General features: G+C 37.9%; 2 protein-coding genes across 4 annotated transcripts; both read right to left on the minus strand.

The window, feature by feature from the left end:
* Window positions 1–9,928: 9,928 nt before the first annotated feature.
* Window positions 9,929–25,527, minus strand: NUP42 (nucleoporin 42). Of its 2 annotated transcripts, none has more exons than XM_012773309.3 (7): window positions 24,580–25,527; window positions 21,541–21,769; window positions 20,124–20,218; window positions 14,842–14,918; window positions 13,998–14,084; window positions 11,723–11,807; window positions 9,929–10,795 (listed from the first exon to the last, which is right to left on the minus strand). In XM_012773309.3, the coding sequence occupies exons 1-7, from the start codon at window positions 24,698–24,700 to the stop codon at window positions 10,218–10,220; spliced, it is 1,272 nt and encodes a 423-aa protein (XP_012628763.1). In that variant the 5' UTR covers window positions 24,701–25,527; the 3' UTR covers window positions 9,929–10,217. The 2 variants fall into 2 exon arrangements, with proteins under 2 accessions (XP_012628763.1, XP_075862490.1); XM_076006375.1 differs by lacking the exon at window positions 24,580–25,527 and adding an exon at window positions 24,226–24,407.
* Window positions 25,528–31,687: 6,160 nt separating this feature from the next.
* KLHL7 (kelch like family member 7) lies at window positions 31,688–93,988 on the minus strand. 2 transcript variants are annotated; one of them, XM_012773308.3, is made up of 11 exons: window positions 93,628–93,988; window positions 77,815–77,917; window positions 75,932–76,025; window positions 75,550–75,674; window positions 67,525–67,700; window positions 64,780–64,954; window positions 56,807–56,949; window positions 41,951–42,191; window positions 39,469–39,670; window positions 34,145–34,242; window positions 31,688–32,985 (listed from the first exon to the last, which is right to left on the minus strand). In XM_012773308.3, exons 1-11 carry the CDS (start codon window positions 93,745–93,747, stop codon window positions 32,702–32,704), a joined length of 1,761 nt encoding a protein of 586 aa, XP_012628762.1. In that variant the 5' UTR covers window positions 93,748–93,988; the 3' UTR covers window positions 31,688–32,701. The 2 variants fall into 2 exon arrangements, 1 of the variants encoding a protein (XP_012628762.1); XR_001156172.3 differs by lacking the exon at window positions 31,688–32,985 and adding an exon at window positions 38,870–38,989.
* Between the last annotated feature and the right edge of the window lie 14,420 nt (window positions 93,989–108,408).

Raw genomic sequence — 108,408 nt, forward strand, 5'->3', positions numbered from 1 at the left:
CGGCTAAGTGGACCTCCTGTGGCTGTGCTCGACCACCTGACATACAGCAGGAAGAGGAGGGGTGAGGATCGGGCATGGCATCATTTAACCATGATGTTTTAGGCAGCACGAGAGAGAAAGATTTCAGTCATTCTTGTACCAACTTCATGGTTTTTGTTATTTCTGTTTACTACTTATTATATTTTGCACTTAATATTTATCTTTGAATCCATTAGCTACCGTGTTTCCCCGAAAATAAGACAGGGTCTTATATTTAGTTTTCCTCAAGAAGACACCCTAGGGCTTATTTTCAGGGGAAGTGTTATTTTTTTTTTAAGTACAGTACAACAATCTACATTTATTCAAACATAGTTAAGTCGTCTTCTTCTGGATCATCATCATAACTCTCCTAACCCTGAATTCCATCCTGAATTTCTTGTGACTCTATTTCCTTTAGAACCATTGGCCCCAATCTCTCATGTCGAGCAACAGAGCTCTCATGGGGCAGATGAGAAGGGCTGCTCCTCTTCTTCACCGCTCAGTGGCGAAATGCATGGGTTGTGCAGATCCGCTGCATAGCCACGCCCATCACTAGGTTTATTTTCGGGGTAGGGCTTCTATTGCGCAAATGCTTAGACATCCTGCTAGGCCTTATTTTGTGGGTAGGTCTTATTTTCGGGGAAACACGGTATACTTCAATCTTATCCTAAGCGACAGTGCCTATGAATCAGGAGTTTGATGTGCTAGTTATGTTTTTTCCTAATTTATGATAAAATACATATTAACCTATTAAAATAAAAAGATTGTTCACACGCCACCTAACTTTTATGAAAAACAAGGAGAAAAATAAAGTCGTCTTACATACCACCGGTGGTAGATGTGCCACACTCTGAGACACACCGAAGGAGAAACTTGATCCTGGGTCTCATGGGGCTGCCAGAAAGGTATTGGCTATAGGGGGATGTGGGGAATTAGAGAACCTGTTCCTTTAAAAGAGTCTTTATATTTATACACACACACATACACACACACATTATTATAGATTGAGACATCATTGAGTAGCATAAATGTAATTGACCAAAAAATTAATCAAATCAGCAATCACTTGTATATTGAGTCTACCTTCTTAATGGAATGATGGAAGTACACCAGCTGGCTTTTCTTTTGATTCAAGCGTTATTTACTTATGAAAATTTGTTTCAGGTTGAATAACTTTTCCTTCTGAGCTCCTTTCCTCTAAATCTCATGAGTAAATGGCAATTAGGTAGCTCTGCTGAGATAAAGTGCTACTTTCAAAGGAGGAAGAATAGCTAATGTACGTAGATCTAGGGAAAAAAATATTAGGTTTGGGAAAACCAAATAATCACAAAGTGGAGCTTATAACTTTTACATCATGACTGTTTCTGTTTTTAGGTTTCTTCTGATAAAATTGAGCCTTTGAAACAATTGTTTACTAATGCCAACAGGGCAGCGTTTGTAAAGCCCTTTAGAAACAATGCTGGCAGTTATATTAAGTTCTCCATTTAGTTTATAAATAGTACTTGTTCATTCAGTTTACCATGCACCAGTAAAAGAAAGTTTCGTTTATAACATAACAGCAAATGTTGTGGCCTGTATTCCAAAGCAGGCTGGGGTTTCACTGGGAACCCCTGTGGAGTGGAGACTGCAGAAGGGGTGCAGAGCCCGTCAGAAAGGGGCTGGAGAGAATATTTTCAGGCTGTTTTCACACGGTGCTGGGCATGGAGGGGGAAGTGGGAGAAGAGGATGTCTATTGAAAGGGTTGGAAAATGGGGTTGGTGGCATTTTGTCACGACACAACTCAGGATATAAAGGCAAAAGACAAATTAATTGAAAAAATAAATTTTAAAAATAGAGACAGGGTCTTGCTCTGTCACTCAGGCTAGAGTCCAGTGGTGTCAGCCTAACTCACTGTAACCTTGAGCTCCTGGACTCAAGTAATCCTCCTGTTTCAGCCTGCTGAGTAGTTGGGGCTACAGGTCTGTGCTGCCACACCTGACTAATTTTTAAAAATCTTTTTAGAGATGGGGTCTCACTATGTTGCCCAGGCTGGTCTCGAACCCCTGGCCTCAAGCGATTCTCCTGCCTTCAGCCTCCCAAAGTGTTGGGATTACTGTCATGAGCTACCACACCTGGCCTGAAAAAATAAATGTTCTCAAAGGTCAAGAAAAAGCTTGTTTTATTAGCAACAAAACAAGGATGGGAAGTATAGTAGGCATTAACTGAAGACTTGGATGGTGTTAGAGCTTACCTCTAGGGCTTCAATAATGAAGCTAGCCCAGAGAGGTTTGGAAGGTGATGATGATGATTATTTAATCAGACATCAGAAGCAGAAAGGACATATGATATACTTTTGAGAGATGTTGCATTAAGTCAGCCAGAAGTGCTAATTCATGGCTTCGAGATGGTGGTTTGGCCGGATAGTGGCAATGTGGGAAGGCAAGGGCATTTACCACAAAGCCAGGAGCCAAGACAAGGACTGAGAAAAACAAAAAAGAAAAGAAAACAAAAAAGACAAGGACTGAGAAACCAGGCAGGGGTCTGGAAGCTGCATCTCACCCTGGGGTCGGGGTACAGGCTGGAGGGCTGTTGCGGCAGCTTTCTCTGGCTTGAGTCACAGTAGCCCTTACACAATGGCAAAAGAAGGAGAATTGGAAAAGTCAAGGCTTTTGCTAGTTCTTGTGAACAGTTATGGTAGAAGCAGAGGCTAAGAGGTAGAGCTGACTGGGAGACAGGTGTCCCCCCGACCCCAGGTGACCAAGAGAGATTAGGAGGCAAGTGGGGCTTCCATAGAAATTTGGTTTCTTTTTTTTTAATTTTAGAGGATGCTTCAAAGAGCACCCCCTCCACCCTCACCCCGGGTTGACAGGTAAACTATATTGGTGAACTGAAGATAATAAAGCCTAGACATTGCAGCCTCCAGGTTCCCCTCCCTCTCCTCTTCCTCACAGTGATCACGGGGACCTAACAACGTGACATGTTCGTGGTGTGATGGCAAGTTCCTTAAAAGCACCAAAAGCTCAACTCAGCAGTCATGTGCTTGATGAGGTTGCTGAAGAGAGACCCGTGTGTGTGTCTGTGTGTGTGTGCAAGGTGCAAGAAAGTTCATCCTGACACTATGTGTCTTAGTAAATTGCTAGAAAAAAACAAATGTCCCTCAGTCAAGGAGGTTGCGTTGTGAGCCAGTCATGAACGGAATGCTACGCAGCAGGTAAAAAGGCCAAGGTAGACGTTTGAGGCGAGTTTGGTCAGGACAGCAGACGAGCCCGGGTGTGTTCCACCGATGAGGGTTTACTGCAGGCGGTGACTGGAGGGGCCGGGGGAGGGAAGGTCGGCGCAGCTGCCCGCTGGCCTCAGCCTGCAGGACCGCAGATGAGCACGTCCCCCAGGTCATGGGCGCCGCTTCCAACCGCAGGTCTCCCGCCCGCTTGGGGGCAACCTCCTCAAGAAGAAAATGGCCTTTCCTTGTCTTCCTCTAGCCGATTTTTTTTTTCTTTTTGAGACAGAGTCTCACTCTGTTGCCCGGGCTAGAGTGCCTAGCTCACAGCAACCTCAAACTCCTGGGCTCAAAGGATCCTCCTGCTTTAGCCTCCCGAGTAGTTGGGACTACAGGTGTACCACCACATCTGGCCAATTTTTCTATTTTGTTTATAGATGAGAGTCTCATGATGTTGCTCAGGCTGGTCTTGAACTCATGGCCTCAAACAATCCTCCCACCTTGGCTTCCCAAAGTGCTAGGATTACAGGTGTTAGCTGTCATGTCTGGCCCAAAGCAGCTTTATTGATAATACCCAAAAAGTAGGAACAGTCTGTGAACAATAGATGAACAAACTGCGGTCAGTACCCAAACATAGGAATACTAGTCAGTAATGAAACCTTAATGAACTATTGATACATGCTAATAACATGCACAAATCTCAAAAACATTATGCTAAGTGAAAGAAGCCAGACACAAAACAGGAAGTTCTAGAACAGGCAGCATTAATCTGCAGTGACAGAATGCAGACCCCGGGTCACCATGGACCAGGGGTGAGGAGATTGCTTGTAAAGAGACAAGAAAAAACTTTCTGGGAACCTTCTAGGTGATGAAATGTCCTGTATATTGAGTGTGGCCGTGTTTACACAGGTGTATACAGTTGTCAAAATTCATTAAAATCCACTAGAAACAGGTTTATTTTACTGCATGTAAATTATATCTCAACAACAGGGATTCCAAAAAGAAACCACCAGCAACCCAAGAGGAGTGAATTAGTAGCATATATTTAGAATTCCTGCCAACATATGCTTGGTACTGGACTTGACAACTAGCTGTGTTATTTAGTTTAATAAATTTGAATAAAATAAAGATATGTTTCCTTATTTCAGATTTACTTGTCTTTGTCCAGAGCTGATAGTTTTATAGCCTGGATCCCACTAAATGTATTTGACTGATGACTGCCTGTTAAGGAAGCTTGCTTTGTTCAGTGAGAAATCTCCCTTCATTCAACAGGTTATTCATTCATTGTCTTCTCTGGGCTGGGCTTTGTGCCAGAATGTGGTCAGATTTGCTGGGGATTCCTGGGGCTGACTGCTGAGCAGCAGGGGGAAGGGGTGAGATATACATTAAACAAACAAGCATTTAAATGTCCCAAGCATAAAAGGCACAACATTACCTTAGAAGACTCTGGAATGTCTCCTTCATGCTCCTGCTCCCCAAAGAGAATTGTGTCTTTGGTCACCCAGCTCTGCGCCTTTCTTGGCAGGCCCTGCCTTTCCATCTCCTATCCTCACCTGGGGTGGTGGAAGCTGAGAGTTGCCATTACGCATGCCTCTCTTCCTAGCAGAACCCTAACTTTCTCTGGGGCAGCCATGCCCACAGCTCAGGGGCTGCCTTCCCAGCTCACGCGCTCCGCAGCCTCCCTTGCCGCTTGACGTGGTGCTGCCAGTTCCGCCAGGCAAGAGGCAAGAAGTGACCTCGGCAAGGCAGTTTCAAGTATGCTCTTTTTACCCTGTGCTCTCGCGCCCTCTGGCTGGAAGGTGGATGTTAAGAAGGGTCTGGAGCTTCAGCAGCTGTTTTGGATTGTGAGGCATCCTTAAGGATGGATGTCACGTGCTAAGACGGCACAACAGAAGAGTGGGTAAAAGCGGGTCCTTGTGGAGGAAATGTAGAGAGAAATATAGCCTGGTGGAGCTCTGAGGACTTCCAGTCTCGAAGTGCTCAGGCAGGGGCAGAGGAGCTGGCAAAGGGATGGACACGTGATCCAAGCCAGGCCAGAGAACGGGAGCTTTTGTTGGATCTAATCTTTTTTTTGAGGCAGAGTCTTGTTCTATTGCCTGGGCTAGAGTACCATGGCATCAGCCTAGCGCACAGCAACCTCAAACTCCTGGGCTCAAGCGATCCTGCTGCCTCAGCCTCCCGAGTAGCTGGGACTACAGGTGCGCACCATCATGCCCCAGCTAATTATTTCTATTTTCAGTTGCCTGGCTAATTTATTTATTTTTTTTAATTTTTAGTAGAGATGGGGTCTTGCAGTTCCTCAGGCTGGTCTCAAACTCCCAAGCTCAAGCAATCCTCCCACCTAGGCCTCCCAGAATGCTAGGATTACAGGCGTGAGCCACCACCGGCCTCTGGAGTAGTTTTATTCCTGTGCTTCAGTATTTGAACCACAAGCTTCATCAGTGTGGCATATTTTATCCAACAGACTCAGGGACAAATTGGCAAACCAGCTGATTCACAGTGGCTGAAAGCTATTTGATACTACACAATTTATGCTTGGAAAAGAAGGCATTCCTTTTTTCTTTCTAAAGTAAATATTTAGAACTTTGTAAACTTATTTCAAGGATATGGAAAAGTATAGAAAATAATATAAAGTATAACTAGGTACCCATTGTCAAATTTTACCACTGTCATATTAAGCTTAGACTTTTTTAAAAGTCACATATAAAGCCCCCTGCATATACTCTTTGGATCCCATTTCTTTTCTTCTTCCCTAGGAGAAGGAGAAATTCAGATGCTGTTCTGAATTTGGTGCTTATCATTCCCATGCTGTTATTTCTATGCTCATGTATCCATAAATAATACTATAATATTGCTTTGCATTTTTGTACTTTACGTGGCATATCATACATAGCATTCTGCACCTGCCCTGTTTTGATTACGGTTTATACATAGAATTAGAGTTTTACAGATATGTCTCATTATACCAAAGTTTACTTGTTATTCTGTGGATGGGCTTCTGGTTGTTTCTATGTTTTGCTACCACAAACAGCACTATGTACATTTTTGTACATGTCTTCTTGTTCACACATGCAGTGTGAACACACATGCAGTGGTTTCTCATATGTGTGTACAAATCATCTGGTGGGCTGTGTTAAAGAGCAGACTCTGATTCAGTAAGTTTGGAGTGGAACCGGATATTCTACACTGATATTAAGTTCCTGGTGGTGTTGATGCTGCTGGTCCTACACTCTGAGGAAGGGTCTTGCATAGGAGTGGAATGCTAGGTTGTAGAGGGCGTGCACCTTTAATGTTATTAGATAGTGCCAAGTTGTTCTCTGAAGTACTTGCACCAATCCACACTTTCAACAATGCATCAGAGTTTCTACAATATTAAATTTTCACCAACACTTGTTACTGACAGACTTCAATTTTTGCCAAGATGATGAGCATGAAGTGGTATCTCATCATTTTAATTTGTCCTTCATGAGTATTAATAGGTCGGATATTTTGAGTTTTTTTCTTCTGTAATCATTTTTAACATAAACTAATATTTTGGGGAAACAAAATGTCTTCATTAATCTGTTTCAGTTTTGGGTATTTTTTTGAGACAGAGTCTCACTCTGTTGCCCAGGGTAGAGTGCTGTGTCGTCAGCCTAGCTCACAGCAACCTCAAACTCCTGGGCTCAAGCGATCCTACTGCCTCAGCCTCCCGAGTAGTTGGGGCTACAGGCATGTGCCACCATGCCTGGCAAATTTTATATGTATATATATTTTTACTTGTCCCCGTAATTTCTATTTTTTTTTAGTAGAGACAGGGTCTGGCTTTTGTCCAGGCTGGTCTCGAACTCCTGACCTTGAGCAATTCTTCTGCCTCTACCTCCCAGAGTGCTAGGATTACAGGCATGAGCCACTGCGTCCAGTTTTTTTTTAATTTAATTTAATTTAATTTTCTTGAGACAGAGTCTCACTTTATTGCCCAGGCTAGAGTGAGTGCTGTGGCGTCAGCCTAGCTCACAGCAACCTCAAACTCCTGGGCTCAAGCAGTCCTATTGCCTCAGCCTCCCAAGTAGCTGGGACTACAGGCATGGGCCTCCATGGTCAGCTAATTTTTTCTATATATATTAGTTGGCCAATTAATTTCTATTTATAGTAGAGACGGGGGTCTCGCTCTTGCTCAGGCTGGTTTCGAACTCCTGACCTTGAGCGATTCTCCCGCCTCAGCCTCCCAGAGTGCTAGGATTACAGGCGTGAACCACTGCACCTGGCCCACACCCCTGGCCCACAACCCGCCTTAAGTCTAGTATTTGAGTTCCAATTCAACCATTTGCTAGTTGAGTGACCTTGGATAGGTCATTTAACATCTCTAAATCCTGGTCTTCTTTTTGGAAAATGAGGATCATGATCATAGCACCTAGATCACAAGGTAGTGATGAAATTAGCTAATAGACGTAAGGTACTTAGGACATTGACGCATAGCAAAAGCTCTCTAAAACTTAAGCTACTGTTGTTAACTTTCAGGCTTTTCCCTATGAATATACACTTTCCCTCCAAATTGGATCACATTGTACATGCTATTTTATAGCAAGATTTTGCCCATTGACTATAGAATGAAAAGCTTTCCAACTTTTAGGTTGGAATTTAGGTTTCCAACTTTTAGGAAAACCTATTCTCTATTCTTTTAGGTCATTTAGAAAGGCTATGTAGTATTCTGATATATGAATCCACCACAATTCGATCATTGTTTGATGCTTCAAGTTGAATTATTTTACTCTTTATGAATAGTACTATGTAGCTAAATCATTTTCCACCTTTTAAATAGTTTTCTTTAACATCAGCTCACTTTCTCTCCCATTCTAATTAGGTCTCAGCTATCACTCTTCTCTTCTGATATGTGATCAGATAATCAAGCAAGTTAAATCAGTTTATTTGCAATAAAACCTTATCTGCAATTCTGTCACTTGCTCTAGGCACTAGGCGCAAGGGACAGCTACTGTTTGCAGAAGCTGTGAAGGGAGGCTGTTTGTGCTTATTTTAGGGTTTACCTTTCAGTTTGTCCAGCTCTCCCAGAATTAATTCTGGCCTCACTGGATAAACCCAGGAGATGGTAGCACACGCTGTTGCTGTGGTTGCCTTTTCCCTTCACTCTCTCTGGAACTGAAAACTCGTTCTGCCTTTATGCCTGACTACTACATTGTTACATGTTTCTGATCTTTTGAAGCCCTGCTGCCCCTTAGCCTGGGTCTAGGAGTTACTGGTCTTCCTGGATTCTACTTTGTAGGCCTCTCTGCTTTGGTTTCTCACTTTTAAATAACCCATAGCCCTCATCTGTGCCAACTTTGGATGCCATTAAATTCACTACATTTGTGTGTGTGCATGAGCACAGAAAACAGACTTTAACAATTAAAACTCCCAAATCACATATTACTAAGTAGCCTAAATACAGCTGGATAGGCTCTGTATCCCAGACTTGCCTGAAGGATCACTAGGAATATATGTTAATACATCCTCAAGCCCATCACAATGGATATGCCATGAAATCTGGATTTATTATCTGGATATATTAGTTTTAACAAGCACCCCAGGTGATTCTTATAATCAGGCACATTTGGGAACAGTGGGCTCTCAACCTGCATCCTCTGGAAGCTTCAAGGACACTGCAAAGTTTGGGACCAAGGGAGTCTGTAACCAATCTATAGGTAGTGTACGGCTCATCTCATGGGGGCAGGAAAATTCTAGGATTCAGTGGCTAAAATATTAAGTCTTCAGAGCTTGAGACCAAAGAAGGAACCTGTGGTCTATTTAGCATCTCTACACAAATGATGGTTTCAAACATATATACTCCCTGGGTATGGATTCTGTCCCAAATGCTGGAGTTCTAAAACTATTAGCTGGAATCATATAATTCTTCAAAAACTATAACGGAGAATGGATCCTTTGGGGACTAGATCCTTCACATATATGCTAAAATCATTTGGAGTGCTTATCTCTCATTAGGTAAGGTTTTACTCACTTAAAAAAAACCAGCTCAATACCAGACTCATGTTAGGTAACTGCTCTGGCAGTGCTGTGTAACGTTTGAGGCCTGAGAAAGCACAGAACTTATCAGGTATATATGTTAATGTTAGAGAACAATTAAAAAAAAAAAAGCACAGAACTCTGACATATCTGCTTCAGCTCATGAGGCCTTTAGTGTCTTGGATCATCCATACACAAGAGATTCATCTTACTCCCTCAGTCTGAGGACACAGGGAGATCCAAACATGCCTGAGAATTCTAATAGACCTAGAAACAGAAGCTGGTGAATCCTGACCCCATACACTATTAATTCATTTGAGATCACAATTCCTATTCCTCTTATAGTTAATTCAGTTGATAGATTAACATGAGGATTAAACAGAATTATACAGAAATTAGGACAAGATAAAAATTAGCCTAAGATTGTTGAAGAAAACTCAGTGGTGGTCCATGAGATGCCAAATTTGAGAGGGGAACAAAATTATGAGGGGAAAATGCCTCTTAGGTCCTAAAAATCAAAGCTTCTCATCCTTTAAAAACTGGTATTTTTATCCTTTTAAGAGAATCTTTAACATGAAGGAAAGCAATACTACTGATGTTTATTCTATAAGTAGGCTAAATATTTGAGTATTTTTCCCCTAATAGTTCCAGAAATTATCTCTTTCCCCCCTCAAAAAATGCTTAAAGGTAAAACTTTAAAAGGTTAGACAGTGATGTGGTATAGAATAAGTACTTTATTTAGTGCATAAGTTTTTCAGTTCCATTCATTCATAATTACAGTACAAAAAAATTCCCTTGCTTGCTGAGTCTTTATTACAATTTACTTAAATAAGCTTAAAAAAAATGTTAAAAACCCCTACAGTCATTATTGAAAACTTATATTCCTTATGTATACATGCATATGTATATACATATATGTGTGTGTATATATAGATATATGCTCTTTTATACGAACCACTCAAAATAATTTTAAAGCCATTCTTTTTTTGTATTTAAAATTGTCCTTTTAAATATTTAGAAGCTCCACAGGTGGTGGCTTTAATGGGATTTTTCCCAGAGTAAATTTCTTGGATTGAAATTGTTCTACTTCTTCTACTGTTAGTTTATCCTTGGGTGTGAATAACACATTATCTGTTGCAACGATGCTGTTTGATACTGAGAGAGAGGTGGGTATGCTGCTATTTCCAAAGGTGTCATTAGATGGCTTGGAAAAAGCACTGTAAGAATGTGAGCCCGGACTACCAAAACCAGCCACAGAACTGACACTTCCAAAGGCCGGGGCCAGTGGAGCTCTGACAGGGTCTGCTGCTGAGGAAGCTGAAAATCCTGAAAATCCGGGTGATCCAAAAGTGGAAGTTGCAGGGCTTTTAAATGAAAATGAAGCAGCAGATGTGATTTCAGGTTTCCCAAATCCAAAAACTGGAGTAGAAGTAGAGATGGCAGAACTGGCAGAAGATACACCTCCAAATGCTGGAGGACTTCTGAACCCAGAAGGGCTTCCAGAAGGGGCAGGGACAAATCCAGAGTTTGTTTTAAAACTGAAATTCTGAGCATTATCACTGCTGCTGCTATTAACTGGAAAACCTATAAAAAACAAAACAAAAATACAGTCAGAAAATGTAGCCATATTATCCTCCCAGTCTCTGCCATGTTTTTTTTTTTTAATGCCATGTTTAGATGTTTAGAAGCTTATTAGATGGAAGAGAAGTAAAAATGATAGGCTCGAACAAAACCATTACACCCTATTATCCTGTCCTTTCTGCTACCAATCCCATTTACACTGTGATCACCTTCACCCAAGGAGAAACCTCAAGGACCAGGGAGTGGACTTTTGGTTTGCCAACCATCTCACCAGAGCTGACACTGAAGGGCAATGCTATGCTGCTATATACAGTGACTAGAAAGTTCTCAAAGGTGATGCTATCAAAGCTATGTATTCCTATGAAACTCTTGAACAACCATTCCTAGAATGTACTTCTAAAGCCTGAGCCATAGGGTCTTTCAAAGGACATGCTCATTCTGGCCTCCCTTTCACAAATGCTTAATGAGCTAAATTCTTTGAGGCTCCATAATGGAAGGTGGTAAGTATAATTTAAAATGGTGATTCAGGGCTGGGAGTGGTGGCTCACGCCTGTAAACCTAGCACTCTGGGAGGCCCAGGTGGGCCGATTGCTCGAGGGCAGGAGTTCGAAACCAGTCTGAGCGAGACCCCATCTCTACTAAAAATAGCAAGAAATTAATTGACCAACTAAAAAAATATATATACAAAAAATTAGCTGGGCATGGTGGCACATGCCTATAGTCCCAGCTACTTGGGAGGCTGAGGCAGAAGGATTGCTTGAGCCCAGGAGTTTGAGGTTGCTGTGAGCTAGGCTGATGCCACAGCACTCACTCTAGCCTGGGTAACAAAGTGAGACTCTGTCTCAAAAAAAAAAAAATAAATAAATAAATAAAAATGGTGATTCAGGCTTTATAATTTGAAACCTATAAAATTTTACTTTTATCACTTACCTGGTGACCCAAATGTTGTTGTTTGCCTACTACCGAATCCAAATGTAGGTGCTGCTTGATTTACTCCATCCTTTACATCAGAGAGCTTTAAAAAAGTATTGAAATAATAAAGTGTTTGATAAATAATTCAAGTACCTTTTCTATATACTTTACACAACCAAATTCAATTTTTAAAATGTGCATGTAAAAATGTGAAGTTAAATGTTCAACATGGAATATTCGGGGGGGGAGGAGGGGAATGGGCATTTATTGAAACCTTAAAATCTGTACCCCCATAATATGCCGAAATAAAAAAAAAAAAATAGAAAAAAACCAAACAAACATGGAATATTCCCATAATATGATGATGAAAAGTAGGCTATAATACTGTATAAGCAGTATAATCTCAACTAATAATAATGCATAGAAAAAATGGACATCAATAAGTTAATAGTGATTATCTCTGCCTGATGAATTATGGTTGAGTTAAATTTTATATATCCTTTTTTGTACTTTTGAAATTTCTACAATGAGCACATATTATAATCAGAAAAATATTTTTAAATATTTTTTTAGTGCCTATAAGGTCGGCTCTGCATTTATGAAGAAATCTAGATATTAGGGATGAGGGACCTTTATGGGATACCTAGTCTACACTAATGCTTGAACTGAAGTAGATTCACAAGTACATTATTAAAAGCTTACCACTAAAATCATTAAATATTTCCTATTTCCTGAAAGTACTCTATGCTTTTGCTAAAGTATATTCTAAAATATATTACATATATTTAAAAATATAGAGAGAGCAGTATTCCCTACTCTAGAAATGCCTTTCATTTTTGCTTACTGAAATCTTAGTCTCCCTTTCTATTCACTTACTCCTTCTCTCCAAGAAACCTCTCCTAATCAACACAAGCAGATATAAATGATTTCTTTTATTTGGAAGTCCCCATAGCATTTTTCAAAAAAATCAACTTTTTAAAGGTATAGTTTACTTGGAATAAAATGCACCCATTTTATGTATATTTCAGTGAGTTTTGACAAACTTATAACCACCACAATCAAGATTCAGACCATTTCTATCACCCCTGAAAGTTTTCCTGTGTCCCTTTCCAGTAAACCCCTCTTAACTGCTGTTCCCTGGCAACCATTTATCAGCTTTCTATCACTATTGATGAGACTTGTATTTTCCAGAGTTTCATACAGATGGAATCATATGGCATACATTGTTTTTTTTTTTTTTAAGTCTGGCTTCTCTCTTCAGTGTAATATTCATTAACAGGTAAGTGGATAAACAGACTATACTATATATATACAATGGATTACCATTCAGCATAAAGAAAACCTGAACTACTGAAACATGCTAAGCCAGCTGTGGGTGGGCTGTCCCAGATCCTCACCTATGGAGGGGCTCTAGGAAGTTAGCAAAGAGCAGAGAACTTCCAGCCCTGAGGGAAGTTCCACAGTTCTTTGGACTGTTATCCCTTCTCCATCAGCTTTCATCAATGGCCACTTTTCACATAGGGACCAAATACTTCCAAGTTCCACTAATTTCAAATAGCATTACAACTGAAAGGTGAAAAAAGTTAGCTTGCACAAGAATCTAGTTATTTAGGAAGCACATATTTAAGAAAAGGGTGGGGTATTGGGACTGTCACTCATACAATAAGTTTAGGCAGATACTACTCTCATATCCTTTTTTAGAGAGTAGAAAAAAAACTGCCTGAGAAATTGGAAATGTTAAAATTCTAAATGCAGTTATCTTATTCTAAAATAAGGTTCTTAGGAACTTTTTATAGAGACAGAAAAATCATAACTTTATTGACAAAAATAACAAATATGCTACAGTGAGGACCATGTATCTTTGGAGACAAGTGGGTACATATCTTCTAAAGGCATTTTTGTATATGACAAGGGACATATAATAAGTGTCCTTCAGTCACAAAAGCATATTTTAGTCTGAATATGCATTCATATTATTTTTCAAAGTAATTTCTTTTGAAACACAGATAACCTTAAATACTTGAATTTATGTAGTATTTTCAATTTTTAAAACTAGTACTACCAAAGTTAAAAACTTTACCCTAAAAATAGTTTTTAAAAAGCATAATAATCTATGTTTTTCTGACTGAGGAACAGAGAGAAAACAATTTCAGAACCTTGATTCTAAATGATGATATCTCAGGAATGTGTGTATTATAATTCTTGACAGAGATTTTTTGCTTTGCTTCCCAATCCAAAGTGAAATATCATCTCTGCAAAAAAGCAACAGATAAGAAAATTCTCCAATACTCACCAAAGCTACTTTAGTTGATATGTTTATATTTTTCAGTTCATTTACTCTGTTCCTCCATTGATTTATTAACTGTTGGACTGAATTTAGCTGAAAAGACAGAAAGATGACTTAATATTGTGTGTTTCATTTCTTCAATAACAACTTCATGCATTTATTTGCCAAAATCACAAAAAGTTTGTGTAACAGTTTTATGGCCCATAATTTTGCACTAACCAGCCTCTATTTGCCAAAGATATTCCATCTCTAGTCCCTTTCTCCCTGTTCTTTAACTCCTTGTATCACCTGCTTAATAATTACAAGTACTTGGCAGTAGTTAGTTATATGTGGATGGAAGGTGAATATATATGTACTAATTGAAATGCATGATCATGTCTGTAAACAACAGAAAAATATAGAGTCTACATCGTGTCCTTCAGGTATCCAACTTATTCTAGTCCAGATTTTTAATTTGTTTTGGTATTTGGTATGTGACAATGTTAATCTGTGTAACAGACTGCATTCTATTTAACTTTTTATAAAGCTCATTCATCATGGCATTTTCACCTAACAGATATTCAATAAATGTCTGTCAAATGATGAAAGGGTTTGATTTCTGGGACTGATTGCTGGGTAATTTATAATAAAAATAATGATAATCCTAATTCCTACAGTCAAAATATATTATCATCATTTTAGATAATCAACCAATTTCAAAGAAAGTAATTAGAAAATAAAAGTAGCCTTGTTCTGAAAAAAATTATAGACCTCATCAACTTTGCCAAAATACAAGCAAGCCACAATCAAACAAAGAAAATAGTAATTAACAGCTAATCTGTTGAGGTAGATGAATAGGAAACAAACTTACATAACTCTGTAAGTTATTGCTGGTTAAGAAGTTATGGTATTCAAGCCTCAACTCCTCTGGTGAAATGTCTGTAAAACCTGAAGTGAGGAATCAATCGGAATCTTTAAAATAAATGCCAATAATTATGACAGAAAAGTTAGAGGCGCTAAATAAGAGAATATCTAATGTTTAGAAAATTTTCATAATCATGAAGAAAAATTCAAACCCTACATTCTAAATCTTAATGAAGTATAAAATTAGATTAAATATAGTTGGTTATTTGATCTTTGAATGGGGAAGACTCTTCTAAAGATAAGTGGTGTAGAAGGAATAACAAAGAAAAAGATTTGACTACATTTATTGTCAAGCTTCTGTATAAAAAGAATTCTGTCAAAAACTATAATAAACAAAATTAAAAGGCAAATGGTAAACTAGGAAAACCATATTGCAACATATATAACAGGAAAAGAACTAACACCCTTAATGTATAAATACCTCTTACAAATCAGTAAGAAAAATAAGTCAATATGGGCAAAGATAATGAACATGCAATTCACAAAAAATTCAAATAGCCAGTAAATAAATGGAAATGAAATAAAGTTAAATTTAAAAATCCAATTTAAAATAGAGATAAAATGCTTCGCTTATTGGACAGCAAAGATTAAAAATAGATGATATTTAACGTTATTCAGAATGTGATAAAATGGATCTTCTCCTAAGTTGCTGTAAGGGAATTAAGAATATACAACTTTTCAGGAGGAAAACTGTCCAAAAGCATCATAAGCCTGAAAAATGTTGACATGCTCTGGATTATAATACAAGTCCTAGGATTTAACCTCAAGAAATAAATCATATATGTAAACAAAGGGTGTTATGCATAAGGATGTTCATTCTAGTATTTTTAGTAATAAAAGACAAACTGAAAACAAAAAATATAAAACTAAATTATGATCCTAATTATATATATAAAAACAAGAAATGTGTGTGTATATATTTTGAAAGAAATATATTAAAATGTTAGTTGTTATTTCTGCGACATCAGGTGATTTCAGTTTTATTTATGTATTTCTGTACTTTTCAAGTTTTCTAAAGCAATAGCTATAACTTTTATAATTAATTGGGAAAAAACTTACTGAGAAAGGAAAAAACATGTTCAGGATATTTTCTACAAAGAATTCCTTATAACCCAGGAATCATTAGCTCCAAGGACATCTACCTCAGAATAAAGACTGAATGTTCAAATCAGAACCGTAGATTCCTTCTAATGACTGTCTTCTCAAAATAACCTAGGGATCATTTGGGATTTCTCCCGTTCCCTGTATCAGCATCCTGCCAGTTCTAGCTCCAATACAAAACCCAAATTTGACCAATTTTGTCAAACTCTAATAACTCTAATCCAGTCATCATCAGCAGCGTCCCCTAATTTGTCTCCCTACTTTTGCCCCTGCTCCCAACAGACCATTTTTCCATCCACACAGCAGCCTAAGTAAGCTTTTTCTCATTTCCTCCCTCCCTCCTCTCTCTCTCTCTTTCCTTTCCCCTTCCCTCCCTCCCTCCCTCCCTCCCTCCCTTCCTTTCTTTCGACAGGGTCTCCCTCTGTTGCCTAGAGTGTAGTGGTATCATCATAACTCACTGCAACCTCAAACTCCTGGGCTCAAGGGATCCTCCTGCCTTGGCCTCCTGAGTAGTTGGGTCTATAGGCACACACCACCATGCCTAGCTAGTTTTTCTATATTTTTGTAGAGATGAGGTCTTGCTCTTGCTCAGGCTGATCTCAAATTCCTGGCCTCAAGCGATCTTTCTGCCTGGGCCTCCCAAAGTGCTAGGATTACAGGCATGAGCCACCATGCCTGAACTGAGTAAGCTATTTCTCATCACATCATATTCCTCTTCTGCTTAATGCTCTTCATGGCTGCCCACTGCCAAGTGCAATTGGGCCCAACATGATCTGGCCCCTGGATCTCTCTGGTCTTATGCCATATTACTCTTTCCCTTGTTTACTCTCCTCCAGTGATTCAGGCCTCACTAGTCTTCAAACACTGCCAATCTTGTTCCTACTTCAGAGACTCTGCACTAGCTATTTCTACTGCCAGGAATGTTTCACCCTAATCTTCCCATAACTGATACCGTCTCTTCATTCAGGACACAGCTCCAACACTCCTAGGAATGGATAACCACTCTATCTAACAAAGAAACACTGTCCCCCTAGTTACTTTCTATTCATTCCTTCCAGCCACACTCAACTGGGGTTCCTCCTTTGAACCACAGAATACAGAAAATGATTTGAGTGACTATTTTCTAAATTCTTAAGAGAGTGGTACAAAAGTAGTATCATTCTAACTGCAGAGAAAAAGTTAACTCATTATATTAACATATGTCTCTTCCACTCTTTGGGGTTGACCCATTCCTTCTCTGGAATGTAATTTAAAAAATACATATCTATATAAAATAGATTCCTAAAGACAGCAGTACTCAAACGTTTTGGTCTGAGGACCCATTTACATTCTTAAAAATAATTAAGAACTCCAAAGAGCTTTTGTTTACATAGGTTACATAGATTGATAATTACCACATTCAAAATGAAAACTGAGAAATTTATAATTGATTTAAAAATAAGAAACTAATTATATATCTACATAAACAAAAAAACTATTTTCTTAAACAAAACCCAAAAATTTAGTGAGATGGATAGCATTGTTTTGTTTGTAAAGCTCATTACTATTTGGCTTAATAGAACATTTGGATTGTTATACATGCTTCTGTATTCTTTCTGTTGCAATGTTGTTCTAGTGGAAGTGTATGATAAAAATCTATACTTAGAGAGACATGGAGTTGGAAAAGGAAGACTTGTGGACAAGTTTTCAAATAATTGTGGACATTCTTTGATATTACACCAAAACTTTGCAAATGATAGTTTCCTAAAGGTTAGCTACAATGTAGACTTAAGCTGTATTAATTTTTTATACTAGTATATTAAACTCCACTGGTTTATCATGCATGTAGAATAGATTTTCAACCATGTATAATTTTGTAATATCATATATTGGTCATTTGGAAAAATACCGATTCATTGAGTTAGGCAGAACTTCCAAATGTTGGCATGTCATTATACAATATCAAAAAATTCACATTTGTTAATGTTGCCAACCATCTCATCGAGAAGCCATCATGTTCATGGTAACACAAAAGAGTTTTCCATGATTCTAATTTTTGCTTGAAAGCTTGAATTTTGTTCTTGGCAATAAACAATGTCAGCTGTTTTCTTTGAAGTGACAGGCTCATTTCATTTTTTAGAAAATATCTGCCAAATCCCTAAGTCTGAATAATCATAGTTGCCATTCTTTCAAATAAAAATCATCTTTGAAAAAAGTGGCTAGATTGGCTCAGCTCACAACTCAAACAATCAAACAAGTGCTTTCCCTCAGCATAACCATCACACTTGAGTATGGGGAAGACACACTTTAAGCGTGCTTCTCATTTTGTCACACAGAATAATAAAAAGATGTGTACTCAGAGTCAAGGTTAACAAAATTAATAACTTTTACCTCTTCGCCAAGGACATTCTTAAGTTAAAATGGAATTAAAATATTTTTACTGTGACTATATAGTTTACTACTAGTCTGTTGCCTCTGCCTTGATTCATGCTAAGATACAAGCAGTTTTACTCATCAATGCCTTTGCACTAACAGTGCAAATAGCAATTGTTTTAGTATTATTATAAAAATATTTTTGCACCTGTGCTACCTCTAAAAGGGCCTCAGGCATAAAGTTGCCAGATTTAGCAAATAAAAATACAGGATGTCCAGTTGAATCTGAATTTCAAACATACAACAAATATATTTTTAGTATAAATGTGTCCCAAATATTATTCATACATGGGATATACATATACTTATTATTCTTTATCTGAAAATTGAATTCAACTGAATGTCCTGTATTTTACCTGTCAACCCTAGTCAAGGATCCATATTCCACATTCTGAGAATCACTGCTTTGGGTCATTAGGTATTACGTTCAATTCTCAACTGAATAAGACTTAATACTTAATGTGCTCGCTTCGGCAGCACGTATACTAAAAAGACTTAATACTTAAGTGCTAATTAAGTATTAGTACTTAAACTGACTAAAGGCTTAACACTTTATTTTCTTTATAGAAAATATCACTATCTGAAATTATCTTAATTTATTTGCATTACCTATTATCTCACTCCCTCAAGAACAGATTCATAAGGGAGAGATTTTATGTGTCTTGCTCATCACTAAATCCCTAGCACTTGGCACAAAAGAAATTCAATAAATATTTGTTAAATGAATGAGTGAATAAATAAGAAAAGAGTGCTGTGATATGAATGCTCACAGAGAATCGATAGGTATAGCAAAGACAGGACAGAGATCCCAGGGTTCTGGGGCAGTGATTGCAAGTGCTCCCATTTGCTAGGTACCTATCAATAGGATGGAGGCCCAGGACCACCCAGAGTGGGCTCGGAAAAGCCTGGTGGTCTAGGTTTTAGCCCAGAAAGGGATTAGGGACCATAGACAAAAGAAAATGGGAAGGAAAGGGGTACTCTAAAGAATATTCCTGTGGTCCAGCTAAAGCTCCTCACCTTCAAACATCTCCAGGATAAGTCTTGACATGCTTTATGAAAAATAACTATTCTTAGAAAAAAGACAGGAAAAAAGAACAGAACCAGGCACCAAGGTCTTAATGGCAGGCAGGACATGGCTCTTCCATTCACTGCAGGCAGCTAAAGAGGTTCTGAAGTTGTATATATGGAGAACCAAGAAAGCAGAGCCTCTTCCTGGGTTTACAGGACTGGAATTATGGTGGGTCCCGATTTAATTATTTTCTCATGAGAACTATATATCTTAAAAGAACTATATTCTCCAAACTCAATCTGATTATGAAATTCGGCTAAATACTTGAATACTTTAAACACCGTCCAAACTCTCTTAATTGTAGCTGTTTGTGTGTGTGTGTTTGCTTGTTTATTAAGTTATGTATGTACTTACTTATTCATGGCTAGAGTGTAGTAGTGTGATTACAGCTCACTGGAACCTCAAACTCCTGGGCTCAAGAGATACTCCCACCTCAGCCTCCCTGAGTAACTAGGACTACAGGCACCCACACCCAGCTAATTTTTTAATTTTTTTGTACAGATGGGGTCTCACTATGTTGCCTAGGCTAGTCTTGAACTCCTGGCCTCAGGTGTCCTCTCACCTTGGCCTTCCAAAGTGCTGGGATTACAGGTATAAGCCTTGCCCAGACCACAGAACACATTTTGAAAACACAATTTTTCAGTTACCTGAAATATTAGGTTTTGTTTTTATTGGTGAATAAACGGAAAACATCCACTGCCCTGATGATTCCCAAATCTCCATATCTTTTACAATTCCTTCTCTGAAAAAAAGAAGAAAAAAAAAAAGTAAAGTAGCTTTTTAATACTTGGCAAAATTTATTGTTTATCGTTTTCAATGACTGAAACTTAAAATTCTAGCAAATACATACTGTTAAATTTTTCCCATTACATTTTCTGAAGAGTGTTCTTTAAAGCAGAAGCTTATAGAAATATGAACTATATTTCATGGTTAAGTTAATAATTTTGGTTTTCCAATATACTGAACCATTAACAAATATACTGAAAAACTATCATACTCACCATACATTTTTAAAAGAATTAAAGTATAATAAAATACACAATACTAACTTTAATCTTTTTTTGCTCATTATCATAAACATCAATGATCATTTAATTGGGAACAAAGTACTACTTAAATGATAGAATCATAAAATTTTAAAAGTGAGTTATAGGATTTCAGAGACCACTTTGCCTAATTCTCACATTTTGCAACAGGAGAAGCAGACCCACGTTCATACAATTAATTTGTGACAAAGCCATCAATAGATCTGGTTCTACATTAAAGTTTCCCCCATCCAGAATGCAATAATAAAATGATAGATATCACAGAGATTATTAAGTTCAGGAATGCAACAAATATAGAAAGTAGAGTTTTATTTGTTCTTCTACTTTTTTAAAAAAATAAATTGTATATGGTACATGGCTCAAAATGTTTACCACTGGTTCTGACTTAGTTACGGGAAGTAAAAAACGGTTAACCAAGTATATTAAATTCCCTCCTGGAAGCTATGAACTGAGGGAATGTTACAGACAGCCAAGTATTGTTTTGGCACCAGTCATAAATTTTACCAGGAATGTTCTCAAGAAATGTCATGAATCTACTCCACAATAAATGAAGGAAATCAAATTAAATCGTTTGAATAGGGTAATCAAAAGAAAGGGTTTAGAAAGAAATAAGAGCTGCTATAAGTGACCTCCAAGATCACAAGTTGTTCTAAAATACCTCATACTTTGTAAAGAACTCATAGTTTAGAATAAACTTAAGCAGGACTAACCTTAGAAAGATATTCACAATACAGTGTTAAAAATAGAAAGTGGAAAAAGTATAATTAGCTCTACAAAGGCCCTCTACTAATATCAAAAGATGATATATTTTAAAGTGAAATAAAGTCTAGTATAATATATATGATAGCAAGAGACAAGATAGCAAGGTTATCCCTGAGTGATATGATCATGGGCGATTTTTCTTCTTTTTGCTCACGCTGATTTTTAATAATGCATTACTTCTTTTTAAAAAATACTGTAGGTGCTTTTGAAAAAAATAAGCAAATGGGTAGTAATTTTCTGCAAGGGTTTCACTTACAGAAGTTTCTTTTCATCTTTCTGTCCATCAGAGCTAAGTGAAGCAAATGGGTTCTCTGACAATCCAAAGCCCCTGTTCCTACTAGCTGAGGCTCCAGAATCAAAAGAGCTGAAAGATGGCTTTTCTTGATCTCTGCTGCCCCCCCATGGTGTTGGTTTGGAGAAACTGGATGGCTGAATGACACTGGAATATCTCTGGCTGGTGGTATTCCATCCACGTCTGTTACTACCTAAAATAAACAATAAAACAAAATAACTTTACTAGCAATCCTCTTTTAAATCTCAAAAATCTTCATTATATCTTGTCTTATTGTGTTTAGAATTATATAAAGATTCAACAAGTACCACACTTCTATTCATTTAAAATGATAATCTCTTCATTTTGATTTATATATAGCAGTCAGGTGTAATATCAACAAATCACACAATAGTCTGATTGCATTTTTGTTTAATGAGATTGAGAGGGCTATAAATCCATAGGAAAATAATCATATATTACTAAATTCAGCTGAGTAGTTTATTAAATAAATAATTATTTGAGAGTGGAGTAGACAGAAGGCATGCATCCTAAATCATAAGCTTCTTCAGGATAAAAAGCTGTGTTTGTATCATTCTTTCCTCCTCCACGTGGCCATATATTGTAGGATAGGCTGAAAAATGGACAATGAATTAAAGAGTTTGTTGAATAAAAAACATCAGATTCTATCCTTTGTACTTAAATAGATGCTTATGTCTACATGACTCAGTTTTCCCTCTGGGAAAACAACACCTACGCACCTATCTTTCACAGAGAGAGTACAGAGGTAACTTACATGTGATTGAAGTGTACCTAGTTCCTCTATGAGACTTCTAATACTTCATAAATAGCAAAATGAGTAGACAGGATTCTCTCCTGTCTCTATGTTGTCTTCTTTTTTTTTTTTTTTGACATGGGGTCTTGCTCTATCTCCCAGGCTAGAGTGGATTGGCATCATCAGAGCTCACTGCAAACTCAAACTCCTGGACTCCAGTGATCCTCCTGCCTAAGCCTTCCAAGTAGCTGGGACTACAGATGTGTGGCATCACACTGGGCTAATTTTTCTGTTTTTTCTAGAGATGGGGTCTCAATCTTGCTTAGGCTGGTCTAGAACTTCTGGCCTCAAGCAGTCCTCCTGCCTCTGCCTACCAGAGTGCTAGGATTACATGAGTGATCACTGAACCCGGCCTCTCTATAATTGTCTTTAATTTTATCACTTCAACAATCTCATTTACTCATCACTTCCTATTTAGGGCCAAAATAAAGGTAATGAGCCTTTTTCTGACTGAATTAGGAGATATTCCATCAAAAACATTAAAAATTGGAATGATGAGACATATGCTCAGTCATGAAAGTTCATCTCCCAACTCTAAACTACTTAATAAATCCAAAAAGAAAAGGGAGGACCAGATCCCTCAAGTATGAGTTAATGGTATCTTTTCCCCTAAAGTACCAAATTCTATCTGGGATGGCACAACTAAAATTCACTTCCATTTGTATGTCGCTTTTGGTTTTCATACTTACTTATAACTCTAGAAGCATTCATTTGTTTCTGGGGACTATACACCGTTTATCTGTCAAGTTTTATTTATACTTTTTTCATCCATCAATCTTTCCGTGCAACATTTGTTTTCTTTTCTTTTCTTTTTTTTTTTTGAGACAGAGTCTCGCTTTGTTGCCCAGGCTAGAGTGAGTGCCGTGGCGTCAGCCTAGCTCACAGCAACCTCAAAGTCCTGGGCTCAAGCAATCCTCCTGCCTCAGCCTCCCGAGTAGCTGGGACTACAGGCATGTGCCGCCAGGCCCGGCTAATTTTTTCTATATATATTAGTTGGCCAATTCATTTCTTTCTATTTATAGTAGAGACGGGGGTCTCACTCTTGCTCGGGCTGGTTTTGAACTCCTGACCTCGAGCAATCCACCGGCCTCGGCCTCCCAGAGTATTGGGACTACAGGTGTGAGCCATCGCGCCCAGCCGCAACATTTATTTTCTAATTACATTAAGAGAAAGTCTCCACAGAATGTCAAATATCACGCTCTGTTGTTCCTGAAAATATACTTATCAGATCTCCTGAGTCCTAATTTTTGGTTTGGAATATTTCACTAGACCAATTGCAGATGACCCAAAAGAAGTGTCTTTAAGAAGAGAGATGAGATGTGAAATCACGATGCAACACAAGGTTTCAAGGTCAGATGAATAAAGGAGGGAGTGAAGGAGACAGCACCTTGTGATACTTTAAAGCACTAAATTCCAGTGCTAAGAAAATAACACATAATTATTCGTCTGACCTTTATAATCCTGTGTTGTGCAATGGTTTCATGTCTGTTCCCTCCTCTCCTTGAAGACAAAAGCTTTAACAATGACATACATCCAGGGAGCAGGTCAACCTGGCCCCCACATTCCCTTTCCCCACAATCTGGAGAGTTCTTACCCCGCGTCCCACCTTCCCAATTTTACGAGCATGTGCGTTTTTCAGCGGTGTGGCTCTGCGGCTTTAATTAGATTTTCAAAAGACTTCGCGACTCCCCCACAATGAAAAGTCCCGATTCTGACCCAAGTCGTTAGCTTCTCTCTCGAAAAAAGAACTTAGTAAATATTATCTTCAAGGTGTCAAGCGAAGAAACCAAGTATACATAAGGATAGTAAAGCAAGGAGGCTCGGTGTCGACTCACGAGAATTTTTGCAATCACTGCCATTCACCGACAAGGTAGTTTAGATAGACACTTCCGATTTAAGCACTCATTGTTTGGCATGAGCATCCGGGGCCAAACGCCTGTCCTGGCCCGCTCAACTACAACCGACCACACGCCCAACCCTCGGCTAGAAATGTCGGGTAAAAACACAACGCGGGTCTGGTGGGCGGGGCCAACGAGGCCGCGACGCGGGCACATCCGGGTCACCTGACTGGCGCGAAGCGGCGCTGAGCCCAGCACTGGGACACCCGTGGGACGGCCCAGGCCATCCGGCCGGCCTCCTGCCAGGCCTTCCCCGCTCGGCTTGCGGCAGAAGATTGAGGGGAGCGTCACCTGAGGGCTGTTGCTGTGGCTGCTGCCGTCCCCCGCCTGCACCCCTGGCACCGGGATGTTCGTTCCAGCACCGGTCTCCAAAGCGGCAACGGCCTTGAAGGAAGAATTGACAGATGGTCATGGCGACGGCGTCGCCAACACAGGGGTTTTCAGTCAGCACCAGTCAGCTAGCAGAGGGCCCGGAGCAACCGAGGGCGCCTAACCCGCTACTGTGACGTCATCTTCTCGCGGCGGGAGAAGGCCCCTTCCCTCTTCTTCCGCTCCCGTAGCGCTGAGAGACGTGGATTCTAGCCAATAGGACTTGAGAAGAGCGGACTGCCGTGACGCACGGCCTGTGTCCGGGGAAGGCGGGATGTTTGAACGGTTACGTAGAGAAAGGGAATGCGTTTGACCCGGGTGCAGGGCCTCGGACTTTAGGGAGGCTTAAGGTCCGAAAAATGAGAGGAAAGCAGGTTAAATAAACGCAGAGGTTCAGTGAGGACCTGAGAGGAGAATTAGCTCTCATTTTAGAGGCCGAGGCGTCCTTTTCATTTGTAACTGCGGAGACAGTAAAAACTCTGGCTGAGAAAGTGGAAAATTGCCCAGGTATTCATTAGGATGGACAAGAAAGATACAGCCGGCTGTTATGTAATAGGAAACAATGTATCTTTTAAGGTTCTTTTTAGGACACACTGCAACGGAAGAGTATAATAACTCCTCTTTGAGTACTACATTCTTACACACTGGGAAACGTTCATTAAAGTCCAGCTACACTTTGTTATTTGAAATTACTTAAGAATGAAACATCCCATTCTTGCCTGGAGGATCTTAATCACTTTGACGCAGATGCAGCCTCAATTTCTACCCAGGTGCAGGGCTTCGAATAAAGGATTTCTGAAAACGTTCTATATTTTATTAATTTTGCAGTTTCCACGGAAATAAGACCCTATATTCATTTCTTAGTCCAGACCTGATGTTGATGCCTTTACACAAAGGTATCCTTTGCTTTGGGCCTAACAAAACGATTTCATTTAAATTTCACCTAAACTCCACTCTTCCCCCCAATACAATAACTACCTTTTATTTCGTATGGTGAGACCACCAACAGTCCCTCTGGTGCACAGTCTCCTTGGTTGCAATGAGTCAATAAATCTGACTTCGTTGGATTATAGATTTGTCTTGGTAGTTTTTAGGACGATTGGGTTGGGGTGAGCCATTGATCTTGCTCACCTACTTTGCATTTTTTTTAGCGTATTATGGGGTACATGTGTTAAGGTTACATATATTGCCCATGCCCCTCTCCCCCTCGAGTAAGAGCTTCAAGCACGTCCATCCCCCAAATGTTGCACATCTAACTCTTTGTGGTTGTATATACTCGTTGTGATTGTATATATCCTCCCCCCTCCCATCCTCCCGACACCTGATAAATGTTACTCTTATATGTCCACTTAGGTGTTGATCCGTTAATACCAATTTGCTGGTGAGTACATGTGGTGCTGGTTTTTCCATTCTTGAGATACTTCACTTAGTAGAATGGGTTCCAGCTGTATCCAGGAATATACAAGACTGCTCACCTACTTTGCATTTTGAGGACAGCAGAATCTACAGGAGCCCTGGGAACTACTAGTGCAAACTAGTTTTTTTTTTTTTAATCAATGTAATTCGTTTTCCTTGAAACAATCAAATTTATGTTAGAGTTACAGTACTAAGAACGTTTTCCTGAACCATTTTGAGACTATGTTGCCAACAATGTGCCATCACCCAAATACTTACTGTATATTTCCTACAAACAAGGACATTCTCCTACCTAACCACAACAGTCATCAAAATTAGGACTTTACTATGAATGATGCATTACTACTGTGTAATCCTTAGACTCCATTCATGTTTTGCCAAATGTCCCAATAATGCCGTTTAAAGGACCCAGTTCAGAATCATTGTGTCTTAGTCATATTTCATGTGTCTCCTTCAGTCTGGAACATTTCCTCAACCTTTCCTTGGATTTTCATAACCTTGACACTCTTGAAAATTACAGGTTAGTTATATTGCAGAAGTTACTCAATGAAGATGTTTGATGTTTTCTCACAATTATACTCAGATTATGCATTTTTGTTAGTATTATTATGGAAGTGATACTGTGGTTTTCATATTGCATGTTGCGCACAATTTCAATTTGTCCCATTATCTGTGATGTTCACTTTGATCACTTAAGGTAGTATCTGCCAATCTGCTCCACCTTAAAATTACTCTTTTCTTAATAATTTTGTGGGGAGGTACTTTGAAAGTATATAAAAATCCGATTGCTTAGTAAGCTTTTAGTTCATTCATTTATTCCTATCGGTATGGACTCACGATTTCCAGTTTTATTCCATGGGTTATGATCCATTTCTATCATTTCTTTTAAAGAGATAGGGTCTTGCTCTGTTGTTCAAGTTGGAGTATGGTGGCCTGATCATAACTTACTGCAAACTGAACTCCTGGTCTCAAGCGATCCTCCCACCTAAGCCTCTAGAATAGCTCAGAATACAAGTGCACATCACCATGCCTGGTTAACTTTTGTTTTTTGGTAGAGATAGGGTCTCATTATGTTGCACAGGCTGGTCTTGAACTTCTGGGTTCAAGTGAACCTCCCAAAGTGCTAGGATTACAGGTGTGAGCCACTGCATTTGACCCCTATAATTTATTTTGATGTTCCAGTCATCCCCAGTTTGACTAGTGGGAACCCCTTTAAGCGCTTTTGTCCATTTGACAAAGGACAAAAAAATCCCCATGATGATTTGAGCACTTCTTTACTTTCTGAGCCAAAGAGATGCTGTAGGCTAATTTTTATATTTTCTCTGCTCCAGTCCTGGAATCAGTCATTTCAAGGAGCCTGGGGTCCTTTTGGTAGTACTTAGAAACCAAGATCTGAGCTCTAAGTATGCTCATTGCTATTGTGATGTCTTTAGTCCCAGGCCCTTTCATGAACCTTGCTAGAAAACACACATACATTTATATCAGTATATATTTTTATTTTTTATTTTTTTTGAGACAGAGTCTCACTCTGTTGCCCGGGCTAGAGTGCCACTATGTCAGCTTAGCTCAAAGCAACCTCAAACTCCTGGGCTCAAGCAATCCTTCTGCGTCAGCCTCTCATGTAGCTGAGACTACAGGCATGTGTCACCATGCCTGGCTAATTTTTTCTATGTATTTTTAGTTGTCCAGCTGATTTCTTCTTTTTTTTTTTTTTTTAGTAGAGATGGGGTCTCACTCTTGCTTCAGGCTGCTCTCGAACTCCTGAGCTCCAATGATCCACCTGCGTCTGCCTCCCAGAGTGCTAGGATTACAGGTGTGAGCCACCGAGCCTGGCCAATATCAGTACGTATTTTTATATCTATATGTATGTATTGAGAACTGAGTTCACACCAATAATCTCTAATTCCAATCCAAGATGACAGGATTCATTTTATTTTCCTCCTATAGTTGTAAAACTCCCTTCTTTGATAGTGAGAAACTAGGTTTCCATTATTTTTAATATATTTTGCTATCTGCTTGTATTAACCAGTATCTCTTTGTAGCCACTGACTTCTCATACCTGTAAATGCCAGCATGTGTAAAGACTTTGCTGGGATCAAAGACCTAAACAATACCAGTGGTGGCTGAAGCTTAAGTGATGGTAAGCACAGTGTTCAGTGAAGGTGGAGAAGGGCAAGGTCAGAATCCTGGTTGTCTAGGTGGTGCGCTGTGTGAGACAATGAGAGTCTAGGGCTGAGGTTTACAGAACTTGGTAGTAATAATTTTGGTGACGGGTATAGGTGGAAATCAGGAGAGTGGGATTACAGAAAGGAAACTTCTAGTGATTTCAAGATGGCAGAGTAAAAATACTTGTTTTCCCCTTCCTCTCAAATATCTCAAAAGGGAAAACAAGCAAAAACACCATCTTTGATGATACTAGGAGATATACATAATCTCAAACCACAATTTATGAACACTGAATGCAGATGGAAGAAGAGTAGAAAGTAAATTTAAACTTGTCTACTTAGACAAGTAGAAGGTCAAATTAAATTTGTGTAAGGTGGACATGAGTCCCCAGAAGGCCATAAAGCCTGAGGAATTAAGAGCCACCAGGTACCACAGAAGGGTGGATTGTGTTGAAACCTGTATAAGGTATGGTTAGAACTTAGCTCCCAAAACCCACCAAGTGAGCCAAGTATCTCAATTTGATAGGAGATAGGTATCTTCCTTGAAAAAAGGGAATGAGAGGCTTCAGATTCCAGGACAATGGGTACAGAGAGAGCTTACGCTTATTGAATGGTGACTTAGAATCCCCTTTGCCTGAGCTCCAGAAATCCTGCAGCTAGGCTTACAGGTCCCCTTTTTCTAATTTGCCCTCCCTCCTCCCAAAGGAAAAGAAATTGTAGGATTATTTTCTACAGAATCAAACATCCAGAAAAATACTTATGTATTTCTCATGAATTCTCAACAAAAGCAGCTTGGTCATTTGTTCGCCACATAATAAAGTTCATCCTTATATTCCCAAATTATCACTAATGTTTCATTTCAAATGTAAATGCACAGCCAGGGACCATATATTTGAGGACAGGCACCAACAAGAAAGAATAAACAACAGAAGTTAGAGGAAACAAAAGCTTAAAAAAATGTTAAAGAAAATATCCTCAGAGGATAACATGAAACAAGAACACCATACCATACAGAACGATCATAAAAAGAAAATGCTCTTGGAAAACATGGACAGTGGGAACAAATTAGAGGGTTGGAAGAGAAAGTCAGAGGAATCCTTTATAACAGGGATCCCCAACCTCTAGTAAGTTGTATAATTATTTCACTGTATATTACAATGTAATAATAAAGTGCACAATAAATATAATGGACTTGAATCACCCTAAAACCATCCCTGTCTGTGGAAAACTTGTCTTCCATGAAAATGGTCCCTGGTGCCAAAAAGTTTGGGGACAGCTGCTTTATAAGACTCAAACTAGATCTTGAACCTCATTTTACAACTTTTGTCATGAGAGAGTGCATAAAGTTCTGGAAAGTAAAAAGCTTTCTAATTAGTAAGGATAATATTTCAGACAATTTTCTAGCACAGACTATTTTTTTAATTTTGATTTTTCCTAGTTTAAAACATCTTGGGAAAAAGGAAAGTTAGGAAGATAAAAGTGGATTCAAGCTTTTAAAGGTTGTTTGAGGCAACTAAAATAAGGATTTATCAAGTGTTGAATGATGCAACCTATAAATATCTTTTTGTGTAACCAAACTATTTGGATTTAGTGAGAGCTGTTTTGGTGCGATGTTGGAGTAAATTGGATTTTCTCAAGTCTTTGGTATATGTTAAGAGTATTAAACTTAAAAAGCAAAATTTCCTCTAAACATCTCCTTTACCCTGGCATATACAGCAAATCCAGAATTTTTCATGGTAATAATATATAAGACAAAAGGAATATAGGCTCCTTGGTTGAATAATTATTTACTATATGGCTCATTTTGATTTTGTTAGTAGTATATCAAAATAATTCATGACAAAATTTTCATGAGAATATGTCAAATTTTTGAAAGCTAAGCCACAAAGTCACAACTGTAATTACTATTTTTTATAAGAAGTTTTTTTCAATGCTAAAGTCTCATGTTCAAATTGTCATTTTTGATGCTGTGTCATCAAAATGATGTCATTGCAAAGGATATAACATTAACATATCAAATGTCTACTAAAAAAGAACTTTACAAAGTAGGATTTTTTTGGAAAAAAGTAACAGATAATGTACTTGTCATTATTCTGGAATTGTACTTTTACCCATTATTCTGGAATTGACAATTTTGTACAGTATTTCCAAGGCAGAAAAAGACAATAATTAGGAATTATGATACAAATTACTAAGGGGGAAAAAACTTTATTATAAACTACATCAAACCTGTCCACATACTTTCTATAGTGTGTTCTAGTTAGTTGACACAGCTGAAAAAGACGAGTATACTACAGATATCTTAAACAGTGTTTAAGATATCTTAAACAGATATCTTAAACAGTATTCTATAAGAGAGATTATCAACATTAATATAACCATATTATAAATATTCTGCCCTCAAAAAAATTAAACTAGGTACATGTTTTCAATGAAGTGCAAAGTTCAAAATCACACATAAAAATGGTCAGATCTAGAGACAGAAAGATTAGTGGTTGCCTAGGACTCTGGTATTTGGGGGGTTCTGGGTTCAATAGTGTCTCCCCAAAATTCATGTCTACCCAGAACCTTAGAATGTAACCTCATTTGGAAATAGGGTCTTTGCAGATGTCTTAATAATTAGTTAAGATAAGGTCATACTGGATTGGGGAGAGGGAAGGCTATACTGTCCTTACAAGAACACCAAGTAAAGCTATAGGACACGGGAAAAGGCCATGTGAAGACAAGCAGAGAATGAAGTGAAGCAGCTATAAGCCAAGGAATACCAAGGATTGCTGACAACCACCAGGAACAAGGGGAGAGGCATGGGCAGTTTCTGCCTTAGAGTCTTCTGAAGGAACCAATCCTGTTGACACCTTGATTTAGGACTTCTTGCCTCCTGAACTGTGAGAGAATACATTCTGTTGTTTTAAGCCACCAAATTTGTGGTAATTTGTTACAGCAGCCCTAGGAAGCCAATACAGGGAGAAAATAAGGAGACATGGCTAATGAGTATAGGGTTTCTTTTTGGGGTCATGGAAATATTCTGAAATTATAGTGATGGCACAACTCTGTGGATATACTAAAAATCACTGAAGGGTACACTTTAAATAAGTGAATTGTATGGTATGTGAATTATATCCCAATAAAGCTGTTGAGTACATTTAAAAAACCTACATAAGTATTCCTATTATGTTTTTTCTAATTCATTTTAATTTAAGCATTTTTAGGGTTTAAGACTATTATAACCTCCACATAAAGAAAACTGAAAATTAAATGACATTGTTTCACAAATTCTAATAACCATTACTTAACACATTTAAAATGAAGAAGGAATAGAACTGAGCAGTCTGTTTTAAGTTAAAAAATATTTAATATCATCAGATAAAAACATCGATGGTGACGGCTTTACATGGCTCATTCCATACATAGTGAAAAGGGCAAAACATTGCTAGGAAAGAAATGAGTACTTGGGTTTGCAAAAGGTTTATTGACCACATAAAAACAATGAATAGAAGATGATATCTATTTAACTCATATTACTCCAAAACTATTTAGAGACAACTGGGTTAAATATCTCTGATATATTCTGCTAAGAGAAAAGAAGTCATGTATCTTTTTAATCCATAAGAAGTTCAAAGTCAACCCTGATAATGCGGTACAACTAGCAGTGCTTTTCTAATGATCTAGAAATTTGCTACAAATAGCTTTATTTTTCTAGTTAATCATTCTTATGATTGGATTTTTTGTAAGAGTGAGGATTAAAGAAGTGGAATCCTTTTTTAACCACTGGGTAAAATAGTGACATAAGTTAATGATGGGTGCTAAGCTTAACATTGCATGTTAAAAAGATGGAACATATTTAATTGACTGAATATATTTCGTGAGGAGTTGGACAGATTAAGTCCCAAAATCTGTTTATAAAGTTTTATGGAGTGTGTATGCCTTGACTCACTCTGGCTTGCTATTAAAATGGAATACATTTGGCACTAAATGAAACAAATGAAGACAAGCAAAACTATGTGAGACTAAGCTGCTCCATCAGAGTTGCCCATTTTGACTTACAATTCATACTATTTCTTAGTTCTTGATTGAACAGAAACAAACAGACCTAACTACACAGCACTTCTGTGATGTATGAAAATAGAATCTAGAGCTAAGATGAGCCTGCTTCACTGATGAGCCAATTCCCCACTCTGCCAAAATTATAGTTACAAATGTGAAATTCATATTTTCACCAAATGCCTATAATTTTTCAAGTTTTCTTGCTAGATATGTTCTTGGTTATATGGCCAGCTAAAATATGGTCTTTGAATTAAGTAAGGAAATCCATATAAATGAAACATTTGACAGGGACCTTACTTCACTTGAAACTTTCTTTAACAAAACACCAAACCAAAACTTTGTAACCAAACTCTTGGAACAAAGCACTGGTGGCCATATTTTTTTTTTGAGTCTAATGAGTCTTGAAGTCCACTCATTTTTCATGTTTCAAGGGTCTCTTCATTTGCTCCACAAGTATCAACAACACAAATTAAACAACTTGTGACTGGAAAAGCACGGACTTTGGAATTGGCGACCCATTTGTCTGTTTCAGTATTATACTCGAGAATGTGTCCTAATCGACCCACACCTTGAAAACCAGCCAAGACATAAACTATAGAACCAACTGCTGCACACTTCACTGTGACACCCTTCCATGGCATTGGTGACACCATCTTCCATTCATTCAATTTAATATCGTAATATTCCACATTGTCCAGACCACCTTCAAAAGAGTAAAACATGAACATGAAAAACTATATGAACAATTCTCTTAAAGTAATTTTTTGTATTTCTCCAATATTTTATTATAAAAGTTTTTAAGCACACAGAAAAGTTGTAAAAATTGTACAATGAATACCCACATACCCGCCACCTAAATTCTTATTCTTATAATAGAAATTTATTTTAATTTATCTTTTTTTTTTTTTTTTTTTTTAGAAACAGTGTCACTCTGTTGCCTAGGCTGGAGTGCAGTGACTCAATCATAGCTCACCACAGCCTTGGACTCCTGGCCTCATGTGATCCTTCTGCCTTGGCCTCCCAAAGTGCTGGGATTACAGGCATGAGACACTGTGCCTGGTCTAGAAATTTAACTTTAATTTTTAAATATTGCTATTTTTTTCTACAAAATTAAAAATGTTCTATTTATTCTGGAAAAAACACAAAGTAAACCAGTCAGTGATTTCCCCTTGGATTAACTTTGATTATAATTATTCAAATGTCCTTCTTTTTCCTTCTATCTTTTAGCAGTTTATGGAAAATAGCAATGGATGGGGATGGGAGAAGGGAAAAAGTTATTTATTTGTTAGACTTAAGTAATGCTTAAATGTATTGACTAAAATTAAGTTTGTGGATTATCTCTAGATTCGGGTCGGACTCCCTGTTATTCAAGACAATTATTTAAGATTCTTTTTAGTACACAATTATTTAAGAAAATAAAAAGGTCAAATTTAGTCATTTAAAAAATAATAATATTAATATTTTCATGAAATGTTTAAAAATGTTTAGGAAACTTTGCCATTTAGAACCTGGAAACAAGTCCTAAAGCTTGTATTTTAAAAGTTTTTAAAGGTTTTTAAAGTTCAAATGTTTTTACTGCTTAGCAGTTCTTAAACTGGTTACCATTCTCCAGGGCGTATCTGGAAATGGATGGGAGCCATCTGAGACTGCTACAATGACTAGTGGCCACTAGTGACATTTCATAGACAGGGACTGTTTAACATCCTGCAGTTTTTTTATCAAATATATTCCCAGAAACTATAAAAATAGATATGATATATGTGGTAAATGCTTGTATCTAGATTTTAAGAAAGGATTCAATAATTTAAGAAAGGATTGGCATACTCATTAGGAAAGTGGAAAAGTGAATTAATATCACGTACCCAAACCATTTTGACCACCCACAGCAAATATCTTGTCTTTTACAAATACCAGCCCATGATTCTTCCTGGCCTCAATCATTGGACACAGCTCAGTCCATCTGAAAAAAATCAAAGAAAGGGTTTAGTGTATTTATTCACAGGAAGTAAAGGGACTCTTACACTAATAAGAAAGGTCTATTATCCTAATTAAGTGCTTATTTACTACTCACATGTGTACATACACACAAAATGTCTGGAAGGCCAGAAAACAAAAGTTTAACAATGATTATGGGTAATCGATTATAGGTTGGGTAAATAGAGATTTTATTTTTTTCGATTCTGATAGGATTTAAGAAATGGGGGATATCTGGAGACTATTAACATATCTTTGGAAGAAATCCATTTCCTGTGGTTCACAATAGCTTGTAAAATGGCAACAAAAAAGGAGAGAAGCTACTTAAAGAGAATATAAAGCACTAATTATATCACATATGGTTTTAATTAATATTTATGTATAAGTAAAATAAACTTTTAGTGGGCCTAAAGCAATCAGCACATCAGTCATATTTGTTACTATGGACACATTCATCTTTAAATCTATACTAAGAACTTCACATAGCTCTGATAAAAAAAAAAAAGGACTGTATCCTGTCAAGTTAGTAATTTATTATCACTTTGCTGTGTTCACAATCACTATTATAAATAATGAAATTGAGAATATAAATGTGGACACAAGTGTTGAAGAATATTAATTCACAGGTAGCAGCATCATACACATACACATACATAGACAATTTTGTGTGATTTTTCCCTGAGATTCAATCCCTTCTTCTGCATACACTCCCGTGTCTGACATTTGTGACTGCGAAGGTGGTACCGGCACACAGGCTTGTGCTTTTAACAGCTAACATACCAAAAGATGCCAAACAACAATAACAAAAGGGAAACTTGGCATAAGTGTAACTCTCTAAGACAGTTTTTTATTTTTTTTTTTTATTATTATTTTTTTTGAGACAGAGTCTCGCTTTGTTGCCCAGGCTAGAGTGAGTGCCGTGGCATCAGCCTAGCTCACAGCAACCTCAAACTCCTGGGCTCAAGCAATCCTCCTGCCTCAGCCTCCCGAGTAGCTGGGACTACAGGCATGCGCCACCATGCCCGGCTAATTTTTTCTCTCTATATTAGTTGGCCAATTAATTTCTTTCTATTTATAGTAGAGACGGGGTCTCACTCTTGCTCAGGCTGGTTTCGAACTCCTGACCTCAAGCAATCCACCCGCCTCGGCCTCCCAGAGTGCTAGGATTACAGGCGTGAGCCACCGCGCCTGGCCTCGGTTTTTTATATTTCTTAAAACAACTTGATAAATGTAACTTTATCAAACATAATTATAGCATAATGATTAACTCTGAAATATTAACAATTCTTTTGTTGTCTGTTTATTTATTGCTTTTTGTTTTAAAAGTGGCTTGATAATCATGACTCACTTTTAGAGCAGCATGACTCCTGTTTTTTAGGAAAAACAAACATGGTCATCCAGGTGAAATGACCAGCATGCAGCTTAGAAGTGGGAGAGCTATTAATAGTAAAGACTAGATCGTCACTGCTTCTCCATGTAGTGAGCTTTATAGAGTGAGCTATTATTATGCATTCAACATAGTATTTGACTTGAAAAAGTTCAATTTACGTACCTCTTTCTTCTCTAAATACTATGTCAATGATATAATGTGAGAGTATGTGTATTTTCAAATCTCCTGAAGGTTTAGAAGGCAGTTCCACAAACTCTCCTTCCTCCTATAATTCACAGGCAGAGTATATACCAGGTCTCTGCTCTTCCAATCTGAAGTTTATTTTTTTAAGTGAGGCCTGTCACTTTAGAACAATATGAAGTTTAATGTTTAGAAGGTTTTCTTAAAATTATAACTACTCAAACTATGTCATGTTGTTTCCATAGGCTTAATTTCTTTTTTCTTTCTTCAGACTGTTACTCTAAAATGGTTTATTATGAGCTTTTCCTCTTTTTTCCAACTGCTTTTTAAAAACTGATATATAAGGATTGTACATATTTTTGGGGTACATGTGATATTTTCAAACATGTATATAATGTGTAATGATCATATTCAGTAATAGAAATGTTCATCACCTTGAACATTTTTCTTTGTTTTGGGAACATTCCAATTCTTCTCTTCTAGCTATTTTGAAATATATAATAAATTACTGTTAACTATAGTCTCCTTACTATGTTACTGAACTAGTCTTATTCCTTCTATCTGACTGTATGTTGTACCCATTAACCTACCATTCTTCATCCCCCACCCTTCCCTGCCTCTGGTAACCAACATTTTACCCTCTACCTTCTTGGCAGCTACTTTCTTAGCTGCCACATGAGTGAGAACATGTGATATTTGTTTTTTGGTGGTCCACAGGCTTAATTTCTTAGCTTTCAATTAAACACATTCTATTATAAAACACTTATGAAAAATGTCAAAATTGGAAACAAAAATTCTTATGAAAAATAACTAGGTTATAGTGAGCTATGATTGTGCCACTGTAGTCTAGCCTGGGCAACAGAGCAAGACCCTTTCTCTAAAAAAAAAAAAAAAAGAAAAAGAAAAAATAACTTAGATGGCTAGATCACATTTTATAAAGGAAATCATAGCAGTATGTAACTTACTTAAGAGTTGGCTAATTCACACTATCTTTTCATTTATGAATATTTAAGGGCATTGAAAAGAACACAAAATTCAAATTTAACACATTAGATTCAATATATAAAAAAGAAATGCTAAGTCTTGTAAGTTTTTTTTTTTTTTGAGACAGAGTCTTACTCTGTTGCCCAGGCTAGAGTGAGTGCCGTAGTAAACAATCCTGCTACCTCAGCCTCCCGAGTAGCTGGGACTACAGGCATGCACCACCATGCTCGGCTAATGTTTTCTATATATATTAGTTGGCCAATTAATTTCTTTCTATTATAGTAGAGACCGGGTCTCTCTCTTGCTCAGGCTGGTTTCAAACTCCTGACCTTTAGCAATCTGCCCGCCTTGGCCTCCCAGAGTGCTAGGATTACAAGGGTGAGCCACCGCACCGTGCCATAAGTTTTTTTTTTTTTTTTTTTTTTGAGACAGAGTCTCGCTTAATTGCCCAGGCTAGAGAGAGTGCCCTGGCATCAGCCTCGCTCACAGCAACCTTAAACTCCTGGGCTCAAGCAATCCTCCTGCCTCAGCCTCCCCAGTAGCTGGGACTACAGGCATGCGCCACCATGCCCGGCTAATTTTTTCTATATATATCAGATGGCCAATTAATTTCTTTCTATTTATAGTAGAGACGGGGTCTCACTCTTGCTCAGGGTGGTTTTGAACTCCTGACCTTGAGCGATCTGCCTGCCTCGGCCTCCCAGAGTGCTAGGATTACAGGGGTGAGCCACCACGCCCGGCCAGTTTTTAAATATTCCTGAAACAGAATATTTATCCAGTTCTAAAAAATACTGAGGTTGCAAAATTCCTTTATACTTTTTCTCTGCTATTATGAACAAAAATATATTGATTTACAATGATACTGCCTACATAAGAATCTCCAAATTTAGAAGCCTGGAGATTATATGGTTATGGTTTCCACTTTAAGTGATTTTTTGGAAATGAAAAAATAATTAGGCAGCAGGATGAATCAGATTACAGTTTTCCAACTAGTATGCTGTAACACTCTTTAAGCACAGGATTTAAGTAAGGTAGAGGTTCATATGGAAGGGAGGACAATTGGTATACACCCCTTCTTCTGTGGTTTGGGACAAGATGGAGTAGATATATAGATGAATTGATAGATGATAGGATGAGGATAAGGGACAGCCTTAGACTGTCCTGGCAAGTGCAAGATATGTTTTGAAAAACACTTGGAAACAGTATATTTGAAGATCTCAAGAGATTTCCTAGTCTCCACATTTTAGCTAAAGGTAAATTTCAAGACAAGTTGCTTTTACTGTTACTTGCATTGGCAATTAGTTGAGCAAAAAATGAGAAAAGAACAATTGTAATTACCTTTTTACTTGGGAAAGAAGCTACTGATTATGTTTCCTTAAATCTTTTAAAAATAAGTGTGAGGTATAAATAGATAAATGCACATTTATATGCATAAATGATCACTTTTTATAATTAAGTTCTTATCTCAATTAAAAAAAAGCAGTAGCTGGAATGGAAGACTTCTATGTTTTGTAGTCTGGCAATATTTCCTAAATATAAAGCTTAAAGCACAAGAGTTTTGGTGCATTTTTTTTTACACAACATTCAAGTTAAACATATTTACCCACTAATTTGTTTTGGTAAAGGAAGAACAACGGGCAATCTGGCATGTGATCAAGTAAGTTTTCTTAAAGCTCTTTGGATGTATTGACAAAAGGTATGATTGGGATATCATCTGTTTTGTTTCCTCATTAGCTTTAATGTCACTGGATTTAACACCCCCATCATTAGTTAACAATTAGCATATTTCCTTTGGCTACACTGATGGTACATCATTAACTACAAGGTCAGAAAAACTTTTAAAAAATTTCTTTATCATTTTGCCTTTTTAAGAGCAGTTGTTTCCTAGGTGATTTAAGGATAATTTTGTTTAATAAATATGAATTCAAACATACTTTAGGAAGTATAAACCCCAAACATTATATCTAGCTGCATGATTAATGCCTTGAACCAATATGTAGTATTTCTACTTAAGTGCAAATTTACTACTCATCATAAGTTCCCCCCTATATTTCCTCACCTCTGAAACACAAGTATCTTTTGACTTTCATGAATCAGATGTGTCTCATTCGTAGGCATTTACTGCACAAGCAGGATCAGAAAGAGAGGGCTTCCAATTTGGTATAAGGTCAAGCCATTTCTTAAGGTATAAAGGAAGAGTAGAGGTTGTAAATATGCCATTGACACTAACACATTCAGAAGTTTATGTACATTCTTAACTCCAGAACTAAATTCTTGCTGGGCACAGTGGCTTGCTTCTGTAATCCCAGTGACTCTGGAGGCTGAGGTGGTAGGAGTGCTTGAACCCCAGAGTTTGAGACCAGCCTGGGCAAGACAGCAAGACCCCCAACTCTAAAAAATAAAAAAATAAAAAATTAGCTGGGTGTGGTGGCATGCACCTGTAGTCTCAGCTACTTAGGAAGCAGAGAAGGGAGGATTGCTTGAGCTCAGGAATTCAAGGTTCCACTGAGCTGTGACTCCAGCTTGGGCAGCAGAGCAAGACCTGTCTCAAAACAAACAACTTAATTCTTCTGTTGAGTTCCTTTTGCCTTTTAACATTTTCTACTGGCTTACAGAATACAATTCACTGTGAAATTAGAGTTTTAAATGGATACATACGTTTCTGTGGCAGGATCATAAACTTCACAGGAATTAAGCACTCTCCCAGAAACATTGTTCCCTAAACTTCCACCACAAACATAGATCAAGCCATTGGCTTCCACCATCCCGTGGCTGCAGCGCTGAGTCAGCATGCTAGGCTTTGTGTGCCAACTTTCAGTTCTGGTATCGTAGCACTCAAATAAATACAGAGCTGAGTTTCCTGCAAAAGAAAAAGGCCCCATCATGCTTAACTTATGAGTATGGGTTTGGAGTGAACTGAGTCATTAGTTATGGGAGGGCAGAATTTAGGGTTGTAGAATCATTTTTTATATTCAATCAACAATAAAATGCACAAATAGTTCAAGAAGCAGCTAATAACTCTATTTGTATAGACCTTGGAAAACATTCAAAAAGGGATCTGTTGGAAAGACATATTTTTTGGTAATTAAAATTTAGAATGTGGCTTGATTTCAAAACAAATACTAAATAACAAACATTATATATGTCTTTAAGCCCAGTTGTGCATAATGGTAATCATCCAAACTTCAGATGTTTACATATAGTAGAAAAACATAGCTACTTAAAGATGGTAAATCCACATCTTAAAATATAAAAACTATTATTTGATAATATCCTAAGGCTTATTTCATATTCTATAATAACTACTGTACCATTAATAAAACTATACTGACTACTCTCACTGATTGTGTGGGTAAATCCTGAAGTCACATTATTGTTGAGTATCCTCTCTCTCAAGGTATCAATGTATGTTTCTGGAGTATTTTGACTATACATTTTAAAAGCAAAATATATCCATCATGTTTTGCAACTTCTGCATATTGTAGGAGCTCAATAAAGAATTTAGAAATGGCCGGGCGTGGTGGCTCACGCCTGTAATCCTAGCACTCTGGGAGGCTGAGGCGGGCTGATTGCTCGAGGTCAGGAGTTCGAAACCACCCTGAGCGAGACCCCGTCTCTACTAAAAATAGAAAGAAATTAATTGACCAACTAAAAATATATATACAAAAAATTAGCGGGGCATGGTGGCACATGCCTGTAGTCCCAGCTACTTGGGAGGCTGAAGCAGGAGGATCACTTAAGCCCAGGAGATTGAGGTTGCTGTGAGCTAGGCTGATGCCATGGCACTCACTCTAGCCTGGGCAACAAAGTGAGACTCTGTCTCAAAAAAAAAAAATTTAGAAATGATGTTATTAAAGATCAAATGCTCTTTTCCTTCCCAAGAAAAAGAAGTTAGAACTTTATCTCATCCTCACCACTCTGGGCTAAAGCCAAATGATTTAAAAACAAAGCACCACCATCCTTATAATTCTCCATTGCAAACAAGGTCTATTAAAAATAAAGATCAGAGAATAACAGAAGCAGCAATGGTCATGACCAACAATAACTTCTTCTTGACTTTTAAAAACATTTTCAATTTGGTAGATTCAGTAGGCGGACACTAGGGGAAAATATATAGTATATAAAGCAGATATTTAAAAAAAACCTGCTATTTAAGTAAAAAACTTAGTAAATGGCAAAGAAATTATCTACTACACCAAAGAACAGTTACTGTCACCTTTAAGAGTTATAGTATTTGAAATATGCTATATTCTTTACATTCTGGAGAATGCTTTTAAAGAGTAGAAAAAGTCACTTCTTAAGTTGCATTTAGGAAATCATAATTTTTCTTATATTTATTTGACACATTGTAGGGGGTAAAAACTTAAAACAGATAAATAAATATGCTCTTCAAATGTAAAACATTCTCTGGGCTAATATCAAAATCATCAAAAAAATATATATATAATGTTTAAATTCCGTACCTTAGGCTTCCTTAGTCTTCCTAGTTTTCTCTATAAGCCCATTATTTAGCTAAAGAAATTACTTGAAAAGATGAATGGATTAAAAGCCATTAGGTGTCTAGTCTACACCTAGAATATTCATTTAGAAAAATTATTTATTTAGAAAAAGACCACTACTAGACCCTAACAAATCATCCAATAAGAAAGGCTTTTTTATACCTACACTTATATCCTGTTCTGCTAAAATACCACTACCAGTCATTAGATTAAAAACTTAAAGAATAAGGCAAATGAAAAAGATTGCTCTTTTTTCCTGATAAAAACAAAGTTAATATGGATTTAAAAAGCATGAACATATAAAGAGTTCTTAAAAGGTCTATGAACTCTGAAATCTTTAAAGCAAATAATATTATGTACCCAAAACAACTAATCTAGAGCTAAAATAAAGATGGTGTCAACTAACACTTCATCATGATTAAAAAAAAATGTGTATTCTAGGAAGCTAAAGTTTTTGTAAATTAATGATTTATAAAGGAATAAGGTAAACCTTCAGAGAAATGGGCTCTGTGACAGATGTGTTTAAATTATCCAAAAAAAGTATCTGGACAAATAATACTAATTGCTTATTTAAATATGAAAGACCAGACACTTGGCTTTCAAGCACATGCCGGGAACAAAAATACTTAAGAAATCCTTACCTACTTCTGAACCTCCAGATGTATAAATTTTGCCTTCTGCAGCACAAGCAGCAAGGCTGTCTCGAGGTGTTGGAGGGCCCAGTTTGGAATACCAGCTATCCTTCACTACATTATAGCAGTCCATTCGTTTTATGGGGAAAAGCTGAGAGCCACCCAAAATGTATACTACATTGTCCCAAAACACACATGCTGCATCTCTTCGCTTTTCAAAGGGGCAGCGGATGTCTGTCCAGCTATAATCCTGTAACAGGAAAGGACAGGAAGATTTCAGTATGAGAAAAATATAATTGAAAAAGACAACACAAAGATATAGTCAAGAAAATACAAAATATAAGAATGTGTTAATTTACTAGAATACATACACAAATGTTTGGCTTGAGATTATTACTAATTTAATCTTGTGTGATTTCTTCAGAATGGTGAGATGGGGCAGAGGGCAAGAGGAACGCACACGACTGCTTTGGGTCTTTTCTGGCTCTAAAATAAACTTTAATACATTTGAATATATTACCACCTTTTTTCCCTTCTGTTACTGAAGATAAAAACACAAGAAAATTCTAAAATTATTTTCTTTAAAAGCCTCTTTTTCAAATGTAAGTATCTCCATCCATTCCCTGCCAGATGTATAGAGCATAAAAAATTAATGGATAACCTAAATTTCAAAATGCCATTAACTTACTGTTAATCTAGAGCCAGAAGATATTTTTTGGGCATCTGAGATATTTTCTATAAATACTCAGTTAAGCCAATGTAGTTTGTTGGACTCTTAGAATTATGATACTAAATATTTGAGTAATCTGTTCTGAAAAGTCTGGACACTCCCATTTTCTCTCCAATGATTAGAAACAAGCACCTATCAGTACCTCACAGTAAGGGCTGTTCACAGCACCACTGTTTCCTGACTATGTTTGTGCATCCAAGGATGCTTGTGCTGCCCGCCCATGTATGTGTGCCAGAATGTTCCCAAAGTTATAGCATCTTAGACTCCCCCCTTTTTTGAATAAAGGCAGCTACAGTGTTCTTGGTGCTTTCTGAAAATAGATGAAAATAATCAGGGTCATGGAGGAATCCAAATAGTTTTCAATATCACTGTGATTATTAATGTTGAGTTCCCTTTGAGAAAATTCAACTGATACCCATCATGCTGGTATCCAGGATTTTATGCATTCATTGGACTAGATCAAAGCATCATAGAACATCAGGAATGGTCTCTTAGGAAAGAAAGAGCTTCTAATATGGAAAACTTTGACTCCTGACAAGGAAAAACATTCTGCTTTTAGGTGACCAGGAAAACAGCCTTAATTGCCTAGGACTTTGTTCCTAAATTAGGATCTTTGTCCCCCTGTGTTACTCAGTAGTATACCTATTGGTAAGCAGACAAAACTGTATGATAAACGTAACATCTTCCTGAAACTTTGGTTCTATTCAATGGGGACTGCAAAATGGGGGGAAAATATTCTTAATTGTTCTTTTAGATAAACTGTATACCACAGAATGAAAGAAAGAGATAAAATCACCATATTCTACAAGGAATAATCCCTCAAAGATAAAATAAATGATTGTCTTACATATTCTGTAAGTCTACTCATAATTCCTATTTGACAAAGTGTATTTAAGCAGAGAAATGTAATTCCATTAATAAACTCAATGAATCTCAAATTTTGCCACTCATATCTAATTTATTTGGTGTTTATTATTACAAAGCTATATGAGAACTTCTTCATAACTTTAAAAGATACTCTCAAGTACATTATATTCCCATGCTCTTCCTTAATTATAGGATGGGAAAGTTCTTTTAAATAATCTCCAAGACTTGCTGCTCTTCAAATTAAAAAATAACTACCCCTGTGGCTGGAATTAAAAAGAAAAACACACAATGCTTTCTTTGAGCTAGATGTGCTTAAACATTTAGACATTAGGATATGAGATTTCAAAGAATGAAATAATTCCAAAGAGTTTGGTGACAGAATAGTTCTAACTTTCTAAAACTACTCATGGGTTAGAGTAGGGAATAAATTGGTGCTTGTATGTACCTGTCATATAGGACTTGGTTATGCTTCAGATTTAAGAATTAAAATAAATTGCTCTCCTTGAAATACTAGTGCAAGAAAAAAATGATTAGCCTGTGTGTGTGTCTGAGAGAAAGTGACAGAGAGAGGAAGATAAAAGAGAAAGTGAGAGAAAGAGGAATAGGCACATACTTCTACCTACTTGCAATTTGGGCTCTAATTTCCCCAGAAATCCTCAAATTTTTAAATGTTTAATGACAATTCTGATAATTGCCAATGGTCATTGTACATGTCAGACACTAAGTTTGATAAACACTAACTATATAAAATATTGTGCCTAACAGTTCATCTTCTAGGCAGATAAGTAAAATGTCCTTTGCAAGACTTTATACCTAGAACATAAAATAGACTTCCCATGGGAAAATTGGAAAGCCTGAAAAAATCCTGGGTAGAAGGATTCTTAAGTTTTGATATATCACCCATATATTTATACATATTTATACATGCAGACATATCCATGTATAAAGTCCTATCTTCTCTGATCCTGGTCGGCCTTTCTTGCCTCTGCTGTGATATGCCACATGCTATACTTTTTTCATGCTTGACTCCTTTCCTTTCTACAGGCTTTCCTGATTTCTTTCTTCTGAATCACCACTACTCTGAAGTCCAGACTTAACTCCATTATATCTCGCCCTGCATGATTTTTTTTGCTGTAGTGCAACAGTCTTTACGGTACATAGGAGAGTGAGGTGAGGGGTTATAAATATTTTTTCTCAATGCCTCAAGATAAAAACATTAGTGTGCTTTTTCCTTCAGAGTAAGGATTGATTTTTATACAATGTAGTTTGAAAACACCTGGATCCTCAAATAATACAAACACTACAGATGTTGATTTTAAAAATCAAGGCGACCACAATCCAAAATGAAGAAGTACTTTTTATTTTTTAAGACGTGAAAACTTTATTTTGAATCATTTTGAGAGAAAATCAAACTAAATTAGGGAACGCAGGGTCTTAGGGAAAAAAGGAAAGCAAAACTAACAAAACTTTACAATTTGAAGAAACCATGAGGGATCAATGCAACCTGAATTTAAGATGATCAAATTACAACTACTTTCTCTCTTAAATCATTATCTGATTTACCTTAGTTTCTAAGGGCTATTTAAAAAAAATCATGCAACTATTATGGCAATCTATATAGAAAGCAGGTTTATGCCAGATGCCAGAACATTCCCAGAAGTAGTTTCATGAGAAATACATAGAAACACTTTTGGCTTCGTTCATTTTACAAGGTTACAATAAGTAGCACAAAGTTGCTGGGACACTTGAGTACCAAGTTAGGCCCTGCATGGAAGAGCTGTGGGTCTCAATTAGGTTACTTAACTTTTCAGGAACATTAGTTTCGTTATCTGCAAAACAAAGACTAGATGACCTAAGGTCTCCTCCCTTTCAGCCCTACCATCCAATGATCTTAGGGTCTAAATGATTCAGAATGTATCACTAACCAAATAGCCACTATTACTAGTTATTGAACATTTACCTTTCCAGGAATTATGCTGAAATATTTTAAAACATTTATCTTATTTAATTTCCTCAATAACTCTGTAAGGTAATATACTCATTTACAAATAAGAAAACTAAGAGATGTTCAGTACCTTATCAAAGGTCACATAGTTAGAAAATGGTGAATCCTGGATTTAAATCTAAATCCACCTGACTCCAAAGCTGTGCTGTTAGTCTCTACGCTGTCCTGCTTTTCTAAAAAAATCTTCTTACATGGCCTTCTGGACAGAACACTAGATTGGGAACAGAGCAATCTGAGGGGTTCTTGCAACTGCTGTGTTTCCAGCTAAGTGACTCTAGGCCAGGGGTCCTCAAACTTTTTAAAGAGGGGGCCAGTTCATAGTCCCTCAGACCGTTGGAGAGTGTGCACTGTGGGCCTGGGATGAGTCGGCTGCTAAGCAGGACAGGCAGTGGAGGAAAAAACACCTGGAGGGCCGGATAAATGTGCTAGGCGGCCCGTATGTGGTCCTCAGGCTGTAGTTTGAGGATGCCTGCTCTAGGCCCTCAATTATCATTGCTGGACCTCAACAGCCTCATCTGTAAAATCGAGAGGTTGGTGGGATGGCTACTGAAATCCTGAACAATCTCCACATCTTATCACTTACAACCACTAAAGGCACAACTGCTATGAAAACAGAGATTTTCTCCATGTGTTTGCACAGTATTTGGCCAAGGGCTTAGCATATTGAGGGAATATTTTTATTGGGCGACAGTCCACATTTGTATAAAAATGTTTACCTCATCCAGCTGGGCCACCTTCATTTTTGACCTTAAAAAGGTTAGAGGCTGTAGATGCTGCACTTTGCTCCTAGTGTGGGGCAGTTCCTTACTGCAGTGCTATTTTAAAATTACACAGGTTCTAGGTGGTTTCTTGTCACTGTGGTTCCTGGTTCTGTGGTGGCTCTATCACTGAGGACCAGAGGGACCTTTAACAAACAAACCAACAGTACCTGGGGTAGGAGGCCAGGCTTTCATCTACTTTTCTAGTAAATCTAAATAATTTCTGTTTTTCATCTTTTGCTAGAGCAATTTTTCTCCTAGGACTTTAGCCTATAGAAAAAACTGGACAGTGTGCAAAGCTGGCATATATAAGGATGTTTCACTGCAGGGGTATTTTAACAAGGAAAAACTGGAAATAGGCCAAATGTGCAAGAAGAAGAGAGGATTAAACTAATTATGGTATATCCTTATGATGGAATACACTGCAGTCCTTCAAACAGATTTTGTGGAAATATCTTCATAATATAATGCTGAGAACAAAAATGTTTTATAAAATAGATATATGGCATGATACTATATTTGTAAAATGTGAGGACTAGAATGATGTTCACTAACTATTGATGACTGTCTTTGGATACTGGGAACACTTTGGCTTTCTCCTTTATATCTTGAAATCTTGAATTTTCTATTAATACAATGAGGATGTATTATTTTCATTAAACAGAAAAGGTAAAATACAACAAATGGTGCTAAAAGTATGGTACAAGGAAAACAACTGCTTCTCAGAGCAGAGGCCTATAAGAGTGCTAAATGTTTTAACAGAAATGTGAAATTAAAACTAATTTAAAGGCTTTAAAGATTAAAAAACAAATAGCTATAATGCTATGAGGCTGAAATTCAACTACAGGATAAATAAGAGACAGTCTTTGCCTTCCTTCCAAATAGCACTTTTTTTTTTTTTTTTTTTTTAGGGCATTCTGGTTTTCCAGAAGTAAATACTTGATCATGTCAAGTAATATCATAGGCTGCACCCATGTTTTGAAATGTGCCCATTTTCAATAGTCACACAAATATTGCTGGAGACATACTAACCTCCTAAAGTCTAGAAAGAGACCCAATAATCAGCCATTAGGAAAAATACTCCTGTAACAAATTCTTCAACAATAGCACCGTAGCTATTAATACATAAAAAGGCTTCCACAGTGAGGGAGGGAGGGCATGATTGTGCTATTGCAGGCTTCTAGATAAAATTAGGCTTAATTAGCAACAAACAGCATATAAATGGGTTTTCTCAGCTGTTAATGATTAGGTAAAATTAGAGCAAGGAGTCAGAAGTGAGGCCAAAGACCAGCTCAAAGGAAATTACCAAATAAGAATCACTCTGTTTTATGAAGTCACAAAATGTCCTTCCCCTCTCCACTCTCAAACTAAAACCACACCAACAAAAAATAAAACTCAAACCTAAATTACTTAGAAATTTAAGTATTAAATAAAACTCAGTCTAAAAGTGAAACCTGACATGGATGTTAAGCTTAATTAATAGCACTTGTCCTTTGAGTAGAAAATAAAGTATTAGGGAAGTACAATAACCCTGTGCTAGCATAGCACCCTGTCAGCTATCTTAACAGAAGATTAGTCTTTAAATGAACTTTCACATGTAACTTGGCACAGCAAGGCATATTACACTTTAAATGATGATCTCAAATCCCAGAATGCAATCACATACTTATTTAATAAGATGTTCTCACCAATGGAACAAACATCTACTCTTTGTGCCCTGATGTACAGAACACAGCAGATAATGCAGATGGCTGAGAGTTTTGGAAGAGTTAGGAAGGTGAAGGGAAAAACAAGGTGGGGAAGATGATAAAACTTTTTACATTTAAATATGGGAAAATTAGAAAACCTAAAGATGGCAGGGAGAAACTGACAGAGCAGTGAAGAAAGATCAAAGAGATTAAAAAGGAGTCAGATGAACATAATTGATATTCATACCAATCCTGAGAAGATATAAACTTTTTTTTTTTTTTTTGAGACAGAGTCTCGCTTTGTTGTCCAGGCTAGAGTGAGTGCCGTGGCGTCAGCCTAGCTCACAGCAACCTCACACTCCTGGGCTCGAGCGATCCTTCTGCCTCAGCCTCCCGAGTAGCTGGGACTACAGGCATGCGCCACCATGCCCGGCTAATTTTTTATATACATATCAGTTGGCCAATTAATTTCTTTCTATTTATAGTAGAGACGGGGTCTCGCTCTTGCTCAGGCTGGTTTTGAACTCCTGACCTTGAGCAATCCGCCCGCCTCGGCCTCCCAGAGCTAGGATTACAGGCGTGAGCCACCGCGCCCGGCCAGATATAAACTTTTTGATTTTAGAACTGAAAACTGAAGTTTAGAAAGGCTGACTTGCCTAAGGTTATACATCTAGATTTGAAATGCTTTCCACAAAACAGCTGCTTTCCTTTAAAGGGGAAAAAAAAGATCTCACGAAAGACCAATGACTTAGTTTTTCAGCTCTTCCACCTATGTCTAATTTCTTTTAAAAAAATTTTTTTTAGAGACAGGGTGCTGCTCTATCACCCAGGCTGGAGTGCAGCAGTGGTGTGGTCATAGTTCACAGCAGCCTGGAACTCCTGGGCTTAAGTGATCCTCCTGCCTCAGCCTCGCAAATAGCTGGGACTACAGGAGTATGCTACCATGCCTAATTTTTTATTTTCTGCAGAGATGGAGTCTCGTTATGTTGCCCAGGCTGGTCTAAACTTCTGGATTGAAGTGATCCTGGCCAAAGTGCTGGGATTATAGGAATAAGCTACAGTATCTGGCCTCTAATTTCTTTTTTAAAAGTGCAAAGCTAAGTTATATTCCATTCAGTTAAATAGAACCTTTGAGAGCTTTTATGAAAAATTTTAATCATCATACTTACCAAGCCAAAAATACTCAGGATTCAATATACTCTTGAGTCTTTTCTCTTTCTTCCTATCCAAACTCTACCAATAAGCCTCCCTCAAGAAAACCTCCATGAAGCTTCTGTGGAGGCTTCCTGGTTGACAAATCCAACCCAGGGAGCTCTCTTTTCATACTACCAATGCCATCACTATCACACATTGCTAACCTCCACCCCTTTGCTAACTGCTGTGTTTATGTGTACACCTCTTGCACTCTGAGTGTGAGTACAGGATTTTGTTGTGTGCTTTTTTATTTCCTGCCAGTGCCCAACCCACAAATTTCAAAATCTAGATGAATTGTGATCTGGTTAATATATGCTAAAATATTACTTGTTTAAACTATACTTTTACAAGCAGCTAGCCATACAATATGCTCTGCTGTTTGTAACAGCTAAGGATAATTATCTTTTATACAGTGTGTTCCAAATCTCCATACATAGGCAGCCAATAGTAATTATCAGGCAACACAGTCCAAGTAAATAGTGAAGATTTATCTCCTTCCTGATCAGTTACCCTCACTCAGCCCAACTCTTATTCCTTTCCTTAAGACTTGCACTCACTCATGTGCCCACTACCCTTCAGCTACTTCCCAATGGCTGGAGTCCCTCACCATCTCATTGAGTGATCATTCCTATTTTCCTCTTCTTTTCCCAGCCTTCAATGAAATACCAGCAGTTCTGTTTCCATTTTTTCCAAACCCTTTTAGGGGACTGATCTGTTAAGGGTAATTAAGGCTGGCTGCGGCTTATGTAGAACAAATCTGATGTTGTCCCACCCTGAGTTAGTCATAGGTTCACTGGGAGGTTTCTTGCAGATACAGCGACTTGACACAAGGAGAAATCTCTGAAGGTGATAATTTCAGGCAGTCTCCTGAGGAGGGCTGGAAGGGCCTGTGAGGTTGATTTTAGAACAAAACTACAAATCAGTATGTTATGGAGATGCTTGAAAAGAAATAGATTGAATCTCTCAATATTCCTATTTTGGAAGACACTCTAGGAAAACAGAGCACTCAACTGAGCATTTGTCTCAGAATGTGTTCCAATTTCTTCTTTACATAAGCATGAAGATCACCTGTCTAAACAAACTGCCTACAGAGAACCAGGCAGAATACCTACCATGCATTAGTGCAGAGAACACTGACACTGACAACCAAGGAAGCTTAGGGATACTCCCAATGGCTCACACTTGCATTCCAGTAATGTCAGTTGCTGGGGCTGGCAGCTGAAAGGCTAATCCACATGGATGACTGCTGCTCATTTTGGATATTTTGTTCTTGTCGGTACTTCTGATCATTTTCGCAGTGTTCATGCGATTATCTCTGTGCACTGCTTCTAGAACACTCTTTGTTAGTGGCAAACACTACTGATACACACTAATAAAAGCCTCAATTTTTTAATGTAACACCATTTTCCTTTTAGGTTTATATTGTTTTAATGCACATAATCTTTTAAAATCATACACAATATATAATCGCTGATTTCTACTCTGATCATAGTATGGGAATGTGTCCTTCTTAGTGAGGTTCTGTTTAAGAGGAAAGATGGTTATGATACTGTGAGATAAAGGCACCATGATACCTTTAATATAAAATATTTCCAACAAGAAAATGTGTTCTAAGTTCAGTATTACTTCTTTTTCTTTTTTTTTTTTTGATTTAGGGCCCTCTATATTTAGATTGAGTCCTATAAAACCAACTGACATAATTTCCTGTGAAATGTTATATAAAGATATACTGGTTTATTCATTCTCACAAAATTGAGTACTCACCTGGGTCAGTCACTAAGCTCAGTGATGAAGAGAGCACTGAGTAAGAAAATGCACTCAGGGTAAATCTTACCCTGATGGTTCCACAAACACGGCCCCATGTGGTTTCCTGGCTTAGCAAATTATAGGCTCTGGCCCTCACTCTGCTAGTCTTACTACATTTGTTTTTGGCAGGGAATATGCAGAGCCCCCTTTTCTCTAGGGCACAGTCTCCCATTTCTCCACCACATGAAAGTAGTGAGCCAAGATCCTTACAAAGTGCTAAGCTCTCAGCTCATCATTTCATTGGCAGAAAGAGTCTGAATAAAAACTGGTCAATTATGCCAACTTTTATTTAAGCATCAATATCATAAGGCATTACTATGTACAGTTTTAGAAAACCAACACCAAGAGAAATAGAACACTAAATACGTAACTCTTTTGGTAATCACTAAGCATTTAAAATTAAAAAAAAGATATAGGATGGGAATGGTAGGCTTTATAAAAGGACCATAACAAGAAAAGTATCATTGCAATTCAATATAGCAATCCAAGACTTCCTTTTCTGCCAATATTCAGAAAAAGCTAAGATTTTCTTTGCTATCATTTTTTAGTCATGAATTAGTACAAATATTTGCCTCCTGTCACCATTAATATCCAAGACTTACCTAAAGATAATAGCTTACAGCCTAATATTGACTTAATTCTGGAAAATTCAATTAAGTACCACTGTTTAAATTGTCCCCTTTGAAGGAGAACAATTCATTGAAAATCACTATTTTCGTCCTACAGGACACACACACAGGTCCCATTAAATGACTGTCAAACCCATTTTAACATTTCTGAAAATATTCTGAAAAGTTCAAGAATTTTAAAATAAAATAATATTCCTATACAGTACTTCTTATTAAGTAATCTACCTGAATTAGATAATTAAATAATGTTTACTTTGGGAGATCCAAGATAAATAATATATACTGATATCAGCTTCGTCAATTCTTTTAATATTAGAAATAAGGACTAAGTAACTTATATTACAATGTTATACATAAATAATAGTAAGCTGTAAAAGTTAGTCAAGCTAAATTTTTATAGCAAGAAGAGAAGGGGCTGGCACTTCTAATAGAAACAATAAATATTATAATGGGTTTCTAATAATGTGAGCTTCTGGGAATAAGAGATAATTGATGGAATGAGGATATTTTTATTTGTAGTTCATTCCTCAATTATTTGAATTTTTCCAATGGAAGTCTAATAATTTGTGGTTGAAAATACAAAATAGCAATTAAGAATGGGCCATATGCAAAAGCAAAGCAAGACATCAAATGAGAATTTTGAAGTTACAGTCTCACTTCCAGGGTCGTATGGGACATGCATCTCTTTTCAACTGCCAATAAAAAAAAAAAAAAAAAAAATCAAGGAAAGCGTTAGGACTACAGACTAAAAATAAACAGTGTTATTAAGTCATCCCACGGTTGCCTTACTCTAGAAACAATGTTCTTGGCCTCCTAAATGAAATCAGGATTCTTCTTTGCCCATCTGTACATCAAAAGGGCCATCTACTTTATTTTAAAATAAAACATTTTCCACCCAAACTTGGCTTAATTGCTTTTTTAACTGCCCAAATCAACACAACAGTTAGGCTTTGGTAAACAAATGGGGAATAATTATTGCTAACACCGGAAAGCTATGGTTTGTAGAGTAACAACTTAAACCACTATTATTTCAGTTTTTGCTTGTTTTGCTGTTTATCATTTTTTTCTCTCTTTCTTTCTTTTTGAGACAAGAGTCTCACTCTGTTGCCCAGGCTAGAGTGCAGTGGCTTCATCATAGCTCACTGCAACCTCAAACTCCTGGGCTCAAGCAATCTTCCTGCTTCAACCTCCTGAGTAGCTGGGACTATAGGCACACGCTACCACGCCCAGCTAAGTTTTTCTATTTGTAGTAGAGAAGGGGGTCTTCGCTCTTGCTGAGGCTGGTCACCAACTCCTGACCTAAAGTGATCCGCCTGCCTTAGTCTCCCAGAGTGCTAGGATTACAGGATTGAGCCACCACGCCCAGCCAGTTTATCATTTTCTTATTCTTGAGTCAAAAGGATCCTGAAAAAATTAAAAAACAGCCACTGAAATTTCAACAGATTTACCCTTATTTGGTGTGAAACAGATGTGTAGGTTTAATAACCTCTTAAGCACAGTGAGGACATTGTATTTATTGGATAGTATTGCACAAACCATGAATTCTCAAGGCACCTGCCAGTCATCTAGTCTACACAGAAAGGAAGCTAGATGTCTTTAGTAAAAAACCAGCCTATATTCTGGAGGTGGAGGAATGGATCAGAAATAGATGTAGGAGCCAAGAGCAGCCCAACAGGGACAGTCCAAATATGATGGTGATTAACCAATCTAACCTGATCCTCCCTCCTTGGCGAAGTGTTTTTGCTATCTAGCAGCATATCATTTACTATATAGATTATAGTGTTAAGTATTATGGTAAGGAAAAGCTTTTGGAAGTCTCCTTCTCTACCAAAATAGAGGAGGAACTGCTGAGACTGGTAACTCTGGTTGTTGTAAGGAGGGCCAGATTTGGTCTTCTCATTGGACCAGATTAACACAACCACTAAAACTTGACGTGCAGCTAACACTTTGGCCAATGTATATTTCTCTGTTACTATCTACCCAGACCATTAGATGAAATTTCTTTTCAGCTGGCAAGAAAAATAAAATAATGTCATGGTCTGACCTTAAGGATCTCTTGACTTTCTAGCTCTATGCCATAATCTAAGGTGCAGGCACCATGGACCATCTCACCTTCCCAAGGTCACACACTGGTCTCCTATGTTGATGCCCATATGCTGATCAGTTCTGAAGATCAGGAAATGGAAAGGATCCTATAGGTCTCAGTCAGACATGTGCCGGACAGGACAGCAGACAAGTTAGCCTAGAATACAGTGTTGATCACTTTAAAGTCCCTAGATATCCACAGGTCTAGAACAGAGGCGGGCAAACTACAGCCTGAAGTCCAAATCTAGCCTATCACATGGTTTTGAAAATAAAGTTTTACTGGCACACAGCCACCCCCCACTTATTTATGTATTATTTATGGCTGTTATCCTGCTGCAGTGTCAGAGTTCAGCTGTGGGAGAGAATGGATGGCCTGCAAAGCTGAAAATATTTACCTTTGGTCTTTTATAGAAAAAGTTTGTGATGCCTGATTGATAGCATGTTGGTATAACACCTTAGAAATGAAGGACAGTTTGCTGCCCCAAGCACCTCCTACATATTGGAGATTGCACATATCCTATATGTGGGTGTCCTTTTTTTTCCACATATATATTTCTACTAGGTAACCAAAACGCTGTTAATTATAAGTAAAATCTAGAGATGGAGAAATCTTTCTAAGTGTGACAGGCTATAGTAGTATGGCTCAGCTGCTCAGGGTACCCTGTTATTCTGGGTATCAGGATGCTGCATATGGCTTGAGGCACATCCCAATATAACCACAGAGCATGGCCCTGGGATTCTGGAGCAAGGCCAACCTTCTTTAAGCAGGTACCATTCTTTCAGCAGACAATTCTTGGCTGACAGATAGCAAATGTCTGACACCAAAGGAAACCAGGTGCCCATATCATAAACCCATCTTGAATAGTTTTACTTGACCTGCCTAACTACAAAGAGAGCATGCCTTCAACCAATAATGTGGTATGTAAACACAAGACTGGGCATATGGAGGTTCCAATGGCACAAAATAGCCAAATAAGCCAATCACAACCCTTACCTTATGGCCCTTCACCTGCTTCACTCTCTTCTCCCTCCATCAGGACGGAGGTACTCCCTATACTCAAGCTAACAAATTTAAGAGACCTTAGCTTGGTTTGTTTTAGATAGTACTAGCCAATAATAACTGCTACAGCATCATAGCCCCTTCAGGAATTGTACTGAGGGACAATACAGAAGGAAAGTATTCTAATTTGACAGAATTTCAAGCAGCTCATTTTACTGTCCATTATACCTTTTAGGAGTGAAAGCTTAAGGCCAGTTTTTAGTAATTCCTGGGCAGTCGCTAATGGTTTACCTCACATGGATGTAGACTTGAAGAATGGAAAATTTCTGACAAGGAAATTTAAGAAAGGACAACGTAGGTGAGCCTCCAGAAATGTGTGTCCCATATGAATTCTTATCAGAGCGCCCCCAAATGCAAAAAAAAAATCTTGTAGACAAGACTGCATTTGTATCTTCTCTCTGTGGTCAACCTAATGCTTGCTCCATGGGCTTATGAGTGACCTCAGTGGCATTGATAGAGGCTGCATAAACAGTTATAGAAGTTAATGGACGTCCCCTCCCTAAGGCCAATGTGGCTATCCACTACTGGCCATTGCCCACTTTGTGAACAATACTGACCAATCCTAAACCCTTGCTTTGTTACCATACTTTGAGGAAACCAGTTAATAACTTAATAACAGGCTAATTACACTGGGACTCTTCTATTGTTGAAGGGACCATACTTTGCCCTCATTGAAATTGATATTTAATCTGGATTTGGATTGGCCTTTTCTGTCCTCTGTACTTTTTTTTTTGAGACAGAGTCTCACTTTGTTGCCCAGGCTAGAGTGAGTGCCATGGCGTCAGCCTAGCTCACAGCAACCCCAAACTCCTGGACTCAAGCAATCCTGCTTACTCAGCCTCCTGAGTAGCTGGGACTATAGGCATGCCCCACCATGCCTGGCTAATTTTTTCTCTATATATTAGTTGGCCACTTAATTTCTTTCTATTTATAGTAGAGACGGGGTCTTGCTCTTGCTCAGGCTGGTCTCGAACTCCTGACCTCAAGCAATCCGCCCGCCTCGGCCTCCCAGAGAGCTAGGATTACAAGCGTGAGCCACCACGCCCGGCCTGTCCTCTGTACTCTTGACACCACTACCATATGTGTTTTTATAAAAGCCTCCTATATCACCACTACATTATTACACAGAATGCCTCCAAGGACCCATTTCATAAAGAAGTTATCAGACAAGTATCCTAATGTGAACCATATGCTCTGGTCTCATCAAGTATCTATCATTAGCCAAAAACTGGCTTACAAAATGATTAAAGAGAATCCATTATGTGATTGGATACAGCATCAGTTATGGATACTACCTTGTAAAGTTGGAGTATTATGTTTTAGAATTGTGGTTCTTTGCCCTGCCCCAGCAATACATGTAGTCCCAGAAAATATTGTATTTTTTTCTCCCATAGCCAAAACACATAGGTCTAAGAGACAAGGAATAGAAATATGAGTGGATTCTCTCAAGGTTATGATTAATGATCTACTTTTTAAAAATTGTGTTTCTAGAACTATGACTTAAGCTCTCCTGGTCAAGTTGGCATGATATGTAATGGAAAGCACACTAAAATTCATGATCATTTCTAGACAGTTGGATTAAAGATCATTTTATCTTTTTTCTTTGTGATTTTCTAGGTTTTCCAAATTTTCTAGAATGATTATGTATTATTTTATATTAAAATATAATTACTAAGGAAAAAAATCCACATCTAGCCCCAGAAGCAGATTTTCACTGAAAATAGTACACAATGAAAAGCAAGGAGTTGTTATGAAAGCAAGAAGTTGTTAACAAACAGAGGTAAGATAGGAGAACCAGTTTTCCCCTTTTGTTTGATAGTGGTTACTATGCAGCACTTGGAGCAATTATGGAAACATGTGAAATCTAACCCTCGATTTCCTTATCTATAAAAATGAAAATAAGTTATGTATCTCATAAAGTATGTGAAAGAGCACCATAAACTAACATCTCTAAAGGCATGAGTATTACTACTTGTAGTAGGTGAGTGTCTACGTGCTCAGTGATTTCAAAACAAAAGAATAAAAAGAATAAAAACCAGTTACCTTTGGGTTGAAATATCTACAAGACTGTGGTTGGGAGCCTCCAAATAGGGCTATGCGGTAGTCATGTTTCTTTCTTCTAGGCCTTGTGCCATCTACAAGTTCTTCTCTATCCTCTGGAGACAGTAGATGGTACCTCATTCCACCTATAGAAAAATACATGGCAACTCTTTAAGAACTTTGGTCACAAATGCAATGCTTTGAAAAGGAAATATTCAGACATAATAGTGCATTTCTTTCTGTAATTTTCTCTTATCATTCCTCTATAGCATTTGAGGAAAATGAGGGGGAAGAGGCAAGAGAAATATAAGGCCCTGAGTTCTAATAAATTTATTATTCTCAGCAATCACCATTATTCTAAGACTGCCCCACCCACTTACTGTGTACTAATTATGTGGCTCCTTAAACAATAGCTGCCAAAGTAATCATCATTGAAATCCAGATCTCCTAACCCAGTGGTTCTCAATATTAACTGCACATTAGAATCACCTAGGAAATCTCTGAAACTATTTATACCTGGGCCCTACCACAAACCAATTAAATCAAAATCTCTCGCGGTAGGGCCAGGCATGGTATAGGGGACCTTAAATCCTTCCCACTTCAAATATAGTTCAAAGACCAGCAGCTTCAGCAACTGGGAGTTTGTTAGAAATACTGAATCCCAGACCATATCCCAGACCTACCGAATAAGCAGTTGCATATTCAGGGAAATGCGTATATATAAAACTTTGAGAAGCACTGTCTTAGATGACTAAAATGCAATAAGGATTCAGAACTATTGTGATCTAACATGATCCTTTTCCTTCAGCAATTACTTAATTTTGTCAAGGGCCACTCAATCAAAAACTATTTGATGGTGTCATTTCAAATCAGTGTGGGAAAGGTAGATTGTTTATCAATGTAAGACAATTAAACAGGGAAAAAACTGTGCCAATACTTCATACTTCGCTCTAAATTCCAAATTAATACAAATTTGAATACGCAAAAAATCTCATGAATGCATGGAAAGAAAAATAGGATAACCAGTGTGGAACACAGGGGCTATGCTAAAGGTGTGTAGGGGAGACAGCACCCTCTTCCATGGCTGGTGGCATGTGGATGATTATAACCATATGGACGGTGATATAGTACTATTCACCAAAATTACATGTACACACACTTTAACCCTGGAATTTTCCTTTTCTAGGAGTTTATAACCATAAAGTTCATTGTTAGGTAGTTAAAATATTATGGTATGTCTATACAATGTTATATATATATATTTATTTTTATTTTTTTGAGACCGAGTCTCACTCTGATGCTCGGGCTAAAGTGCCCTGGCATCAATCTTGCTCACAGCAACCTCAAACTCTTGGGCTCAAGCGATCCTTCTGCCTCAGCCTCCCCAGTAGCTGGGACTATAGGCATGCGCCACCATGCCTGGTTACTTTTTTTCTATATATATTTTTAGTTGGCCAATTAATTTCTTTCTATTTTTTAGTAGAGACAGGGTCTCGCCTTTGCTCAAGCTGGTTTCGAACTCCTGACCTTGAGCGATCCACCCGCCTTGGCCTCCCAGAGTGCTAGGATTACAGGCGTGAGCCACCACGCCCTGCTTGCAATGTTATATTATTTATGGCTGCAAAGAAGAACAAGAACATTTAGTATATACATATGGAATGATCTCCAAGAAATAATGTGGCATAGAAAAAAAGATGTAGAACAGTACGCAGAGTATAATGCCATTTGTGTTAAAAATGCATATTTTACGCATATGTACACATTTTATACATGTAATTTATACATGTATATGTAAGTAAATGACTGAGTGCCAAGTCTCAAGACCACCTCTGGAAGACATGCAAGATATTAATGGTATCTTTTAGGGTAAGGGAATGAGTGGTGAGGAACACGGGTACCAGAGAGACTTATTTTTCACTATGTACCCTGTTAATATCTTTTTGAATTATGTACACTATATAGTATTGATATAAAAATAAAATAATGCAAAAAAATCCTGAACATACGCAAAATACTTCTGTACATGAGGCTGTCTTGGCCCTTTATAAAAGGGAAAAACAGGGAAGACATGTTTTTGGAGAATAGTTTGTGCATTAATGAAAGTCATTATCAATATTTATTATTTCCTTCCATTTCAAAATTTGAGGAGAACCATTTTTGCATTAAAACTGCTAGAAACTTCAGAGGCCCAGACTCTGGGTCATGCTCTAGGTCAGAGGGGTTCAGGAACATTTTCTGTAAAGGGATAGAGAGTAAATACCTTAGACTTTGCAGGCCACATATGGTTTCTGTGGAATATCATTTTTTTTGTTTTTTTTACAATTCTTTACAAATCTAAAAGCCAGTTTTAGCTCAAGGCTGTATTTAGCCCACAGGTGGTTCTCAAAGTGTGCCACATGAACATCAGGATCACTTAGAAATACAAATTATTGAACACCAGCCCAGACCTTCTGAATCAGAAACTCTGGGTTTGAAAGCCACTGCTCTAGGAGGGTTCTACACAGGCAGAAGGACTGTGTAGTCTATGAACACAATACTCCCAGCAAGAGAAAGACAGGAAAGAAGGAGAGAGACAGGAGGAAACTGTTTCTAGCCAAGAGGCCACTGGGTAAAAGTAGCTGACTGTGGCTAACTGTGATGACGTCCCTGGAGAAAGGATGAGGTATGACGTCTTCATTGATAGGCTTTTTTCCCCTCTCCAACACTAGAGCTGGAGATACTTTGGCACTTTTCCCTGAGGAGCTCCTAGTTTCTTAGGGTTATTGCTTTGGAAGTTACTCCTTCCAGAGTAAAATTTTATAAATTTTGAATAAGAAGTTGGCCATTGTGGCAGCTTTGACTGTGGATTTCATTTTTATTTTGTAACTCATTTTCTTTTAACTGTAAATATTTTTTTAGCTTAGTTTTATTCTATTTTTCAACTGTCTTTTCCACGTTTCTTCCACTCTGAAAAGTCAACAAAGTCAGATGGTAGGAAGAGAACTAATGATCTGAAGAAGGGAGGTTGGAGGACTTCTATCCCCCATTTAGCTCTGCCTAGACTTCAAAGCTTGGAAGCATTTGAGCTGCTTGGTTAGTCAAGGAGTTATAGAATAATTCACTGTTCTTTATTTAAAAAAAAATGTAATAAACCTAATAAGTTAAAATACACAACAAAGTTTCCTGCTCAAGCATCTAATCCCTACACTTGAATTTCTGCAATAATCCTGTTATCCTGTTTCACGTAAGAACTATTCTCAACAGCCATACCATGCACAAAGAAATAGGAGTAGCTCTCTACCCAATGAAAGTCTAAGGCAAGAAAAATAACACATGGTTTGGGAATGAAGGCATAACAAAAAACCTGATATTAACATGTATGACACCTAAAAGATGAAAGCCCTAAAGGCATTTTCTTGGTCCTGATTTTCTTTCATCTCTCTGCATTTAAAGTGATTAGTGGCCACCTATACTCTACCTTATTAACACCCTATCCACTCCTTGGTTTTCAAGGCACCAGCCTTTGGTTCAAGTAGCTCTGTGACTTTGTCTTTCCTGTTTGTCTTCTTCCATCCATTGAATGTTGGCATTTATAAGGATGTGTCTTTGACCCACACCTTCTTCTCTCTTTCCCTTAACAACCTTAACTGGGTTCAAACACTCCCTGTCTTTTTTTTTTAATTTCATTTTCATTTAACAAAAAATGTATTATAAACTGTTTTATGCTTTTGCCACTTAGGAAAAATTTCCATATTATATAATCATGAAAAAATTTTTTTAGTAAGTGTAGAGCATTTCAATGGATGGATAGATATATCATAATATTTTTCCAAACTGTAGATAATATTGGGTTACTTACCTAAAACCACATAATACTATTTAGTAGCTATGTGATAAATCTAAAGGAAATTTTACTTCCAAATTAAGGAACAAGTGATCTAGTAATTAGGACACTCAAACTTACTATGTCTCTGAGAAGAATATCTTAGGCAGGAGTGAAAGTGCTCATTTCTCTTTTATTTATTTCCTTAACTTGTGCCTGAAATCAGCTACACCTTAAGTGAATCATCCAGATGAGGTATCAAAAATAACTTAAGAGTTCATAGGTTTCACTACCTTCTATAAGAGGCTTTCTTGCTCATCACATATAAATTGAAATCTGTAATGCTGCCCCACTTCTAGATATGATGTTTAGTTTGATTAAAATCAATGGGAATTCAAGAGCCTGTGAGAGTTTGCAGAAGTATAACTTAGGCATATTATAGTCATTATATTACATATTTCATACCTGTTTAAATAACAATCTAAACTTCCGCTTATAGCAGAATGACAGATTAGACTTTCAGAAATATTCTCCTGCTGTAAAATAACTGTAAAGGTTGGGAAAGAATAAAAGAAGCATCTTTAAAAATGCATAGCTAAGATCCTAAGAGACAAGATGCTAAAAATGAAGATAAAATTAGACACCAGAATGGTAAGCATTAAGAGACCCTGGAGGCCAGGCAAGGTGGCTCACACCTGTAATCCTAGCACTCTGGGAGGCCGAGGTGGGCGGACTGCTCGAAGTCAGGAGTTCGAAACCAGCCTGAGCAAGAGCGAGACCCCATCTCTACTATAAATAGAAAGAAATGAATTGGCCAACTAATATATATAGAAAAAATTAGCCAGGCATGATGTCTCATGCCTATAGTCACAGCTACTCAGGAAGCTGAGGCAGTAGGATCGCTTGAGCCCAGGAGTTTGAGGTTGAGGTGAGCAAGGCTGACACCATGGCACTCTAGCCCAGGCAACAAAGCGAGACTCTGTCTCAAAAAAAAAAAAGAGAGACCCTTGAGCTATTCTGAAGGCATTTTATAATACTGAAAACTTAGAAATTATTTTTATCAGTTGTGTGAAGGGGAGAAGATAAGGTATTAGATAAGGAGTTGGAACTGAGATCTATGCCTAAAGCTAGATCACTTAGATTGGTGGTTATTCTTTAGTGAAAGTAAAGGCTAAGACAAAATAACTGCCTGATGGCAAAGAAAGAAACAGTAACTTGCCTGTTTCAACTTCAGGTCCAGGTGGAAGTCAAGTCTCCTCCTTTGAGAATTTATAATGACAGCCCTGCCCTCATGCAGGTTTGAGGTTTTAATTTACCCTGCCATAAGCCAAGGAAAACTCAAAGTAGTCCTGGGTTGTGCCCTACAGAACTTGGCAAAGCAAACACTACTCTCTTCATGAGGAGAACAGAGAAGACCTGCAGGAACACAACCTGGGCCTCCCAATATTTCTAAAGATTAAGATCAATCAAATAAATATAAGCACACAATCCAAACTTACAAAACACATAAGGAATTAAGCCACCAGGAATAAGTCAATAGAACCAATGAATAGCAGTATTTGGTCTTCAGAGACTTTAGATGTTGGCATTATCAAACACAAAACATAAAATAACTATATTTAGAGTGGTTAAAGAAAAAATTCAAAACATGAGCAAGGAAAAAAGACCATCAGCAATGACCAGACTAATAAATAAGAAATAAAAGGAAAAAGATGTAACTCACAATGGCAAAACAATAAAAATATCTAAAATAAATTTAAGAATGTGAAACTTATAGGAAGAAAATTACAAATTCCCCAGAGACATATGGCAATTTAAATGAAGCATAACAGTAATTAAAAGCAAAGTACTAATATGAAATAGAAGAGAAACTGATTGTGTGTTGTGTGTGTATACTCAGTGAACAGCATATTTGTTTCTTTTTCTTTCTTTTTTAATAAAGAACACAAATAGATATGTGGAAACTTGGTTTATCATGTTTCAAATCAGTGGGAAAAGATGAGTTACTCAATAATGGTATTGAGCCATCTTACCAGACATTTAGGAAAAAAAATTATTTCATACCAAATAGATTTCAGTAGGATATAAGGCTTAAGCGAGAGAGAGAGACAGAGAGAGAGAAGAACAAATCTATAAATGATAAATACACAAGAGGAAAATTTAGGTAATTAAAAATATCTTGGAATAGGGAAGAACTTTCCAACCACATCACTAAAGCTAGACATCATAAAGGAAAATACTGGTTCAGACTTAATATAAAAACAACATGAGATTGGACATGCCAATTTAAGATCATCTCAACGAACCAGGAAATGAGAAACACACACACACACACCCTACCTTTGATAATACTAATAGACCTGTAACTCCAAAACACAATAAACAGAGCTGGCAGATGGAGAATCTGTCAAACCTAAATGGCTGTGCTTTTCATTCTCACCAATGAAAATCAAGCAAAATTACTCTTCAGAATGCTGGATTGGCTCATAATTGGAGATACTAAGTATTCCAGAAGGTGTAGGTAGGGATGGAAACAGAATTCTAAAAAATTCTGAACAAATAGTTGAACTGCCAGGTCTCCTCCTCCTGCCACATAGTCAGGTACTCACTGTACTTTCACTACTTTAGGAGATAGGATTAGTCTTGGAGATACTGAACCAGAGATGTTCCAGACTCAGTGAACAGCACAGAGAAGGGTATAAGAGTAAACACATAGATTAAGCAAAAGTCTGTGTATCAAAATAACTCCTGACTCAGCTCACAAATACCTACACTCAGCTTATACTTCCCTGAGAAAATATCTACCAACATTTGGGGCTCCCCAATTTAAAAATTGACTGGCTACTCTGATTACGCTATATAGTTCAGCTCAAGAACTAAGAAGCCCACTCACATGTACAATCTATTAGTTTTGTAATAACTCTTACATGCTATGAAGCCAAATATTTAAGAAAAGCTTTCCACAGCAAAAACAGGAAAAGAAAACTCAAAGATAACATATAGAAAATATAGATAACAAAATAATAGCTGAAATAAAAGGATTGAAAAAATTCAAGGTTATGTCTCATAAGAGGACCAAGAGCCAAAGGTTAGACATTCAGTGGCTCAAAAATCACAATATTAACAACAGAGAATTGAGAAATTTATGGCTGAAAAGAGAATGCCCAACCAATATGACTTAAAAGGGGAAAAAAGCACATCAAGGTACATTACTGTAAACTTTCAAAATATCACAGATTAAAAAAAAAAGATTTTAAATGCTTACATGCTTACAGAGAGGAATAAAAAAAAAAGAAAAGGATCAGATTGGCATTAGACTTTTCAAAAGTAATACTGGAAGCTAGGAGATAATGGAGCAATGTCTTCAAATTCTAACTGATAATGATTTTCAACATAAGTCTATATCCAGTTTAACTATCCCTCAATGTTGTACAGTAAAATAAACATATGAGATTTGTCAAGTCACCAAATATTTAATGATTATATACACTATCAGGAAACTTTGAGAGGATATATTTGATCAAACAGTAAGAATTAAGATAGGGAAAAACCTGGGATCCAAGAAGAGAATGGATCTGACATAGGAGAGGGGTGATGGAGATGGAAGAAAGGAAGCCCCAGGAAAGAACTGTGCCCCAGGCCTAGAGAGCAAACATCCATACTGGAATAGGCACAACGAAGCGATGTTTCCAAGAAATAAAAGCAACAAATTGTTTAATTGTACAAGACAATTTTATTAAGTGACATTTTACAAAGTTTTGAAGGACCTAGACAGCCTATGAGTCAAGAAAATCAGAACAAATGAAAAAAATGACAATTTGTAGCTCCAGGCGAAAAAAGCTATTTAAGAAAGAAAATGAGATACTACTACACTACTAGGCTAAGTAAAATTAAAAAGGAAACACTAGAAAAGCAGCACATGAAAGCTATTGTATACAAAAGTAGAAAAAAGTAAGTAATTTTTACCTCCTCTTACATACTAATGAATACCTATATAATAAGGGCTGAGGCCAAGTCCCCTTCAGGTGTACAGTTGAGAAACCAAGGGATTAATTATCTAAAAGAGCAAAGTCTTGAATCTGGCTCCTGAATCGGATCTATTCTAAATACAGTTTTAAGCTCATAAGAAACTGACTACATTATCAGGTTATAAATGGATATTAAGGCAACTTACTTATCACCATCTTAAGGCACTCAGGATTGTCTTGAATAAGTGGTTCAGCTTGTACCGTTTTACTTAAGAAATTCTTTGATATAAGAGGAAACCTGACTTTAGCAAGGATATCAACCATAAATGGCTGGCGATTAGGTTCATCGTATTTCAACCACCTGACTGCAGCATCATAAACCTAAAGGGGAAAAACAGCATAGTAAAATTCTTAGATGGCAGAAACATTTCCAATTACCTATGTTTACTCTCACATTGAAGGGAGAGAACCTCATAAGGAGACAATCATATTCCCAATGTCTTATTCAGATATTTGCTTTCATCTCTGAACATTTGCCTGCACTTCAGAACAGTTTACATACTGTTCTACTGAGTGAGTCGTGTAGGTAATGTTTTTTTTTAGAATTGTTACTACATAATTTAATGATAGGGAAAATGCTGAATTTATGATTTTTTAAAACAAAATATAGCTTCCTTTTCAGAATAAGATATGATATACATTGTAATGAAAAAAATCTATTGGTCAACATAAGTTTCCTATATATCAATATATATAGGAAAACAGGTTAATTTCCTAAAAGGCTTTCCACCCCAGAAGATATGAAGGTCATCTGTGATTTTATTTCAATCTTATATTCTTATATTATTAATTGACAGACTTATCAGCTCTCTAGAAATGTTAAAAACAAAAATTTTAGTTTAAAAGCAAATTGCAGGATTTTTTGCATATAAATTGCATTTATATGAGAATTTCCTCCCAAATAATACTGTAGCATTCATTTAACTGCACTGAATAAGCCCAAGTTCATTAATATTTAATTTATAAATCATTAAACGCACTGAAAACAAATGATTTCAAATACACACATATCTACCACACTGACATGTTTGAGCTAAATGAATTAATTTTGGGATGGTGTTAATAAGGCCCAAGATCTGATCTCCCTGAGTTAATTTTTTGTGGGAATTGGTCTTTTTTAAAATAAACTTTTGGCCGGGTGCTGTGGCTCCCGCCTGAAATCCTAACACTCTAGGAGGCCAAGGCAGACAAATTGCTTGAGCTCAGGAGTTCGAGACCAGCCTGAGCAAGAGTGAGATCCCATCTCTACTAAAACTAGAAAGAAATTAGCCAAACAACTAAAAATAGAAAAATTAGCTGGGAATGGTGGCATGTGCCTGTAGTTCCAGCTACCCAGGAGGCTGAGGCAGGAGGATTGCTTGAGCCCAGGAGTTTGAGGTTGTTGTGAGCTAGGCTGACGCCACAGCACTCTAGCCCAGGCAAGAGAGCAAGACTCTGTCTCAAAAATAAATAAACAAACTTTTTATTTTAGAATAGTTTAAGATTTATAGAAAAGTTGCAGAGATACTGCAGAGTTCCCACATACCCGGCACCTGGTTGTTAAGGTGTTACATTAGTATGACACATTTGTCACAACTAATGAAGCCATATTGACACAATAACTAAAGTCTATACCTTTTTTGGTGGTGGGAGGGGAAATTCTTTAGTTTTTATCTAATGTTATTTTTTCATGATCCCATAAAGGACACTCGGTCAGGTATTTTGACGAATGTCCCTCAGTATTTTACTCATTAGACTGGAGTTACAGTTTTTTGGGAGGACAATCACAGAGGTGACATGCCAGTCTCACTACATCAAGTGTGCATGCCTTCAACATGATTCATCACTGATGTTAACCCTGACCACGTGTAGGTAGTGTCTGACAGGTTTCTCTAGTCTGAAGTTACTTCTTCTTTTTCCATACTGCATATAAGTCAGTTAGTTTTGATCACAGAACTGGGTTGGGTTTTTTGTTTCTTTTCTTTTCTTTTTTTGGTCTACTTAGGTCCTCCAGGTCCAAACCTGTTAAGTTGCAAATTGATACTCTGGGCCATGAAGAAAACAGGGGAAAAGAACATAGCTTAGTTCAAACTTTTTATAACAAAAGTAACTCAAAGCATATGATCTTATAATTCCTATATTAGTTTCCTATTACTGCTGTAACAACTTACCACAAATTTAGTGGCTTAAAATACAGAGAAGGATGTAGGGCTGAAAATAAAGTGAGTCTGCATATCAAAGTATTCCCCTACTCAGATCCCAAATGCCTGCCACCCAACTTACACCTCTGACAGTTTATCTGACAGTTCTGGAGGTCAGAGTCCAAAACCAGTCACAACAGGCTAAAATCCAGGTGTCTGCAAGGAGGCTCCACAGGAGAAACCATTTATTTGCCTTTCCAGCATCTAGTAGCTGTCTGCACTCCTTAGGTTTGTGGTGCCCTTCCACTTTCAAAGCCAGCAATGGTCAGTCAGGTCTTTCTCACATTGGAACCCTCTGACACTGCCTCCCATTTACCTCCTTCTTCCACATTTAAGGACCCTTATGATTACACTGGACCCACCTCATAATCTCATCTCAAGATCCTTAATCATATCTACAGAGTCCCATTTGTCACATAAGTTAACATATTCACAGATTTTGGGGATTAGGATGTGGGCATCTTTTGGGTAAACACTGTTGTGCCTACCATGGTACACAATGGTTATCTCTACCAAGTGGTCTCTCTCTCAAAGACCTTATAAGCACCCAGGACTTAACTTTTCCAATGAAACAGACTTTGGAATACTGTGTAAAAGAACAAATTCTCTCCTAACATGACTCTTTCCCTTATCATGTATCTAAACATGAGGCATAAGAAATCGATAAGGACATTTTTACTAAGAAAAATGTTGAGTAGTCAATTTAGTCACCTGATCTTCTGCTCTCACAGTCAGAGTGTCCTGGTTGAGAAGATGTGTCACTCGCTTGACATCAAGTTGTAGAAATTCATCAGTTTTGTAAACTTCAGTAAAATGCTGATGAATAAAGTCATCTGCAGTTGCTTTCAATTCAGGACAGTCCAGACACTCTGCTAGCACACTTATACCTAAACACAGGGAGAAAATAAAAGAACTGAAAATCATTTTTAGAACCAAGTATATACTAAAGATAAAGCATGACTTCAGGAAAATTACACTGAATGAATTTCAAATATCTGGATCCTTTTCTGTTCCACTGATTTGTCTATTCTTGTGCCAATACTATACTGTCTTATGAATGGCTGATTTTGATATTTTATAGAAGAAGCCCCCTTCAATGTTTTTTCAAATTTTTCTTAGCTACTATTAAATATTTTCTCTTGCAAATAATTGCATAAATAAGCTTATCGCATTCTACTTTTAAAAGTCCTGATGCGATTTTAATTAGAGCTGCAGTTAACTTTTGTATTATTTTGGGGATAGTTGACTTCTGCAACACAGAGGAACTTCATTTAAGAACATGACATATGGCCGGGCGCGGTGGCTCACGCTTGTAATCCTAGCACTCTGGGAGGCCGAGGCGGGCGGATTGCTCAAGGTCAGGAGTTCAAAACCAGCCTGAGCGAGACCCCGTCTCTACTATAAAAATAGAAAGAAATCAATTGGCCAACTAATATATATATATAAAATTAGCCGGGCATGGTGGCTCGTGCCTGTAGTCCCAGCAACTCAGGAGGCTGAGGCAGTAGGATTGCTTGAGCCCAGGAGTTTGAGGTTGCTGTGAGCTAGGCTGACGCCACGGCACTCACTCTAGCCTAGGCAAGAAAGCGAGACTCTGTCTCAAAAAAAAAAAAAAAAAAGAACATGACATATATCATGTTTATTTACTTGATTTATTCAGATATACATTTATTCATAGTATTTATTCAGATTTTTCATGATCTTCAATGTAAATACACAATTTTCTTCACCAAAATCCTATACATTTCCCATCTAGGCCTCTCCTATCTGTTTTATTTTTTGTTTTGAATGGAGTTTCCCCCAACTGATTACTTATGTTCTATATCAGGAGTCTGCAAAGTATGGTTCATGGGCCAAATCCAGCTCACAGCCTATTTTGTAGGGTCAGCAGCTAAAAAATGGTTTACATTTTTCAAGGGTTGTTTGGGAAAAAATAGGAAGGAGAGAAGAAAGGGAAGAGAAGGAGGACAGGAGAGAGAAATATGAGGAAGAAGAGACAAGGACCACATGTGGCCTACATATTTACTATCTCACCCTTTACAGAAAAAGCTTGCCAATCCCACTTCTATGTAAAGACACTAATTATTTTTGTATGTGATCTTGAGGCAGGCCTCTTTTCTAAGTTATAAGTTGAATTTTTTTCAGTTCATATTTCATTTTCCATGTTTCAAGTTTATGTTGTCTTTAGATAATGAGTTTTGATGCTTTCATATTTATACTATAATGGTTCTCATAACTGATGCCTGCTAACCAATTTGTCAGATTAGCTGGCATTTTCTACCTCCTTTGTAAAATGTACTCACCATCACATGCTGAATGCTCATGGTGAAAGGTCTGCTACATCTGTATACTCCTGATATTTTAACCAATTACTATTTCTATTTTAAGCATTTTATGTTCGTTTTTATGCCTTTATGTTTAACATCAGAAATTGGTACTGAAATGACCAAAGTGCCTTCAGAATCTGTTGCTATAATTTTAAGTATTCATTTTTCTCCTATAGCTTGTTAGCATAAATTGTTACTAGATTTCTCGACATTGAAATGATTATACCTTTGTGGCATTTTTTGAAGTAAATCCTACTTGATCACAAAGTATTATTTTTAATTAATAAACTTTATTTTTCAGAGCAATTTTAGGTTCACAGCAAAATTGAGGGGAAAGTACAGAGTCCCCATACATCTGCTGTTGCCACACACAGCCTCCCTCACTACCACCACCCCACACGAGAGGGGTATTCCTTTTTATAATACATCCATTGCTGGACTTAACTAGCTAATTTTTAAAAAGCATTTATAAAGATCAATGTTTCTAAATGAAAATAGCCTGAAGTTTTATGTGTATTTATACACTCACACACACACGTTCTTCATCCAATGTTGGCATTATGGTAATCCTACCTAGCAGAATAAGCTGGGAAGTTTTCTACTTTTCCTGTAGATTTAGAACAATTTAAATATAAGCATTAATCTAATCCTTGAAAGCTTGGTAGCATTAACCCATAAAGCCTTCAAAGTTGGAGCACTAACTAGGAACAGATCTTTACCTTTTCAACTGTTGGTGGTTATTGGCTTCAGGTTCTCTGCTTTTTAAGACAATTTTGGTCATTGTCTTTTGCTTTCATATCCACAGTTCTAATTCCTGATGTTCTTTGGTCTTTTCTTCTTGATCAGACTTGCTCAATTTGTGGCTACTTTATACTGTTCTTTGAAATAATTAGCTTTTGTTTTTCTAGACACGTCTACAGTCTATTAGTTTGATTCTTCTACCTCATTAATTCATGCTTTAAAGGATATTTTCTTCTACTTTCATCAGGTGTTTACAAAATTATTTTCCCCACCTTCCCCCCCCCCCCCCCCCCCCCGGAAACAGGGTCTCACTCTGTCATCTAGGCTTGAGTGCAGCCTCCAACTCCCAGGCTCAAGCGATCCTCCTGCCTCAGTCTCCTGAGTACCTGGTACTATAGGCATGTGCCATCACACCTGGCTCATTTTTTCTTTTTTCTTTTTTTTTTTTTTGTAGAGACGGGGTCTCACTGTGCTGCTCAGGATGGTCTTGAATTCCTGGGTTTAAGCGATCCTCCTGCCTCAGCCTCCCAAAGTGCTAGGATTATAGGCGAGAGCCACTATGCTCAGTCTTCCCTACCTCTTTGAGTAGAATACTTAAGTCAAGACAGAATAATAAATTCATTTATTTGGAAAACATTTTTTTTTTTTTTTTGAGACAGAGTTTCACTTTGTGCCCAGGCTAGAGTGAGTGCCGTGGCATCAGCCTAGCTCACAGCAACCTCAATCTCCTGGGCTCAAGTGATCCTACTGCCTTAGCCTCCTGAGTAGCTGGGGCTACAGGCATGCGCCACCATACTTGGCTAATTTTTTTTTGTATATATATTTTTAGTTGGTCAATTAATTTCTTTCTATTTTTAGTAGAGATGGGGTCTGGCTCAGGGTGGTTTCGAACTCCTGACCTCGAGCAATTCGCCCGCCTCGGCCTCCCAGGGTGCTAGGATTACAGGCGTGAGCCACCACACCCAGCCAATCTGGAAAACATTTGAAGACTATAAATTTTCTTCTAAGAAATACTTGGGTTACATTCCAAAGGTTTTAATTTATTGTGTGGTTATTGTCATATGTTTCTATATAGCATGTAAGTTCATGTTTAATACTTCTAAAAGTATTTTTCTAATTATTAATAATTCTTCAGTTAAATTTCCAAGTTTTCAGAATGGGGTGAGAGGAAACATCCATCTTTTCATAGTTAATTTCTAGTTTTGCTGCACTGTAATCAGAGGATGTGGCCTGTGTCTCTTCTCTTTTAGGTGCTCCAGATTTTCTACAGCTGGAGATCAGTATTTGCAAAACTCCAAGGGTATCTGAAAACAATTTGTGTTCTCTGATCACTGGGTAAAACATTCTGTGATATCTATCTAAACAAGTTTGTGTCATCCAAATCCTTATTCTTTTTCTAAGTCTGATTTTTCAGATTTCTAGGCAATTCTGTGAGTTACTCACAAGCCTTTCCATAAATTTCCTTTGTTTAAACCAGCAACATTCAGTTTATTTTGCTTGCAACTAAGAAATCTAACCAATACATCCTTATCTTGAACTCTTTACTTCTCATTTAGTTGTAGTGCTTCTTCCAATACTTTTCTCAGAAGGGACACAGGTGATTGATTATACATTGTTTCCTGGCAATATCCCAAATGATGATGCCTAGAAAAACAATTTTTTTTTCTCCCCTTATCATTTGCAAACCTGTGCTATTATCTTCTAACTTTAGGTTGCAGATAAAACAGATTAATGCCCATACTGATTATCTTTCTTTTCTAAGTAACCTGTTATATCAGTTATCTGTTGCTGCAAGATAACCCCCCAAATTTAGTAGCTCATAACAACAAAATTCTAGGGGTCAAGTTGTAGTTCTTCTGATCTGGGCTAGCTGGTTGTTGAGCTGGGGCTGGATGGTCTAGACTGGCTTCATCCACATATTTAACAGGTAGGATGGTTGATCTTAGGGACACCAGCTGGGACAGCTCATTTCTGCCCCAAATGACCTCTAGCCTTCTTTTCATGGCAGCAGAAGAGTTCCCAGCAGCAATGGAGGGCAAGTCCCAAAGCACAAGCATTTTTCAAGCCTCTGCTCACATCGCACTTGCTAATGCCCCACAGGCTAAAGCAAGTCACATGGCCACACCCAGATTACAAGGGAGGAAAACACCTCTTGATGGAAGGAGCTACAAAGTCACACCTCAAAGGAGTATACATATATGGATAGAAAGAATTTATGGTCATTTTTTTGTAATCTACCATTCTGCTTCTCTCTGAAAGCTTGTAAATTCTTTTTTTATATTGATTTTTTATTGTGGTAAAATACACATAACATAAAATTTACCATTAGTGACATTTACTACAATGACAATGTTGTACCATCATCACCACTATCTAGCTTCAAGACACTTTCATCATGCCAAATGTTAAGTTCTCTCTTGATCTTTGGAGGTGAAAAAGGATATATCTAACTACATTGATAAGGTCAGTACTCAGTATAACTTAGTCTGAAAGTTAGTTAAGCCCAGATAAGTCTATTATTATTTGATTTTTGCTTTTCCTCCATCTGTTTCCTTCCACATTAGTGTTCTTGCATCTTCTTCCCATGTCTTTCCTTTCATCTTCTCACTAATGGCTTCCTTTTCTTGGCATTTTTGTTTTGTATCATGAGGTAGCTTCCTCTGTTTGATCTTTAGTTTGATTTTTAGGAACATCCATTCTATTTTCAATTCAATTGAGTGTCAAAAACTGGAAAATCATGGGTTTATTCCCCTTAAAATACATTCTTTCTGTTTTTAAGTTCCCTTTCATTTCTTACATTAAATTTGCCTTACACGAACCATTCATTTTAGCTGTTTAGCTTGGTTTTCTATTCCTTAAACTACTGGGTTTCCTTTAACTTTTAATGTTCTTTGCCCAATTCCATTCACTGCCATGGGTTCCTTTAGCACTTGTGGAAGTCAGATAGTTGGAATCTTTTGGGCAAAAGAGAATTGATAGGTGGTTAAAGCTAAAACAGAAGTTCTCCAATCAGCTGGTAGTGAGAGCCAAGCAGGCAGAAACAGTTCCCCTGGTTACCAAGCTGTTATACAGTCTCAATTGGGTGGGCCACTGTCTATGTCCCAGGCTTAGCCAGAGAATCAGGCTCCTTTCTAGGTTGCAGGGCTATCCTTCCTCCCAGCTTTGGAAACAATGATGAAAGAAGGTAACCAGAGGTAAAACTACTAAATGGTCTTCTTGGAAGCCTATAAAGCCTAAGACACGCTTAGCACAAACTCACTCTAAATTTCACATTATGCTTTGCACCACCATATCTACTTCCCACCCATTTTAAAACCATTTTTTTTTTTTTTTTGAGACATAGTCTCGCCTTGTTGCCCAGGCTAGAGTGAGTGCCGTGGTGTCAGCCTAGATCACAGCAACCTCAAACTCCTGGGCTCAAGCAATCCTTCTGCCTCAGCCTCCCGAGCAGCTGGGACTACACGCATGCACCACCATGCCCAGCTAATTTTTTCTATATATATTAGTTGGCCAATTAATTTATTTCTATTTATAGTAGAGACGGGGTCTTGCTCTTGCTCTGGTTTCAAACTCCTGACTTTGAGCTATCCACCCACCTCGGCCTCCCAGAGTGCTAGGATTACAGGCATGAGCCACCGAGTCTGGCCTAAAACCATTTTTTCTGCATACTTGAATCACCCCAGTAGGGCATTTAAAGTGCTATGGAGGCAGGGAAACATACTTAAACCATCACCTTCTAAAAACCTCATTAAAGTAATTACCTTTTTATAATACATTGTGTGAGAATATTTATTTATGTAATGGGAATTAAGCTTAAATCTCAAGAATATAAATTTTACTGATAAATGGAGCCCCAAACTATGGCTCAGAGAGATGGAGGGACTCACAGCAGAGTGTTTCTGTTGCATACGTGGGATTAGAAATCGGTCTTTTGCTTCCCAATATAGGGATCTTTTCAATACATAGACCCATGGCTTCCTTTAAAAAATTCACCTGCATAGTTGTTTCTCCTCCTGCTCCATCTAGTTCAATTCCTTTTCTAGATATTAGACTAAGTCTCATTTTTATTCCCTTTATCTGGCTTTTACTGCCGCTGAAATTTATTCTGCTCCTTTCCCACTTGCCTTCCAAGATCTTTCTCTCTCTACTTTTAGTGCGGGTGTGTGCAGGAAGGAGTACTGAAGTGTCTAGAATGAGGGAAGCCTAGAAAAAAAGAGGGACAAAGGAGGCTTGGGAAAGTTCTCAAGCATCTCCAAGAGCCCTTTGCCCTAGCTTCTGCCTTCTTGTCACATCAGCACCCCTCATCTTTTCCTCTAAAACAAAAATCTAAGCATTGACTAGATTCTCCAGCCTCTTTTTATACTTTCTTTGATTCCACTTTTCTTTCCTCCCTGCTTTTCTAGCATTCCTACTCCAGCCCTCTTTCCTTTCTTTAATGCCTCTGGATCACACCCAGGGTAGGAAAATGTTATTACAGTAGTCCGCCCCTTATCCAGGATTTCACTTTCTGTGGTCTGAAAACATTAAATGGAAAACCCCAGAAATAAACAATTCATAAGTCTGAATGGCATGTTGTTCTGAATAGCATGATGAAATCTTGTGACATCCTGCTCCATCCAGCCCAGGACGTGAACCATCCCTTTGTCCAGTGTATCTACACTGTATATCCCACCTGCCCATTAGCCACTTAGTAGCCATCTTGGTTATCAGACAGTCTGTGCTGGTATTGCAGTGCTTGTGTTCAAATAACCCTTATTTTACTTAATCGTGGCCCTAAAGTACAAGAGTAGTGATGCTGGCATTTTGTTACAGTTGTTCTAATTTATTATTAGTTATAGTTGTTAACCTCTTACTGCGTCTAATTTATAAATACATATAGAAAAAAAATAGCATGAATAGGTTTTGGTAGTATCTGAGGATTCAGGCATCCACTGGGGTCTTAGAACAAATCCTGAAGGTAAGAGTGGACTACTGTACAAAGATCTGGATGTTCATTCATGTGCCACTAAAGTTCACCTCTTGGTGAAAAGCATATCAAATTCTAGAAAACTCTAATCAACTTTCTCTGCTTCTCCTATCATAAACTATAAAACACTTTATTGATAGCTTCAAAATGGAGTGCTCTAGCAGTCCTTCAATTAGTATCCTAGCTTATAATCTAGGATTTTTATGTTTTCTAGTATAAAACAGCATATCTGACAATATGGAGAGGCCGCATGGTACGGTAGCTAAGAATTAAATTACTTGAATTCTAATCCCAGTTCCTTCATACACTAGCTATGTGACCTCAGGCAAGTTACATACTTTTAGTTTCCTCATCTGTGACAGACCTTAGCATATCATTAACGCCTAAATGAAAGCAAATGTTCATATTTATGTTACCATATACCATAAAACTACCATGTGCACCATCCTTATTCCTTGTCCTAGATACATGAAAACTCATCATAAATTCCATTTTATATTTTAGAAAACGTTGATATAATACTTAATGAGCTTGTTGCTGTCCAGGTTAACATGCATCTAAGCTCCTCTTAAATTTTATGACTAGAAAGCATCTTGGAGGACAATGTCTTTAAGGTTAAATGAAGAAACGTATAATCACGTTTTTTTTGGTCTAAATACACATTGAGGATTTCTTTAAAAACAGAAATCTAATATTTCTTACCAAGACAATTTGAAGCATCAACTTGTTCTTTCAAAAAATCAACACACATTTTCTTCACAGGTTCAATCTGATACTGGTTTGCTGCATCTAACAAAGACTGAACATTGTTGCTATTCACGGAAATTCTGCAAATAAGTTAAAGTGAATATTAATTTCCCATTATTTTTTATTATTTAAATGGTATTACAGAATGTATTCTAGCCCCTGAAATTAAACAAAAAATTAAACTTGAGTTAATATGGCATAGGATCCTTAAACTCTTTCATTCTTGCAGTTTTTCCCTCTGAAGAGCATATAGCACACCAATTCGATACAACAATGCTTTGCCAAGGTAGATCCCAACATTACTTGTCTAAAACAAAAATGATCCTTCCTAACTCACCTAGCAGTATAAGCAAATTCCACAAGTTGTTCAATAATGTCAGGTTCAGCATCTTTGAGTTCTACTTCAAAAGACTTTGATTCAAGCATGTTAGCTAAAATGAAGAGAAGAAACATAAATGGCATCAGTACTACCACAAGTTTAACTAAGGAACCAGACCATTCCAGGCCATGTTAAATATGGAGAATAATAAGATAGGTCTCTCTGAAAGGAAATACCCCAGCAAACCCAACATTATCATAATAAATGCAAATTAGTTTTCCACACTTGATATATGCCTTAATCTAAGAAAATAATGAATTCATATACTTAAAAAAATAAAAGCCCAAATAAACAGATATAAAACTAGATTTAGTTTTTCCCCAACTCCTAAAATTTAAGCACTCTTTTAAATCACAAGCAAAATAACTCTGATGTAGTTGAAACAAACCCACGAGTACTTAAAATAATTTAAGCACTCTTAAATCAATACAAGCAAAATGACTCTGATGTAGACAAAAATGTCTCCTATGCAAACAATTACCATGTTTCCTGAAAACAAGACAGTGTCTTATATTTATTTTTCCTCAAGAAGACATCCTAGGGCTTATTTTCAGGGGATGTGTTATTTTTTTTTTAAGTATGGTACAACAATCTACATTTATTCAAATATAGTTAAGTCGCCTTCTTCTGGAACTTCATAACTCTCCAAACCCCGAATTCCATCCTGAATTTCTTGAGACTCTTATTTCCTTTAGAACCACTGGCCCCAGTCTCTCATGTGGAGCAATAGAGCTCTCATTAAATGAGCAGGGCTGGCTTATCTATCAGAGATCCAGTGAGCAATGGGTCCAATTTGCACAGTGGAGCAGAAATGATCCCTCTGGGCTCAGTAGGAGACTGCTTGCTGAAGCTTTTCCCCATCCCCTGGTGTTTGTGGGGGATGAGAGGCCCACAGTGCTGAGTAAAATGGCAGCCACAGCTTTCCTTCTTCCCCCCTGGAGACACACAATACCTAAAGCAGAGCATCCCACTCCTCACTTCACTGAGCAGACATTCCCTCAAAGCCTCAGCTTACAGCACACACAAGATGGCCGGGACCTGACAGGGGGAGCTGACCTTATTGGTGGGGCTGCCCGCACTTTCCAGTCACCTCTGGGATAGTAGCTGTCACGCTGGGGCAAATGAGAAGGGCGGCTTGTCGTCTTTACCGCTCTGTGACGAATGCATGGGTTGTGCAGACACAATGCGCAGCCACGCCCATCACTGGGTCTTGTTTTAGCAGTAGGGCTTATATTGCACAAATGTTTAGAAATCCTGCTAGGGCTTATTTTATGGGTAGGTCTTATTTTTGGGGAAACACGGTGTGTGTGTGTGTGTGTATATATATATATAGCTTGTAAAGCTCTCATTCCTTCTAAAAACCCTGGTAGGTAGCTGGAGCACCAAAGAGAAAACTTAAGGCAGATACATTATATAACCAGATTAAGCTCATAAAACAGTACTAAGTAGAGGAAGCAGGACTTGGACCCAGTTTTCAACTCCAAATCTAGGGTTCTTTCTTGTACAATATGCTATATTTCATTTTTTCTTTTTTTCAGTTAAACTTGTTAGATAACATGTCATAAGATGTATCTGCTCCTTTGCCTTTCTACTTGAGGTTAAGAAGAAAACTCTGGGCATTAAAAGTAGAAGCTTTACCTCCATCAATAAAGGTATCAGGCCCTTAGGTCCAATGAAAGGATATTTTTCCTTTGCTCAATCATCACCTGGCCACTTTCAATCTCTTCTCTGTCTTACGGCCTTAAATGTTTTAAAGACTAGGAAAAATGCCATATTTTCACTTAGACTCCACCTAATTTTTATAGAAAAAGTAATAGCATGTTTTACCTTAAGATACTTACTTGTGAACATTAAGTTAAAAAAATGACTAGCTGCAGCAAGAACAACACGATGAGCAGGTATCTTTCTTTCCTGGACCATGAGGATCACATCACACAATGTTTTCTAATCAAAAGAAAAATATATAAAATTAAAAGGGCTCACTAAGTCTAGCTTAGTATGTGCTCACACGCGCACTCGTTCTCTCTCTCTCTATATATATATAAAGGTGCTTGCCAAATGCTTTATCGCTATTTTCTACGTAAATCCAGTCTTTTTCCAGCAGAGAATTTCTTTCTAAGACATATTTAGGAAAAACTTATGGAGTTGCTGCCATGCAGTTCAAAATTTGGCACCGAGTTTTCCCAGCAGTAAAGAGAAAAAGTTCCTCATAATCAGAAACGAAGAAGTCTACTAATCCCTTAGGGAAACCAAAATTTTCTTTCTAATACAAATTCTAAGATATTTCCCATGATAAGCTTTTTTTGGGACGAATTAAATGACACAATATCATTGCCCTTGATAATTTTTCAGACACAGCAATCAGTTTTTATATGATTTTTTTTCAATTATCTATCCTTGATAAAACACAGCGCATACAACTGCATTTCCCAAAAAGGTAGCTTTCATAGATCTAACTTCAAACAGAAATAACTCAGAGTACACAGAGTGGATGAACTAAATGCCCCTTCAGCAATCTTTCCTTAAATAACACTTCTCTCAAATGCACTTCTGATAGAAGCTGGCTAGCAGTCAGTTTTAAACTGTGATTTCTGACCAAGGCCAAAATAGTGTCACTGTAGGCTGCTGAAAGAAGGTAGGTCTAGAATAAATATTTCATAAAAATGTGAAGAAAATGGAATATTAAAGAAGAAAATTAAGATTTATAGGAACTGTTATAGATTGATTTAAAGGAAAAATAAATGTCTTTTCTGTCAAATAAAATTTCGATTTCTTAATGAAGTTAAAGATATAATGTACAGGTTAGGCTCACAGAAACTTTAGTGCCTACAATGTATTTAGGCACTTTCCTAGGCAACTGGGAATATGAGGCGAATAATATATTTAGAGTAAAAAAACAATTTATCAGTCACAAATCTAAATAATGGGCTAGCAGCTCAGAGGACTTGCATTTTGCAAGTTTAAGTGTTTTACTATAAAAACTATTAATATAGTTTCTGATAGTTAAATCACAACTTTATTACTTTGTGAATAAAAATTGAAATAAAATGGTAGTGTTTAGAATGAGACAGAAAATGGGCCCCAAATAGCAGGCTAAGAAATGAATAAAATTTAATTTTCACAGCTTATTTGAAGATTTTAAAAAACAAGGCCTTTAGACTATTGCTTAGAAATTATATGCAGATTACTTACAGCTAAAGCTATTTTTATGGATTCCATAGTATCTTAAATTTTTATATTTTCATTTCTTCTTATATGGGGAGGGAGTACAGAATAGGCATAGTTCTGTACATACCACACCAAAACATACCAAATAGCAAAACTAAGTTAATTATTTGGTTACCACCAAAACAAACTGATCAAGTTGCTTGAGAGAGAGAAAGGAGAGGAAGGGGAGGGAGAAGAGGAAGAAAATAGCAAGCAAATCAGATTATATCAGATCATAACATTCTTATAGGGGAGGATTCTATGGCTACTGATGAAAACTTCCATAAAACATAGGGCTAGGCCAGGTGTGGTGGCTCACGCCTGTAATTCTAGCACTCTGGGAGGCCAAGGCGGGAGGACTATTTCAGTTCAGGAGTTCAAGCCCAGCCTGAGCAAGAGCGAGACCCCATCTCTACTATAAATAGAAAGAAATTAGGCAAAACAACTAAAAATAGAAAAATTAGCGGGGCGTGGTGGCATAAGCCCATAGTCCCAGCTACTCGGGAGGCTGAGGCAAGAGGATTGCTTGAGCCCAAGAGTTTGAGGTTGTTATGAGCTAGGCTGATGCCCAGGCACTCTACTTAGGGCAACACAGTGAGACTCTGTCTCAAAACAAAAAAACACAACAGACATAGGGCTAAACCAAAATTAAGCAAAAACATTTCCAAGGCATACTAAGGATAGTTTATAAGTGAATTCATAGGCACTAAAGGAAGTTGGAGAAATGGAGATCTTTGTACAACAACTGAGTTCTAGTCTAAGATTAATCTCCAGTTAGATATTACCATTGTGCTGTGTGTGTGTGGGTGAAATGGAATGAGCCTTTTGTATCCCAATAGTACATTTACTTGACTATAATAAAATAGACTTATAATTTTCAACAATATCAATTTGGAAGAGGTATAGCCACAGACAAGAAATGGGACGAGATAGAGACCCAGGTAAGTTGGAGAATATGAGAGATAACAAGTCACTGAAGAGTGAGAAACCTAAACCAAAAACCAAAAAAGCTAACTTCTGAACAATAAAATTTCACTGGTTAAGCTTAAGAAAAAAACCCAACTTGCAATTGCTCTGTTTATGTTCTCTCTTATTTGTTCTATCTTTGTATTTGTTATATTTACATGTGTTATCTTTAATCTCTTATGAACAGCATAGATTTCATCATGACTTAGTCTGAAGTTCTGACCATCTAAGATAATTTTTAGTAGGGTATAGTTCAATCCTTCAAATTTATTATAACATGCTTCATCTTATATATGCCATCTTTTTTATGCTATTTATTATGCTTCCTTGCTGTCTGCTTTTTAATATGCCAGTTAAAGTGCTAGGTACTATTTTGATCAAATGTTTTGAACGTTTTTCTTCCTTTAAGGACTTATTTATGTATCTGTCAACTACTTGCTAACTGAATCCAGAAGGGCATTAATCAATTATTATTCTAGGAATGCAAGGAGAAGTCAAGAACAATGACTCTATTACTGTAGTTTATCATATAAATAGGTTAAAAGAGAAAAATTTCATGTAAAAACTTCAATAGATGCCAAAAGAGTGTGATAAAATTAGAAGTTAATTTCCTAAGATTCTTTAATAAATAAAATGATGTGTCTGTATACTGAAGTCATTTGTCAGAAATCAACAGTAAACATCACATGTAATAGTGAAACAGCAGAGGCATTCTCATTCAAGTTTGAAAAAAGGTATACATATCCTTATTCAACATTGTTTTGGAAATTTTAGCAAATCAGTAAGAATATAAGGATAAATCAACTCAACAACTATAAAACATGAAAAGTCAGTAAAATGGCCAGACACAAATAAGATAAATATGAAAAAGTAATTAGCTACTCTACATGTAATAAGTCATAAAGGAACATAAAAGAGAAAAAAATCTCAAGTCACTGTAGCAACAAGATAATTACATATTGACAAATAAACATAAGAAATGTGAGGGACCTTCATTAAGTAGGAACTTGATATGTGATAAGGATACCATTTCAAAAATATGGTGAGAAGGTAGAGATCAGGGGGTGTTTATGGCAGTGAAACTATTCTGTAGGATACAATAATGGTGGATACAAGTCATTATTCATTTGTCAAAACCCGTAACATGTACAACACAAAGGGTGAACCCTAATGTAAACTAGGAGCTTTAATTAATAATAATGTAACAATAATGACTCATCAATTCTAACAAACATACCACACTAATGCACCATGCTAATAATAGGGGTAACTGTGGGGAGAGAGGTGGGGGAATGAATGGGAAGCTCTCTGTACTTGCTGCTTAATTTTCCTATACACCTAAAACTGCTCTATAGAATAATTTAAAATAATGTGTTGAGAGATCAGATATTTGAAAAAAATGTTATAGAGATAACTTAAGCATTTAGGGAAAACATTAGATTCTTCACTCATAATGTAACTCCTTACTCTAGGAAGGAAGCTCAGTCCTTTTCTCCATCCATCATGAGTGACTATAGGAGGGACAAGAGTGTGGTAGAGGTCACTGACAACACACAGCCAGACCTCCTGGCTCATTCTTCTTTCCTAAGTCTGCCCCCAAATTGGGACATAGCTCATTGGGCAAAGGGGAGGATTGTTCCTATTTATCAGCTGCTCTGCCTCAGATGGGGTGGGTAAGTTTAGGGGAGAAAAAACAGGAAGCCCAATTTTATGCTCAGGTCAAAGTCACATCCTCCAGTCTGTCTTCGCCATTAATTTATCTGTTTCTGTGTCTACTTCTCAACTATTCAGAACCAGAAGCAAAGAGCCTCTCAAATCTGTAAGTATAGACACTCAAGCGTCACAGAAGAAGACAGAGACTTTGGTACAGCTTTAGTGCTTGCAAGATGGGGGAGATTTTGCAGGAAGAGTCCTTTGGTTTTAGGAAAGGCTCACCCCAAAACAGGCAGGCACTTTATTTTATTTTTTTTTCTTTTCATTTTTTTCTTCTTCTTTATTACAAGTCAAAGAGTCTTTAAACCCACAGGCAGGCACTTTAGGCATCTGTTGGTAAATGACCTTTTGCCCTTTATTGAGTTTGCCAGTCAGGACTGTAAAAGGCAGTTAGGGCCACATAAGCTCTAAAGCATTGTATGAGCTTTTAATAGTATGTGCTGCCACTTATAGAAGGCATGCAATCAGCAGTCCCAAATTCTATTCTTCATTGTATTCCAAGGAGGGGACTGAGGAATGATTAACATTTGGGTTTATGTTTATGTGGCTTGTCAACAAGGTTCTACTATCAGTCCTTCCCTGAGTAATTTCAAGTTGCCAATGGGTATAAATCCCTGAGCAGACTATAGATTCAACTATATAGCTGGGTGGTGGATTTAAATCATTGAAAAGATAAAGGGAAATGTGGCCCTTATTATACAGTTACATAGGATAAATCATTTTGAATTGAGTTACTAGAAAATACTCAACAAAGCCATAATAAACCTAAACGTTGAGAGGAAAATTAAAAAACCTCTAGGAATCATGCTTGTTCAGAAAAGCAAAGAAAAACTGGATGAACTTAAACATATATACAATCAGAATAAGGCAAGTAGGAAAGTGAAAGAAAAACAAGAGAAGACTCCCAGAGTAAGTGAGAGGGGGGATTTACTCCCTTATGGGAAATAATATATAACAAGCCAGGCCTAATAGCCTTGAATGAGAAAGGAAATACATTTTGGTATAACTGTCCTTCAAGAGATGGAATTCAGAAAAAAAAGAGCTAATTCTGTTGTTATTTATTCAAGGGAGGTGTTACGGACCAAAGAGGAATGGAAGAAGAGAAGAATTCAGGAGATTAAAACAGCTTTTTCAGAAAAAGCCTGGATCTAAGAAAATTTTATAAAATTCCTTCTTAAAGCTAAAGAAATTTTTTAAAAACTTAGAGGACTTCCCTTTAAGACTGGGACAACTATGATGGGTGATTCCATAAGTTCTGATAGATCTGAAAAGGAAAATCAGTAATAGAATATTTCTTGCATTATTAAGTAATTTTCAAGGTAACACTGATGGAAAGACAGATGTGGTATATGTTATAGTGGAATGGGGAAGTTTGTGGAACTAAGACCCTAAGGAAGAGTATTAGATCACATTAACGGGAAGTTGACCCCAAAATAGCCCAGGCCTAAGGTAGATGCTGGACTTCCCATAATTGGAATGAATGTTCTGAGGGTGGTGAAGGCTGACAGTAACTGAATCAATCCTGAACACATGGAACCTCTTATTTTCCATAAGAAACTAAGAAGAAGTAAAAGGAAAGGAAAAAAAAAAGGAAGTATTCTAACCTAAGAAATGTCCTACATGATATAGAAAGGAAAAGATTCAACTTAAGCGGGTTTGTAAGTCAGCTGGGGCTGCCTGAAAGGAACAAATGTACAACAGAAGAAAGCTAGATACTAGAGACATATCCATTTTGACACAAAAAGGTAACAGAAAGGAACATGCTTGCTGCCACTGAGTTTGCAAAGCCTGGAAAATTAAAAAATATCGAGGAAAGGCAAGGTTTTCAGGAGCATACTGTAAAGGCCATATTGGTCCCTATAGAACTATAGGCCTTAAAGGAATGTTAAGGTCATTCTTTAGCTGAGACAAATGAAGAGGAAAGAAAGACAGACTCCTTCAAGAGACAGGATGCATAGACATCAGCAATTTCACAGCATGACAGGATCATAACGGGGACACAAAGGTGCAGAATAATCAGGAAGATAAGAACTGGAGAGAATACAAGGCCACAAACTGCTCTGCAGAACTGCCTGCTACAAATGTGGCACTCTTCTTTTCAAAAGGAGATAGGGCTTTGTCACTAGACAGAACTCAATCATTTCAGCACTGGGTTGTCAAGAACATGAGGTTCAAAAAAGAAATTAAAATCAAGCTTTAAATGTGCAGTGTGGACAAAAGGGCAAGAAGGGAAATTCTAGGGAGACCTGATGGCTGAGTATATAACTCTGACTTTGGCAAATTTATAGCAATTGCCCAAGAAAAATAATGTGTCCTATGCCTGAGAAGCATCATTAGGCATAGATGAACTCTCTTCTATATGGTAAACTGTGCTCCTATTAGCCTCTTGATGGATGTTTCCTCCCAGCTGAGTTTAGTCTATGGATTATAGACAGCCAACACAGACTAGCAACCTCAACCTGCCAAAAGCCAAGAGCTTCTTCTTTTCTTTGGGAGATTTGTTTGTATCTTTTTAGGTCTGTGGGGGTAGAGTTGATGCTGTGCTTATTTTAAGAATCCCAGGCACCCTCTGACATATTGAAAAAGTGTGGCACCACTTCCCTTGTACTGGAGAAATTCAGCTTTGGAGGTGCTAAACTAACTAAATCCATTCCAGTGGAAGACAGCCCACATCGCAGCTGCTGAAGAAGCTACCCTGACTGTACCCAAACACTTAAGCAAATATTTTTTGGCTGAAGAGACTGAGCAGTATAAGAAACCAGGGGGAGCTGATCTTTAGAATTCAACTGCTTTTAATTTTAATGCAGAGGGAGAGCATAGATGTGGGAATTTATTAATGAGAGGGCTCAAACCAGTCAAATTTGGGGGATTTTATGTTGCTAATACAGAATAAGACAGAGCGTTTTAACCCATCATTGGTTCACTGCAGAGTATCTGAAGAGCTATGAATGACATCTTGGCTTAGAAAAATTCGAGATGGGAAATGGAAGTAAACTTCCAGGCTGTAGTGCTAACTTAATGGATATTTACCTATTTCAAAGCTTTCTAGGATAAAAATTTACACAACCTCCTAAGCTGGTCTTCAGAGGATATACAAAAGAACAGTTACTGGTAGAGGACATCAGACATAAGCATTTAAAATAGAACAAAGCATTCCTTGTGCCAGTAAGAAAATAGAAAACCCAAAGACAAGGCAAACTTGGAAATAAGAACTTACGGCTAACTTATCTTGGGGCTTTAGGGTAGAGCTATGGTATCTGAATCCTACCATTTGAGCCTCTGAGACTCTCAACTTAAGGAGTTTATATAGGAATCAATAATCAAATGAGACATCACATTATTGACCAATGAGGCAACACATTATTGACCAAAGGTACTTGCTAATCCCAAATATGCAGTGCTTCTCTAGCAAAAGCTGAAAAATGAGGTTATATTTGAGAAGCTGATATAGATAGGCCTCTGAATATCCCAATAATCTAAATCTTGATATTTGCATATTCATATGTCCTCCCAAGGGAAAAGAGAGAGAGATGGCTGGGCCCAAACCCAGCTTACGGACTCCATCATAAGATGCATCTTACCTGTCCTACTTAGCAGATGGAGTCCTTAAGTAGAAGAATGCAGTTCTTAACATAGTAACTTCACCATTAATAAAACAGCAATATCTTAAATTCTAAATTAGATTAGCAACTCCTCTTTCATTGGGTAAAGTTAGGAAGTGAAATAGATATGAGCTCAAGATATCCCATTTCCTTTCTTTCGAGTCAAAGTCAGAAATGTTCTCCTTTTCCAATTCCCTCAGTCTCTTTACCTCTGCCTCCAACACCATAGACAGACAGACAGACAGACAGACAGACAGACACACACACACACACACACACACACACTATTCTCCTTCTAGGAAAAAGCTTTTTATTTCAGTGCTTTTCAAACCTTATTTATGTAGCAGAATCCATTCTCAAATGAGCTAATCTCATATAATTTATACAGACAAACTAGTTCCCTGTTGCCAGAAAAACAGCCTGGCAACTGAGAAATGGAAGAGGTTCCCTTCAATATTATGTTTAATGATTTACTTACAAAAATTTTGTTTCTGATATCAGTAATTAGTCTTTCTGTTAGTGGGTTCTGCTACTTTAGAGATTTGGGAACCCAAAAGAAGAATGGTAAACCAAGTAATATAAAAATGTTTCCTCTGCAATCTGCCCATTTTGGCCTCCTTATTTTTACCTCCTCTTCAGGTAAAACGAACAAAAGAGAGCTCTCAAGGCCAGGTTATGGATGAATATTCATTATAAATTCATGACAACCTCAATAGAAATTTCTAAAAACACTGTCAGCCCTCAAACCATTTTCATTCTTCACAAAGACTACTTTCCTCAACCTCCAGCTTCTTCCACCTCCATTTTAGCAGATAATCTCATCTCCTATTTCTCAGAGAAGTCTTTGGATAGAAACTCTTTTATTCTTCGGATTCCAAACATACCTACCTACCAATCCTCTCTTTCCCACTTCTTATGGAAGAGAAACTATATCACATTTACTTTGGATCTCATCTCAGGAATTATCTATCATTTACCCATTCTGTCTCATATACATTCAACCTCTAAAGTGGATTTTCCCACTAGTTTTTTTTTTTTTCTTTTTTTTTTTTTTCTTTTTAACAATAAATCTTGGTGAGAACCCACTAGTTTTTAAAGCCACTTATATATATCACTTCGCAGCCTTTTTGGCTAAGTGTAAAGCCACACATCTCTCTTCCATTTAAACAAATAAAACCAAGCAATCAACCTTCATTTGACTCCCTTACTCCCCTCAGGGCCAAATTTCTCAAAAAAGCTGTCAGAATTCTCTCATTATTCTACTTACTTCAGCTCACACCTATCTTGACTCCCACCTGTCTCACAAAGAAAATAACTCTCACTGCAGTCAACAAACCCCTCTGTTCCTACTGCTATAAGCATTTTTAATCTTATTCTGACCTCTCAATGGCTTCAAAATGTGCAGTTATGCTTCTGAATGCAGCACCTTAGATAGCTTGGCCATCCTGACTTCTGTGATCCTCCTTCTGAAACAATTTCTTCCCTGGTTTTCAAAACTCTCATTTTTCTCCTACCCTTCTGGCTGTTCCTTTTTCATCTCCTTTACAGGCTTATTCTCTAGTCTTTTTTTTTTTTTTTTTTTTTTTTTGAGACAGAGTCTCACTTTGTTGCCCAGGCTAGAGTGAGTGCCGTGACGTCAGCCTAGCTCACAGCAATCTCAAACTCCTGGGCTCAAGTAATCCTTCTGCCTCAGCCTCCCGAGTAGCTGGGACTACAGGCATGCACCACCATGCCCGGCTAATTATACATATATATTAGTTGGCCAATTAATTTCTTTCTATTTATAGTAGAGACAGGGTCTCACTCTTGCTCAGGCTGGTTTCGAACTCCTGACCTCGAGCAATCCACCCGCCCGCCTCGGCCTCCCAGAGAGCTAGGATTACAGGCGTGAGCCACCGCGCCCAGCCTTTATTCTCTAGTCTTTATCGTAGACTCTTGACTCCCCACAGATTAAATCAAGAAGTTATGTTCCGGCCGGTTGTGGTGGCTCATGCCTGTAATCCTAGCACTCTGGGAGGCCAAGGCGGGAGGATCACTCAAGGTCAGGAGTTTGAAACCAGCCTGAGCAAGAGTGAGACCCCCGTCTCTACTAAAAATAGAAAGAAAATTAATTGGCCAACTAAAATATATAGAAAAAATTAGCTGGGCATGGTGGCACATGCCTGTAGTCTTAGCTACTTGGGAGGCTGAGGCAGAAAAGGATTACTTGAGCCCAGGAGTTTGAGGTTGCTGTGAGTGAGGCAGAAGCCATTCCAAGGCAACAGAGTGAGACTCTGTCTCAAAAAAAAAAAAAAAAAGAAGTTATCTTCCATATGTAGATAATTCAAAAAATTACATTTCTAACCCACAATTCTCCAGACCTGTCAACTTGCCATATACGAGGTCAATGTTCCAATGGCACTACTAACTAAAAATATTTAAAACACAAATTACAAACCTTTCCCCAATACCTTGATCCTTTTTCAATACCTCCTCAGTGAATAGTGTCATCCTTCTTCTATTTATGCATTCTAGAACCCTCAAGGTCATAAATGACACCCTGTATTGAATCCCTCAGTTTCCAATCAACTACTAGCATCACAACAGAAACAAAAATAGCTACATTTATTGAGATCTTACTTGTTACCAGGTTATATTTTCAGTTACCTTAATTTGGTTATCTAATTTAGTTATCACAATCACACATGGTAGTTATCATCACCAAGTCCTGCTTATTTTACCTCCTAAATCTTATGAATATATCATCTTTTCTTCATTGTTATTGCTGCCTGCTGCCATCATCAGCTCAGTCCAAAGGACCATAATGTCTCACTGGACCACTGCAACAATTGCCTATTTGGTCTGCCAGAAACCACTCTGAGAGTTCCTTAATTCATTCACCAGAATAGTAAGTCATCTTTTTCAAAAGAAAAACAAATATTACCTACCCACCCCTACTCACACACATACTTACAAGGGTTTTGAAATAAGGGCAAAACCCCCTAATGTGACTTATGAAGCTATGCATGGGCAGGTCTCTAGCTATTTCCCCAGTTACATCTTGTACCATCTTCCCCCTTATGTTCTGTGCTCCAGTCATGCTGACCTTTAATCAGTCTCTTATACTTGCCAATCTATAATAAAGTAGGTCTCCCACTCAGAGCCTCTGCATGTTTTTCCCTCTACACAAGTTCTTCCCTCTTATCTTTACCTAGTTAACACTACTTTTATTTCAGCTCTCAATTATTGCTTCCTTAGGGAAATCTTCCTGATGATCAAATCACCCATCCATATGTCCTCATTGTATCGGGTTATTCTCCTTAATAATATCTACCACTGTTGCAATGTTACATGTATTTCTGTGACTGCTTGACTATCTCACTTTTCTATTAGACTATAAACTGCCTGAGGATAGGGACCATCAGGTTTTGCTTACAACTGCTACCCCAGACTCTAGCAAAAACAGTGGCTTCTCAGTAAGCATTCATTTGAATGATTGAGCTAGGAAGCCAAACAAATAGGGGAATAAATGGTGAGTAAAGAAAGGTAGTGATTTTACCTAAAACTTTTGGTTTTAACATGGGGACAGAGGTATTATTTAGAGTGGAATGTTGAGATTAAGACTGGGGGATGGATTTGTTAGTTAGCTGCTTGGTTCAAAAGCTGGAGAAGTTAAAACATGCTTAAATGCTAAAGGTAAAAAACCAGCAGAGGAGGAGGAGATACTCAACAAAGATGGAATAACCAACAGTATAACTTTTCTGAGGCTAGTATCCAGGAACCCAAAGCCTAGGTAGAAGTACTAGCCTTAGACAGAAAAAGAGGTAGCATCTCCATTGTAGCAGGATGAAAAGAAAAAAGGGAAAGTTCCAAAATAGGTTTATAGGTTTGGTGGTAGCAAGTTAAAAATTAGATAGTTCTAAACTTACGACTTATATTTATCCATGATGTCTGAAGAGAGGTGGTCTGTTGAAAGTCAGGGTCCAGAGAAGGGACTCAGATTAGAGAAAAACAGTAAAATAAATAAAAACTAGGATTGTTCTCCAGTACTGACAGCCCAGTTGAAATTAGTGGCCATGGACTTATGTGGCAGAAGATTATCCAAAAATGAAATATTCTCCAGCTGTGCTTGGAAGCCTTGCACAAACAAGGTAAATAGTCCTCAATGGTGAAGTTTTGACAGACACTTAAAAAGGGCAGAAAGTAAAGAAAGCTGAGGCATTAGAAAGAGAGTGAAGACAGACAAAATAGCTCCTAAGCTGTACAAAAAGAGAAGATAAAATAGTTAAGAGGCTGGGCGTGGTGGCTCACGCCTGTAATCCTAGCTCTCTGGGAGGCCGAGGCGGACGGATCGTTTGAGTTCAGGAGTTCGAAACCAACCTGAGCAAGAGCGAGACCACCGTCTCTACTATAAATAGAAAGAAATTAATTGGCCAACTAATATATATAGAAAAAATTAGCCGGGCATGGTGGTGCATGCCTGTAGTCCCAGCTACTCGGGAGGCTGACGCAGAAGGATTGCTTGAGCCCAGGAGTTTGAGGTTGCTGTGAGCTAGGCTGATGCCATGGCACTCACTCTTCTAGCCTGGGCAACAAAGTGAGACTCTGTCTCAAAAAAACCAAACAAAAAAACACTTTGCAGAGTGGTTGGTACAGAGGAAGTGCTCAAAAAGTGTTACTATTATTGAGGGTTTAACACTGGTTATTCACAAAAAACGCTAAAGATAATGAATGACCTGTAGCAATTTTTAGTTTTGAACAGATTAGTGTGTAGAAGTCAAGTCATTTTAGCTGGTAGGTAAGCTCAGTTGACTGCCCAATATTTAATCCTCAAATCACCTTTGTGGTTCTCTCATGTAACTCTCAATAAGGACTTTAACATAAGCTTTTAAGTTCCAATTATGCTTTAATTTATTTAACATGTGGAAACTGCAAACTATAATGGTACTCAGGAAGGTCTCAAAACATATCCCCTCAAATAGGTTCCTGAACTTCGTTAACAGCAAAAGAAAATGTATATGGGCAACAGTGATTATGACCCAGCCCTGCCTTGTAGAGTCTCTCTCTAGTATTAGCAGGTAACAAAATTAACCTAAACAAAAAGATAGGAAAATAAATGAAAGGTATTCAACCTAATTAAATAAGATACCACTATACCCATTAAAATGGCTGAACTTATAAAGACTGACAATATCAAGTGATGGCAAGGATGTAGAGCAAAAGCCTCTCTCATACAAAGCTGGCAGAAGTGTAACTTGGCTTAATCACTTTGGAAAACTGTATCACAGTATCCATTAAAGATGAATGTATATCCTATGACTCAAAAACTCATCTCCTTGGTATTTCCCAACAGAAATTCATACATTTTTTTGGTGTTGCACACCAAAAAATGTATACAATGTGCAAAAGTATTCAAAGTAGTACTATCCTTAATAGTCCCAAACTGAAAATAACCCAAATGTCCATAATGATAGAACAGATAAATTATGGTATTTTCATACAGACCACCACACACACACAAGGAAGAACTAGTGCTACACACAAAACAGATGAATTTCACAAACAAAATGTTGGCTTTAAGAAATCAAAACATGAGTTTATACTATATAATTCCATTTATATATATAAGCTCAAAAGCAGTAAAAATGAATCTATGGTGTGATAGAAAAGTGGTTGCCAATGGGGGGTTAGTGATTGAGAAGGGTATAATGGGGGACCCTCTCATGTACTAGTCATGTTCTCTTGTTTGATGTTCACTTTGTAATGATTCACTGAGCTGCGTGTTTATGATTTGTGCCTTCTTATGTGTAAGCCCATACTTCACTGGAAAGTTTACTTAAAAAGAAAAGGCTAGAAATAACAAGAAGAATACAGGAAAAAGCTCTACAAGAAGCAGAGGCTGCTGGATCTGCAGAACTCCCTTTTACCTCTATGTATAGAATTGGCCACTATGCTACAGAGAGATGGAATGACCTAAATTACGTTGTCTAAGATAACAAAATGAATTAATGGTAGAGCAGTGACTGGAATAGAGGTATGCTAATCTCACCATTTTCAAATTCTCGAAGAGATGTTCCTGGATGGAACATCCAGAAGAGGTCCTTTTCATCCATTATCCTGATCCCCAAAGCAATGAGGTCATAGGGGAAGCGAAAATAGTCACGACACAAAAAATATTTCCTAAAGAACAAGAGCACTTACAAAATTGGTCCCCACTCAAACATTCCTTCTCTGGCTCAGATCAGCTACCATTTCTGCCAATTCCCCATCAACTGACCTTGTCATTCTCTCTGAAGTCCTTCCTGTGTCATGATGTTAAACAGAAAACACAATATAAACATAATGTAAATCAACTGCAAAATGAAAAACTACACATCTTGCAAAAGATGCAGGATTCCATGAAGTTGATAAAAGTGCTATTAGAATTGTTTGAATCACATACAAAACCACTGACAAAAAGAAAATGGGGCAGATTAAGGTTAACCACTGTGGAAGAGATCCCTTGTTGCTAAGTATCCATTTTCCCCTTCCTACTTGGTAACAGAACTCTGATTTTTCAGTAACTATACTTGTATTTTAACAGTAAATAAACAGATATCGATATAGTCCAAAGCTAAGTTTAAGAAATGTGAGTCAGAGACTCAGACTTTTGGGGGGAGGGGGGGAAAATGGGCATTTATTGAAACCTTAAAATCTGTACCCCCATAATATGCCAAAATAAAAAAAAGAATTAAAAAAAAAAAAAAGAAATGTGAGTCAATTTTTAAACCTGAAGAGCTAAATGTATAGTCTCAGACAATCTCCTCCAGTAAACATTTGATGCTGCAACCCAGCTGCATCCTATTTAGGAACTGAGGCAATGCTTTATTCATTCTATGAATGAATACACATATATCTGAGGGAGTGGAGGGTACGTAATGATTCCACAACAACTTTGAGCACTGGTGCACTGTGTTCAGCTACTATTACAGGCAGAAATAGTTAAATGCATCAACAATTTGAAGTCAGTGGTATTGCAAGCACAAAAAGGTATACACGAAAGGAACATGAATGTGAAAAATAGAGACATAAAAGTAAGTTATATAAAATAATGAATTCAGGCATTCACAGCTACTTATGCACAAAGGCCAGGAAAGATTAACGCATTCCGGTAGCCATCTACAGAACTCATGCACTATGCCAGGAGCTGGTGAACAAAGACGAGATCCCTGCAGTCATCGTTTGCTTAAAGAAACCCTAAGTTAACATGTTTTTTTAAAAAAAATTTTTTTAATTCCTCTATTGTTGTCCATATTCCAAGCAGAACCACTAGACAAAGTTTTGCATTTACTCATATCCTGCTCTGTCCTCTTGAAAAACAGTACCAAAGTCAACAAAACCCAAACGTGCCCGCAAATCTCGTAGGTTCATTTAATATAAATAAAGCTTACGGAAACAAAAAAGTAATCGAGTGACTTTTCTATGCTTATCAGTATAGTAGATATTATAGAATTTTTTTAAAATAAACCTCTTTAGTGTATCTTCTCCAACGTTAAAATCTGTTCTTTTCATAACCCACCTTTCGCCGAGGTGCTGCAGACTTTCATGAATGCACCACACATCAAAGACAGAACAAAGAGCTCAGTGCCCTAAGATGATGACACTGTATTTATCGACGTCTGTTTCTGCTCCAAATTAACACTTAAAGGAGGATTTGCCTTCAACTAGCTCCACCCGGGTGACACAGGAGGGGGCGGGGATCCTTAATGAAGAGTAGCTGATTTCAGGGCAGCAACTCTTCTCCCTCTGGGAGCCTGGGTTTGGGCTGCACCAATGGGCTTCTTCACACAAGATCTCACGACACCTTAGAACTGCTCGCCAGTGGAAGGAGCCTCGCCTCACAAAGAGATAACTAGGGCAGAGCTGTTACACAACCAGTACCCGACGCCAAGTGCCAGCCCGAGGAGTCCCCCAGGAGTCTCACTGGGGAGCCACACCATCAGCACACGAGGCAGCACTTTCGCTCGAGAACTATGTAACGCGACCCTCTACTAACAGCGGACTCGCCTGCGTGCGAAAATGGAAGGAGGGGAGAGCACAGAGGGAGAGGGTCGCGAACCACGGGGAGCGGGGGTGCGCCCTGGGGCCAAGGGCCCGAGTCGGGGGCCACCTCCCCACTGTCGTCGGTCACCCCCAGAGAGGCGGTACCTGTTTCCGCATGTTATTCATGACGCCCATGAACCCCGCCAACAGTTTAGCTTCTTCTCGAGCAGCAAGTTTCTTTTCTGTCTTCTTCTTGCTGCTCTTCTCCACCCCGGAGGATGCCATCCTCCCTCAGCTCGGTTCACGCCCCGGGCTGGTCGGGCCGGGCGAGGGGTCTCACTCTCTCTGGGCACTCTCGGGATTCTGGCCAAACACGGCGGTCAGGACCGCGGCTGCAGCGCCCAGCTTCCGAGTGGACGGCGGCGCCTCGGCCACTGAGGTAGGACAAGGCCTGGCGGCCCCTCAGGAACCTCTAAGACACGCGACGTAGCCGGCTTGGCGTAATCTGAGCCCGAAGGCGGGCGGAGCCTGCGCACTTCGCTTAAGGGAGCGGGGTGGGCGGGGCGCTCTATGAAGGGAGCAAGGGGCGGAGCCTCGTGCGTCACAGCCGCGCGCCGCTCGGAGCAACCAGAGTCGCTGCTCTGGTGTCCCAGGTGTGTTGGTTGCTGCTGGCATGGGGTGAATTTAGCCTCGGAGCTGGTTGGAGGTTGTGCCTACACTCCCGTATGCTTAAGACAGATTTTCCAGGTGTAATTATGTGATTATCTTTTCTGAATAATTGGGCAGTGGAACACACTAAAGTGTCTCCCATTAGTGTAAGCTGCATAGGAACAGGGTTGGTGTTTTCTTCCCTGCAGTATCAAATCCTGGTGTATTGTAGGCGCTCGATAAATATGTATTAATAGTAAATGATGAATGAATATTACTTACTGCAAGTTAAAGTCTTGTTACACGGAGCACGAGATTTATTTTCTTGAGTTTCATAAAGCAAGAACACACAGCCCCACCCCGTTGGTGTCTCCTTGGTGTGTAATGCCTGCCAACTAGGCTGGGTAAGTGTATGTTTAAAACTGAGATTGTTACAGTCCAACCAGGTTCATTGCCCGCTGCTCTAGAGGAAGCCCATACACTGAGACAGCAGGAGTTTCAGCAGAGAAAGTTTAATATCATACACACCATGCGAGGAGATGGGAGGAATTTCTCAAATCCATCTCCTCGAGAATTTGGGAGAAAGGATTTTTAAAGATAGTTTGGCAGGCAAAGGGCCAGGGAATTGGGTCTGCTGATTGGCGGGGGATGAGCTCATAGGGTTGAGATGCAGAAATTATTTTCTCAGTTGGGAGGTTTCCTGGGTAGGGGGTTTCAGGGGTGTTAGATCTGTTCCCAAGCCTATCCATGGGTCTGGCTGGCGTCAGTAGGTCTCCAGAATGCAGTCTTAAAGACCAGACTTAAGATTTACAACACCAATGTTATCTATGGAATCATAGGTTTTAGGGATTTAGGACTGCAGTGTTATCTATACAAGTAATGGAGGAAGTCACAAATCTTGCACCTGTCAGGGAGAATAGTGCCCTTAAGCTGTGAACCAACTTCTGCTAGCTTCCATCTTCTTCTGCAGCTTCCTCACCTCTCTCAGCCTTCATAGAATTGAAGAGATTTAGGACCTTGCTCTGGATTAGGCTTTTACTTAAGAGAATGTTGTGGCTGGTTTGATTTTCTGTTCAGACTACTAAAATTTTGTCCATATCAGCAATAAGGCTGTTTTGCTTTCTTATCATTCATGTGTTCACTGGAGTAGCACTTTTAATTTCCTTCAAGAACTTTTTGTTTGCATTCACAACTTGGCTAAATGGTGCAAGAAGTCTAGTTTGGCTTATGTCAGCTTTACACTTGCCTTCCTCACTAAGCTTCATCATTTCTAACGTTTGATTTGAAGTGAGACATGAGCAACTCTTCCTTTCACTCGAGCACTTAGAGGCCATTGTAGGGTTATTACTTGGCCTAATTTCAATATTGTTGTGTTTCATGGAATAGGGTGGCCCCAGGAAAGGGTACAGCTGGTAGGTGGAGCAGTCAAAACACACATTTATTGATTAAATTTGCTTTTATGAGCACGGTTTATGGCAAACCAAAACAATTATAAATAGTAACCCCAAAGATCACTGATTACCAAGACAGATATTATTAATCATAATGAAAAAGTCTGAAATATTACAAGAATTACTAAAATATGACACATACATGAAGTGAGTACATGATGTTGGAAAAATGGTGCCAGTAGACTTGATCAATATAGGATTGCCATGAGCCATCAGTTTGTAAAAACAAAACAAAATACAATATCTGTGAAGCACAATACATCAAAACACAGTCAAATGAGATATACCTGTATTATTAATTAACCCAGCATTTCCCAAAATGTATTCCTCAGAATGCTAGTCTTATGATCTTCTCCTGTCCCCAAATTGATTCCCTAGGAATATACTTGACAGGTCCTTGGATGGTGTTGGCAAATCCAGCTCTCCCCCTTCACTCTTGTAGTTCTCAAAATAACTAGAATGCAACATCCTGAGATAGGGAGGTAATGTCAGGAACAGTCTGGGTTGTGTCCTTGGTCTTCCAAGAAAAAGATGTGCTGCAAATGCTTATTCTCAGTGATCCTAGGGGTATGTGAGGTAAAGAAAAAAAACCCAGATCAGAGTTCTTTCAGAGTCTCTCAGCTGCAGTGGGACATTGGGCACACACAGATAAGTCTGCATCCATCCTCAACAGCTTTCCTGGTCTTTGGAGGACTGGTTCACCATGTATCCTAGGCTTCTGTTTATTCTTGCTGCCTATCTGTGAGTAATAAATCTACTTTGCCCCACTTGTACAAGTGTTCTGTCTCACTGGACTCATGCAAGTGGTACAGAACCTTTTCTTTGTAACAACATTGGGAGATATGTAAAATATGTCCTTGGAGAATGTAAAATATATCCTTGGAGAGAGTCCCAAAATATATTTTCACATTAAGTGTTTAAAGAAGATTTGCTGTACTGATTGCTTGAATCTAGTCAACTTTGCTGCAGTCTAGTGCCTTTTGAAGTGTCAACTTAGCCCATCCCCATTTTCCATGAAAATGGAAATCTTCTATCTACTTGTAGGATAGATCTCTGTACCAGCTGTACTTGTTCTATGGGACTTCACCTCTTCCTGGGCTCAGCATATTGGATCAAGGTTGAACACCTGAACCAAAGGAAGCCAATTAATAACCTGGGGTAAAGAACATCAGATTATCTTGGAACGCTGGACAGATAGATGTTGGTGGGCAGGTGTGTAGCAGTTCTATTAGGAGTATGTACAAGAGGCTCAGCCAGCCATCTTTGAAACATGTGTGTAGGTAAGCAGAGAAAGGCAGTCTACAGAGGCTGTAGAGTGTGTGAGTAAATAAATAAATAATAAACCAGAACCCAGAGAGAAGTTAAAGAAAAGACTAGGTAGTATTAATATGTGTGGGGGCAAGGGTGGTGGTAGTTGTGGAGTTTACCGTGAGATTATCTGACCTTAAAATTCAGGATCTATAACTTGAACAGGCTGCCTTCAAGGCTGGGGGCCTAGCAATGTGATCACATGGTCATTTGGGTTTTTTAACTTATAAAAATAAGATATTTTAACCACAATAGGTTTAGTCCATTGTCTTATTCTACTGTGATTTTTCATCTGTCATACTTCTTTTACTAGCAAGTGTATTAACATGGCTGTGAATACTTTGGGAAACTAAGCACAAATTGAGTTGGGTATATATTTTGTTGTTACTTAATGGGATATAATTTTATAGATCACAGTTATTTTCATATAGTTAAGCTATCTTCAGCCCTTCTGATGTAGAAATGGCTTCCAGGAATCATCCCTATGCCCACTGTGCCAACTTTGTCTTGTGATGCAAAGATGCAGGACCAGAGAACTTCTCACAATGTTTGACAGAGCCCAGACTGGAAGTATGTAAGTGGCAGAGGAGAAACAAGGTTTAAGTAAATTTGGTCAGCCAAGCCGGAAGCTGGTCTGTCAAGAATTCTTTCAATCATCAGATATGTAAAATTGTAAGCAGAAGATTTGGTACTCATTAACCTCTAGTCAAAAGTTGAAGGAATATATTTGTCATGACCATATTTTATAATACAATATATGAATTATAAATGTGGCCTCAACTTCCAGAATGGCAGAGTAAGGACCTGAGAAAATCTACTTTTTCATAAAAGCAACAAGAACACTGGAAATTTGTCAAAATTGACTTTTTCAGAATGTTAAAAATTAACTAAGAGCCTGTAACAATCTGAGGAGTATTTAAGGAAAATGGCTAAATCTCAGTAAAGGCAATGAGACTCATGGTGTTTTAACTTTATTGAATCCCTTCTGCTCCCTCAATTTGTGGTAGCCTTAAAAGCCAACAGCAGGCCGGGTACAGTAGCTCACACCTGTAATCCTAGCACTCTGGGAGGCCAAGGCAGGTGGATCACTCAGGGTCAGGAGTTCAATACCAGCCTGAGCAAGAGAAACTCCATCTCTACTAAAAATAGAAAGAAATTGATTGGCCAACTAAAAATATATAGAAAAAATTAGCCAGGTATGGTGGCACATGCCTGTAGTACCAGCTACTTGGGAGGCTGAGGCAGAAGGATCACTTGAGCCCAGGTGTTTGAGGTTGCTGTGAGCTAGGCTGATGCCATGGCACTTTAGCCAGGGCAACAGAGTGAGACTCTGTCTCAAAAAAAAAAAAAAAAAAAAAAAGCCAACAGCCTCACAACTATGGTAACTATGAAAACCACTAGCCTAGCAGCTATTGAAGGAGGAAGAACAGGTTAAGAACTTCCTCATAGCCCCATTCTCAGGGAATTTTTAGTATTTAACAAGTTTGGGAAAGTTCCATTCTCAGGGCTTGTATTTATTGGACCTGATTCAGAGCTTGCTTTGTGCAAACAGTCCTGCCAGCAGGGCATTAGACAAAAACAATAAGTGGCAATTGTTTAATGTTATAGCTGCCTGAAGCATTGTTACCAGTTGGGCCTAGCAAAAGGCTGACCTAAACACTTAAAAGGAAAAACTGGGTGTATTAGTCAGAATTCTCCAGAAAAACAGAACCAGTAATACAGATAGATAGATAAATACACATACATACACACATATTTATTATGGGAATCAGCTGACACAATTATGGAAGTTGAGAAGTCCCATGATATGTTGTCTGCAAGCTGAAGAACCAGGGAAGCTGGTGATGTACTTAAGTCTGAGTCCAGAGGCCTAAGAACCAGGAGAACTGATGGTTTAACTCTCAGTCTAAGGTTGAAGGTCTGAGAAACTGGGAGGCTTCTGGCATAAGTCCCAGAGCACAAAGGCTTGAGAATCTGGAATTCTGATGTCTGAGGGTAGGAGAAGGTGAATGACCCAGCTACAGAAGAGAGAAAAATCACCCTTATGCATTTTTGTTCTATCTGGGCCCTCAATGGATTGGACCCACATTGGTGATGGTAGATCTTCTTTACTCAGTCTATTGATTCAAATGCTTATATCTTCTGGAACACTCCCATAGACATTCCCCAAAATAATATTTTACTAGCAATCTGGGTACCTCTTAACCCAGTCAAGCTGACACCTAAAATTAACTATTACACAGGGTAATGAGATATCCATAGGGAGCTTTAAAAACTATGCCATCTAGAAGGCCATGTGCCTGCCCATGAAAAACCTAAGAAGGCCTTTAGCACTCATCTCTGGTTGACTTTTGAGACTCTGTGCAAGCAGCAAGTGACAGGTAAGGGACAGTTATAAACTGCCTGCTGGAGAATTGAAAGTGTAACTCAGCACACACATAGAGCCCCTCGGCAGAGTGGGAGAATTATTGTTGTAAGGGATTTAAGGAAATCTCTGTCCTAACATTACCTGATGAGCTATCATAAATATGTTCAAAGAACTAAAGGAAAATGCACAATAACAAGTGTTGGCAGATGTGGAGAAATTGGAATGCTCATGTGTTAGTGGTGAGAATGTAAAATGATGCAGCCACTTTGGCAAACAGTTCAGCAGTTCCTAAAAGTGTAAAATATAGAGTCATCTATAACCCCACAATTTCACATGTAGATATATATCCAAGAGTACTGAAAACATGTTTACACAAAAACTGGTACATAGATTATATTCATAGCAGTGTTATTCATAATAGCCCAAAAAGATAGAAAATAGAATAATGTTTGCCAGGGACTAGAAGGTGAGAAGGCAAGAGGAACTGGCTGCTAATAGGTATGAGGTTTCTTTTGAAGTGATAAAAATAATTAGATGTTCATGATCAATGTATAACTTTGTGAGTATTCTAAAAACCACTGAATCATACATTTTATTTATTTATTTTGAGACAGTCTCACTCTGTTGCCCTTAGTAGAGTGCTGTGGCTTTAGCTTAGCTCATAGGGACCTCAAACTCCTGGGCTCAAGCGATCCTCCTGCCTCAGCCTCCCAAGTAGCTGGAACTACAGGTGCATACTACAATGCCTGGCTAATTTCTCTATTTTTAGTAGAGACAGGGTCTTGCTCTTGCTCAGGCTGGTCTCAAATCCTGAGATCAAGCAATCCTCCCACCTTGGCCTCCCAGAGTGCTAGGATTACAGGCGTGAGCCACCACACTGGCCTGAATCATATATTTTATGTATTTAATTAATTAATTAATTGATTAATTTTTTTGAGACAGAGTCTCACTTTGTTGCCCAGGCTAGAGTGAGTGCCGTGGCATCAGTCTAACTCACAGCAACCTCAAACTCCTGGTCTCAAGCCATCCTACTGCCTCAGCCTCCCGAGTAGCTGGGACTACAGGCATGCGCCACCATGCCTGGCTAATTTTTTCTCTATATATTAGTTGGCCAATTAATTTCTTTCTATTTATAGTAGAGACGGGGTCTCACTCTTGCTCAGGCTGGTTTTGAACTCCTGACCTCGAGCTATCCACCTGCCTCGGCCTCCCAGAGTGCTAAGATTACAGGTGTGAGCCACTGCGCCCAGCCCTGAATCATATATTTTAAAAGAATAAGATTTATGGTATGCAAATTATATTCACCAAACCTGTTTTTAATATTTAAATGCAGTATTTTTTTCATTTTCAATAAAAAATTGCATGAAACAGAATTTATCAGAATTACTGTGTTTTTGTAGCAGTACTCCCAATAGTGAGTTTGTCTGCATATGATGTCTCATATTTTAGGCATCCTAGCATATTAGATCACATTTGAGTACACATGATGGATCATGTCCTGATAAAGTCTTGCAGTCCCAGACTAATATGCAAATGCTGCCTATGTAGAAAAACAAACTGCAAAAAAAGAGTGTTCTAGTAACAAAATACACACATTTGCCCTCAAGTCAATATATGTGGTATGTCTACTTATTGCTGTGTAAATAAATCATGTCCAAACTCAGTGGCTTGAAACCACAACTAGCATTTTATTATATTCTCACATGGTTCTAGGGGTGGAAAAGGCTCAGCTAGGTGGTTTCCACTCAGGGTCTCCCATGCAGTTGCAGTTAGATGTTGGTTAGAGCAGGAGTCACCTTGAAAGCTTTCTCACAGATCTGGTGACTGATACTGGCTCTTGACGGGGGCCTACACATGGCCTATCTATGTTGCCTGGGCTTCCTCACAAGGGTGAGAGTCCCAAGAAGATAAGACAGAAGTAGATGGCATTTTTATGACCTAGTTGCAGAAGTCCCATAGCATCATTTCCACTATATCCTGTTGATGGATACAGTCCTGAGGGTCCACCCAGGTTCAAAAGAGAAGATACACATCTCAGCACTTGCTGGGAGGAGTGTGAACATCACATGGTAAGAAGAACAGGTGTGGTGGGTTATATTGTAGTGGCCACATTTGGAAAACACAATCTGCAGTCTGCTCTCTAGCCATAACAACTCATATCCCTCTCACATATATAATGCATTCCTGCCCTACAAGACATAAAGACTTACTATAAAACTAAAATAATTAGAAATAGAGAGACCAGTGTAACAGAATGGAGAATGTATCAACAGTTCTGTTTATGTACGGAAAATTGGTATAGAGCAGATTTGGCCCTGCTGATCAGTGGGAAAAGACAAGCAATTTAATAAGCAGTGCTGAGATAATTGCTTATCCAAATAGGAAATAAAATAAAATGATATATGAAATCATTTTCAAGTGGATTAAAGACCCAAATGTTAAAGGTGAAATTACTCAGCTTTCAGAAAGAAACAAAGAATATCTTTATGTTCTCATTGTAAGGAAGGATTTATTAAACAAGATTGAAAAAGCAAAGGAAGACAGATTGAATGAAAACATTTGAAGCAAACATAACTGAGAATAAATTAGTAGGTAGGATATGTAACAAATGCTTACAAATCAATAAGAAACATTTTTAAAAAAGAAAAATGGACAAAAATATAAATGGGAAATTTACTCAAAAGGAAATTGGAATGACAAATAAACCATAAAAATGTATTTGACATTACTAGTAATCTGGGAAATGCATATTAAATCCAAAGTGAGATAGATTTTTGCATCCATCCATTCGTCTGATTGACAAAATTTCCAAAAGCTTATAATACCAAATATTGCTAAGGATGTTTAGCATATATCCATTGCTGGCAAGAATATAATTTGGTACAACCACTTTGGAGAACAATTTGATAAAATCTAGAGGCCGGGCGCGGTGGCTCACACCTGTAATCCTAGCACTCTGGGAGGCTGAGGCGAGCGGATAGCTCAAGGTCAGGAGTTTGAAACCAGCCTGAGCAGAGCAAGACCCCTTCTCTACTATAAATAAAAAGAAATTAATTGGCCAACTAATATATATAGAAAAAATTACATCACTATTCTTTTTGTAAAAAAATTACTATGGGTACGTAATAGTATTATGTCTATTAGTATAAGGTAATAGTATATAGTATAGTATAAGTATAGTATACTATTAGTATAGTATACATAATAATATAAGGTACAGGGTAATATGTAATATTTTCAGGGTACAGGGCATAGGGTACAGGGTAATATGTAATATTTTCATATAGGCATACCATGTGAATTAATCAAATCAGGGTAATTAGGGTATCCATCACCTCAGGCATTTATCATTTGTTTGTGTTAGCAACATTCCAATTCTACCCTTTTAGTTATTTTAAAGTATACCCTAACTTATTTTTGATTATAGTCACTTTGTTGTGCTATCAAATATTATTCATTCTATCTCACTACATAACTACTTTTTTGCACCCATTAACCATCCCCATTTTATCCCCCTCTCTCTGCTACCCTTCCCAGCCTCTGGTAACCATCATTCTTCTCTCTGTCTCCATGAGATCTATTGTTTTTAATATTTACCTCCCACATATTAATGAGAACATGAAAAATTTGTCAATGTTTGGCTTATTTTGCTTAACATAACGTTCTCCAGTCCCATCCATCTTGTTTCAAATGGCAGGATTTCATTCTTTAGGAGAGACAGGGTCTTCCTCTTGCTCAGTCTGGTCCTGAACTCCTGAGCTCATGCAATCCTCCTGCCTCACCTTCCCAGAATGCTAGCAGTACAGGTGTGAGCCGGCCTGCCTGGCCTCATTTAACTCTTGAAACATCTCTGCTCCAAGGAAGGAGGAGTTGCTAATCTATTTTGTAAGAGTACCGAATAGTTATTGGGTCCCATCATAAGAGTGGGTAGGTTCACTATGCATTTAAAGATCAGTACCCACACTCAATCACTCTCTTTCACTTCCTAATTCTATGAAATTGTAAAAATGCCCTCGTAGAGCCTGCATCTTTTGGGCAGGTCCATTTGAGCTTCTTCTGACCTGTCATTGAATGTGTAAGTCAGGCTGAGTTCTGCCTCTCTGATACAGTCATTTCTGATTTAGGGGTGGCTGGCTGGGGAGGGCAGCTCTCATCTTCCAATCTTGCTCTGCCAGAGCTCTGCCTTGAAGGGGCTGTGAGTGCTTGCCCAGCTGTTCATAAAATGGTATTTTCTCCCCCTCTGACTCTTGCTTCTTACATATTTGGCTCTTACAGTTGGGTAACATGGCAGGGGGGTGAGTTAGTGGTAGGGTTTCCAAAATGACTCCAAATAGCTTACACTATTTGGCACCCGAATCAGCACATATGAGCAATGCCTCTTTCCTCAAAGGAAATATTACTTCCTTTTGCCCTGGGGTGACAGGAAATGAACGTTGTCTTTATTCTTCAGGACTCAAGGGTAATATGTAGTGCTTTCTACATATCTGTCCATTTTACCACTTTTTTTGTTTTATGTTTCACCAGCTACCATAGCTCTATCAATTTTAACCGTCAGAAAATGACTGTGATAAAAGACAAAAGAATAACTTGAATAGGAATTAATGTGTCTTCATAAACATAATTGATGCTCAGTGATTTCTCTTCCAGGAATAATTCATTTACATTCATTGTAATATCCAATAATGAAAACAGCAGTTTGGTCTGCTTTTAAATTTCAGTATATTTAGATTAATGTTAACTAGCTGTCAAGGAATAGCTGTCAAGGTTTCTGTTAGGTTATAGCTCTTAAAATAAAATGCTTTGAAATTATTCAGTATATGCTTTTGTCTACCAAAGAGAATTTTGTCGTTGGCAACAAAAGAGAATTACCTGTGGCTATGAATTTTCATGTGCAGAAAGAAGCCCAGAAAATTGTCTTGATCCCCAATTCCTGTCCACAACTCTCATAATCAAATATAGCAAAGAAATGAGGAATTTAAAATGATAAATAGTCTTAAATATTTAAGCCATATTTTTCTTCAATAAAATCAGCAAAAACTAACATTTCATGAGCATTTACTGTGTGCCGATCAATGTATTACACGTTTTCTCCGTATGATCTCCCTTTATCTTTATGTGATCCTCTGAGCTAGGCACTGATAGTTTGGGCTCTGTGAAAATTAAGGACGTCTGCACTTCAAAAGGCACTGTTCAGAGAATAAAAGGAGAAACTGCAGTGTGGGAGAAAATATTTGCAAACCACGTATCTGATAAAAAACTTGTTTCCAGAATATTATCAAGAACTCTCAAAACTCAATAGGAAGAAAACAAACAGAACATTTAGGGGAAATAAATGGGCAAAATATTCAAGTAGACACTTTACAAAAGAATATACATAAATAGGAAAAATACACATGAAAAGATGTTCAACATCATCAGCTAGTTATCAGGGAAATACAAATTAAAACTCCAGTAAGATATCACTTCACATCTAAAAGAATGTCTACTGTAGACTTGAAAAGACTGACCATATCAAGTGTTGATGAAGATATAGAAGAACTGAAGCTCTCGTACACTTTCAGTGGGAATGTAAAATGTACAACCACTTTGAAAAAACAGTTTAGCAGTTTCTTAAAGTTAAACACATGACTATGAGTCAGCCATTCCACTCCTAGGTATTTACCCAAAAGAAATGAAAGTATATGTCCTTGGTGACAACACTGAGAATCTAAATTGAACTTCTGTTGTATTCTTGACATTCAGTTTATTTTTTAGCAGTTTAATAGGTTCATTTTAGAGTCTTCCATTTTGTGTGGAATTAGATCTTCCCCTTCAAATGCTGTAATTAACATCACAAGATAAAACTTGAATAAAATATTAAAACCTCAAAAAGAAAGTATATGTTTTTACAAAGACTTGTACATAAATATTCAAACAGATTTATTTATAATAGCCAAAAACTGAAAATAGCCCCATGTCCACCAATAGGTGAAGAGATTTTAAAAAGTAATATATCCATGGCCGGGCGTGGTGGCTCACGCCTGTAATCCTAGCACTCTGGGAGGCCGAGGCGGGCGGATTGCTCGAGGTCAGGAGTTCAAAACCAGCCTGAGCAAGAGGGAGACCCCGTCTCTACTATAAATAGAAAGAAATTAATTGGCCAACTAATATATATAGAAAAAAATTAGCTGGGCATGGTGGCGCATGCCTGTAGTCCCAGCTACTCGGGAGGCTGAGGCAGGAGGATTGCTTGAGCCCAGGAGTTTGAGGTTGCTGTGAGCTAGCACTCACTCTAGCCAGGGCAACAAAGCGAGACTCTGTCTCAAAAAGAAAAAAAAAAAAAGAAAAAGTAATATATCCATACAATGGAATACTATGCAGTAACAAAAAAGAATGAACTATTGTTATATGCAACAAGCAGATGACTATCAAAATATGCTAGGTAGAAGAATATACACAAAAAAGCACATATATAACTCAATTTATATAAAATTCTAGGAAATGCAGAATAATCTTTAGTGACAGAGGCAAATCAATGGTTGCCTGGGCCATAGGACGGAGGCAAGGAGAAGCAAGAGGAAATATTAAAAAGAAGCATGAGGAAGCATTTTGGATGATGGACATATTCGCTATCTTGATTATGCTGATAGTTTCTCAGGTGCAAAAATAATCAAATTGTACACATTAAATATGTGCAGTTTATTGTATGTCCATTATGCCTTAAAAAGTTGTTTTAAAAAACACTACGAGGTCATGGAGGCTTTTGTACATATGAGCAATAACTCTTTGTTATTTGAACTTAGTGCTTTTTTTTTTTTTGGTTACATTTTATATCTTTGCCTCTCCCTAGCAGGGGTTAGAGGTATACCCTTCCCCTCTACAATGCTCACTGCATCCCTCAGTGGTGAGTCTACCCCCCCAAACTCCCTAATCCCTGGAGAACACTACCACCATGTGAGCATCATAGTGTTAGTACCAATTTGATGGTGAGTACATGTGGAGCCTATTCTTCCGATCTTGTGTCACCTCACCTCAGATAATGGGCTGTACCTTAGTGCTTTATAAAAGCTTTTGAAGATTTAACAGATTTAAACTGGTAACAAACTTGGAGACATTGGATCACCTTTTAAAAAAGAGCTTTAGGTCGGGATGATGACAGCAGAACCCTGGGCTTTGGAAATCTTTTATCAATATGACAAGCAAAAAATTATTTTTTAGTGTTATTTTAAAAATTCTTAATGAGATTGAGCATCTTTTCACAATTTATTGGCCATATGTATTTTTGCATGTGTGAATTGCCTGTTTATGCCTTTGTTCATTTTCGGGGATTTTTTTTTTTATTGGTTTGCATTCTCTGTTGAGGGAAATTTTAGGCAAATTGAATGTGAGATTAATGTACAAGCAAAAATGTCCAGTAAGTCCTTGAAGTCTGCAGGATGAGGTCTCCAAAGAAAAGAAAACAAATGCAGATTACTGAATCATACATAGCTCAAGGAGGAAAAGGATCCAGTGGAGGCAAAGAAGTATTCAGAGTGACCACGAAAAACAGGTCCTCATGTGACCCTTACACTTCCTTTCACTATCCAATTTAGCATGTAATGTTTGACTGCAAGAAGTCCAATCTTCTTTTGTGCTTTCCTTTTCAAGTAAATCCAAGTAGCCCCAGGGGTGCTGATTCATCTCCAAGTGTCTGTCCTTTCTTTCTTAGCAAACCCAAAACTCAGTGTGTCCCCTTGAGGCTAAAGGATTCCACAGAGCTGCTCTGATGTTGTAACTCCAGAACGTGCTGCTGATGCAGTGTTGACTAAGGTGCCTAGTGCACTGCCTTGTGAAACCCAAGCAGTCTGGAGACGTGCCCTGACCAGGCCATGCTCCTGTTGCCCAGTGACCATTCATGCCGTGGCTACTATTGCTGAATAGGGTTGCTGTCAAATAGGTCAAGCCAAATAGCTGTGGCTCAAGCTGGGCCACATGCTCTAATTATTGCCACCAGAGATGTTGCAAATCCTAGCACAGGCTATGGTCATTGCTCACTGTGCAAAGGAGAGTTGTACAATTTGTAGTCCAACAGGATCTACACCAACAGTGGCCCAGACTCACCACCTTCAAACTCTTGTGATTCACCCAGGCACTTCCCTGGGCCCTGAGCCTGCCTTCGGGATGGCTGTGTTAAGGGCAATGATTCTTTGTTATTTGAACTACCTTAGTACATTTTAAAAGCATCTCAAGATTTAACGGGTGCACCAATGGATCCAGATTCGAGGTTCACTTTTCCCAGCTTTTCTCTTAGCCCACCTTTTCCTATCTTTAGGGTAAATGATCTCCCAGGAATCTTGTTGTTCTTTCTTGTTGCCTAATTTGGGTTAGGCCACCTAAGTCCATCAAACAAATTTGATTCATTTGAACTTGAGGCCGGGCATGGTGGCTCATGCCTGTAATCCTAGCACTCTGGGAGGCTGATGTGGGAGAATCCCTTGAGGCCAGGAGTTTGAGACCAGCCTGAGCAAGAGTGAATCCTTACCTCTATTAAAAATTTTGAAAAACAAAAAATAAATGAACGTGAGATGGAAAAAGACTAGTTTTCACTTCCATTCCTCCCAAGAGTACCCTCATGTGTTGAAGGCTCTTAATAATACACATTAATTCCCAGCAGGATCTAAGTTTCCCACAGCAATGAATATGTTTGGGTGTGGAGAAGGTGTCTGGTGTGATCAAAATGTCCTGTTGCACCACAAAAGCACCTTCTCTCACTCTCTTAACTAGGCAAAGGTAATCTGAAGTGTTGAATCTCCTGCAGAGATGGATTCTCTATGACATTAATGAAGCTGTCACTTGTCCCAGCTCGGTGATAAGGGAGGGCCCTTACAATGTGTTCATGAGCTCATATGTTTCTGTAAAATTTATAAAAGTAAGATATTTTGTATTCGTTTCCTTAAAGAAGTTCTCTCCCCCAAATTCTATAAACTTTAGGCTCCACAAAACTTGGACCCATCCCTGATTCCTGGAAAAACATTGTGAAAAGGTTTTTGTTGTTTTAAATAGGAGTCCAGGTGGCATAATAGAATTTAGCTGACCTGATTCCATCCCTCCTTCCACTTTCTAGCTGTGTAATGCAAAGCATGTTACTTAACCTCTCTGAACCTAAGATTTCCCAGCTAGAAAATGGAGAGAATAATGTATGTATTAGCGTAC

The sequence above is a fragment of the Microcebus murinus genome, chromosome 9 (assembly GCF_040939455.1).
Source record: "Microcebus murinus isolate Inina chromosome 9, M.murinus_Inina_mat1.0, whole genome shotgun sequence".
Classification (NCBI taxonomy): domain Eukaryota; kingdom Metazoa; phylum Chordata; class Mammalia; order Primates; family Cheirogaleidae; genus Microcebus; species Microcebus murinus.

Coding starts and splice junctions, on each gene's coding strand:
- NUP42 (XM_012773309.3), bottom strand. CDS start 24,700: ATGACCATCTGTCAATTCTTCCTTCAAGGCCGTTGCCGCTTTGGAGAC. Junction 14,085..14,841: donor GCAATAACTTACAGAGTTAT/GTAAGTTTGTTT, acceptor CTGTCTTTTCAG/CTAAATTCAGTCCAACAGTT. Junction 10,796..11,722: donor AACAACATTTGGGTCACCAG/GTAAGTGATAAA, acceptor TGTTTTTTATAG/GTTTTCCAGTTAATAGCAGC.
- KLHL7 (XM_012773308.3), bottom strand. CDS start 93,747: ATGGCATCCTCCGGGGTGGAGAAGAGCAGCAAGAAGAAGACAGAAAAG. Junction 42,192..56,806: donor GTAGATATTTCAACCCAAAG/GTAACTGGTTTT, acceptor TTCCTGTTACAG/GATTATAGCTGGACAGACAT. Junction 39,671..41,950: donor ATCTGGAGGTTCAGAAGTAG/GTAAGGATTTCT, acceptor TTTCTTTTGCAG/GAAACTCAGCTCTGTATTTA.